A 144,179-nucleotide genomic window follows, 5' to 3' on the forward strand; every position below is an offset into this window, starting at 1 on the left:
GTCCTCCCTCGGGCATGGGTGACTGTGTTGTTCTTAGCATAAGTTAGTTTAAGTAGTGTGTAAGTCTAGGGACCGATGACCACAGCAGTTTGGTCACTTAGGAATTCACACACATTTTTTACTCCAAATAACAAAAAGTGTGAGGTCATCCACATGAGTGCTGAAAGGAATCCGTTTAACTTCGGTTACATGATAAATTAGTCAATTATAAAGGCCTTGAATTTAACTAAATACCTAGGAATTGCAATTACAAACAACTTAAGTTGGAAGGAACACAGAAAATGTTGTGGCAAGGCTGACCAAAGACTGCGTTTTATTGGCAGGGCACTTAGAAAATGTAACAGATCTACGAAAGAGACTGCCTACACAACGCTTGTCCGTTCTCTTTTAGAATACTGCTGCGCGGCATGGGATCCTTACCAGATAGGACTGACGGAGTACATCGAGAAAGTTCAAAGAAGGGCAGCACGTTTTGTATCATCATTAAAGCAAAGGAGTTTTTCGTTGCCCAGAATCTTCTCACGAAATTTCAACCACCAATTTTCACCTCCGAATGAGAAGTTATATCGTTGATGCCGACCTACATAGGGAGAACCGATCATCACAATAAAGTAAGGGAAGTCAGAGCTCGCACGGAAAGATATAGGTGTTCGTTTTTGCCGCGCGCTGTACGAGGTTGGAATAATAGAGAATTATTGTGAAGGTGGTCCGATGAACCCTCCGCCAGGCACTTGAATGTGATTCGCAGAGAATCCATGTGCGTGACTTGAAACGAGTGATTCCGGTGATCAATCACGCTATATCCTATGGCAGTTCGATGGAATGTTTTGGATTTGGCGTAGGCCTGGAGGACGTTATCTGCCGTCATGTTACCATAAGCGTAACAGTGAAGTATGGAGGAAGTGGTGTTATGGTATGGGGATGTTTTTAGTGGTTAGGATGTGATTCTGCTGAAGGAAACGCTAAATGTGGAATGATGCGAACTCATTTCACAGCATTTTGCGCTACATACAGTAGAGTAAGAGTTCGAAGACGAAGACTGTTTATAACAACATGACAAGGCACCGTATAATAAATCAGCGTCACTGAGACAATGATTAGTGGATGGTAACATTCCTGAATTGGACTGTCCTGTCCAGAGTCCGGACCTGAACCTAATGGAACACATATTGGTTGAGTTAGAACGTCGACTTCAATTCACACCCGAGCAATCAGCAACACTGCGTTCTCTGGTTTTGGCTCTTGAGGATAAATGGACTCCCATTTCTCCACAGGCATCCAGAAACCTCTCTCAAAGAGTTTCCAGCCGTCAAAAAGGCAGAGGATGAACACACCTCATACAACGTTCAGTAGTAGGTATATGGATTCTTTTGATCAGATAGTGCACTCGCTCATTAGTTAGAGGCGACGAAATGAAATACTTAGCAATGTTTCGGAAAAGTTTCCGAAGAATGTGAAATTGAACTGAGGACCTTAAGTAAATACAAAGGCAACTGATACTTAATCATTGCTCTGTAAGTCATTCTGTAGGTAAAAGGTTAAGGGTGAGAAAGTATTCCATGAAGGTCCTACAAGTAGGAGCTGGCTCTGCGCTAGGCTGCGCCAGAAGGAGACGTTCACAACAAACAGAACCCGTTCCGAGTGAGAATTATGTAATGTGGCTGGTGCGGAGACATTTATTGGCGGCGCGCTATCTGGCCTTCGCAGTCGCCACACCTGCTAGTGCAGCCGCCGCACGCACCATGGACAGGCTTGTGCTCTGCGTCCCCAACTTCTCGGAGGGTCGCGACGCTAAGGTAAGCACGCCCTCTCTACCCCACAACGAGACCGTCAGCAACCGTGATGCAAGAGCTTGCAGTAAATGGAGTCCTGGCGGCACAGTTTAGTAGTCTGACATGTCTATTTTTCCAAAGTAAGGCGGCCTAAAGAGACTCTGAGGCCTTTGTTATAGCTTAAGTCGTAGTACTGCATTTGGCAAAGAGCACTGATGCTCTTCGCAGCCCCCAAAATCCTTTCAGGCAGTAATGTTCATAAGAAGCTGTACCCGTCTATTACGCTTAAAAGTCTGGTTTATAGCCAAGGAAGAAGAAAAGGGTACGGTTGTCACCTGAAGATGGTCTAGGAAGCCAAAAGCCGGTTTGTGACCAAATAAATATAATTTTACAAAACATTAGAAAGTGTTTTGCTATTTAATACTATTATCATGTTCTGTCAGGCACCGACAGTAAGTTCAGTTAGTGTTATAAAGTGTACTATAAAAGTGCAGTTAACCTTCATGTAGAGGAGATTATTAAAACAGAAGATAACGGCCACACAACCTATTTAGTTCAACGGTAAATGTTTATATCGGAACGTTACTTAAAAATACGTACCGTATCTTCTGCACAAATAATATCTGTGTAAATAGTGCATCATTTTTATTTGCGTTGCAACATTCAGTTGTCACTTGAAGATGGCCGAAGAAGCCGACAGCCGGTTCGTAAGCAAATAAATATAATTTTTCTGAATGTTGGGAAATGTTCTCCTATTTAATATTCTGTAAACTACTGAAGCCCGTTCGGTACATCGCAGCTCTGAGGGTAGGCTTGCGCAGTGTTTTATGTGCCGAAGTTCGTACATTCGCCTATTCATTCTTTATTGTGACTTAATGGATGGACCTATCTGAAAGTCAGTCAGAAAGTGAAGAAAAATTAATAAAATTAACAAAAAAACAAAAAAAAACAAAAAAAACGCACCACGTAAGGTGGGAAGATCTTACTCTCACTTAAAGAGAATGAATACAATCAAATTGACGGAAAAGATCCTTAAGCCTTTCGATAAAAAACCAAATCCTGTTGCAAAGACGAACTCTAGGTACTAAAACTGAAGTTCCCCAGAATCTCGATTACAAAAGGTAGTGGTCATTGGGATAAACGGAGACCAACAAACAACAAGCCGAGATGATCTTGGACAGCGGTTTAGACTGCGCACCATCAGTCAGTTAGAGGCACAAAAGAAAGTTAAATGAACTACCAAATCCAGTGACACCACAAATATGGCCCTAGTTGACGCCAATAAAATAATATGACACGAAATTTTCTTCTATAATCAAAGAACTTGTTCATACTGAGGTTATATTTGGTAAAAACAAATGTAAGGAAATATTTGTAATTTCGCCTTTTATACTTCACATCCATTCACCATTAGAAGGTTTCATAACAAAATGCTATAATGATAACACCCTTACATCCCTGTCACATTCGTTTCTGACTGAGTCACTGTATTCGGGCTGTCTCGTCTGCCATTTCATGAAAATGAAATCCGATATCAATCTCTGTGGCATGGTACTATCTATTTTGACACAAAACCTATTCGTAAAAAAGGAATGATGTTAGAATTTTGTGGTCTAGAACTTATAGTATTTTGGGTACCTCAAATTTTTTCCCTTGTGTGGCTATTTTATTTTTCTTTTGCTTTTTAATATTGATGTTTAGCCACCGTAGTAGTCAAGTTATTTTCTATTTTTTGTCACTGTAAACAGGTATGCATGATATACTGTTACAAGGCAAAAAAAAATCAAAACATATTAAATTTAAGAAATAACTGTTTTAGTGTATATTTCACCATTTGTCTGATACCAGGATGTTTTCCAATAACAGCTCGTTGGACTGAAAGGTTATATCCGTTGTGGAGAATTATGTCTTGCTAAGTCTTAAAGTAGTAAAGGAGTTTTGCTATTTGGGGAGAAAATTAACTGATAATGGTCGAAGTAGAGAGGATATAAAATGTAGACTGGCAATGGCAAGAAAAGCGTTTCTGAAGAAGAGAAGTTTGTTAACATCGAGTATAGATTTAAGTGTCAGGAAGTCGTTTCTGAAAGTATTTGTATGGAGTGTAGCCATGTATGGAAGTGAAACATGGACGATAAATAGTTTGGACAAGAAGAGAATAGAAGCTTTCGAAATGTGGTGCTTCAGAAGAATGGTGAAGATTAGATGGGTAGATCACATAACTAATGAGGAAGGATTGAATCGGATTGGGGAGAAGAGAAGTTTGTGACACAACTTGACCAGAAGAAGGGATCGGTTGGTAGGACATGTTCTGAGGCATCAAGGGATCACCAATTTAGTATTGGAGGGCAGCGTGGAGGGTAAAAATCGTAGAGGGAGACCAAGAGATGACTACACTAAGCAGATTCAGAAGGATGTAGGTTGCAGTAGGTACTGGGAGATGAAGAAGCTTGCACAGGATGGAGTAGCATAGAGAGCTGCATCAAACCAGTTTCAGGACTGAAGACCACAACAACAACAAGTCCAAGAATTGTGAGAATTTCAGCTTTCTTGACGGACCAAAATTTGAAACTGAAGCCCTGATCCTTCAAGCGCACATAGTGACTCGTAGCCACACTCTGTAATCATTAATTCCTCGAGGCTCTGTGGCCGCTGTAAAACCTCACGACTCGCGACACATATTTGGTAAACACTAACAGGTAATTTAGCGAACGGAAATGCTGTTTCACAACAGCAAAATTACGTCTGTCTGCTCTACTGTGAAATGAACGCACTGTAGTGAGATTTTACAGCTGCACAGAGATAGAGAATGTATACAGGTGGCAATTTATATTGCAACACCTTGATGACGGGTGCAACGAACATCGAATTGGCTTATAGTGTACCACCCGCTTGGATATCGAGATAATTAACATTACAGCGTCACAGCACGACGTAGGTAGGAGAAATGCTATTTACATTCAGTAAGGAAAGATTACACGAAAGGGTTCCCCATTCCCAAATCACTTTTGCTTCTGAAGATACATTTGTTTCCGAAGATACCATATTAAATCTCGCGAAAGAAGGGGTTCTTCAAGAATTATGCGTCGGATTTCGACAGCGGCAGGATCGTGACCTGTCGAGGCAGCGGTCCTGCGATATTGCTGCTCGTAATGGTCACGATCGCATGAGTGTCTATGGATTCAGGATAGCCGTAATCGACGTCCAGCTTAATCTCAATGAACAAAAGTGACCAGTGCTCCAGAGGACAGACGGTTCGCATGGCCATGAAGGACTGTAAAGCCAAGTCGGCAAATGGGGCTCGTTTGCAGCAAAAAGAGTACCCACATAGACACTACCACAATGTCTGGACCACGACGAACTGTCTGCAAGGTAACCACAGCCAATGTGCGTCCAACGTCGACACTGGAAACGGGAGTGTCGCCACCTCCTCTTTTTAGAAGAGTCCTGGGTCTGCTTACAGCATCCCATTGGACGTATCCTTGTGTGTGGGATACGAAGAGAACGAATGTTGCCAGGCTGCATCTGACATCATCATATGGGACCCGCACTTGATGGCATTGGGCGCCACTGAGTGCCAAACGTACTTACCTCAGTCTGGCATGTTGTAGTTGTTGTTGTTGTTGTTGTTGTTGTCTTCAGTCCTGAGACTGGTTTGATGCAGCTCTCCATGCTACTCTATCCTGTGCAAGCTTCTTCATCTCCCAGTATTTACTGCAACCTACATCCTTCTGAATCTGCTTAGTGTATTCATTTCTTGGTCTCCCTCTACGATTTTTACCCTCCACGCTGCCCTCCAATGCTAAATTTGTGATCCCTTGATGCCTCAGAACGTGTCCTACCAACCGGTCCCTTCTTCTAGTCAAGTTGTGCCACAAACTCCTCTTCTCCCCAATTCTATTAAATACCTCCTAGTTAGTTATGTGATCTACCCATCTAATTTTCAGCATTCTTCTGTAGCACCACATTTCGAAAGCTTCCATTCTCTTCTTGTCCAAACTATTTATCGTCCATGTTTCACTTCCATACATGGCTACACTCCATACAAATACTTTCAGAAACGACTTCCTGACACTTAAATCTATACTCGATGTTAACAAATTTCTCTTCTTCAGAAACACTTTCCTTGCTCTTGCCAGTCTACATTGTATATCCTCTCTACTTCGACCATCATCAGTTATTTTGCTCCCCAAATAGCAAAACTCCTTTACCACTTTAAGTGTCTCATTTCCTAATCTAATTCCCTCAGCGTCACCCGACTTAATTCGACTACATTCCATGATCCTCGTTTTGCTTTTGTTGATGTTCATCTTATATCCTCCTTTCAAGACACTGTCTATTCCGTTCAACTGCTCTTCCAAGTCATTTGCTGTCTCTGAAAGATTTACAATGTCATCGGCGAACCTCAACGTTTTTATTTCTTCACCATTGATTTTAATACCTACTCCGAATTTTTCTTTTGTTTCCTTTACTGCTTGCTCAAAATACAGATTGAATAACATCGGGGATAGGCTACAACCCTGTCTCACTCCCTTCCCAACCACTGCTTCCCTTTCTTACCCCTCGACTCTAATAACTGCCATCTGGTTTCTGTACAAATTGTAAATAGCCTTTCGCTCCCGGTATTTTACCCTTTCCACCTTTAGAATTTGAAAGAGAGTATTCGAGTCAACATTGTCACAAGATTTCTCTAAGTCTACAAATCCTAGAAATGTGGGTTTGCCTTTCCTTAATATATTTTCTAAGATAAGTCGTAGGGTCAGTATTGCCTCACGTGTTCCAACATTTCTGCGGAATCCAAACTGATCTTCGCCGAGGTCGGCTTCTACCAGTTTTTCCATTCGTCTGTACAGAATTCGCGTTAGTATTTTGGAGCTGTAACTTATTAAACTGATAGTTCCGTAATTTTCACATCTGTCAACACCTGCTTTCTTTTGGATTGGACAGTCTGGCATATCCGGTGATTTTAACAGCAGACTCTACAGTTCTTATGTGTTAAGGACATTGTCTGTGTCCCATCTTTGAGGTGCTTGTGATTTCATCTTTCAACAAGATAACGACAGGCCATTCACAGGATGATCACTGCTGGTCTGGCTAACACGTTCGCCAGATCTCTCACCCACTGAAAACATCTGGACATGGCTCGGTAAAAGACTCTCACGTTACCATACGCAAGCTCCTACGACTGACGATTGGTGACATGCAGCTGAGTCTGCGTGGAATGACATGCCCGTATCTGTCATCCAAGATCTTTTCGACTCGAAGCTTAGCCATTGTGGCTGCGAGAGGTGGCAGCTCTGTACTCAAATGGTTCAAATGGCTCTGAGCACTATGGGACTTAACTTCTGAGGTCATCAGTCCCCTAGAACTTTGAACTACTTAAACCTAACTAACCTAAGGACATCACACACATCCGTGTCCGAGCCAGGATTCGAACCTGCGATCGTAGCCGTCGCGCGGTTCCAGACTGTAGCGCCTAGAACCGCTTGGCCACAACGGCCGGCCTCTGTATTCAGTTTCGCATCCTCTATACGCCCATATCACCCACAAATTTAGTCATGTATTGTTCCCACTGTAGTGTAAAAGCAGGATAAGTAAACCTAAGTTATCTGCTATCCACCAGTGTCGCAATTTTACTGTGTAGCAGTGTATGTCTGACGATATCGGCTGAGACAGAGCGGCGTCGCCTGCCGCTTAGCATACTGGTCTCGCATTCGGGAGGACGATGGTTCAAACCCGCGGCCGGCCATCCTGATTAAGGTTTACTTAAGGCAAATGCCGGGATGGTTCTGTCGAAAAAGAGCGACCAGTTTCCTTCTCCTCCTTGCTTAATCCGAGCTTGTACTCCGTCTCTAAAGACCTAGCTGTCGACGGGACGTTAAACACTAGTCTCCTCCTCCTCTATTTTAGCTGACTCCTATGCTAGTTTGAATATATTTAAGAACTACCGTCTCCAGGCAATTGCCTGCCTGTCTGCTTATTTACTTGTTGAGAAGGAGATGGTGCGAGGTTGGATGCTGGATGGGAGATGGCCAGAACGCTTTCTCAACCTGCTGTCCGTGTAGACACTGATGAACCAAGACATTATGACCTCTTGCCACAGCGGGATTGAATGTCGCCTCGTAACGTAAAACAATAAGAAAAGTATATACATGGAGCTGAGGCGACTGAGGAATCATGCTAGCAACGATGGAAAATGGAAATGAAGTCCCATGCTTCTTGACAGAGCGTAAGGGAATGATGCGGGAGACTCGCACCACCGTACTAGGCAAGGTCGTAATGTAGGTGGTGTGCCGCTGCCTTCCTCTGACCGTAATGGGGACGAATTGATGATGATGAAGACAACACAACAACGCCCAGTCATCTCGGGGCAGGTGAAAATCCCTAACCTCGCCGGGAATCGAACCCGGGGTCCTGTGCTCGGGAAGCGAGAGCGCTACCGCGGGGACACGAGCTGCGGATCAAGCGACGATACGCAGCTCAAACTGAGAAATTCACGACGTAGACGACTTTGACAAACGGCAGGTTCTTAGTACCGGCTCCTGGGATCGAGCATCTCGGAAACAGCGCAAGTGTTCATCTCTTCGGGTGTTGCTATCGTGAGCATTTGTGGAAACTCAAAAGTGGTTGAAGAACGATGAAATCACAAGCAGGCAATAAGGTGTTGATCTCCAGTTCTTATCGCACCTCATGGAGGTCGGAGGCTCTGTAAAGCAGAATAGGCGATGATATTTGACAGATCTGGCGACAATATGTAGTGTTTATGAGCAGAGCATTCAGCACACCACTAAGGACAGGCTTTCGCAGTGGACGACCCCTGCGTATTTCCATACTGAACGAACGGCATTATCAGTTACGTTTACAGTGGGCACCAGATCATCGAGATTGGACCGTGCTATACACAGGTGTGTCGCCTGATTTGATGAATCGCATGTATTGCTGTACCATAGAGATGATCGTGTCCGGATACGCCGTCATGCAGGCAAATACTGTGCTTTGAGAAACATTCACCTGGGCTTTCGTGGGACCTGTCGTAGTCATCGAAAGTATCAAGATAGACGTAGACTTCGTGAATATCACTGAATAACACCCTCATCCCTTCATGCTTAATGCTTTTCCCGACAGTGATGGCGTCTTTCAGCAGATTAACTGCCAACTTTTGCGGAGCGTGAAATTGAACTCACGTTCATGTGTTGTCCATCAGATTCACCTGATCTAAAACGTATGGAAAACATCTGCGACGCTATCGGCCACCAGCTCAGCGCCAGAAATCACTCGCCCCTAATTTATCGGAATTGCGTGACCTGTGCGTAAACATTTCGTGCCAGTTACCTTTGGAAACCTACAAAGGTCTCTTCAAATCCGCACCACGCAGAACCGTGCCAATACTGCCCTCTAAACGTAAACTAACACACTATTAAGCAGACGATCATAATGATATCGCTCCTCAGTGAGAAAAAATAGCAGCCGTTTGATAGGTCGGAACTCAGAATCTTTGACGTTTGCGATGTGTCACAGGGCGGAATTGCAAGTTGCTGGAAATAGGACTTCGGATAGGATGGCATTCAGAATCATCCAAAAAATTGACGCCCAACCTCCCAAAACAAACTTGTTGGGAGGTTTCCGATTGATGAAATAACCCACCTGCAACTTCATCACACCTCGTCTCACACAAATGATGTGAGTGTCGCAGCAAAATGGTGTAAAAAATTCGAACAGACTGATGGGCCTGTTGGTTCAGATCCATCAATCAGTCACTGTGTGGTGATCTTTTGGCCATGATCTTACTGTTTGGTCTTCTGTTTCTCTTTACTCACTAACCTCCTGATGCAGTCACCACCAACACTTCAATTCCTCGATTAGCTGTCATTTAACGCGATTTCCTGTTCCTTCAGTTTATTTTATTATCAATTTTCCAGTTCTTTCCCTCCGACGATCCACAATTAACACATGTTCGTTTGTGTAAATGCACAGAGTCTCCCGCAATGACTATTTGATCCTTGTTTGTTCTCAGCAATCATTGAAGCCATAACAATAAATGTATGTGGTCTGTAATCCTTGTTTGATCACAGTAGCCGATAGTCCCTATCACTACTTAGTAAATATTAAAGTTTAATCAAGGCACACAACCACATTCCACGTATTAGCTCCAACTCTTTCCTTGCATTTCCTTAGGCACAATTCGTTTACATACACCTAGACCGTAGTGGGAGAATTTCACGTTTAGAGGCGATATTAAGTGCATCTCATTGGTAAAACAGGCTGACTACAGTCTTACCCAGTGGCGCCTTGTAATATGTTGGCTTTCGGTTTATTTTGATGGGTACTTAAATATTGCCTTTGGATCCAATTAGTGAAATTACTGAGCCGAGTACATTGGTGGAGGCCACTGGTGGCAGAGTCAGCACTGCGACAGGGCTGTACCAAACGATCAGAGGGGCTGCCTGTCGCTGTACCTTCGTGCAGTGGGGTTGATGTTCTCACTGTTCCTATTCAGTAACTGTACAGGGTATCCGCACAAAGTTAATTGTGTATATAAATAGTTCCTCTATAGGATTTGATAACTGAGTTTGCTAATATCAAAATATGTCACATTAATGACCGAATCTTTTGATTGCATTGACTTAGAAGATTAAATTTTTTACACTGCCAAGACACCGTAGACCTTAGTATTAAATTGCAAATTGGCACCTCTCTCCGTTCCAGAGAAAATGGGGTCTAACAGACGGACAGACAGATCAGCGGACAACGAATGGGACAAAAATATTTTTATGTGATATTATTACAAATTAACAATTTTCGGATTTTTCTTTTACTCGTACTGTGAAATCATGCTTCTAGCCAAATTTCATGATTCCATATCAACCTGATGTACCCTACAGGTTCTGATGAGTGAGTTTCCGAGTATCAAAATATGTGGCGGTGGTCTTGCGGTTCTAGGCGCGCAGTCCGGAACCGTGCGACTGCTACGGTCGCAGGTTCTAATCCTGCCTCGGGCATGGATGTGTGTGATGTCCTTAGGTTAGTTAGGTTTAAGTAGTTCTAAGTTCTAGGGGACTGATGACCACAGCTGTTAAGTCCCATAGTGCTCAGAGCCATTTGAACCATTTGAACCAATCAAAATATGTGCCATAAACGGCCGTATCGGTTTCATTGCATTCCCTTAGAAAATTAGGTGTTTTCTGCATCTTCATAGATACTCCGGGAGCCACCGTACGGTGCATGGCGGATGTTACCCTGTACCACTACTAGTCCTTTCCTTTCCTGTTCCACTCGCAGACGGAAAACATCTGTCTATACCCCTCTGTACGAGCCCTAATTTCTTGTATCTCATGTTCGTTGTCCTTATGCGCAATGTATGTTGGTGGCAGTAGAATTGTTTGGCAGTCAGCTTCAAATGCCAGTTGTCTAAATTTTCTCAATAGCGTTTCTCGGAAAGAATGTTCCCATTTGAGTTCCCGAAGTATCTCCGTGACACTTACGTGGTGTTCGAACCTACTGGTAACAAATCTAGCAGCCCGCCTCTGAATTGCTTCCATGTCTTCCCTCAATCCGTCCTGGTACGGATCCCAAACACTCGAGCAGTACTCAAGAATAGGTCGCACCAGCGTCCTGTATGAGGTCTCCTTTACAGGTGAACCACTCTTTCCTAAAATTCTTCCAACAACCCGAAGTCGACCATTCGCCTTCCCTATAACAGTTCTCACACGCTCGTGCCATTTCTTATCGCTTTGCAACGCTACGCCCAAATATTTAAACGACTAGACTGTGTCAAGTAGGACACTAGTATTACGTATCCGAACATTACAGGTTTGTGCTTCCTGCTCATTCGCGTTAACTTACACTTTTGTACATTGAGAGCTAGCTGCCATTCATCACACCAACTCGGAATTTTGTCTAAGTCTTCTTGTACCTTCCTGCAGTCACTCAACTTCGACACCTTACCGTACAGCACAGCATCATCAGCAAACATCCGTAGATAGCTGCCCACCCTGTCCGCCAAATCAGTCCTATTACACTTCCCTGGGGCACCCCTGACGATACCCTTGTCTCTGCTGAACACTCGCCGTCGAGGATAACATACTGGGTACTACTACTTAAGAAGTCTTCGAGCCACTCTCAAATCTGTGAACTTATTCCATATGCTCGTACCTTCGCTAACAGCCTGCAATGGGGCGTCGCGTCAAGCACTTTCCGGAAATCTAGAAATATGGAATCTGCCTTTTTGCCCTTCATCCATTCACTGTATGTGAAGAAAAGGGCAAGCTGAGTTCGGCACGAGCGATGCTTTCTAAAGCCATGCTGATTCGCGGATATAAGCTTCTCAGTCTCAAGAAGTTTAGTACATTCGAACTGAGAGCATGTTCAAGGATTCTGCAGCAAACCGAAGTCTGGTCTGTAATTTTGTGGGTTCGTTATCTTACCCTTCTAATATACGAAAGCCACCTGCGCTTTTTTGCATTCGCTTGGGACTATGTGCTGGGCGAGAGATTCGCTATAAAACGCAGTCTAGGTAAGAGGCCAATGCCGTAGAGGACTCTTTGCCAAACCGACTTGGGATTCCCAGCCGCTGTGGCCGAGCTACTACGGTCGCAGGTTCGAATCCTGCCTCGGGCATGGATGTGTGTGATGACCTTAGGTTGGTTAGGTTTAAGTAGTTCTAAGTCTAGGGGACTGATGACCTCAGACGTTAAATCCCATACTGCTTAGAGCCATTTGAACTACTTTTTTTTCGAATTGGGATTCTATCCGGACTTGGAGATTTAACTTCTTTCAAATATTTCAGTTGTTTCTCTACGCCAGGGATGCTTATTACTGTGTCGTCCATAAGGGAGTCTGACCGATTGTCAAATGATGGTATGTTTGTAGGATTCTCCTGTGTGAACGATTTCTTGAACGTGAAATTTAAAAACTTCCTTCAACCGCCACATCAGACTGGTCAACAAAGGACTGAACGGAAGCCTTAGGCCCGCTTAGCGATCTTACATAGGACGCAGCCAAGGGCCGTAGAATTTAGTATTTGACATAAATTTCAGCTTGTTACCTCCATCCGTTCCTGAAAAAAAAATAGTTTTATCACACGGACAACAAAATGATCACACTAGGATTCCGTTTTTAGCGATTGAGGTACGGAACCCGAAAAATCATAAAAACTGCATGCGAGCAACGAATAATTACAGATCTGTCACAAGGAGAGTGAGCACATGCCGAAATAGCAAAAATGTTTAAAATAAGAATTATGCTACAGCTATTGATTTTTTCTTTGGCTTGCTATCTGGAGCTATCCTCAAACCAAATCTAACTATTGTAAGATACAGTAGGTACGTGATATCTCGATTACTCCTCCTCCTTGCTCTTCACACAGCTTTTAGTAATGAAACTGCTGATACTCAGCAACAACTGAATTGATACGCTTTGAGAAATGTCATGGTATTCATCACATCGCACATAACAATGTTCTGTTACTGTATAGACAGTGCCTCTAAACATCAACGGACTCATTAGTGTATGACTCCACGAAACAATGAGCTGTTCGTACGCTATTTCACTTCTCGCTTGGTCGCTTCATAAGTAACGTAAGAGGATATTTACTATTTATGATATTACACGGATGATCTACTATCGTACTCTGCAAACGAGTCTGATGTACACAGTAAAGGATACTTCCCAACGTTCTAGGTATTAAGATTTTTTCACGCTCTATTTACGAATGGACCGCGGTGAGAATGACTACTGAAATACCTTGTGCATGCTGTAAATAATCTAATCCTGTCCTTGCACTGCGATAGATAAGGATCTGTAGTAAATTCCTTATTCAATGTTGCTGCTTGGCACTTTGTAAATAGGCTTTTGCGGATTTTTAACGTCTATCTTCACGCGCCACCAGTTCAAGTTTTTCAGAAATTCCGTGGTACTCTCCTATGTGTCCAAGACGCGTTTGGTCATTCGTGCTACCATGCTTCGTTCCTCCGTTAGTCCAATTTTCTACGGGTCCGACGTACTTGAGCAATGTTCTATGATGGATCGCGAGAGTGTTTTGCAGGCAATGTCCCTTCTACAGTTATTGCAGTTTCCCAGTATGCTACCAATGAACAGAAGTTTGCCCCCTGCTTTATCTATTCTTGACCGCATGTGATCACTCCATTTTAAATTCCCACGAATTTTTACACTGACTTGGTAGATATCACAGCTAACTATCTCAGGTTATTTACATGAGTCCGGATTGTGTATATACCAGTTACATAGTTGGAGTATCGATAAATGCAAGAGTACCTGTAAATCATAAAATTGGGATGGGCATCATTAAAACAAAGGCGGTTTTCGTTGCGGAAGAATCTTCTCACGAAATTTTAATCATCAAAAACTTTCTCCTCCGAATGCGATAATATTTTATTGACGCCGGTCTGCGTAGGGAGAAACCATCACCACAACAAAATAAGGGAAACCAGAGCTCGCACCGAAAGATATACATGTTCGTTTTTCCCGCACGCTGTACGAGCGTGCCAGGCGCTTAAATGTGATTTGCAGATTATCCATGTAGATGTAGATGAAGAAAGCTTGATGAAAAAACTAGCAGATGACTGTCAACATAAGCAAACTTAATGTATTGCGGATAAATTGGGAACGGTATTTAACGACCGTCGGCTGGCCCTACACCTGGAGTTATGGTCTTGGGTGCGATTTCGTGGTTATCTTATGCACCCTGACTAAATTTGTGCGTCAGTCTGGTGATTCGACCTGTTGTGCTCCCATTCATGAATAGCACTGCAGGGGGTGTTTTTCAACAGGATAACGCTCGCCCACATACCACTGTTGCAACCCAACATCCTGTACAGTGTCGATATATTGCCTTGGACTGTCTGATCACCATATTCGCCTTCAATCGAGCACATATGCGACACATCGGACGACAACTCCGGAGTCACCCACAAACAGCATTTACTGTCCTTTTATTGACCAGACAAGTGCAACAGACATGGACGTCCGACCCACAAACTGACATCAGGCACCTGTACAACACAACGAATTCACATTTGCATGCCTGCATTCAACATTCTGGCAGATACACCCGTGTTAAATGTACCAGCGTTTCACATTTGCAGTAGCTTATCTCGCGCTTACAGTAACCTGTGACCTCGCAGTGTTCATCACTTAAATATGTTACCTAGAGTAACGTATTCCCGAAATTTCATTACTCTAAATTAATTATTTTTTGGTGTTGCGATTTCTTCCGTCAGTGTCTAAAGATATCGATCGGAAGCAATTTAAAGTGGAGTGATCACGTAAGGCTAATTGTGGAAATGGCCGCTACCAGACAGGCATGAGATACATGGAAAGAATTCGCTTTCGAAACTGTCGTCCGACCGACGCTGGACACGTATTTGTCAGTTTGCGATCTTTCTTACGTTGAATTAACTTGCAAGACATAGAAGATCCAAATTAGAAGTCCGTAGTTCATCACTTGATTGTTCAGTCATCGCGAGAGAGTCACAGAAAAGCTAACAGAAAGTGACGCTAGAGACAAATTGTGTGTCGACATAATAAAAACAGAATTATTCACTAGTTGAAAGCTGTAACTAGCAATAATAAATATAATATTTAACGTCTACTAAGTGTTTTATTGTGTTTACCCTCAACCCTCAGCTCTACAGATTCTTTCGCCATGTCATTGTTCGGCTGGTCCCGGCGGAGGTTCGAGTCCTCCCTCGGGCATGGATGTGTGCGTTTGTCCTTAATTTACGTTAATCAGTGTGTAAGCTTAGGGACTGATGACATTAGCAGTTAAGTCCCATAAGATTTCACGCATGCCAGCGTTCGGTAATTTTGTGAATTTGATCTGGCAACCGTAATACTGCTATACAAGAGACCCACCGTCATATACCATAAGGATGCACGTAGACTACGGATGTAAACGTATAATCCTTAAGTTCAGGCTAACTCCTTTTGTCTCTTCCTTATCGCCCACATTAATCTGCCACTGATATTTCACAGAGTTAACTGTGACTGAACGTCTGTCTTCTTATTAGCACTGCGGACCTAAAAGTAACCGAGGAAATTCGCCACGTAAAACAAAATCTTCTACAGTACTCCTTGTATAGATCAGACAATGGCTAAAATATCGGCGGTAAAGAAAATTTTAGAAAGATCGTTAAATCTGAGACGAAAATGTCTGGAGCCTGTTTGTAGCAGCCGGAGATGGGAAACTGCAAAACATGTAGATCCAGTGGCGGGCAGTCTGCGCCCCAGTGGTTTGCCTTGAGCAGGAAGCACACCAGTGCCAAATGGGCCTCCTTCCAAGACTTGGTGTACACTAGACTATAGCAATCATGAAAACATTCCTTAAAGCCACGAAGACATCTGAACGGGCAAGGCACAGTGCACGTCATGGCACACAAGACGAAGGAAAACAACCTGGTAATAAGGTCAGAGTAGTGAACGAGAAGTAGAACGTAGAAAAATTGTCCAGATAACCACAGGTCGGAAATGTACGGTTGTGGAGATACGGCCACAAAATGATAGCCAGTCAACTACAAGCGCGTTGAAGGCTGTACGGTATGCGAACGTGTTTTGGTGTGTCTAGCAGTGCGACTATCTTACTGAAGTACAGGTTATTACATTAAGTAACTAATGCCATTACGATACTTTTAGCGTAGTTCACTCAATAGCTAAGTTCTACCCAATAAACTTCGCAGTTAATTTTGTCTAACGTAACCATCAATGGGTAAGAACTTAAAATGTGCCTAGCTTTGTCTGTTCATGTGATACCATTACTTTCAGGCAACTTAATGCATAACCACGCTATTTAAGTTAACGGGTATTATTCCAGGCAAGTCATTTTGAATGCACACACTTCTGCATGTTCGGTGCATTTCTGGAGTATGGTTATTTGGAAAATTTTGTTGGACCCAGTGGCGCCTACGTCGCTCAGACCTTGACATCAGGTTGTTTTTGTTCACCCTGTGCACACTATGGAGGAACAGTGCACCACGACAGACTCTCATTGTTGAGAAGAGAAGGCTGCTCCACAATACACGCGCACTGCGACGTTCGGTTGCCCTATTTGTGACTTGGCCTGTGAGTGATGTTTTCAGGCTAAAGTAAACACAGGTGTTTGTTTGAATCGCCTTACAAAAATCGAAACGTGAAAAAAAAATACAAATTACAAATTACAGCCATCGATTAAGAGCAAATATAAGCTGCACGAATGTCTAAGAATCGTCAGTAACATAGAATATAGGCCCCCGCTGTTTGACGACAGTTTAAGCCGTAAACATAGGGTGTATCAAATTAATAGGAAAACTTACGTGCATGAAAGTTTACAACAATACAAGAAACAACGTCCAGTAAACGTGGGTCGGCAAGTGAGCTGTTTGAGAGATGATTGCCAATATGTGGTTAAAAGCCGCCAGTGACTTCGATACAAAATATTGCCCTAGATAAATACTCTAAAACAAAAAACGAAGCACTGCGAAGGAATTATCCGAGTGGGACGGAAATTGATAAAATGATTACAGTTTCAGTTTATTTAAGAGAAAAAGCTTAACAAATAAAGCAAGTCAATAACAATGGTCCACCTCTGGCCCTTATGCAAGCAGTTATTCGGCTTGGCATTGATAAAGTTGTAGGACGTCCTTCTGAAGGTATATCGTGACAAATTCTGTCCAATCCAACTGGCATATCAGACTGTCAAATTCCGAGCTTGTCAGTGCTACATAAAGTTCTCAATTTGGGAGAATTTGGCGATCTTGCTGCCCAAGGTATGGTGTGGCAAGCATAAACACATGCAGTAGAAACTCTCGCCATGCAAAATGTAAGCCCAAGATGGCTTGCTATGAAGGGCAACAAAATGGGACGTACTGCTGTGTTGTAAGGATGCCGCAGATGACAACCAAAGGCGTCCTGCTATGAGACAAAACGTCACCCCACACTATCACTCCTGATTGTCAGGCACTATGGTAGACGACAGTCAGATTGTATCCCATCGGTGTCCAGCGCATCTTCAGACACGTCTTTGCTGATCATCGGGGCTCAGTTCAAAGCGACACCTCATCACTGAAGACAATTCTACTCCAATCGACGATATTTCAGGCGCCAGTGACCAGCGAAATCGTATTTGAAGACGCCCTGGGCAATGGTGGGATACCAACCTGTCACCTGATATACGGCCCGACAGCCAGGAGTGTGGTCTGGGGTGCCGTTTCATTTCATAGCAGCAGCCCTTTGTCATCCGGGGCAGCCTTACAACACAATAGTACGTCGACGGCATTCTATGCCCCGTTTTGTTGCCCTTCACGGCAAGCCATCCTGGGCTTACATGTTGCACACACCGAGAGTTTCCAGAGCTTGTCTTTGTGCTTGCCAGACCCTACCTTCACCAGCAAGATCGCCCGATCTTTCTTCAGTTGAGAAATTTGAAGCAATATGGGCAGGGTTCTCCAACTAACTACGGATTTTCACGATCTAACGCGCCAGTTGTACAGAAATCGGCATGATATCGCTCAGGAGGAAATCCAAAAACTCTATTAGTGCATGCGAAGCCGAATAATTGCTTGCATAAAGGCCAGCCGAAGACCAATGTGTTGTTTTATTGCTCAACTTGTGAAATTCTCTCTCTTGAATAAACGTTCAGTTTTTCTGAGCTCATCATTTGTTTGTCTGTAGTACCTGTAATTCACACTTACCGATTTCCGCCTCATTTGAATAATTTCTTCGTGTTTTTCTTCTTCTTTTCCTTTAAGGTAAACTTTTCGCTTAAGTTCACTCCTAAATGGGCTCAAATTTCACGCATGACCCATTGTTAATGAAAGATGCATGATGGAGCTCCGGCACATTTTGTTACTGATGTAAGTCGACATCTAACGCGCCAATTTGGGTACAAGATGGATAGGTGGAACTGAGACTTGGATTTTGCTATCTAGGTTCATGTTAGAAATGAGTGTACAGCACTCCTGTTGATACAGTTCAAGAACTGAAACAGCGATGTGCACAGTCTTGTCAAGCTTTGCGAACTGATCCGCGGGTGCTTGAAAGACCTCACAACTCACTGCAGAGATGAGTGCAGTATTGCATCCAAATGCGAGAACAGCATGTGCAACACCTCCTTCAACAGGTACCAGTGTACATTAAATTTTATCATGTAACCCACTGAAGCACTATTGTACTTCGTGGCGATGGGCGAAATCTGAGTCCTGTTAAGTGTGGACTGAATCGCAAAGTTTACAGTTCACAACGTTTCATACTGAAGCCTGTGATGGCTCGTAAACACAAATTCGTAATTCTATCTTGTCTACTGGAACGATTTTTTTCCTTTGCCATTCTTTACTATTAATTGTAGTATGTTCTGAAAATAAACTGATGATGCTCTTCTTGGATATACAGCCAGATAATGTAGTCATCTCGGCACAATATTTCAACGAACCAACTGTCCACAGTCTTAAGGTGAGTATGCTGATGCACAATCTCGCCGGAACTGAGTTTTCAACAGAATTGGTCGTGGTGTATAAAGGAGCTGCATATTCTGGTGGAAATTCATTTCCTGCATGGTTGTGCATCGACATACTCACCTGAAGATGATGACCAGTTGGCTCACTGAAATATTGTGTCAAGATAACTATATTATCCAGCTGAGTATCCAAGAAGAGTATTATTAGTCATTATATCGGGAAAGTCTTCGTAATCACGTGAAAACACTTTGACAGTTGTTAAGGAACAAAGAGCGAGCCAAATCTGCAGGTGCAGTGTCTAATGGTGAGTATGTTGGAAAGGTACAGTGCCTTGTGGTGGTGCCTCTGAAGCCCAATTATCACGATAAACCTCTAATATTTTATCTGTACTTTGCCATCCCAAATGACTATCGAATATGTAAGGCGTCCTTGGTAGCACAATACTCTTACACGAATAAAAAAAATGGTTCAAATGGCTCTGAGCACTATGGGACTCAACATCTGTGGTCATCAGTCCCCTAGAACTTAGAACTACTTAAACCTAACTAACCTAAGGACACCACTCACATCCATGCCCGAGGCAGGATTCGAACCTGCGACCGTAGCGGTCACGCGGTTCCAGACTACATGAATAATCGTGTAGGAATTCGGTTAAAGGATGCCATATTTGAGGTTACGATTGATGGCTCTTTAAGTGAGTCAAAGTGATATAAGTGATATTGGTGCATCAGTTGAGCAGCAGTGTCTCTGTATATGGTAGGTCGCGGAGGACGAACACAAAAGGCATCTACATAGCGTACTTGACGAAAATAGTAGGTCTACTTATCACAGAGATACACTGATAAAAAATACCTGGACACCTATCAGGAACATTAATATGATGTATCTCCGCATTTCGCCTTTATGAAGACTTGAACTCTAGTGGGGACACTTTTAAGTCTATATGTCTGTGGAGGAATGGGCACCCCTTCTTCCTCAAGAGGCTAAACCAGAGAAGATAGATATGATAGACACTGGGGCCTGGAGGGAAAACGACGTTCTAACTCGTCCCAAAGGTTTTATTTGGGTCCGGGTCGGAACTATAGCCAGTGCAGTCCATTTCAGGAATGTTATTGTCCACAAAGCGCAGCCTCACAGATGCTGCTTTATGACACCGTGTATTGCCAACCTGATACAAATAGTCATCGTCTCCAAGCACTTCCTTTATTGTACGCAGTACACAATTTTGTAAAATAGCTTTGTACCTTTCTGCATTTAACGTTAGGTGAAATATGAGAACCACACCCTATCCTCGAAAACACCCCTATACCCTGACACCACCTCCTCAGTACTTCACTATAGCACTATACTTGATGGCAACTTACGTTCTCCAGGCATTCGCAAAAACTAAAACTTTGCATCGGATTGTCACAGGCTACAGCGTGATTTCCAGCCATCCGCTGACCAACAGTGTCACTCTTTAAACCGTCTCAGGCCTTGCTTAGCGCTGACTACTTAAACGTGTGGCTTATGAGGGCTCGACCATTGTAGCATATTCTTTTTAACTCCCTATGCACAGTCATTATGCTAGCTGGACTGCTGATAGCACTCTGGAACTGACGAGTGATTCCTTGCGCTTAATTTATGTGAGTTTTTACAACATCCCTTGCCGATGCCTGATTGCCCTTTCCATCAGTACTTGGGGTCTGGCTGGTCTTGGTTTAGCTGTGATTGTGCCTTTGCATGTCCACTTCACAATCACATCACCAGCAGTCGACTTGGGCAGCTTCAGAAGGGTTCAAACGAACTTGATGTATTTATTATTGAGGTGACATACAGTGACTAGTCCACGTTCGAAGTCACTGACCGAACTCTCCTGACCGATCCACTGTACTGATACAGGTTCTCTGCTAACATCACAACACTCCCTGGCTCCTTTTAGACAGGCAGTTTCACCTCTAGTGGTCAATTACGCATTACATAGGTGTGTCTGTGTACTTCTGATCAGATAGTGTATATTTCCTGACAATCTCTTGCTCTAGGCACCTAACCCAATCGATAAAATGGCTACTGAACAGGATCGGACTATATTAATATGTCCATTTTGCTACCACAAATTTAACTGCGAGAGCAGTAAGTCAGCATTCCTATTCAATTACTAACTCGTGGTTATTGTCCCATAAAGATGCCCTGTGGCCCACAGTGACATGTTATCCACAATGTTCAAATAAGAGTGTCACATATTGCTATTGGCGCTTTGCCAAAACTGGAAAAGAAGTTCCTATTAATGTATGGCTTGAAACCAATTCCTGTTGAGATACTGACCATTTTACCTCTGACAAGCAGTTATATAGTATTTGCAGGGTTCACCAGAAATGGCGTAGTAAATTACGACAATATGCATGTGTGGGCAGATACAAATCCTCTATCAGTCACAGACGAATTAGTATCGTTTCAGTATCAGTGTATGGGCAGGAACTGTCGTTGACAGACTCATGAGACATATATACACTTTACGAAACAGATGAACAGTTGCTGTTTATCACTGATTTCTGCATGATGAATTATCATTAGTATTGGAGGATATTGCCTTGCAGGAAGACAGCAACTGTGGTTCACGTATGACGCGGCATCAGCCCATTTTCTACGGACCGCGCAACAGTACCTCACCGCAGCGTTTCGTGGGTGGCACATTAGTCAAAGAGGTCCAGGAGCAAAGCCTCCCCATTCACCAAACCTGAATCCATCAAAGTTCTGGCTTTTGGGACATTTGAGGGCATTGGTGTTTGTCCAACCCACTGATAATCCACAGACATTACAGGAGCATGTCACCAATGCATGTGACACAATCTGAACAGATTCAGGTGTATTTGAAAGTATGTGTGATTCACTGTGAAGAAAGGCTGAATGATGTGTCAGGACGTATGATAACCACATAAAACATTGCCTATAATATCTACTTCTAGGTAACAGACAAGTGGGAATGAGAGGACAGACTGGCACATATCTCAGCTTGGAGTGGTTTCCGGACATAACGTTATGATAACTTTTCTTTCAGGTTTGACCAGTAGGCCTACTACCTCCTATAGGAACATGTGACAGTTCTTTTTTTTTCAAATAATGTATATTGAGGTTCAAAATGGCTCTGAGCACTATGGGACTTCAAATGCAGGTTCTCTACATTTTCTTACTAGTATTCATCGGAAAGAATATCGTCTTCCCTTCAGGAATCACCAAGCATCTCTGTAATACTTGCGTGTAGTTTAAACCTATTGGTAACAAATTTAATCCGACCTGGCGTGGATTCTAACCACTCGAGCAGTACTCAAGAACAGGTCACACTAGCATCTTATATGCGGTGTCCTTTACTGATGAACCACAGTTTCCTAAAACTCTCCCAACAAAGTATGTCCACCATTGGTGTCCCCTACCACAACTGTCACATGTTCATTCCGTTCACATGACTTTGCAATGTTACATCCAATTTTTGAAACGACGTTACTGTGTCAAGCATTGCACTACTAATGCTGTGTTCGAACGTTAAGGTTTTATTTGTCCTTAGCGTACGCATTAATTTACCTTTTTTTCACATTTAGGATAAGTCGCCATTCGGTACACCAAATAGAAACTTTTCCTGAGTCATCTGGTATCATTCTAGTCACTCAGCTTCGACACCTTCCCATACACGACAGCATCATCAGCAATCACTGACTGATGCTGAACCTTCCCGCCAAGTCAATGTAAATAGAAAATAATAGTGGTCCTATCATACTTCCGTGGGGCACTCCTCACGATGCCCCTGTCGCATTAGCATTGACTGACACCTGCTTGAAAAACTATACAACCGCGTGTGCTGTCAGCTTTCATAATGACAACATGTCATTTCAGCAATTATTTGGTAGATGTGCTCGAGTGCACATGGAAAAGTATTCCAGTATCAACTCCTTGGTTGAGAGCGATCTGAATTCACTTCTCTAGGTAGAATTTGTGTTGAACATCCACTCGGAGGATATTAGGAAAGCTGTTAGGTAGCCAGTAGAATATCTTATTACGGTGTCCTGATATTTTGAGATGTCCTCTACACAGTTCTTGACATCATATGGCATTCCTTTAAATCGACCTTTTTTGTTGTTCTGGGCATGGACATGATGAAGACTTTATGCTGCTCCATATAATAAAAGGTAGCATATTCTCTAGATTCTCCCCCCATGAACCATGGACCTTGCTGTTGGTGGGGCGGCTCATGTGCCTCAGCGATACAGACAGCCATACTGTAGGTGCAACCACAACGGAGGGGGTATCTCTTGAGAGGCCAGACAAATGTGTGGTTCCTGAAGAGGGGCAGCAGCCTTTTCAGTAGTTGCAGGAGCAACAGTCTGGATGATTGACTGATCTGGCCCTGTACCACTAACCAAAATGGTATGCTGTGCTGGTACTGCGAATGTCTGAAAGCAAGGGGAAACAACAACCGTAGTTTTTCCTAAGGGCATGCAGCTTTACTGTATGATTAAATGATGATGGCGTCCTCTTGGGTAAAATATTCCAGAAGTAAGATAGTCCCCCATTCGGATCTCCGGGCGGGGACTGCTCAGGAGGATGTTGTTATCAGAAGAAATAAAACTGGCGTTCTATGGATCAGAGTATGTAATGTCAGATCCCTTAATCGGGCAGGTAGGTTAGAAAATTTAAAAAGGGAAATGAATAGGTTAAAGTCAGATATAGTGGGAATTAGTGAAGTTCGGTGGCAGCAGCAACAAGACTTCTGGTCAGGTGAATATAGGGTTATAAATACAAAATCAAATAGGGGTAACACAGGAGTAGGTTCAATAATGAATAACAAAATAGGAGTGTGGGAAAGCTACTGCATACAGCACAGTGAACACATTATTGTGGCAAGATAGACACGAAGCCCACGCCTACCACAGTAGTACAAGATTATATGCCAACTAGCTTGCAGATGATGAAGAAGTTGATGAAATGTATGATGAGATAAAAGAAATTATTCAGGTAGTGAAGGGAGACGAAAATTCAATAGTCATGGGGGACTGGAATTCGATAGCAGGAAAAGGAAGAGAAGGAAATGCAGAAGGTGAAAATGTGAATAATGTAGCTAACACTTGGTTCAAGAATCACGAAAGAAGGTTGTATACATGGAAGACGCCAGGAGATACTGCAAGGTTTCATATAGACTATATAATGGTAAGACAGAGATTTAGTAACCAAGTTTTAAACTGTAAGACATTTCCAGGGGCAGATGTGGACTCTGACCACAATCTATTTGTTATGAACTGTAGATTAAAACTGAAGAAACTGCAGAAAGGTGGGAATTTAAGGAAATGGGACCTGGATAAACTGACAGAACGAGAGGTTGTACAGAGTTAAGGGAAAACATAAGGGAAAGAAATACTGTAGAAGAAGAATGGGTAGTTTTGAGGGATGAAATAGTGAAGGCAGCAGCAGATCAAGTGGGTAAAATGATGAGGGCTAGTAGAAATCCTTGGGTAACAGAAGAAATTTTGAATTTAGTTGAAGAAAGGAGACAATATAAAAATGCAGTAAATGAAGCAGGCAAAAAGGAATACAAATGTCTCAGAAATGAGATCAACAGGAAGTGCAAAATGGCTAAGCAGGGTTGGCTAGATGACAAATGTAAGGATGTAGAGGCTTATCTCACTAGGGGTAAGATAGATACTGCCTACAGGAAAATTAGAGAAACCTTTGGAGAAAAGAGACCACTTGTATGAATATCAAGAGCTCAGATGGAAACCCAATTCTAAGCAGAGAAGGGGAAGCAGAAAGGTGGAATGAGTATATAGAGGGTCTATACAAGGGCAATGTACTTGAGGACAATATTATGGAAATTGAAGAGGATGTAGATGAAGCTGAAATGGGAGATATGATACTGGGTGACGAATTCAACAAAGCACTAAAAGACCTAAGTCAGAACAAGGCCCCAGGAGTAGACAACATTCCATTAGAACTACTGACAGCCTTGCGAGATCCAGCCGTGACAGAACTCTACCATCTGGTGAGCAAGATGTGTGAGACAGGTGAAATACCCTCAGACTTCCAGAAGAATATAATAATTCCAATCCCAAAGAAAGCAGGTGTTGATAGATGTGAAAATTACCAAATTATCAGTTTAATAAGTCTCGGCTGCAAATTACTAACATGAATTCTTTACAGATGAATGGAAAAACTGGTAGCAGCCAACCTCGGGGAAGATCAGTTTGGATTCCTTAGAAATGTTGGAACACATGAGGCAATACTGACCCTACGACTTATCTTAGAAGATAGATGAAGGAACGACAAACCTATGTTTCTAGCATTTGTAGACATAGAGAAAGCTTTTGACAATGTTGACTGGAATACTCTCTTTCAAATTCTGAAGGTAACAGGGGTATAATACAGGGAGCAAAAGGCTATTTACAATTTGTACAGAAACCAGATAGCAGTTATAAGAGTTGCTCTTGGAGTGATAAAATATTCTATTCTCAGTTCTACTATGTGTCTTTGCTGTGTAGCTGTCCTGCAGAATAAGAAAAATGATCTCTAATCAAAGGTGCCATTTTTCTACAAAAAAGATAGGAAAATCCACACTTTCTTTTCCTCTCCACACCCCAGGTATGATCTGTCTATTCAAAAATCTCATTCCAAACATACACTACACAAATCAATCAGCTCAGATGCAACAAACTCAAATGCAAGATAGACAGAGCATTATAATTTGCTATACATTACCGCAAAAATGCTACAGCTGTGTGACTGCTGAATACACATCTGCTCTAGGTGTCAGACAATAGGCAACTTTCTCAACTTTTAATTAGGTCAAATTGGACAATGCTTTGCACTCTTACAACAATGCAGTTAATTACTACATCATCTGAATAATGGGCCAGTTGTGACCTAGTTCATTTTATGGTTTAATAAATATTCTCGTCCACCTTTGCTGCTTTCTGTAGTCACAGTGGCTGTTTACTTTACTGTCTTTCCAACAATATACCACATCTTCTGTAGCTGACAAGCTTCTACCTGCTATCACAGCCACAAGCTGTTACCTCAAATGCCAATTAAATATGGAACAGATAACACACACCATATGAAACAGATAACATACAAACCCATCATTACTTTAAACAGTATTCGCTGTTTGTGAATGTACACTATTATGTGCACTACTTCTGGTGTGGACTGATTTCACAGAAGTTATCCTCCCAGGAAATGCTAAATTAAAATAGTTGGATGTGTTAAGATTCTTTATTTAAAACAGACTACAAAGTGCATAAGATTTACAAAAACGTGGTTCCTCACAGATACACTGTTACGCGTGCGCACACACACACACACACACACACACACACACACACACACACACACACACATACACACACACACACACACACACACACATTAGGTTCAGTTTTGTGACAAAGGCAAGCACACTCGGTTCTACTGTCCAAAGATTCAGGTGCACACATGTGACAAAGGTATGAAAAACTCTCATTATACAGACATTACAATACAGTTCATTTTTCTTTCAATATTTACACGTCTTCCAAAGAAAAATAGAAGGTGAGAACTGAATTTCACATGTATTTAATCTTCTACACTCCAATTCTTTCATGCAGCATCTAAAGTAGAACCCTTTCCAGTGATTTGGTAATTTGATTAGCTAGCTGGTTGGTCCCATCAATGTGTTCTAATTCAAGACCCCCATCAGGAATCTTTCCCTGATGTAGAAGTGATGAACTTCTATGTGCTTTGATTTTCGATGATATGTTGAGTTTCTGGACAGTTTTACTGTACTTGCATTGTCAACATACAGTGTAGATGATTTTACTTATTTTAAGTTGCAATCAGTTCATACAGAAACCTTTTTAAACAGATCAGCTCCTTTGCTCCTTCACTGGCTGATATTATTTATGCTTCCAAGTAGATGCTGCTACTGTCTGTTGTAATTGACTGGTTGATGATACATATCCGTGATTCATAGTTGTAACAACACCTGTCGAACATCTCATGTCCTTGTCAGCACCATAATTAGCATCACTGTAAATTTTCAACCTCTCTTTGTTGTTGTACTTAATTCCACAGTCCACCATATTCTTCAAGTACCTAAACATTCATTTTACTTAAAACCAGTCTTGAACTGTGAGATATTCCATCACACTAGCTCTGTCTTGTTCACTGCAAAAGCAATGTTTGGACATGAGAATGTAGTCAAATACATCAGACAACCCACTGCCTCTAAATATGGAACTTTGGCTATGATCTTCTCTTTGACAGTAGTTTCGTCATGTCCAATTGAAATAGAAACTCCATTAGACTCATCCATCCAAACCTTTTCAGAAATTCCTTTGTGTAGTCTTCTTGGTTCACTGCTATTGACCTGTCTTCATTTTGCTGTATCTTCATACCCAAGAAGCTGTTAGAGACCCTCTAATTGTATGAAACTCCAGCTTCAACATTTTCATGAACTCTTAAATATCTGCTCTGTTGCTGGCCACATAGATTGCTCCAACAGCAGAAGAGACATGGATCAGCATCACTGTTTTTAAATCCAGCCTTCATCATGAAGTCTAGGAAACATTTGTTCCACCAATATGGTGCCTGTTTGAGACCATACAGACTTTTCTTCAGCAAATAAACATGCCCAGTACCATCTACAAAACGTTAAGGTTGTTCCATGTATACATCTTCTTCGAGTACACCATTTAGAAAAGCTGTTTTGATATCAAACTGGTTGAGCTTCAATTTCACTGCAGCAGCTATTGCCAACAGAGTTCGAATTGTATCATAAGCATGACAGGGCTGAATGTTTCTTCATAATCAGTTCCTTGTCTTTGTACATGTGCTGTGGCCACAAGGACCCTTGAACTGAACTTTCCCATTTTCTGTGGTTTTCTTCTGTAAGACCCATCCATTTTGCAAAATCTGTACATAACTTGGACGCTCAACTAATATCCAAATATTATTCTCTTTCAGGGACTTTAATTCTTCATGAGTGGCCCCCAGCCACTGATTTTCATTGCTAGACTACAAAGCTTCTGCTTGTGAGCTTGGATCCTCGTCCCTGGTGATAGGAGTTCCAGCCATGTACACATAATCTCCATTAGTCACCCATTCTGGTTTCTTCTTCTCACGTTTACTCCTGCATTGATCACTCAAAATTTTGCTTTCTCCAAAACTTGATACCAAATCCAAATCTTCCTCATCCTAATTACTTTCTCCAGAACTCGATGTTGTCTCAAAGTCTTCTTCCACTTTACTTACCCTTTCTGTTCTCTCATCATGGCTGACAGCTTCTGATTCCTTTTTCTCATCAGAAGTTTGATTAGGCTGACTCTGTTGAACAGTGTCTTCACCAACAACTTCAAATTCACCAGCACTGGTGCACAGATTGCATACGGCTTCAGTCTTGAATTTTACATCGTGACTTAGCACATCTTTTATTTGAGATGCAATCCAGACCATATAGCTGTCTCTGTCATTTACATACCCTGCCAGATGTCCAAGCACAGATTTGTTGTCAAATTTTGAACGAAAATTCTAATTCACATGCACATAACATTCTGTTTCAAAGATTTTCAGACGATATAGCATGCTTACTGGTCGTCCATAGCACAGTTCATACGGAAATTTGTTTTCAGTAGAGGGCTTCCCAGTGTGATTTAAAAGTTATGCAGAAGTAATGCATCCTTCCGCCCACAGTTCCTTTGACAGTTTTCTAGGGTTCAACACAGAATGTGGACACTCTACAATAGTGCAGTTTTCTCTTTCTGCAACACTGTTTCACTGTAGTGTGTAAAGTAGAGTGATGCAATGCTCTATGCCTCTGCTTGCCAGCAATTCTGAGACTTCCTTGTTATTGAACTCTCTTCCTTCATCACACCTGAACTGTTTAACAACATGACTATTTGTCTTGGCATCATTCAAGAAGTGTTACAAGACTGTGCTGACTTCACTGTTCTGCTTAAGAAAGAAAATTTTACAAAACTTGTTAAAATGATCTTTGAAACATATGTAATACAGAGTTTTTCTGAGAGACTCTGGAGACATAGATCCATTTATGTCAGCATGGATTTGTTCACCTGTAACCATTGGTTGATTCATTCTATTCATGAATAGCAGTGCATACATTTTTCCGAGTGTATGTCCATTCTTCTTTGCACCCATGCACATTGATGTTCATTTGCTTCAAGATCCATTTCATGTGCTGTTTGTGTTGATGTCCAAGAAACGTATGGTAAACTTGCAGCATATCTGACAATGTCACTGAATTCACTAGAACTGGCTGTACTGGTTTAACAACATCCATGTCAAGAACATAGAGACCATGGCTGACATGACAATCAGCATTGTTTGCCCAGTCATTTTGTCCTCAATTTCAGCACTTTTGTCATCAAGTATAGTATAAAAACCTCTTTGCACAGCTGCTTTGATGGAAAACAAGTGAGTACTCGCTTCAGGAACATAAAGTACATCTTTCAATTTACCAATTTTTCTGGCACTATGCAACTGCATTTGAATTTTCACAGTTCCGTGACCGTGAGCCAACATTCTCACACATCTTTTCCCAATAGAAATCGTTTCAGTGATGGCAAATTTTGTATATGATATGAAATATTGTTTACTTGAAGCGATGTGATTTGAGGCACCACTGTCACAGTAACAACTGTCAATTCCAACACAGTTTTCGACTGAAGCACTGAAAACGTGTGACAAAAAATGCAACATTCTTTTCCATGTTCTTTTCAGAATGATTGATTTGAAGATGTTATCTGTCTCTTTTGTTGGACACTCTGCTGCCCAGTGGCCTGCCTGCCCACATTTGTGACAAGGAAATCTTCGTTTCACGCGGTGAATATTCGTTTTCGGTTTTTCACAACCGACATTGTCACTTTTATTTCATTGAATTTTCTTTTTAGGGCAACTGTGTGTATCAAATGCAGCTGTTTCAACCATACTTTGACCATACAATTCAATTGTGCACTATTTTTCAATCAAAAAGTTCATGCTTTGATTTTCAGATGGAACTGTGTCCCACAGGTCCTTGAAATTGTCATACTCTTTGCCTAGTGTGGAGAGAATTCAGCCATTTAAAAACCTTTCAGACAAAACATTATTATTGTGCTTCTGCAGTTTGTGACTCAAATCCATGGAAAGCTTCAGCAGTTTTGCGACATGTGTGCTAATGTCCTCTTTGGTGTCACAATGAATACGAAAAAAATGCTTCTACCAACACATTCAGATGTTGGGTACTGCACTGTTTGAATTGAGCATTTAACATCTCCCAAATTTAACTTGCATGGGAGAATGTTAAAATGGTCTCAGCAACAGATTTTTCTAACACACTTGCTGGTAAATTTCCTGCTTTTGCATCATCTTTCAGCCACTGCTGATGTGCTGCCTTTTCCTCCGTAGTCATATTGTACAGCAGTTCAGGGCACTTGTATGTAACGTTTACGATGTCTTCAAGCATATATGCTCGCAACAGCATCGACACATGCCATTTCCACTTTGCCCAGTCTCTTCAGGTGTTTCAAGGTTTTTCCACTGATATTTTCTTATCACCAACACCAGCTACCATTTTCATTGAACACACAAACAACAAGCAAATTCATGTTATCTTAGTCACAAGCAAAACCAATTACTTTGCAGCTGTTCACAAGCAGTCTGGGCCCATAGTCTGTTAAGATTATTTGTTTAAAACAGAACACAAGGTGCATAAGATTCACAAATTCACAAAAACATGGTTCCTCAGAGATATGTGTTACACACACACACACACACACACACAATAGGTTCAGTTTTGTGAGAACAGATGAGCACCCTTGGTTCTGCTCCCAAAGATTCAATTGTACACATATTACAAAGATATGAAAAACTCACATTACACAGATATTACAATACATTTCATTTTTCTTTACAAATGCATAACTCTTGATGGTCAGCTGATCCTCCTGAATGGGAGTCCAACATCTTTCCACCACCCAGCTCATGTGGAGTATGGTCTAATAATTATTTTACCTAAATTGAACCCTTAGATACTGAACAGGCATTCAGACTACAGGTGCATTAATGTATACAGACAAAATTCAATAACAAACCAAAAAGTTTCCATTAAAGTTATGAAGCATATTCAGATTTTACAGTCAGTAATGAGATATTTTGATGAATGACAACCAACAATGAATGTTGTACACATACAGAAATAGCTGGTACTTAAATTTGCATTTTAATCATGTCATCAATACTAAGGAAGCTGCAGAATAAGAATTCATATTTCTTGGCAACTTGTCATTGTCAGTTTTAAAACTGAACCACTTGTTTTCAAACATTGACGAGGAATGAAAAACTGTCTCATCTTTTTGAATGATAATTGATTTCTTTGGCTTGAATAATTCATTGATCAAGGTACAAATCATTGCTTGCAGTATTATATGGAGTGCAATTTATGACTTTTGGTTCGACATATTTCATAAAAAGTTAAGACAAATTTTATTATATTTCTTTTGTGTGTCTGCTACCATCAACTAGGCATAAAGGTTCTTTATTGCATCTCTGAGTTCTTATGTTGAATTTTTCTGTTTCTATTTTATTATTGTTTTCTTTTAGCAGATATTCAAAAGGCTGCAGATATTATTAGTAATGAAAATCAACGTCATGATCAATACTACTTTGATAAAAGTGGATGAAGTTATTCATATAAAAATACTGCATGCTTTTCAGACTATTGAAGCAATATCTGAAGCCATCAAATCAACAGTGGGTTGCACATTGTTGGAAGTGGAACCTGGAATTTCTACAAACAGAACAGTTGTAAGTTTTGTTGGACCACCAGATGCTGTTGTGGAAGGAGCTGTTAAAGCTGCTAAGGCTGCAGCTCAGCACATAGACATGGCCCTTCACACAGGTACAGAAACAGAAGATTTCTTTGATCATCATGAGTTTTGGTAGTAAGAGTGCAGAGACAGTGCATTTCATAAGACAACATTGGCATAAATGTCATTAAACGTAAATATAATTGTTTCACACAGATTAATGCAGAAAACAATGGTTAGACTGCTAATCTCCATGGTGTCTGAGTTTTACAGTTGATTTGTTGAACAACAAATGACTGAAGAGTAATATCACTTACACCCAAGGGATATGAAGCCTTGCAAACAAAACTACTTTTGACAGTTGAATTAGTTTGACATCAGTGTAATGTGGCATATTTTTTTTAGTATTCCAACATGTTCTGTAGAATTAAACTTACCACACTGAAACTCCAGGTTAGAATATCAATAATGGAGGAAAAGGTTAACTGCTGCTTACAGTAAAGATGACATGTTAAGTTGCAAACAGACTCAACTAAAAGACACTTACACATAAGCTTTTGGCCACACCCCACATCAGAAAAAGAAAGAGAAATACACAGAAACTCCAGCAGCTTGCACCAGTCTGAGCTGTTGGAGTTGATGGTCATGTGCTTGAGGTGTGCTTGCTTGTGTGAATGAATGATGGCAGTTTCTCTTTCTTTTTCTGATGAATGCTGTGGCCAAAAGTTTATGTGCAAGTATCTTTTAATTGTGCCTGTCTGCAACCGAACATGTCATCTTCATGGTAAGTAGCAGCCTATCTTTTCATACACTTTTGATACTTGACACATTGATTAATTCAAAGTTTTATCCAAAGGTTCACATCCAAGGCTTGGAGCTATGGATGTATGTCCACTGGTGCCTGTGAAAGGTATTACTGAGGAAGAGTGTTGCTCATATGCTGAACGCTTGGCATTGACTTTAGCAGTAGTGTTAAACATCCCTGTATATCTGTATGGTGCTGCATCATCACAAGATTACCGGAAAACTGTGCCTCAGATTCGAGCTGGTGAATATGAAGGCCTGGAAGAAAAGGTAATCTTAGATTTATATTTAAACAAGTGATCAGTTAATCTCTGTTGTACTTATTTAATAATGATTAAAAACAGTAAATTACTTTGTAGTTATAAATGTAAAAAAAAATGAAAAAACTTAACAAGTCTCATATAATTAAATAAACATAGAAATGCAAATTAGAAAACCTTACACCTTACAGATCACTTGGTGAGTGGGGCAGTTACAGCTGTGTAAATCCATTTGAATTAGTAAATACCTGCAACAGAGGCTATGAGATGATTATAGATCTCCTGTTGGTTCACAGCTAATCTCATGACTTTAAAGTCACATCCTCAGGTGCCAAACAATTGGCCTAAAGCATTAGGAGAACTTAAACGTTTTTATTAATATGTTTTCCGTATCAAAGTTTTATTGAATAGATGTCCCCCAAATCTTCATTTCTATCAAGTATTTTTAATTTTAATTTAGATTATACTGGCACTGTACCATGTCTTATTACTATCGTGGCATGTCTTTAATAACCAACATGTTTCTTTCTGCAGGTGCACAACAGGGCAGTTTTCTGTATATTAGTTTTTTATTGTCAGTATGTGCTACACTAGGGCTGGGCTACTCTGCACACATCCTCTCAGAGCTGCTTGTGCAAACACTTATTATTATTATTATTATTAGAGGTTCTTAGAGTCAATTCTAAATTTCTTTTGAGCAATCTTTATTTATCACTGGGATTCCTTTACATTTTCATTGGGTACTTAGTATCCTTGTTTGCTGTAGGTTACATCTCACATGTAGTCCACTGTCAAGTTTTGTACAGTTGTGATTTTTACATTATGATCAGCATAAGAATATGGGATGTCTGTGTTTATTGAGGGACAACTTCCATGTCTAAAAAAAGTCTGTGGTCTTTGTTTTTTGTTTATTTATTCAAATGGATGTCACACACTCTGTGCTTGCATGAGTGTGTAAGTGTGTGTGTTTTATCTGTTGTCTATTTCTGAAAAAAAAGGCCATGTTGGCCAGAAGGTTATTTTGTGACAGTCTTTTTGTTGTGCCTCTCTGCGACTCATCATCTCCACTATATGGTGAGTGGCAACCATCCTTCTCGTAATATTTTTATCTTACACTTTAGTTTGTCACTTTATTACCAATTTTTAAATGGTTGAAATTAGAATTTTTGCCGGAACCTATGAGTACAGTAAGTCCTCTTCAATGTGTTGTGTGGTAAAATAGTTGTGGTAAAAACAAAAAAACTTCACTTCAAACCCATACAAATGTGTTTGCCCTGGGTAAAAATAAACATGCTGCTGCATGCCTATAGGTTGTATGGTAGGGTCAGTATGATTCTCAGGTCTTGCCACAAAATAATGTGCAGGTGGCTCTCTTCAAAATTAGAAAGAGTAGATTACAGGAAGCTTTCTAGATATGAACCTGCTGAGTGGAAGGTAAGAAAGAATTTGACAGATTGAACACTTTCTAGGAACTGGTTAGTTGCACATCTTACTCTATTCTTGGTCCTCACCCTTCTGTTCTGTGAGATTTGGTAGTGAGAGACCAAAAAAATACTGTTGATTTCAGTGTGCCAGTCTCAACTCTTGTTAGTTCATTTAGCTGGACATTAATCTTGTTGACATGATTGTGCCTGCAACACAGGACAGTATCAGAATACACAATTGATTATGCTGTTGTCTATATGGTGTCTGTTTGTCATTCACACTTTGTCTGAGTCAGCTTCCTGATAACATTGTTTCTTCTTATAATTCTTTATCACAGTATTTCAGTACACTTCCAAAATGTTAGAGACTAGTAGAGTATTATGACTTAGTACATAGGATGTTGGTTGTGGTTTAGCTATGTTCCACTTGCCTATGGGAGCAGTTGTAATTTACACTTGTTATTTAGTTGGAATAAGAAATTTCTTTGAATTATTGAGATCTTTGGAAGAAAATACCATGACAAAACTATTTCACTTGGTCATACTATGATACAAGAGAAATACCCTCGTATTTCAAGTACAGTGTAATTCCTATTCCAAAAGAAGGCAGGCATTGACAGTTGTGAATATTAATGAACCATCAGTTTAATAAGTTATGGTTGCAAAATACAGAGCTATATTATTTATATAAGAGTGGAAAAACTGGTAGAAGCTGACCTTGGTAATTTCTGAGAAATGTAAGAGCTAGCAATACCGATAATATGACTTATGTTAGAAGATAGACTGAAGACAGGCAAACCTATATTTACAACATTTGTTGTTTTAGAAAAATCTTTACAGAAGATGACTAGAACAAATTCTTTGAAATTCTGAAAGTACTAGGTATAAAGTATAGGAAGCAAAAGGTTATGTATGACTTTTCCAGGGACCAGACTGCAGTTATAAGAGTGGAAATACATGAAAGGGAAACAGTAATTGAGAAGGCAATGGGACGGAGATGTAGCTTATTCCTGATGTTATCCAATCTCTTCATTCAGTAAACAGTAAAGGAAAGCAAGAAGAAATTTGGAAAGGGAATTAAAGTTTAGGGAGAGAAAATGAAAACTTTACACTTTGCTGATGACATTATAATTCTGTCAGAGACAGCAAAGGACTTGGAAGATCAATTGATCTGAATGGATAACGCCTTAAAAGGAGATTATAAGCAAAGAATCAAGGAAATTATTATGAAAGTAATGGAATGGAGTGAAATTAATCAAGTGATCCTAAGGAAATTAGGTTATACACTGATGAGCCAACCACCTGCTTAATAGCTTGTTTGTCCGTCTTTGGAACAAAACACATTACTGATTCTGTGTATCATGGGTCAGACAGTTTGTTAACAGATTTTTGGAGGTATGTGGGATTAGATGTCTATGCACAGGTCATGTAATTTGTGTAAATAACAGGGCGCTGATTTTCATACATGGAGATAGTGCATGGTGGTGATCCAGATAGGATCCATAGGATTTGGTTGCCAAGATATCAATGGGAGTTGACTAGAATGCACCTGAAACCACTGTAGCACAGTTCTGGCACCAAGACATGGACAATAATACTGCTGAAAGATGACATCACCATCAGGGAAAACATCAAGCATGAAGGGGTACAGATGGTTCACATCTGTCAGCATGTAATCAATTACTACCACACAGCCAATGCAAGCACAGAGAAATGCCTCCAGCAGCATAACATAGCTCCAACCAGCCTGTGTCTGTGGTACATTGCACATTTCAAGCCTCTGCTCACCACGATCGACCTAGAGTAGCAAAAATGCGACTCACACGAAGAGTCAACACATTTTCATTGGTCAATAGTCTAGTCCCAATGGTCCTGTGTCCACTACAGTCATAATTGATGATGTCATTGGGTCAACATGTGAACATGTAGGTGTGGTTTACTGTGGAGCTCCATGTTCAACAATGAACAATGAACAGTGTGCTCCAAAACACTTGTGCATGCACCAGCACTGTGCTCTTTCAGCAGAGATGCCACAGATGCTTTACAGAGCAGACAAGCCTCTGAACCCCACGTTTGTGGAGAGTCATGGATGTCCAACCACTTACCACCTAGTGGTGGTTTTACTGTCCTATCTCTTTCCATAGATGCTCATGACAGTAGCAATTCAACATTTGACCAGCTTTGCTGTTTTTGAGATAATTGTTCGCAGGCTTTGGTAATAAGAATCTGTCCGTTGACAAAGTTGCTTATCTCAACAGATTTCTTCATTTGCAGCCCCTATCTTTGCTAGGGTGGTCCACCACCTATTTTACTGAGCTTACATATGTTTCATAGAGCATCATGTGTCAAGAACATCACCAGGCAGATGTTCCAGAAAGTAAACAGGGGCTGAATTGGGAGCAGTGGGGGTGGATCATGGTTGGATGGAGGAGTGAACTGAGCTAGGCAAGGTTCAATATTGGTCTTTGGTTGAGTCTGATTGGTAGGGTTGGTGGCTAAAAAGTGTTTCCACTGTAGGACCTGGGAGAAGGAGAGAAGGTCAATGATTGGATTTGGGAGTGGGGCAAAAGGTAAGGCCTTTGGAAAGGATTGATATTTCTGTGGAGCTATGGCTTCTGGAGGATAGGTTCATGACTGTGTTGTGGGTGTTTAGGTTCTGAGTTCTGTGTGGTGGTGGGAGGGAGTTTTGAAGGGTGGGGTAAGCGTAGTAGTACTGCAAGTCAGGGTTTTTCAGATATGAGGGGACATGGTGGAGGTTTGGACATTGTCGTAGAGGTGGTGGACAGTGGTACTCCAAGGCGGGAGTCAGAAGTGAGAGCTTTTTGAGGTGGTATTGTGCGTGTCACTCAAGTTCCTGCAGGGCAAGTGTTTCAGTGTGTGTTATGGGTTCCAGGAATTTCAGATTGCATAGAATTTTTAGAGATGGAGAGAGGGTACTGCAAGGAGGTTTGTGCTTGGTTAGTATGGTTTTGCAGGATTATGTTGGTGAGGGCTAAGGATTGGTGGAATCTGAACAGGTGGAGGTCATTGTGGAAGGAGGGGTGGCAGTCAGAGATGGGTAATTTGATGGTAAGGCCATTAGTGGGGTTTCCATGAGCCAAGCAACAATGCAGGAACAGTATGTGGGACTGGGATCTGGCTAGGGATGAGGAAACTTTTCTGTATTGACATAGATGGAAGGAGCAAGGATCCTTGGCATGAAAAAAATGCGAAAAAAATACATAAATAATGTAGAATTATGCCCGAAAATTTTTTCAATCCCATGCAATATATCTAGATGTAAGACCTGTTCCATACATCCTCCCACCACCACCACCTACTCTAGTCCGCGTGGATGGCCACAGACAAACTGGCCAAGAAACAAGTGGACCACACTGTTGCTGAACACACTGCCAAACATGATATCCTTCATTTCAATGATTGCTTCACAGCCTGTGCCATATGGACCCTTCCCACCAACACCAGCTTTTCTGAACTGCACAGGTGGGAACTTCGCCCTGCAATATATCCTATGTTCTCATAATCCTCCTGGTCTCAACCTTCTTTAGTCACCATCCTCACCCATCCAGTCCCTTCCCTGTTCCCTTTCCAGCACTATGCAGCTGTCATTCCACCATCACACTGAGTCTTTTTATTTATCTCCTTTTCCACTACCCCCCCCCCCCTTCCCCACCTCTCCACTGACCTCCATCTAACCTGCAGCACTTCACTGTCTGCCACCCCCCACCATACTATCACTCACCCTCCCTGCCCCAGCCTCCTCCTTACCTCCACCTAGTCACCACTCCCATCATGCTCTGGTGCCGCTGCTCACAGTGTGGTTTCAGTTGCCTGAGATTGCAGTTGTGTGTGTGTGTGTGTGTGTGTGTGTGTGTGTGTGTGTGTGTGTGTCTGTTGTTGATAAAGACCTTAACTGTGAGAATCTTTTTGTCATACCTATCTGCAACTCAGCATCTCCGCTATATTGTGAGTAGCAACTTTCCTTTTCGTACACATTTTAATGAGAATAATCATTTATTGATAATATAATGTAAGTGGACAGATAAAAAAATCTACTCACAAAGCCATGGCAGGGGAACACCCACACAATGGGATTTAACTTTCACAAGCTTTTGGAACCAGGGATTCCTTCTTCCATTAGAAGAGTTGAAAGGGAAGGAAGAGGGGTGAAGGAAAAGGATGGTTGGTTGGTTGGTTTGGGGAAGGAGACCAGACAGTGAGGTCATCAGTCTCATTGGATTAGGGAAGGACAGGGAAGGAAGTCGGCCATGCCCTTTGAAAGGAACCATCCCGGTATTTGCCTGGAGCAATTTAGGGAAATCACGGAAAACCTAAATCAGGAAGGCTGGAAGCGGGATTGAACCGTTGTCCTCCCGAATGCGAGTCCAGTGTTTAACCACTGCGCCACCTCGCTCGGTGAAGGAAAAGGACTGGAGAGGTTTAGGGGAAGGGGTACAGTTTAGAAAAGTCACCCAGAACTCCATGTCAGGAGAGACTTACCAGATGAGATGAGAAGGAAATATATACTTTGATATTTTCAACTATCACCTGGCTTACAAAGAAGTTTATTGAAGCAGAACCTCTTCCTTGATGTCTCTGTATATTCCTTATACATTTGTTTTAAGGCAGATGTGTTGTTCATCGGCAGTAATTACAGTTGTGTCATTTGCAGAGTAGATCACAGAATGAGGAACATGATGTGACAAATCATTGATTACTATTATGAAACAGAATGCTCCAAGAAATGAATCCTGAGGTGCACCTGCCTTAACAATCAAGAATGTCTGTTTTATACAGTGAAAAAATGTTTTCTGTTACTTACACATGAGTCAGTTACTTTTACTAAGATCTTCTGTAGGCACAGGGTTTTGCTAACAAAACTATCTAGCGCTTATTCATAATCTTTCCTTATAGCTTAAATTCTACCGTATTCTCTTACTTACAATATTTCACAGCTGTTATCCTCCTTTTGGTTGAAGTAGCACTCTTGAATGAAAGTGAAGTGGAAACACATGGGTATCACCACTTGCTTGTCAGTCACACAGTGAGGTGGCTTTACTGCTGCACTCAGGTATTATGTTTAGGATGTAGTTTATGGTGACAGTGTAGTGAGGGGACTTGATAAAGTACACATTTGCCAAAAACAATTTATTCTACTGAAAAGAGAAAAAATACTGATTGACAAAAACAAATTCTGATTACAGTGTTTATTAGCTGATGATTGTGGTAATGGTGTTTCACTGTAATTCCACACAGACAAATTCCTCATTGATGAGCGCATTATCTGATCATGTGACCATGGGAGAACAATGGATGCATGTCCAGAATAAAGTGAACTTTCCTCACAATCCAGAATGAGATTTTCACTCTGCAGCGGAGTGTGTGCTGATATGAAACTTCCTGGCAGATTAAAACTGTGTGCCGGACCGAGACTCAAACTTGGGATCTTTGCCTTTCGCAGGCAAGTGCTCTATCAACTGAGCTACACAAGTACGTCTCATGCTCCATCCTCACAGCTTTACTTCTTTCCTCACAATCATTTAGCACTGTGTATTTTGCAGACATGATGAAATGAAAGTGAAAATAAATGGAGACCACCAAACAAACTTCTATCTAATTAATGGAAAATCTCATATAAAGATGTGAAACAATTACTAACAAAGAGATAGAGGGTCTGGCCAGTAGTTACCTCAGCTCAGTACAGCCGATAGAAACACAAAAAACAACCGAAAATTTAAGTTCCTAGCTTTCGGAATAAATGTTCCTTCATCAGAGAGAAGAGAGGGGAAAGAAAGGGAAGAAGGGAAAGTGGATTTAGTTACTCACAACCCAGGTTATGAAGCAACAGGGAAAGGAAAACAGGGAGGGTGGCAAGGATGGAGGCATGATTGTCAGAGGGAAGCCAAAGATATTCTACTGTAGGTACTGTGCCAGCTTCAAACCAAAGAGGATGCATACAGAAGTAAAGAGGTGTATAGGATAAAGATGTAGGATGAAAAGATCCATGAATGGCTACAGAGGAAAGGGAAAGAGGAGAAGACTGAAAAGTAAATGGGAGTGAGGTTGTTTAACGTAGGTTCAGTCCAGGGGGATGGCGGGATGAAAGGATGTGCTGGAGTGCAAGTTCCCATCTCCGCAGTTCAGAGGGACTGGTGTTCGGTGGGAGAAGCCAAATGGCACATATGCTGTAGCAGGTTCCTAGGTCCCTAGAATTATGCTGGGGGGCATGCTCCGCTACTGGGTATTGGACATCTCCTAGGCGGACAGTTCGTCTGTGTCCGTTCATGCGCTCAGCCAGTTTAGTTGTTGTCATACCAATGTAAAAGGCTGTGCAGTGCAGGCATGTCAGCTGATAAATGACGTGTAGTTTCACACGTGGCCCTGCCTTGAATTGTGTATGTTTTACCAGTAGTGGGGCTGGAGTAGGTGGTTGTGGGGGGATGCATGGGGCAGGTTTTGCAGCGGGGTCGGTTACAGGGGTAGGAACCGCTGGGTAGAGAAGGTAGTCTGGGAATATTGTAGGGTTTAACAAGGATGTTACGGAGGTTAGGGGGACGACGAAAGGCAACTCTGGGTGGTGTGGGGAGAATTTTGTCAAGGGATGATCTCATTTCAGGGGTTGACTTGAGAAAGTCATATCCCTGGCGGAGAAATTTATTGATGTATTCGAAGCCAGGATAATATCGGGTGACAAGGGGGATGCTTCTGTGTGGTCTGAGGGTAGGAATATTGTTGTTGGACGGGGAGGAATGTATTGCTCGGGAGATCTGTTTGTGGACAAGGTCTGCAGGATAGTTGAGGGAGAGGAAAGCACATGTCAGGTTATTGGTGTAATTGTTGAGGGATTCGTCACTGGAGCAGATACATTTGCCACGAATACCTAGGCTGTAGGGAAGGGAGCGTTTGATGTGGAATGGATGGCAGCTATCAAAGTGAAGGTACTGTTGTTTGTTAGTGGGTTTGATATGGACAGAGGTGTGGATGTGAGCTTGATATGGACAAACTTCTATATGCATCAGTAGGGAGCTCACATTAAGCTCGACTCAAGCAGTCAGAAGATTGCAGTTACAGACTCTGGAAAAATGCGTCCATACCATACAGTGGTTCAGCTAGTACCGCTGTTGTTTTCACTGACCTGCACTATTGCACACCACATGTTGCCAGAATTTTGCCTATTGTTAAGTATGCACACCAGTGGATACCTGATGCAGCTTGCTTGTGCCAGCTGTGAACAGCTCTGGTCCATTCACCCATTTTTGGAGCACGGGTGCCACAAAAGAATATCATAGACATGTGGCTTAGACACAGCATGGGAGGAAGTTTTCATAATGAATCTTTCACTCTGAAGTGCAGTATGTATTATTCTGAATTGACTGACTGAGCTTTCCGAGCTCAACCCTGTGACTCATCTTCACAGCTTTAATCTTACCAATGCCTCTGGGTCTTTGATTAATACACTAGTATCAGGAGCAAATACTGCTATTTTTAAACAGCCCTCTAAGTCACAGGAAAGTCACATGTGCATATCAGAAACAGGATCAGACCCAATTTTGAACCTTCTGGGATTCAACATTTTGCATTCTTGCATTGTGGGTTAAGTTTTATTCTTGTGGGGTAGCTTGGCAGCATGAGTATCTGCATATGTTAATGAAGTGGAAACTCTATTGATGCTAAGGACATGCCGTAATATCATAAATTGATACTTTCCCAACAGATTTGCGTGGGTTACACAATAAAAGGCCTCGCTTGGTAGGATTACAATACATAAAAATTGGACAATTTTCTTTGTTTATATTTGCAGGACTTTGTGAAATCATATAATAAACTCTCTGGACCAAATCTCTTACAAAAGGCTAGTTGAGAGATTATCATCATGTTAGGCTGTGAAAATGAATCGGTATTCTACTAGGACCATTTTGTCAAAAGTTTATTATAAGACTTTAAGGAGTAAATTGTGTCTTCCGCATTAGTGATTTCTTATCACCATTTTCAAATATGTGTGTCACTACTGCCTATTTAAATATGCTAGAAAACATGCCTTAATACTCTGTCTTATTAAAAAGATAGGTCAAGAGTATTCCAATTAAGTCAGCCGAAGGAATTCTCTGCTAGAAACATTATCCTCTGTCAGAAGGATTGCCACTTATTAGGGATGTATTAGTTTTTTCAATCTCTTCAAGGATTGTCTTTTATAAACTATTGCCATCTTTGGCAAAAATAATGTCTGCTAGAGTAAGAACAATGCTGTTAGTATAGGTTATATGCCTTGAGCTGACTGCAATCTAATTAAAAAGAATTACACCAGATGCATTTTGCTTTTTATATTATAAAGCATCTTCTGTGGTTATTGGTGTTTCTTTATGTATTCTGCTCCTTTCCTCCTTGCTATAAGCGGTTGGTGTTGAAAGGCTTCATTTCACATCTGCACTTGGCAGTTTTGGCACTCTGCAGTATTTCCTGTGCTGCACTATTTAAAGCTCACTTTCTTAAACTGTTTCTCATTTGAGTTTTGTTTTAAAGGAAACTAACACTTGAAGTGTAAATCACTTAATCTATTTCTGTCTAAAGAACAGCTTGTCAATGGCTGTTGCTTTAGGCTTATAATGAATCCTTGTTGAGAAGTTTACCATGTGAATTAATTTTAATTTTAATTAACAAGATACAAGGAGCATATTCTGACTAAAACTGGAGATTGCACACATGGTTTGGCATCAAACATTTAGTGCAATGGACTCATGCACCCAACCCCCCCCCCCCCCCCCTCCAATATACTCAGCTCTTGCATAGTGAAGTAAAAGGTGCAAGGTTAGACATTTTAGAGGAAATGCAAATTTTTAAACATTTACTACATGACAAAAACAACCTTCTTAAGCTGCAAAATAGAAGCTTCTTTAAAGGTTTACAACCATTATTTCATCCACTGTAATGTTAATGCGGGGTATGGTTCACCATTGCCAACATATGTCTGTACTCCTGTAGGTTGTATAGCTTGGTATATTACCTTGACACCGTAAAAAAAAGGACCCATCTATGAAGTTGTCTATTAGTTATATGGGAATATTCAATGACCTAATTAATATTTCATTATTATTTAGGGCAACAGCGTAAATGGTTAATATTTGGCGTATTGAACACTTTGAACATGCACACGGATGGTCAACTGATATTCAGTATTCACGTTCTAGAGTTAAGAATGGTTTCAACACTTGATTTAAATAGCGGATAATAACTTCATCAACATAATAAGTTCAATAGCATGTACGTGTAGTAACCGTAATGATGATCATCAAGTCCCTACCCATTTACAGAATGTAGGTGCTACCACATAATCCTTCAATATGACCAATTGTGATCAATACTATGTGTATACGACAGCAGTGATGCCATCACCTAGTCATGCACAACTTTTTATTAACTTAATTAATGGCAATCATATCTATATAAGTATCATGAGAGGGTAATGTCACCTTGCCACAATCTACTGGATATGAAGTTTTGGTTCAGACTAGCCGGATCAGTTTGACTTGATCTTACTCAATGACATTTAAATGTGTCCTTGGAGCGTTGCTCGCCAAATCATATAAGTTAACCATTTCCCATCATTCTCCCATAATTTAGACTAGATCTTTAAGTACATATTGAGCTATGTCAGTCAATTATTTTAGTGTGTTGACTGGAGCAATGTTCACCAAGTCACACTTTAGCTTTGAGCATAATTGACCTATGTTGGTCAATAGTTTTTAAGTGTGTTGCTGGAGCAATGTTGGCCAAGTCACACTTTAGCTTCAAGCATATTTCTGCTGTCATTCTCTAAGTTCAATGGCAATGGTCATCAGGCCCAAATTATGATGGCAGTGGTCCACACACAGTTTTTACAATATGTGTGTGGATCACCTCCATGGAGGCAAATTGAGTATCCAATTGCCGGCATATTTCCCCAACTTTAGTGTTTTCTGCAACTCACAACCATAACTTCACCAAGAAGCTCAATCAGGCACGTGCATTAGTATTTGACTTGATTCTAGACCATTTCAGGTCGAACATACTAATCTCAAATAATGACCATCTATTTTATAAGGCCTGTAATGCCGGATGTTACAGATTAGATATAGACTTGTTCCTAAGTGCAATCATGACCATTTGTGTGCTAAGTCAATAATATGTTCATGCGTTGTAACCATAGCTAAGCAAGTGCTTAACAATTACGTCTTAAAAATTTCTAGACCTAGTCAAAATAATGATGATGTTGACTTTATATTATCATTCCCACTCCTAAGTTCTTCTTAGGTCATTAAACTACATAGGCCATACCTTGTAAGCACATGTCTTCCTCATATCATGACCAATGAATACTTCATGAATGTTAAGACAGTCGTTCTAATTACGTTCTGCACAGGTTAACATATACGCCCTTTTCCTCAGCTATACTTTTTATTTCACTTTACTAGTAAATTCAAGGTCAGGAGTTAAGTTCACGTCTTGTCCCAAGTAACTATCATACAGTTTACGCGCAGGCGCAAGGTGTAGTGTCTGACTAGGCAGGCCTCATTATGCTACGGTCAGTTCGAGTACAGCACTAGTGGCTGCCGCATTGTGGTCTTGAAGTGGGGCTGAGGCAGTTCCAGATAAGTTTTATAGTCTTGATGATAATTTATGGATTTGTAGTTTTAGCTCGATTATGTCCACTATGGAAAGATGGTAGTTACTGTTATTCTGAAGAAGACTGGATTATCCACACTGAAACCTAGGTAAATTCTAGGCAAATGGAGCAACTGAGGTAGTTAATTATTAAAATTAAAATTAATATTTACAAAGTTGCTGTCAGGGCCGCGAAGTGTTGAAGATATTTACCATGTGAAATACCATACACTGAATCCAAGATGACTCCAAATGCAAGGTGACCCCCACCCCCCTCCCCCAATTGTTCACACTGTTCAACAAGTGATTACCAAAAAACATGCCGGGTTTATTTAGAAAACTGACAGATTGTTACCTTCTTACAAGTAACTGAAGAAGAAAGGAAAAGCAACAGTATATAGCAAATAAAATTAGGTCAAGATCACACACACACACACACACACACACACACACACACACACACACATGACCACCAACTCCAACACCTTGGGCCAGAATGCTAGTTGTGCCTGTCTGCAACTTGACACATCTTCTTTGTGGTAAATAGTAATCTGCCTTTTCTACATCATTGATACCCACCTGGAATTTCGATTGTTTGATTTTATAATAATTTGAAATTTTACAAACTATCTGACCAAAATATTAATTTTGAAAAATGAAAGCTTTTATTACAATGTAAGTTAAAGAAGCTTTCAAGGTACATATGTCAATGTGTAATAAAGGTAGTTTCTGAAATACCATTTTTGAAAAGTAAGCTATGTACAACATGTTGCAAAGTATTTTCAACATATCTAATTAAACTATCTAAACATTCAATATTAGTCTAGTTATTTATTTTACTTATATTTGTTTTCTGTCTTAAATTGTTGTATGGAAAACATCTTTAATATCATTGTTCCAAAGATATTCCCTCCAGACCTAAAATGCAAAATTACCTTTTGGGGGTACATTTTACCCTTTAAAAAATAAATTGGGCACGAACAAAAAAAATACAAATTGAACAATTTTTCCCCCTCTGCATGCCCACCCTGTCTTATTATGATCATTTACTGACACTTGGGAATGTTCCCTTGTTGGCCCTCCTCACTGGAATGGTCCACAGAATCTGCAGTGTCACTGCCACAGTCGTGGTTATCTTGCATTTCATCTCACAGCAGATCATCTCCACTACTGCCTAATGATATCATTACACAGCACTTCTTAAAACTACTCACAACTGATGCACTGGATATACGTGTCCAAGCAGTCTGGATCTGTTCCACAGTCGGAGATACTGAAGGCTTCATCAGCTTCCCAACAGGGACCAGGGCTTGTCCAACATGAAGTAAACAACTGCTGTACATCTGCTTCGGATGGTCCTTAAATGGCTTATTCACCACCACATCTAACAATTGTAGTTGTGAAGTCATGCCTCCTGGACTGACAAGGTCTGTGTTTAATTGTAGGATTCCTGCCTACATTGCTAGTGTTAGATGTCTCTTGAAAGCATCAATGATCAACATCCCGTGGTTCTTTAGAAGAGCACCTGAGCTCTTGCTCCAGACCGTATGGAACCAATCTATAACCAACTCATTAGTCACTCATCTTTCGCCATTCTAATGAAATATGACAGCAGCTTTTTCTTTGGTATAGTTTTAAGACTGATGATGACATACAGTCACATCTGTATTCCATTAGCAAGCACACACAACATCACACTGATTCACAATTCCTCATTGTCCATAGTGTCAACCAATGCTGTTGTTGTTGTGGTCTTCAGTCCTGAGACTGGTTTGATGCAGTTCTCCATGCTACTCTATCCTGTGCAAGCTTCTTCATCTCCCAGTACTTACTGCAACCTACATCCTTCTGAATCTGCTTAGTGTAGTCATCTCTTGGTCTCCCTCTACGATTTTTACTCTCCACACTGCCCTCCAATGCCACAAACTCCTCTTCTCCCCTATTCTATTCAGTACCTCCTCATCAGTTACGTGCTCTACCCATCTAATCTTCAGCATTCTTCTGTAGCACCACATTTCAAAAGCTTCTATTCTCTTCTTGTCCAAACTATTTATCGTCCATGTTTCACTTCCATACATGGCTACACTCCATACAAATACTTTCAGAAACGACTTCCTGACACTTAAATCTATACTTGATGTTAACAAATTTCTCTTCTTCAGAAATGCTTTCCTTGCCATTGCCAGTCTACATTTTATATCCTCTCTACTTTGACCATCATCAGTTATTTTGCTCCCCAAATAGCAAAACTCCTTTACTACTTTAAGTGTCTTATTTCCTAATCTAATTCCCTCAGCATCACCCAACTTAATTCAACTACAGTCCATTATCCTTGTTTTGCTTTTGTTGATGTTCATCTTATATCCTCCTCCTGTCCATTCCGTTCAACTGCTCTTCCAAGTCCTTTGCTGTCTGTGGCAGAATTACAATGTCATCGGCAAACCTCAAAGTTTTTATTTCTTCTCCAATGGATTTTAATGCCTACTCCGAACTTTTCTTTTGTTTCCTTCACTGCTTGCTCAATATATAGATTGAATAGCATCGGGTAGAGGCTACAACCCAGCTCACTCCCTTCCCAACCACTGCTTCCCTTTCATATCCCTCGACTCTTATAACTGCCACCTGGTTTTGCTCCCTGTATTTTACCCCTGCCACCTTTAGAAATTGAAAAAGAGTATTCCAGTCAACATTGTCAAAAGCTTTCTGTAACTCTACAAATGCTAGAAATGTAAGTTTGCCTTTCCTTAACCTTTCTTCTAAGATAAGGCATAAGGTCTGTATTGCCTCACGTGTTCCAACATTTCTGTGGAATCCAAACTGAATTTCCCAGAGGTCGGCTTCTAACAGTTTTTCCATTCGTCTGTAAAGAATTCGCGTTAGTATTTTGCAGCTGTGACTTATTAAACTGATAGTTTGGTAATTCTCACATCTGTTAACACCTGCTTTCTTTGGGATTGGAATTATTATATTCTTCTTGAAGTCTGAGGGTATTTCGCCTGTCTCATTCATCTTGCTCACCAGATGGTAGAGTTTTGTCATGACTGGCTCTCCCAAGGCCGTCAGTAGTTCTAATGGAATGTTGTCTACTCCCGGCTCTGTCAAACTCTTCACGCAGTATCGTATCTCAATTTCATCTTCATCTACATCCTCTTCCATTTCCATAATATTGTCCTCAAGTACATCGCCCTTGTATAGACCTTCTATATACTCCTTCCACCTTTCTGCTTTCCCTTCTTTGCTTAGAACTGGGTTTCCATCTGAGCTCTTGATATTCATACAAGTGGTTCTCTTTTCTCCAAAGGTCTCTCTAATTTTCCTGTAGGCAGTATCTATCTTACCCCTAAATTCAATATTTCTTCTGTTACCCAAGGATTTCTACCAGCCCTCGTCTTTTTACCTACTTGATCGTCTGCTGCCTTCACTACTTCATCCCTCAAAGCTACCCATTCTTCTTCTACTGTATTTCTTTCCCCCATTCCTGTCAATTGTTCCCTTATACTCTCCCTGAAACTCTCTAAAACATCTGGTTTAGTCAGTTTATCCAGGTCCCATCTCCTTTAATTCCCACCAATACACTTCTAAAATTAGTGAAAAACAGTCTCGGTTGCACAGTCATTTATTACAAATATGATCAGTTTTGGTCTCTAGAAGGAGGTCATCTTCAGAGAATTTACCACCTGGCTAACAGTGATGATGTCTGGAACAGCTGTGCTGTCCCCCAGTCACTAAACTGCCAGCTGTTCGAAGCGTCATCACCATCAGCCTGATAGTGCATTATCTGAAGATAGCCTACTGATAGAGACCAAAATCAGTCATATATTTAGTAAATGATTGTGGAACTGAGACTTATTTTCACTAATTTTACTTAACTGACAGAACACTGTTTCACAATAATATAATCTAAAATTATCAATACACTTTTGACACCTTTGTGTACTGGACTGTTGTACTGCACTGCATGCCAAAGTAAGCAGCATTCTTGTTAGCATTTCTGATTTGCCCTAAGAGGTAAGCATATCCCTTTCTCAGCCTTGTAATGTATAGATAATACTCAACTCAATCATATAATGCTGGAAGATGCTGAGCAAAGGGTCTTTGACATCACAGCACAAATCCGCTGTACTGCATCATCCTTGTACACCACCCAGATCTGGCCTTAGACTGAGAGCTTGCACACCTTGTTAAGTGATATGAATAAAGTGACTGCTCCTGCATAGTTAATCGCACAGTATCATATTTTATACATTTAGCAGCACCAGTTATTTGCACACTTGTTTCAGGATTGTCTTATACTCATTGCAACACTCATACCTCCACATCCAGCATACAAACCCTGAATCATATGCCACATTCCTTTCTCCTTGTTGTAAATGATCCTATATCTGCAAGTCACAGGAAAAAGTGTGCTCATTTTTTTTTCCAGATTGAATGGAATGCAATGTTGTGGATGTCTGAGATACACAACTCATTCCTGTTAAATAATGACAATGGCTACACACATCAGAATACCATGTCTGTGATTTCCTGCATGGAATTTTAGGACTCTAGTTCAGTCTTTTCGTTAGTCACACTCCACATTCCATATTCTGATGCCAGCACAACCTCAAACTGACATATGTGGAATGACTGATGCAGGAGTGAAATGTAAGTATTATGCCTGACAACAAAATCACAATCCAGGGACTATGCACAGAAATGCAGCCAATAGGAAATGGTTAATGGTCACCAACAATGGTCACCAACAATGGTCACCTGATTAAAGATCATTATTGACACAAGTAAACTACCTCATATTTCAACAGGTAGTTTTTCCAGACATATGTTAATACACCTTTTTTTTAATATATGGCGAGTATCATTTCCAGTATGAATGTGGGACCCTCTTTTCTAAAAAAAAACATCCATTTTATATCCATCTCACCTTTTCTTTTAAATTTTCAATGATAGTGTAATGCTGGCTGTGCCCATTTAGCAGCATCTCTTCAATTTTTGTTGTTCCCAAATGGTGTTATAACTATGGTACATCTACTGATAGTGCATTTGCCCTTTCATTCTCTTGTATTAATTTTAGAGAGTCACTTTTTATTTATAAGAGACCTTAGGTTTTGATGGAAGATACTGAATGTGTGGTTTTTCAGATTAATGGATTTTACCAAGCTGCAGTATTTTATTTTGCTGATATCTACCTCAACTGTACTATATCAAACAATGGAAAGCTCTGGATGGAATAACAACAATGTGGAGAGGATATATTGTTACTCACCACATAGAGGAGATGTTGAGTCGCAGACAGGCACAGAGAAATGAATGATAGAACTGATCATCTTTCAGAATATGTCCTTCATCAGAAGTAGAAAACACAAAAACATTCACATAAGCACAATTTACAAACAGATGGCCATTGTTGTCTCCAGTCTTCTTATGCAGTATCTAGTCCAAAAGCTGAATATTTCTAGCATTCTTTTCATTGTGCCTGTCACCAACTGAACGTCACCTGTATGTGGTGAGTAGGATTCTATCCTTTCAACTGTGCTATACTGAATCTTCTTCATAGACCTGCCTTTCAGAAGAATTCTTAGAAAGGTCTAATGGAAAGACTACATATCACTGGAATAGAATAATCAACACTGCTTTGGCCAAACTGGATGCTGCTTGCAATTGCCTTTGCAAGCAACCTTTTACCATATGCATTTAATTGAAGAAGATGCCATATACACTGCAATTGAGTGAGCCATTTGTGAATGGCCTTCTCTCCTGAATAATTCTCCAAGCTCTGCTTTAGCATATTCCACGGAACACTTTATTCGTGACTTGCCATACAACTCCAAGAATAGCACAATCTTCACACTACTGTGGATATTCTCTACATTGCGTCCAATGTCATCCTAAATTATGTTATTCAGACTTCAGTCCAAACTGTGGCTTGAACACCTTATGACAAAGCAGGCAGATTCTTCCCATCTGTTATGTTTTTCTACTCCCAAAAGTAACCAAATTTATTCACAGAGTTTTATCTTATGTTCAATATGTTTATAAAGTAGTATGTAGCACTTACTTTAAAAACATCAAGTGCTTTATTAAGCTAAATTTCAATGGAATTTGTTCTTTAGATTCTAATTTCAAGTGTTCTGATTCTACTTGTGTAATTAGTTTTCATTAGGGCACTGTAAATTAAAAGTTACAATAATTAAAGATAGAAAATAGTCTGACAGGTATGAGCTCATCAAAGTGGTGAACTAAGCAAATTTTTGAAAAGTGACCTATACCATTTGAAAATTAAGCAGTCCAACTTTTCTGTAGTGTTTTAAATGACTGAAAACTAATGATTTTCCACAAGAATTAAAGTTGATGTTCTGGACCAGTATCATTTTCCCTCACAGAGTTCATCAAAACCACTGTTAGATTCAAGACTTCAACTACTTACTTCTGTTACCTATTTTTTATGTAGAAAATGACATACAGTATAGATTAATTAACTCACTAATTAATAAACTAATGAAATTTTGCATAATTTGAAATGTGGCACTCATTCAGGTAAACAAGGGGATTCACATTGCAGAAGAAAAAGTAGTATGCAAGTATTTTTCTATATTTTTAACCTGCAACATTCATCAAAAACAGTAAATTCTAAGCTATCCAGTTTTCAAAATATTATATAGTTTTCTAAATAACAGTCTGTTCCTACACCAGTCTTTATAAGATCACTTGAATCATGAAATAGGCAATCCACAGAGTGAAATCTAATGAGTAACACCTAAGTTGAGTGCACTCGCCACAGTAATTAATATTCTGCATTTAAGAAAACACACAATTGCTTAATTACTTTTGATTAACTTCAATATGTAATATGTGTGAAATGAACTATGCAGTAATAAGCAACTGTGTATAAGGTTATTGTCAACTAAGTGACCGAGTGTTGACCAAAGTATATTTCATTGAGGACTAACTTATTTGATCTACCGCAGTGTAATATTCTTCAATAAACTGATCTAGGACTGTGCTAAATTTGAACTGTGTCATTTTTAGATAAATGTGAACAGATTATTTTTGCCACAATTCAAAACTTCACCACTGTGATTATATGTGTTGGCCTAGATAAGTGCCCGAAATTTGTTCATAGAGTAAAAACTGGTCATCATAATCTGTAACTGGACTTCACACAAATAATATATGTGTGCTAATACCATAAATAATATTGTGTCATTTATTTCAGTGCACAAACACTAAATTAAACTTTCAGCTTTTTGGTGATCAGATTGGTGCTGTTGAGGGGAGACTACAAAACTGATATCAGATCTGCTACATCCTCACTTTATAGTTCTGTGATAGTGTTTAGTTAAATATTTTTTCAAAGTGCCTAAATCACAGTTAATGTTGATGAACTCTAGACTTCACATGCTAGTTATCCTGCAACAGTCTCTCAAAGTTACATTCTGATTCTGAGATTCCTTACCCTTCAATGTGAATTAGCAATAAAATCTCCTTAGCCTTTTCCATTCTTTTCTATTTATTCCACGTGTACTGTGAGACTACTTCTGACCTTGTTAGAATGTAATAATGTTTCCACCCATGGTCTCTAAAAACTGAAGCTTTTAAAGATGCCTACACTGAATATACTGACTTTCATATGTCCTTGATATTTTCACTGATTTGCTTGGTTATACAGTAATACATTTTCTGGTTTAGTATTAACATTTCTGCAGGAAACTGCAAATTACAATTGTTCTTAACTATTCATGTGCAGTTACATATTCAGTTCAAAGTTTACAGTTTACCTGCCCTTTTTCTACTATGTGTAATAATAATGTCAATCATTGTACCACTCAAGAAGGCCAGCATTCCTCAACAGATTGATGCATATCACCACACATGAAAACAACATTGACTTTCCTTGCATCAGTTTCCATTCCTGATGATTCTGTAGCAGCTTCCATATTTATTTGCTCTGGAAATAAAAACTTGCATGAATTATTCCATTAAATATTTTTTTTACAAAACCTAATGACTGCAAAATTTCTGCATATTACAATAATACCAAAATAGTTCATAATGTAAATCATTAACTGACAATAGTGTTATGTAGTTTCAAGTAATCATTTCGTGACTAGATATTTCAAATAATGAAATTTGTTTATGAAATATAATGAAATTTATTTAAGAAAAATAATAAAAATATTTTTGAGAAATAACACTGAAGCTTTTAGTACTGTCAGTCTGTTCTGACAAAATGCATTAGTTTTGAGGACTGTTTGACATGTAATTATATTCACTGCCATATAAATGTACATTCCATGTATGCCCAACATGTAAACATAGTAACTTTCCTGATAAATTAGAAAGAAATAATAATATTGCAGTCTGCAGGCGTGTGTCTGCAATTGTGTTGGCTTACAGGTCATTAGTGCTGAATGTGTGCTTGTTACTAAGAAATATGTACTACATCAACCCATTTTCTGGCACTGCACAAACTCTTTCAGTGGTTTGCATTGGCTTCCTTTTTCTACTTGTGAACTTGTACAGCTGGGACTTGTACAGCCCCTTTCTTTGTGTAGCATAATTCGTGGCATAAATATGTCTGCTCACTGCTTAAGTTCACTGTTGACACTTTTCAGCTTCTAATGATTGCAAGTTTTATCCATTACCTCATTTCATCAGGTACATTGATCTTTCTTAAATGTTTAGTATTAAGAACATTATCTAGCAATTGTTGTTGTTGTTGTTGTGGTCTTCAGTCCTGAGACTGGTTTGATGCAGCTCTCCATGCTACTCTATCCTGTGCAAGCTTCTTCATCTCCCAGTACCTACTGCAACCTACATCCTTCTGAATCTGCTTAGTGTACTCATCTCTCGGTCTCCCTCTACGATTTTTACCCTCCACACTGCCCTCCAATGCTAAATTGGTGATCCCTTGATTCCTCAAAACATGTCCTAAAAACCGATCCCTTCTTCTAGTCAAGTTGTGCCACAAACTTCTCTTCTCCCCAATCCTATTCAATACCTCCTCATTAGTTACGTGATCTATCCACCTTATCTTCAGTATTCTTCTGTAGCATATCTAGCAATATGAAATGTTAAACCTGAATGTGACTTCATGATAATTTTGTTCTTGTAATAGTCTATATATTATGTGAGAAAATAAGTAACCAAATAATAATAGATTATGACATAAAAACCACAAATTAGATTCCTTTTAAGAAATATTTGATGTATGTAGTTTGCACAGTAAATTCTATACCTATTTCTAGGATTATAATATGATATGGGCATGGATGTGGGTTGTCCACCAAGTGAATGATCACTGATTGTTCACACTACCCAGATGGAAAACTGAGTTTTGACTTTTTTATGAGCCATAAAATTCAGTCCACTTCCCTCCCCCCCCCCCCCCCTCCCCCCCTCTCCCTTCACCACACTTGAGTCCAACCTTCATTCCAAACTCTCTTTCAACTCATGTAACTAGTAGCATCAGAAAGGAGATCTATCCATAGAAAGAAGTGTGGAACTGTAAGATGTAAACCCAACAGGGGCTCCTGTGTGACAAAGGAAATAAAAACACTGAGAATGATGAAGACAGAGACAGATATTTTAAATATTTAAGTTATTATTGCTAATAAGTACATCACAAGCACATATGGACTGTTACACGTCTGAAAACTTATTGCACTCCTCTCTCCATTTCAGTTGGAAGATCCACAGTGGAAACCTGACTATGGACCAGTTGCATTCTGTTCCAAATGGGGAGCTACTATGGTTGGTGTAAGAAAATTTCTGCTTGCCTATAACATAAACATTCTTGGGACTAAAGAACAGGCACATAGGTAATTAAACAAAAACAACTCCAAAGAAAGTGGTTTGTTCTATGAATTAGAGAAACTACAGATTAAATTTTCTTTCTCCTTTAAATTATATTCCCATCTTACTTAAATTAACAGTATTATTTAAAGAACAGTCTGCTACTCACTGTAAAGATGACATGTTGAGTTGCAGACAGGCACAATGAAAAGAACTTTACACATAAGCTTTCGGTCAAAGCCTTCTTTATAAATGAAAAATGCACACACATACACATATGCAAGCACATCTCACATACACATGACCACTATCTCTGGCCACACAGGCCTGAATGCAGCTGAAACACATTGAATGGGAGCATCAATCTGGAGTGGAGCAGGAAAGAGTGGGGCATAGAAGGGCACGGATAGGCAAAGAGGAATCAGCCCTGCATGTTGGAGCAAGCAGGGACGAGAGGTGTCAGGACAGAACCATCAGGCACAGTGTCAGCAGGTTGTGTGGCAGGGAGAGTAGGGAAAAACAGGTAACAGGAAGGAGAGGAGCAGAGAAGGGGAAAAGACCTGTGGGTGTATCATCAGAAAGCAGCACACAGTGAGGGTGAGGGGAAATGACTTGAAAAGAGGTCGCAGGACAGAAAGTCAGAAAGTACAGATATTGTTGGATGGAGGATGTGGGGACAGTAGGTTACCGTAGGTTGAGGTTAGGATGATTGCAGGAATGGGAATGTGTTGTAAGGACAACTCCCATCTGTGTACTCATAAAAGCTGGTGGTGAAGGGGAGGATCCAGATGTCCAGGATTGTGAAGCAACCATTTAAATTGAGCAGGTTACGTTCAGCTTCATACTGTGCCACATTATGGCCAACTTTGCTTTAGCAGTGGCCATTCATCCTGCTGGACATCTGGTTGGTATCCATACCAATAAAACAGAAGTTGAGCAGTGATTGCAGCAGAATTGGTACAAGACATGACTGTTTTCACAGGTGGCCAGGTCGAAGATGGGGTAGGATAAGCCTGTGACATCACTGAAATAGGAGGCACTGGGTGGGTCGACTGGACAGATCTTAAACCTGGGTCTTCCAAAAGGATATGGTCCCTGTGGCAAGGGGTTGAGATTGCAATAGGGATGGACTATGATGTTTTGGAGGTTGGATGGGTGATGAAGCAGCGCTTTAGGAGGGGTGGAAATAATCTTGGGTATGATATCCCTAATTTCAGGGCATGATGATAGATAATCAAAGCCCTGACGAAGGATGTAGTTCATTGGTTCCAGTTTGGGGTGGTATTGGGTGTCGAAGGGGTGCTCCTTTGTATCTGTAGCTTGGGGGTGGTGGGAGGATTGGGAGTGTGTGGTAATAAGGCATGGAAAATCTGTTTTTGGATTAGGTCAGGGGGATAGTGCCCACCTGTGAGGGCCTTTGTGAGACCTTTAGTAAACACGCTGGGCTAGGGAGCTCTAGTCACTGCAGATACACCATGCCTGGGTGGATAGGCTGTATGGGGTGGATTTTTTTGTATGGAAAGGATATCAACTGTTGAAATGCAGTTACCGTTGTTGGTTGGTGGTTTTGATATGGACAGAGTTGTGAATGGATCCATGAGGGAGGAGTCAATGTCCAGGAAGGTTGGATGCTAGGTTGAGAAGGACCAACTGAACCAGATGGGAGAGAAGGTATTGAGGTTGTGAGGGAATGAGGATAGGGTGTCCTCACACTGAATCTAAATCATGAAGATATTATCAATGAACCTGAACCACGGGTTCAGGATTTTGGGAGGCTCAGAAGATTTCCTCTAGATGGCCCACAAACAAACAGGTTGCCATAGGATGGTGTCCATGGCTGTATACCTTCCTCTCGAAGGAGAAGTAGTTGTGTGTGAGAATACAGTTAGTAAGATGTATGAGGAATGGGATAGTGAGTCTGGCATCTGAAGGATGATGGGAGAGGTAATGTTCAACAGTGGCAAGGCCATGGTCATGAGGGATGTTGATGTATAGGAAAGTAGCCTCAACAAAGACAAGCAAGGATCTAAGAGGTAAAGGGGTGAGAATGGCGGAGAGACATTGAAAGAAGTGGTAGGTATCTTTGGCACAGGTGGCTGGATTTTGAGCAATAGGTTGGAGGTGTTGATCAATGGGGACTGAAATTCTTTGAGTGGGAGCACAATAACCAGTTACAATGGGGCATGTGGGATTGTTCGATTTGTGGATTTTGGGGAGCATGTAGAATATGGGTGTGTGGGGTTTAATAGGGGGGAGAAGGAAAATGGATTCAGAGGAGAGATTCTGGGAAAGATCTAAGGCTTTAGGCAGAGATTGGAGGCTATGTTGGACTTCTGGGTTGGTATCACTCTGGCAGAGTTAATAGGCGAAGCAGTTAAACAATTGGTAGAGGGCTTCTGACAGTCACTTTGATTCATAACAGCGGTGGAACCTTTGTCTGCAGGCAGAATGATTAGGTCAAGATCTGTTTTGAGGCTGTGTATGGCTGTCCTTTCTTCTTCTGATAGGTTGGTGTTCTCAGGAAGGGACCTAGGGAAGGATGATGAGACAAAGTTGGAATGCCTGGAAGGTGACCAGGTGTGGTTAGGTGAGAGGGGTGGAGGATCAAGGTTGGATGGTAGCAGGAACTGGGAGAGGCAAGGCTCAATGTTGAGGTATAAGTTGGATGGAGGGATTGTTATCAAAGAAATGTTTATGCTGTACATATCGTGAGAAGAAGAGTAGCTCTTTGATGAGTCTAATGTTGAAACTTCCTGGCAGATTAAAACTGTGTGCCGGACCGAGACTCGAACTCGGGACCTTTGTCTTTCGTGGGCAAGTGCTCTACCAACTGAGCTACCCTAGCACAACTCACGCCCCGTCCTCACAGCTTTACTTCTGCCAGTAACTCGTCTCCTACCTTCCAAACTTTACAGAAGCTCTCCTGTGAAACTTGCAGAACTAGCACTCCTGAAAGAAAGGATATTGTGGAGACATGGCTTAGCCACAGCCTGAGGCTGTGCTAATGTTGCTAATTTTGTGTGTAGAGCTGAAGGTGGGACCTTTTGTAGGACAAACTTCTGTGGGGCTGGGGATTTTTGTGAAAAGATTAACAACATTGTTATGGGACTGTTTCAGCTCTGGATTTAGTGCGGTGTTGGAAGGCAGTTTTGGGGGCAATGGCAAGTTGAAAAGGACAGCTAGGCAGCAGCAGGGTGGTATGAGGGTTTGACGAGTACAAAAACTCCAAGATGGCAGTAGGATGTCAGCAGGCTGGATAACATAAGGAGGCGCTGTCTGGAAGGCAGTTCCAGGTGCTTGAGTGCAAGGGATTCATTTGAATTGGTTATGTGAATGTGAATGTGTGTACTTTTGCTGGAGGAAAAGCAAGAGCTCGAGAGCTAGTGTATTACTGTTTTCTGTTACATGTTTTTGTGTGCCACACATCAATCAGCTGTAGGTGAATAGTTGCCTTTCCTTTATTTTGTGTATCAACCCATCCAAGAATTTCCACTGTTGTTATAAATTAAGATCAGTATAATTTGTCATTAAACAACAACCAAAAATCTTATAAACATGTAATACAGTAACAACACAAAGACATTGTGATTATATATATCACCTTCTTGTCTTTATGATGTTACTGATTATGTACTGCTGTAGACTTTTTATGCTATAAAAGTCTACTGTCCACTTCTGTTGCACCAGAAATAACCACTAACTAAGATTCATATGGTACTGCTTCAAAACAGGATCTCAACATTCAAAAATAATTACAAAATTTACTATGGAGACTACAGGATAATAAATGTAAGAAGGTATTTTCCAAGGTGCTCAAAGATAAACAAGAAAAACATTATAATATTGTAATTTTATGCAATGATTATCATTTACAACTTTATCTAGTAGTTATACTATTTACTTACATTATATTTACTGAAGTAAAATTGTAGAGTTTTCAATTCTCCTGTAGAACTACTATAAATAGATTATCTGTATGTAACATAATTCATGAAGATCAAATAAAATCAGTTAGATAAATTTATGGGATTGGGCTGTCATTTAGTGATTTTCATCACCTAAAATACATTGTTCTTACTATTTGTGAACAGCTAAAGCAGTCCAGTAGTTTATAGTCAATGTGACTGATATCTGGAATCATCCTTCCTGCCTTCCAGAGTATACATTTAATATTCCCTTTTAGTCTCACACATTTCACCAATATCCTATAGTGGGTTGCTTGAGTGTGTAGAGCAATTTGCGTTGTGGACACTGAATTTTTCTAATATCCTACCACTGAATCGAAGTTTGTCATATACTTTACTTACATCAGAGCCTGTGTGTTCATTCCATTTCATCTTCATACAAATTGCTACACATAGAAATTTGTAGATTTCACATATTGTCATAAATGAATTTTAAAGGCCAAATAGTGAAGTTTATTCTATATTTATATGCTGCAAACTACTGTAAAGTGCATGGCAGACAATATTTCCCACTATATTATCATATGGAACATGGGAATAATGACTCTGTGTGTGCTCTGATCAGTCTGTTCATATCTTTGTATCCCAATGGGAGTAATAGGATGCTGAAGTATGTTCGTCAACACCTCATTAAATACTGGCTCTTGAAAAATGGAAAGCAGGCTTTTGAGGAATAACTGACATTTACCTACAAACATCTGCCAGCTGGGGTTTTTCAGCATTTGTGTGAAGCTCTGCTATGAGTCAAACAAATATATGGCCATCACACTACCCTTCATTGTATGTATTCAATACCCCTCTCCCATACAGTTAATCAGTATTTTAGTGTGGTTTGCACAAGTACTTTGTAAGAAATCTCCTTTATAGCTTGTGTCTCTATTTTTCCAATATTTTATCAATGAACTGATGTCTTTACCTATGACTTCCTATGTAATGATTTCATTTAATATATCCACAAATTGCTACATGCAAACATTTGACTGATTCCAGTTGTCAACCATTGATATTATAGTCATGGGATGCAACACTTTTTTATGCATTTTTGAAGTGTCTGGTTCATCAGTCTTCTGACTCCTACACCAACTTCTTCAACTCAAGCTACCATTTGCACACAGTGTCCTCAGTTATTTGTTGGATGTGTTCACTGACAGTGCTTACCCTCTAAAGCTTCCTCTAGTACCATAGAAATTGTTCCCTGATGTCTAAATGTAACAAATGACATATCATTCTGTTCCTTCTTCTAGTATCATTCTGTTCCTCCTCCTAGTCAGTATTCTCTGTATGAAGAGTGGAAATGGAAATTATTCTAAGTACCATTTTTCAAAAAGTACATTTTCAGTGCTTTTGTGTTCTGATACTCTGTTGCATGCCCCTAGACTTTTGTAAACAACATCATCATCATCACATTTGTATCCTTCCAGCAAGTCAAATAGAGTATTTATGAACAATTTGCCTCCATCTTGCTCTATCTTGATATACTTCTTGCTTGATATCAATTCCCAGTTTTCTTCTCTAGTCTTCAGATCTTCCTTAATCTGATTTGACCATCTTTTTCTGAGTTGTCCTATTGGTCTTTTCACCTGCACATTTCTATTGAAGTATTGTTTTGACTGGCAGTTACTCTTCATCCTCTCCAAATGTCCAAACCTCTTGAGCTGTGCAGCACTCAGTCTCTCAGTCAATGACAGATCCACTTACATCTCTCCTACAACATCTTCATCCTTAATTTTATCTTTTCTAGTCTTCTGCAAGGCTGACTCCAGAAACTTTATTTTGCATGCACGTAACTTGCTCAAATCTGCCTTGTTAATTACACAGCAAGCTGTAGTCATAAATGGCAGGAGACACATTTCAAACATGGTGTGTCTGCCTCTTGCAGGAACTACCTTGACTCTCACATATAAATGTAATATAAACAAGAACAGTTACCTTAAGATGAACTTGTCAGTTCAAAACTGGTAAAGACACCATTTTTTTTATAAATAAATAGCGTTATTACCTGTGGCTGGTTGCTGTTTTCTTCTTTGCAGGAATAAACTTTTAAAAACTTTCTTATTGCTAGCTAGAACCAGTCAATTCCCTGATTTGGCACTTTGAATGCTCTTAATAAAGTATTTATTTTCTAATGTGTCACATTATTTTTTGTGAGCAGCATAATTTTGTTGTATCAGAATACTGTCTCAATTTTGTGGATACAAATCAGTTATGTACAAAGAGAGATACATTGTTTTTTCATTCTCCTGAAGAATGTGAGATTTGGTGCTTAGAACATTCACATGTCTCATTCTTCATATGTTCCTTAAAACCTTATCTATTCTACATAAAATCACCTAATTTCTTTTCTTGTAAGACTGGATTCCATTTATGAAGATTTAAAGCAAGTGGCCAGTCCTTGCAACACTGAAATATTATCAGGATCTGCCTTCGGTGATCAAAATTAGGGGTAATTGTTAGCCATGACTCATTACTATGGCAAGCAAAGTTTCCAGAACTAACCCAACTTCCTAAAGTCCTAAAAGTTCTCACATTCTCTAGCTTTGTGTCCTTCTGAAATTTAAGTAGGCTTCAGCTTCACAACTGTCTGGAGCTTCCATGAAACAATGACTTTAGCTCCTCTGCCTGAGGAGTTTATGCCACAGAACAGTATTAAATAAATGTATGCATTGTTGTGATGCAAATGATATCATAGCTGGTTTAAATATCTTATAAAGTTACCATCAGAATGTGTGATTTGATTGTTATTTGTTAATGTTCATTCCAAATATCTTGTCACTGCAATCTACAGAATGTGATGAAAGAATGAATGAATGCTGAAGAATGTGCTTTATTAAATTTTTTTAGTATATGGGCTGTATTCAAGCATCATCTCGTAAGTCACCCACTATTACATCATTATGCTTCCATATCCTATATGATAAGTAAAAGCTCTGTATGGTCAATATCTACTGAACAAATGACAACAGTGACATGAAGAGTAATGAGAATATTAAAAGTTTACTGTATCATAATGAAAATTACTAGATGGAAACAGCACACATAATATTAGAACAGGCCATAAATCACTTGTCTTGGTGCCCAAGTGTGGATGTCTCCACTTCGTTTGAAAGAAAAGTAAAAGCTAAAATATACATCAATGTCTAAATGTGCCTATGCAGCACTTTTTATTCATCAGCAGGTGAATAGATGCTTGTTCTCGTTTTTACTTTTTAATAACAATAAAAGATGTGATACTGAGCATTACATCGCTCTCAAATTTAAATTTTTTTACACAGAAGAGCATTTTCTCTTTTTACAAGCTGTGACTTAGTCACAGATAGAAACATGAATCCATGGAATAAGGAATTTCTTTTTTTTAATTCCAGTCTATGATCACAAAAATTGCCTGGTGATGATTTCCATCTGTCAGCACCAGCCTTCTGTGAAGCTGGACCTGTTACATTCTTTTTTAAGACTGAGAGTATTTTTCTTATCTCATATGCCAGTATCTTGTGTACTAGGTAGAATAGGTTTTTTATGGTATGGGGTGGCGAGGATTTGAATAATTCTAAGAGAATGTTATCTACTTCAGGTGGTTTGTTCCAACTTAAATCTTTCAACCCTTTGTGAAATTGTTCTTGCAGTGTCTGCAATATTGTCTTCAAGTTTGTTTCCCTTTTATATCCCTTCCATATAAACATTTCTTCTGCCTTTCAGTCTTCCTTTCTTTACTTAGTGCTGTTTTGTCATTTGAGTTCTTAATATTTATACAGGTGCTTATTTTCTCTGAGAGGTCTCCTTAATATTCCTATAGGTGATCTCTATTTCCCCTAGCCAGATGTGCTTCTACAGCCTTGCATTTCTTCTCTAGCCATTCCTGCTCCATACCTACAACACAAAAGGAAAAAGTGACCCTTATTGTTCATTATTAAAGCTGTCATTGGATCAGAAAAATAATTCAACATGCAGTAACAAAATTTACCTAATGTAAAAGCCTGGCAGATAGCAAAGCACATTTTAAATACAACCTAATGTCTTTTATTCTGGACTACTGCTTCTATTCCATGGATGAATTTTTATTTAAAAACCAGTTACCTATATAAAAATCCTAGTTTTGGGGCATAGTCAATAAGGAGGAATGAAAAGTAATATGCTCATATGCTCACTAAAAGGTATCCGGTAAACTGACTCATTCCACATCATTTTGATAAAAAACCACTCTGTTTGCCATTTTGCACTTTCTGTCAATCTCTTTCCAGTAAACTTCATTTACTGTGGAAAGCACAGTTGACTTAATGCAGTATACATGAGATAAACAAAATTTTTAACTACGTAAACACATCTTTTCTAAATATGATCCACTTCATACAACTCAATTAGGTAATTCAACTCATATTCTTTGAACACACAGTGCCTTCAAGTTATTCTTGATACAAAGTGTACTATGGAACTCTGATTCATTTTGATTTTGGCCATTTTGTTTAATTACAGTGCTAGAATATGATTAACAAGTACTTATTCAATAATGAATCTATTAACTTAACTATGAAGATAAGTTTATCTGTTTTTCAGAATAGCGCTGAATGTAAGAACAACTGGTCGAGGTGCTGATCAACCAGGAAGTCTTAAGGAAGTTCAGGGCATTGGATGGTGGCTTGAGGAGGAAAACCTAGCACAGGTGTCACTCAACATAACAGACTTTGATGTAACTCCACTTCATATAGCCTATGAAGAAGTGTGCAAAGAGGCAGCAGCTCTACGTGTGTCAGTCGTGGGATCAGAATTGTTGGGAGTTGTTCCACTGAAAGTAATTCTGCAGGTAATGTCAGGATGACAAATAAATATGAGCAATGTACAAGATTATGTCATGTTTGGATTACTTTAATACCAGTAACTCATTAATGGCTGAACATGTAATTGTTGAACCTGCCCTTTTTGAGAAGAAGCTACAAATTAAATTTCAGTCTTTAATACAAAAAAGTACTTACTCACTATTTTCAGTAGCAGAATACGTCATTCCTGTTCATTTTTTTTATTCTTTATATGATGGTCAGTCAAAAAAATAATACTTACTGTTTTTACTGATAAGTCAAAAATTTGAATGTCATACCATTCTGCAAAACCTTTTCTCCATTTCATTACAGTAGCAACTTTCTGCATCAAAGGATGGCAGTATTGCAGTCACTTGCAAAATGGCCAACATTGATTTTCATATACATGTATTAAGATTGTGTTCTGTGATAGAATTCTTGTATGCAGAAGGTGAAATGCCCATTTGCATTCATGAGAGACTGAAAAGTGTCACATGTACAGTCATGCAACAGTGGATACCAGCACTGTTGGATTACTGGGTTTGTCACTGTAATGAAGCCGAGGTGCAAATATCACTGGCCAATGAAGCAGGGAGCAGTAGGCCAGTGACTGCATGGACTCCACAGTGACATCATTTATCGTGACTGCCAGGTAACTGCTGATGATTTTGTCGCATTACCTCTCTCAGTGTGATGAAAATTGTTCAGCAGCTGAGATACTCAAAATTTTGTGCAACTTGGGTACCAAGAATGTTAATCACTCCAAACAAAGAGATAAGAAAAACAATTACACAGAACTCTTGCACTACATCCATTTGGAAGTAGAGCAGTTTCTGAAAATAATTGTGACTGGAGATGAAACCTGAGTTCATTTTTCTGGACAAGAACCAAAGAGTCAGTCAAGGCATCATAGACACTCATTGAAGAAGAAGAAGTTCAAAATTGTGCAGTTGGCAGGGGACATTATGGGTACAATATTCCGTGATGCAAAGGGTTCGATTATGGTTAATTTTTTGGAGCATGGATACACAATAAATTCTCTTCAATATGTCAGAACCCTCAAACATCTTAAAGCACATCTTCAGCAAGTTTGTCCAACAGAAGCTATTGTGGATGTTTTTCTTTTTTGTGACAATACAAGACCACATCACACTATTGAAGAGACTGTGAAAATGGATGGGAAGTCTTACCTCACCCCCATACAGCCCTGACCTACCACCATTAGACTTTCATCTGTACAGGCTGTTGAAAGAAGTTCATTGTGTGATTTACTTTAAAGATGAGGAGGCCATGAAAATGTCCATGTGTCAATGGCTTTGGAAGCAGGACCATGTGTTTTATCACACTGGAGTATATGTACTTGTTAAAAGATGGATAAAAATGTGGAAATCGATAAAGAATATATTGAAAAGTCATAAATTAATCACCAGTGCTGTGGTTTTCAATCTATGTTTTTGCATTTGAAATTCTTGACAAATAAAATAAAAAACATAGGAGCCATTACTTTTTGACTGAACCTCATAACTACTCTGCTTGGAAACTAAAAATATAAGTAGAAAATTCAGATTTATTTTACCAAATCCTAATTCTAATTTTGTTTAGCAAAAGAAAAGGTGATGTTACATTTCATCAGACATCAGCTATGCAGAGAATCTTCCAGAAATAAAAACATATTCATCTTTGAAATGTTGCTACATGTACAGTAATACCAAGAAATTATTATTTCCTTACAGGTTGCAGAATATTATATAGACAAGGAAAATCTGTTTGTACTAACAGAAGATCAAAAAGTTCGACTTGCTATTAACAAACTTGGCCTTTCAGAACTACGTACATTCAATCCAAGGTAAGTACCATTACCAGAACACCTAATATAATGGACTAATATGTCTTACATGCAGAGAATATCATGCCAAAAAGGAAAAACATCCTGACAGTTGAGCTGTCATTAAAAATATGTAAATATTCAGCATAATAACAGATGACATATGAAATAAACTGGAGGTAAATGAAATAAAACATATATTTTTTGTCAACATAAAATAAAAGACTTTCTCCAACCTGCTCTGAGCCCATTTAATCATCCCATCAATGCTGGAGTTTATGAGCTGATGCATGTTTGTGGTAAAGAGTATAGGTGAAACAATGAGGACCCTCAAAAGAGTGTAAATCAGTATAAACAACACACATCCTTAATACAAACTGTGAAATAGCTGGGACAGACCACTGAAAGGACCATATCAAAGTTATCAATTGTAACATCACACAAATACCAGCTGATGAATACATCCATTTGGGAAGTATCTGATAAGACACAATTTGTGAGAAACATAAATAGCTCTCAGAAGCACCTCTGGAACAATAAGAAATAAAAATATTTGGCCCTCCATTTCACTTGAAAACGCTCTTCCTCCTTTATCTTTTGCTTTCCAGAGCTTTGCCAATAGTGATGGTGCATCAAAGAGAGCCTGATGAATATCACCTTTGGTAGAAATCACAGCAGTAGCAATGTACCAGTAATGAGACAAGAATGATGATATAGAAACATAATTTACTGACAAGCACAAAACAAGCAACATATCCATTCACAGATATAGCTCAAAACCCACTGCTTTCTTTGGTCAAGCTGCAGACATTACAGCCCTTACTCACTAGTGGTGGTTATAAGTATCAATATCCCCATATAGCACCCCCCCCCCCCTCCCCACACACACACACACACACCTCCACCCCCAGCTCCACATCATACCGTCAGACACTGAAGGGAGGACATTTGTGGAGACAATGACTGATGGAACTTTTGGCATGTGGTTGGAGTATGAAGTTCTGCATTGCTGGTGTACATGTCAACAATGCAGACTGTATCTCAGTGGTAGTTTGCATAATTGCATGTGGCCAACTGTGCCGTGGCTGGGACTGGTGCAAGGCACAGTCTGACTGTTTCTCAATGGGTAGTGTCATGAAGCAGAGTGCGGTGCTTATGTCAAGTAGATGATATGGCTGCAAATGTTGAGGGGGTCATCAGAGGCACACTTACCTAGGTGTTGGTGGGTACCTGAGAGGCAAAGGAGATGTTGGGGGGAGTAATCTTCCCTGCTGATGCATACAATGTATTTCATGGTGTGGATGGGTTGCTTGATTGTGGACTATTGGTCCAAGGGAATGTAATGATGGGGTCACAATCTTTGGATCCTTCAGATGGGATGGCAGTGGAATCAGTGTCATCTGGAAGGGATTAAGTTGTTCCAGTCATCAGAAACATGCAGCATTGCTTGGAGATGGATCGTTGTTAAGGAGATTATAGTTAAGCCATTATCCAAGAGTTAGGTGGAAACATAATTAGTGTTGAATGTGGCAACATTGAGCTGGATGACAAAAGATGGTGTTGCTTTGGATATGGTTGTCTGCAAGAAAGTTATAAGTGAGTGGCACTTGGTGATATTGGAATCCTCACGTCAAAATACTTGAAATACTCACACTGGTTTCAGTTGCCTGACAGTGACAGTGGTGACTTCATCACTGATAGTGATATCAAAAGTGTGCACATTTCATTTGATGATTTTGTATGATCCCCAGGAAGGTGGTTGGAGCACAGGTTGAATTGTATCATCATGCGACATATTTGCAGTATGAAAGGACTATGTGAACAAATACTCATGGTGCTGTGTGAGGACAGGGTGGCAGAACATGGGAGTGTCAGATGTGTTCTTTGACACATTGTACAAGTGCTTGGTGGGTTGGATATTCATTGTTTTGTGTTGGTAGTACGAACTCCACCAGAAGGACCAGAGATTCACTGTATAAGATTTTAACCAGCAATACTTGCAGGTCTTCTTTGTAGGCTGTGCACACTCCAAGAAGTACCCACGGCAGGGCCTCCATCCAAGATCTACTGTGGCACATGATAGCAGCCTTAAGGACCCTGTGCCACGTTTTGACCAGGCCATTGCTCTGCACGTGGTAGGTGGTTGCGCAGGTATGTTTAATACTGCACAGGTTGCAAAGTACTGCAGAGTGCTTATTCAAATTGATGGTCCTGATCTATAGTGATGGTCTGAATGTGCCAAAGCATGATATCCAAGTGCCAACAAAATCATGTGCTGTTGTTTCATTTGTAATGTTCTTCCACCCACCATGAAGCTCTGTTCATGATGGAGAGAAGAAACTTGTAACCTTTTGACTAAAGAAGGGGCCCCATTAACTAGCTGTGGAGGTGATGACAATGAGCTAGGGGTATCACAAACTGACCTTTTGCTGTTGGGCATATTCACACATCTTGGACCAGGTGTGGCAGTCTCTCTTAATTTTGGGCCACACAAAGAAGTTGGTGATGAGGCAGACTGTATGGCACATGCCAGGATGTGAAAGGTTGTGCAATTGGTTAAGCATTTCATGTCGCATTTTAATGGTACAAGCTGTCAAATTTTGTTGAGAAAGGATCAATGTTCCATTGGCTGTGATTGTGCATCTTTCAATTTTGAGGCTGGTTTCATTGCTGAATAGTAGTTCGTCATTGATAGGGTCAGTTTGTTAGGTGGCAACCCGCCGTTCATAGTTGAAGTGAGGGGATATGGTATTAACCCTTGACATGTAATCAGCAATGAAGTCTGCACTGTGTAAGTGTCATATGTCTGTTGAGTACTGCAAGATGAAAGTCAGGTGTGGAAAAAATTATGGACTTACTTCCTTTGATGGAGGTTTTATAGCGTCGACAGGTGACTTGTGATCCATGAGTAGAATGACATTCTGATCTTCAGTGTCTTTGTGGAAGTACTTAACTGCCTCACAAAGCATGAGGAGTCCCTGTTGAATGCCATTGGGATTGGGAAACTGTCAGTTTGCAAGAGAAAAACCAGAGAGGTTGTAGCACTGCACCTGGCGTCAGTGGTAATGATCAGTTGAGCATCTGGGTTGGAACATGTGACTGTGATTGCATTAACAAGACTAATTTTTTCTGCTATTAAAAGCATTTCACATGTCTTCAGTCCATTCAACTTTCCTTTTTTTCATTTTTGTTATTACCTGATGAAGCATTTATAAGCAGCACTTGTAAAGCAGCTGCTTGTGGCAGGTGGCATCGGTAGAAATTTAGAATTTCAAGGAAACATCAAGTTCGTGGTAAATGAGTGGTAGTGAAAACTGTCATACAGTTTCTACCTTTTTTAATGTTAGTTTGATGCCTGTGACACTGATTAAGTGTCCTAGTAAACTGACTTCTTCTTTACATAGTTGATATTTGTCATGACTTATTGACACACTTTGACACACTACTGTCTTGTAAGGTTTAGAAAACTAACTTGAGGTGTACCTCATGTTCTTCAGTGGTGGCAGAAAAAAATAAGGATTTTGTTGAGGCATGAATAGCAATGACTGGGGTGAAAGAGGATTTCAATAAATTTTCCACATTTATGCAGCATTTTTAAACCCATAAGGCATGAAAAGGTACTTGCACAGATCTAAGGGTTTAACGATAGCCATTTTTGCGGTACTGTCAGTGTGCATCGTGATTTGCAAATACACGTTTTTACAGTCAAGTATGCTTTAGTGGATGTGCCTCCCAGTGCATGAATAAAATCTTGTATATTTGGTACTGGGAAACTGCCATGTATTGTATTGATGTTGAGGACTCTGCAGTCGCTGCAGACGTGAAGAGTGCCATCATTTTTTGGTATTAATTTGATAACTGATCCCCACAGGCTACTGGACAAATGAACAATACCACCTTGCAGCATATCGTCAGTCACTGCTTTAGTAGCATGCAGGTTAGTTGACCAGACTGGCTTTGGCAGCCAGACTGTGATCATGTATGTTGTGAGTTGCATTTGCATGAGTATGTGTGTTGACTGTTCTGATGAAGGTCTGTGTGGCCAAAAGCTTTGTTTGAGTCTTTTTGTTGTGCCTAACTGTGACTCAGCATCTCCCATATATGGTGATTAGCAAGCTATCCTTTTCACAATATTTTTACTACTGTGTGTGATGTCTATGTGCTGGACTTAGTACATGTGACCTTTAGCTAAAAGATATAAAATGAAACACTGAAGGCTTAGTGTCTGTGTGAGTATAACACAATGACTTCAAATATTTGAGGTTCAATTAGTTTTTCATTCTATGACTTTTGTGTAACTGCACATGACTTCCACCTCTAATACATGTTCACAAACATGAAAAAATGAAATTGCTCCATCGTTTGGGCTATGTCCCTCTATAACTGGCTGAACAAGTTGGTTCCATTGTTGATAGAGAAGAACGGCATAACACCACCAACAGAATCATGTCTGTTAAAGCATTGTAATGTTCATATAATGTTTCAGACTGATAATGTGCTTTACTTTACTTCCTTTTACTGTACAATGCATTCATTTCATGTTCCATGATAAATTTTGAAGCAGTCTCTTGCATTCTGTATGGCCTAGCACGTTGTGTATCAATAAAAACAAAGTTTCCAGTCTTAGAGCCTCAATGTGGCTTTCTTGTAGCACAGTGGGGTTCAGATTGGGTTCTATTATTTTCAGTGTGCGACCAAATGGAAGGGAAGTTAAATATTCACTAATGAACTTTGGAGGCAACATGGGAATTTCTTCCTTTTTTTGTAAGTTCTTATCAAACTATGTCTGTTGTTGGCATATTCCAGCCGGAGGTTAATGTGTCAAACCTATAACAGTACTGAGTTCTTGGATATAGGCAGTTCATGTCGGTAGAGGTGAGTGTGCAATTACTGGAAGAACCATAACACTTAATGCTGACTGATAACCTAGGTTTTTGGGACATTCTAAGATGAACATCAATTTCAGTGTACCTGCAAATAAAACCAACAAAATGAGCATGCAGCAGTCAGACCACCACTACCTGACTGCTATACCTTATTATAAGACTCAGCAGTGAGGATTCAAATTTAACCTAGCCCATCTCGGCACAGCCTGAAAATGTACACTACCAATTGCCAACCAGACAACTGTGATGACTGTTTCTTCCAACATCAATATTTATGAGGGCTATACATGCTTTATTTTGGCTTCTGCTTTTAGTTGAGTCCTTTCCTCCAATAAGTTAGTAAGAGAAAAGATTTCATTCATTTCTGTGATGCAGATGTTCCCTCCTAAGTTCATTCTCATGAATACAAATAGTTCCTCAGGATATTATGAACTCTCTTATGCTTTGGGTTCAAAATATTTCAATAAAAAGTGTGTCAACAAAACTCAGCAGGTGGTGACTGAAATTATTACTGTCTCAAAAAACTACAGATACCTCTATACTGACTGTATCAGAAGTGGGAATCTTCCTACACATTTGTCAGAAGATGTGAAGATAGTGTGACATATAGCTCAGGTTGCTTGCTAAATAAAATAACAATTTCGAAATTTAGATGGTTGAAAGGTGTTTTCATTTGACGTTTTGTACTGAACAGCCAAAGTCCCATAGCCATCTGTAGATAGATGAACATACAGAGAAAAGTGGAATTCGTGATCTTGATACATATGAAGCAATGCCACTCGAGAACTGAAATAGCTTGGATTATGAAAAGTTATCATGGTGAATTTAAAGATAAAGTAGTCCATAGATCATATGGGGATATATTTATGAAGTATGAATGATAGTGTAGTTAGATAACAGCATCAGGGAACATTCAATTGAAAAAATTAATAAATTATGAGACAGAATTCCTGGGCAGCACTTACTTACAGGAGAAAAAATGTGTAGTACTGCCAGTAGACAAACATAAAATGACACTCTACCTAGCTTTCATAACTTGAAGTTCCTTCCTTGGGGAGAAGAGAGGGATAAATTGACGAAGGTTAAAAGGAAGGGCAGGTCATTCCAAATCCAGGATGAGATGACCACTTATAGTAAGGCTGAGGAGCCACCCTTGCGTGTTAACATATGGTAATGCAATAACTCTTTGTTAACAAATCCTTTTATGTAATGAATTACATGACAGTCTGGTTGAACACTTACACACTAATGATCAAATCCATTAGGACGACCTGCTTAATAGGTTGTTAGTCCATATTAGGAGCACAATATGGGAGCTGTTATGCAAGTCCTTGGTAGGTTTTCAAAGGTACATGACACCAGATGTCTACACACAGGCCATGCATTTCCTGTAACTTACAGGCTGGGGGTTTGAGAGTGCAGAGCTGGTGTCCGATTGTGTTCCACATAACAGTGTAAAATGCATGAGCATTTATAAGTTTGCGAAAATGTCCAGGATAAAACGCCTGAACAAATCTGCAAAATTCATAAATGCCCAGGCATTTATGCGTTTTAAAGATTAATTGATAAGTGGCACTAGTAAAAAATTTTAATCTAATATTTTGCATTAGAAAAGGTGTTGTACAACACTACTTCTTCCGTGGTCATGTAACTAAGCCGATAAAATTGCTTGAGAGTTAGGGGAGAGTAATTAAGGAAAATAAATTGGACTATAAACATAACTTTTTACATCTTTAATTAGGTCAATTCTTAGGGTAATGCACAACAAAAAAGAAAACAATACTCAAGTTTAAAAGTAATTTTTGAAATGAAGTATAGTGTGTATTAAGTAGCTAGTTTGTAAATTGTATTTTTACTTATACTATAATACTGCAAAACTTTTTAAAAAATGTCACTTACTTTCTTGATCTTCGTAAGATGAAGAAGGAAGATGAAATTCCGACTCTACCTCAGATTCTCCTAAATCTGATTCCTCTCTGACCACTGGGTTCTTCTCCATTTTGTCTGGGATTGGACTGTTCAGTATGAGTTTTTCCTTGGGATCAACAGGCTTATGACATATACCTGCTCCGTTCATCAATGTCCAGTTGTAGGAGAGATAGTTTAATTTTAAAGTTCTGTCATGTGAGTCTGTTGCTTTTTTACTGTGGATCCATCCAAGAGTATTGAAGGAATGTTCTTTAGTAACAGATGTAACAGGTGTGCCCAGAATTTTTATGGCAACTTCTGACAGTTTACAAGTAAATCTTGCCACCACAATGGAGGATTTATGCAATGATTTTTATTTACCTGAGATTGAGGACTCATCCCATCCCACACAAATTGTCTGGATCATATTCCTTGTTTGTCCCTATAATCAGCTAAGTTCTCTCTAACTTAAATGATATTTAGTCCAGGTTTTTGGCTGTGCTGCAAACTAAGCTTATTACATCAGGCACCTTGATAGGCTTTAGGTTACTACCTTCTACTACTGTATCAAGAAGAGTAGCTGCAAGGTGGGCATTGATTCTTTGTTTTTAAATATATGTTAGTGTTCTCATTTTATCTTCACAGCAGTGTAGTCATACGAGATTAGATAAAGAAAGGAGCAGAATAGAAAACTATAATCTATCTCAAAAGTCACTACATCTGACAACAAAGCCCTTTTTATGTTTTTTTAATGAAAACAGTTTAACATTTAAGAATACATTTATCATCAAGAAACACATGTCAGTTGTTTAACAAATTTGGTGATCTATCCCACGAGGCATCGCCTTACCATAGCACTGTCTGTGCAGGTGGAAGAGTTTGTGTACTCCAGTGAAGCTGGGAGCTATGCAGGCAGTAGCATAGCTACTGGCAGGTCCAACCTAGCCAGACGAATCTCAGCAGAGGAGCCAGATCAAGTCTGTCTTCCAATGTCCCTTCTTTCTTTCCTTTCCTCGCCCATCTTCCTTCCTTCCACCACAACCTGTCCCAGGGGCCCAAAATGCCTCAGCAGTTTTTGTGTCTTCAGTCATCAGTCACTATGCCACTGGACCAAGATTACAAAGCTGTCGGGGACAGTGTGATTGTTGTTGTGCAGGAACTTTTAAATGTTAAAAAATATATGCACAGGCATATTTTGGAGGACAGTACCATCAGACCAATATAGGAAAGCCCTGCAGACATCAGCAAGTTGCGATAGGAGCAGGACTGTGTAATCTGGAAGCTCTTAGTGACAAACCGGCATGTAGGCGGCAGGCGTGTGATTGCCATTTTACTCGAGGAGGCTGTAGAGTAACTCATGTGCTGCACCTCTGACTGAGCATGCCTATTCAGAATCCACTCTGCTCATCCTGCATGGGGAGGGGGCTTGCAAAGGTGCCCTAAACACAATCCTAACCAACCAACTACTTGACCAGATTGCCACGTCCACAGGATACACCATATGTGGTCGAAACAAAAGGAATAAACGAAACTTAATTATTGCTACCTGGAATGATTGAACTCTCATTGACTCAAAAGCAACCAACCACAACAAAGAACAGCTATTGTGGCCCATAAACTAAAAAGATGCAACATCGATACTGTTGCTCTCAGTGAAACAAGACTTGTGGGCGAGGGTCAAATAAAAGAACAAGCTGGAGGCTACACTTCCTGCTGGAAAGGGAAAGATGAAAATGAGCCTTGTATCAATGTGGAGGGTTTGCTGTGAGGAATCAACTTATCACTGACCTAGACAAACTAAATGAAAGACTTATGACCTTCAGTCTCAAACTCATGAACACCAAAAAGCCACTATAATTAGTGCATATGTACCAACCCAAGACTCAGAGGATGATAAGAAGGAACAGCTCTACACCCACCTAAACTGACTCTTATCAACCATACCTCAATCAGATAAAATTATTCTACTAGGTGATTTCAATGCATGAGTTGGCAGAGACTATTCCCTATCGAAAGGTATTATTGGTAAGGAGGGTATTGACAATGGCAGCTCCAGTGGAACTCCTCTTCTGACTAAATGCTCACAACACAATCTCGTCATTACAAACACTCTCTTTTGACAGAAAAATAAGTTTAAAACCACATGGCAACACCACAGATCAAAACACTGGCATCTCATAGATTACGTGATTGGGCAGTCTAGAGGCCGACGTGATGTGGAGATTACAAGAACTGTAGCTCAGGCTGATGACTGCTGGACAGATCATTGAATGGTCTGTTCAGTAACAAGTGCCACCCAAATGGTGGAAGCAAAAGAAACAAGCAAAACATCTGCTAAATACTGAATGACTAAAAGATTAAAAAGTCCAAAAGAATTTCCAGAACATTGTGAAGCAAAAGTTGCCTGCTGAGTATCCTGACAAAGTTGAAGTACACTGGTCAATACTGAAAACCTTCCCTCCTTGCTTTTGGCGTGCCAAGAATCAACTGGATTCATCAAAAGAAAACATCAAGGCTGGTTTCACGAAAATGGCGAAATTTAAAGCATGTTAGATAAAAAAAAGGAAAGGCCTACAATGCCTGGCAAATTGATCCAGCATCAAAATCAACTAAAATGTAAAATTTAGCAGCAACCAACAACTCCATAGCCTTCTTCACTGCCACAAAAGCGATCTGTGGCCCCTCAAAAACACTTAAACCCCATTTGATATAGAGATGGTACACAACTTTTTAAAGACTCAGTATCAATTGGCTCTTGGTGGAATGAGCACTTTGAAGAACTTCTCAATAGAGATTCAGAGGTGCACGAGGATGTTTTTACAAAAATACCATAAAACCCCTTTGAAGACCATATAGGTGATCTCCCTTCCATTCAAGAGGTTGAGGAATCTATCCACCAACTGGGGAATGATAACGCCCATGGACTGGATGGAATATTGACTGCATATTTAAAAATGGTGGCACCGAATTAATCAAAAACTTTCACATCCTTATTACCAACATATGGAACACTGAGACAATACCTGCTGATCCGTGTGACACCTCTATTATTACTATATTCAAAAAAAGGCAATAAGGCCCATTGTGGAAACTACCAAGGAATATCATTACTCTCAATAACTGGAAAGATTCTTGCTAGGATTATCTCCAACCAACTTATTCCTGTGACTGAAAAAACCATACCTGAAACTCAGAGTGGCTTTAGACTTGATCAAGGCGTGTTGGATATGATTTTCATTGCAAGGCAAATGCAAGAAAAATCCAAACAACAGAACCAACCCCTGTACATGGTATTCATAGACCATGTTGAAGCTTTTGACTCTGTTAATTGAGAAGCACTCTGGAAAATTCTGATGTAATGGATGTCCTGAAAAACATATCAAAAATACTTTGGCTTCTACATGACGACATGAATGCTGCTGCCCTTGCCGCAATGGACCCCGAAAAATGTTTAAGATCACCACAGGAGTCGAGCAGGGATGTATTATTGCACCTAGCCTATTCTCAATATTTGTGGGAACCATTCTTAACCTTGTTAAGAAAAACCTATTGGTGGGTGTTGAAACAGCTTATAGGGCTGATAGTAAGCTATTCCACCTTAGCAGACTCCAAGCTAAAAGCAAAATAACCACAACAGCTGTTATAGAGCTTCAGTACACTGATGATAACATTATCCTGGCAGATACAGAGGAAGATCTACAAACTATCATAAATGCATCATAAATCCATTGCTCTTGAGCTTAACACAGACAAAATGAAAGTCCTCTATGAGCCAGCGCCAAATGTCACTGCAGCAGCTCCAGTTATCACAGCTGATGGAACACTTCTAGAGATTGTAGAGTATTTTTCATACCTGGGAAGCCATCTTTCTGCAAATTCTAACATAGATGCAGAAATTCAACACTAACTAAACTTTACAAATGCTGTATATGGTTGTCTTTTGAGAGGAGTGTTTGATAACCATGATTTGAGTGCTAAATCTAAGCTTACAGTCTACAGTGCCATTATCATGCCTGCATTTCTTCATTGATGTGAAACCTGGACCACCTACAGAAATCACTTAAAGTCTTTAGAAAAATAACACCAATGATGTCTAAGGAGAATACTGAAAGTAAAGTGGCATGATCAGTGAACAAACAACAGCATTTTGGAAGAAACCAACTCCACCAGCATTGAAGCAAAAATTGTCATACACAAGCATTGCTGGGCTGGTCATATCATCTGCATGCCAAACTCCCAGTTCCCTGAGCAAATCTTGTTCAAATCTTGTTCTCCCAATTGAAAAATGGTCAACACAAGGGAGGTCAAAGAAAATTATATAAAGATGTCCTCAAGTCAAATGCGAGAAAATGGTGAATAAACACAAATGACTGGAAGCTGCTACACTAGATAGATCCAAATGGTGACAAATTGTTCAACAAGGAACACTTAATTTTGAAAATCAGAGACAACTGCAAGAGAACAGGAAGAGAGATCACAGAAGAGAACAAGAGCTCTTGAGAGGGACAAACCTATTACACCATTCAGTCAACACCAACTGGGTATGCCATTATTGCAGGAGAATCTGTAGCTCCATAATAGGATGATTTAGCCACCAAAGAATCTACCAAAAGACATTTCATACTCATCAGTGAGTAAATCCCTATGATATGACATTCAGTAATAATTTTGCTATCAATAATCATTCTTCAATATTATTCAGAGACTTAGCATGGATTATAAAGTGTGTTATGTTACCAGAGAGAGCATAAGGGAACAATTGACAGGAATAGGGGAAAGAAATACAGTAGAAGAAGAATGGGTAGCTCTGAGGGATGTAGTAGTGAAGGCAGCAGAGGATAAAGTAGGTACAAAGACGAGGGCTGCTAGAAATCCTTGGGTAACAGAAGAAATATTGAATTTAATTGATGAAAGGAGAAAATATAAAAATGCAGTAAATGAAGCAGGCAAAAAGGAATACAAACGTCTCAAAAATGAGATCGACAGGAAGTGCAAAATGGCTAAACAGGGATGGCTAGAGGACAAATGTAAGGATGTAGAAGCTTATCTCACTAGGGGTAAGATAGATACTGCCTACAGGAAAATTAAAGAGACCTTTGGAGGTAAGAGAACCATTTGTATGAACATCAAGAGCTCAGATGGCAGCCCAGTTCTAAGCAAAGAAGGGAAGGCAGAAAGGTGGAAGGAGTATATAGAAGGTTTATACAAGGGCGATGTACTTGAGGACAATATTATGGAAATGGAGGAGGATGTAGATGAGGACGAAATGGGAGATACGATACTGCGTGAAGAGTTTGACAGAGCACTGAAAGACCTGAGTCGAAACAAGGCCCCCGGAGTAGACAACATTCCATTAGAACTACTGACGGCCTTGGGAGAGCCAGTCATGACAAAACTCTACCAGCTGGTGAGCAAGATGTATGAGACAGGCGAAATACCCTCAGACTTCAAGAAGAATATAATAATTCCAATCCCAAAGAAAGCAGGTGCTGACAGATGTGAAAATTACCGAACTATCAGTTTAATAAGCCACGGCTGCAAAATACTAACGCGAATTCTTTACAGACGAATGGAAAAACTGGTAGATGCAGACCTCGGGGAGGATCAATTTGGATTCCGTCGAAATGTTGGAACACGTGAGGCAATACTGACCTTACGACTTATCTTAGAAGAAAGATTAAGAAAAGGCAAACCCACGTTTCTAGCATTTGTAGACTTAGAGAAAGCTTTTGACAATGTTGACTGGAATACTCTTTTTCAAATTCTAAAGGTGGCAGGGGTAAAATACAGGGAGCGAAAGGCTATTTATAATTTGTACAGAAACCAGATGGCAGTAATAAGAGTCGAGGGGCATGAAAGGGAAGCAGTGGTTGGGAAAGGAGTGAGACAGGGTTGTAGCCTCTCCCCGATGTTATTCAATCTGTATATTGAGCAAGCAGTAAAGGAAACAAAAGAAAAATTTGGAGTAGGTATTAAAATTCATGGAGACGAAGTAAAAACTTTGAGGTTCGCTGATGACATTGTAATTCTGTCAGAGACGGCAAAGGACCTGGAAGAGCAGTTGAACGGAATGGACAGTGTCTTGAAAGGAGGATATAAGATGAACATCAACAAAAGCAAAACGAGGATAATGGAATGTAGTCAAATTAAATCGGGTGATGCTGAGGGAATTAGATTAGGAAATGAGACACTTAAAGTAGTAAAGGAGTTTTGCTATTTAGGAAGTAAAATAACTGATGATGGTCGAAGTAGAGAGGATATAAAATGTAGACTGGCAATGGCAAGGAAAGCGTTTCTGAAGAAGAGAAATTTGTTAACATCGAATATAGATTTATGTATCAGGAAGTCGTTTCTGAAAGTATTTGTTTGGAGTGTAGCCATGTATGGAAGTGAAACATGGACGATTACTAGTTTGGACAAGAAGAGAATAGAAGCTTTCGAAATGTGGTGCTACAGAAGAATACTGAAGATAAGGTGGATAGATCACGTAACTAATGAGGAGGTATTGAATAGGATTGGGGAGAAGAGAAGTTTGTGGCACAACTTGACTAGAAGAAGGGATCGGTTGGTAGGACATGTTTTGAGGCATCAAGGGATCACAAATTTAGCATTGGAGGGCAGCGTGGAGGGTAAAAATCGTAGAGGGAGACCGAGAGATGAGTACACTAAGCAGATTCAGAAGGATGTAGGTTGCAGTAGGTACTGGGAGATGAAGCAGCTTGCACAGGATAGAGTAGCATGGAGAGCTGCATCAAACCAGTCTCAGGACTGAAGACAACAACAACGACAACATGTTACCAAGTGATGACATAAGGACAGTACTGTTTTATATGTCTCTCTCTCTCTCTCTCTCTCTTTCTCTCTCTCTCTCTCTCTGTGTGTGTGTGTGTGTGTGTGTGTGTGTGTGTGTGTGTGTGACAGAGAGAAACCAAGAGTGAAGAACAGAACTGGTAACATTTCAACGATAAGCTGATGTCAGCAACATGCACCCTTCCTTGCTACAGCAAGTTGGAATGCTAGTGGGAAAAAAAGCTTGCCTCTTCTTTCCTTTTGTTCTTAGAAGTAAAGGTAATGAATGAGATATGTAGATTTAAGTGAAAACATTTAATAACTTTTAATATCAGGAGTATCATCCAATCGCTTATTTTAAATGGTAAATTATACATTCTGGCAATAAAAACTTTACAAAGTACTTTTTTTAAATGTCTGGATTTTAAATGTCTACTTTGGCCAAATTCCTCAGAAAATTCCCATTTATAAATGTCACACCCGCTGGGCATTTGCCCAGCCCATATCACTAGTCCCATATGTGTTCCATAAAATTCACATCAGGTGTATCTGGTTGAAAAGACATCAGCGTGAGTTCACTATCACACTCCGCAGGCCACTGTAGCACGATTCTGGTCTTCAAGGGCAGTTATCCTACTGAAAGATGCTGTTACCACCAAGGAAGTTATCAAGTATGAAGGGATGCAGGTGGTCTCCAAACTGTTCATTTAGTCCACAGCTTTCACTATGTGTTTGATCACTGCCAGAGGTCCTATGGAAGCCCAGGTCAGTGGACCCCATAGGATAATGCTGTCCCAGCTAGTGTTTGTCTGTGGCACAATGCACGTTTTGAGCAGGCATTTGCCTCGATGATGGCATATCTGGATATGCTGTCAACCTGGTGTCACAAAAAACGTGATTGCCTGGCCAGACAACACGTTTCCATGAATCTGTGATTAACCTTAATGATCCTGTGCCCAGTGCAATTGTAACTCATGATATTGTTGGATCAACACAGGAAGACATATGTGTCATCAGCTGCAGTGCTCCATGTTTCACCTAGTATTCTAAACAATGTGCTCTACAACACTTGTTCCTACAGCAGAATGTCCTCTGTCATCAGATCTGCCACAAATTTCCATTTATCCTGCTTTACAGAGTGGGTAAGCCACAAAGCTATACATTCTATGATGAGGTGTGAATTACCAGCCACTTGTCTCCTGCTCATGGTTTCACCATCCTTCAACTACTTTCCATAGATGCAGTAATATGTAAACAGCATACCAGCTTTATTGCTTCTGAGATGGTCATACCCAGATATCAGGCCATAACAATCTTCCTTTTGTCAAGGTCTATTATGTTAGTGGATTTTCCTATTTGTGACCCTTATTGTCATCAGAACGACACCCTATTCATCTCTGCTTTGCATGTGTATTTTCCTTTGCTGTGTCTGTGGTTAGAACACCACCAGGTAGCATTCAGTCTCACTATAGGCTGTAGTAATAATATTTTGTCTTGTCAGTATATGTTGTATTACCAGTTCAGATACATGGGCTTTGAATATTAATTAAAAATTCGGATTTTTTTTTCTGGCACATACAACCAGTTAATTATGTAGTCTAGGGCCTGTATGAAAAACAACAATTTTCATGTGGTGCAGATCTCATATTACACTGTGGTCAAGTGCATTTATAGAAATTTTCTGTGGGGGAAGGGGAGCTGAGAGACTCTAAAGGGAGGGGGGAGAGGGCAGGCTCTGAAAATTGCCATTTTTTTTGTGTAAGATCTCTGACAATGAGTCTCGCAACAACTGGCTGGATAATAGGTAGTTTTAGAATTGGAACAGAGCGAACGATGTACCACCATCAACAAGACCATGTCTAGTATTTATGGTTGTCAAACTATGGCACTTCATGTGATTTTGTTAATGCATCTACAAATGTCTGTAATTTTCGTTTTATGGAGCATCATTCTATAATACAACATATAATTCACACCCCTTACAATGTTTGCTGACTATCTATGATCACATTCTTCTTCTTTTCGCTTGTAACCATTATCGTCAGTTGTACCCATTAAGCGATCTTATATCACTTCTCTCAGCTCGACAGAATTTTTTTGTAAGCTCTTGATTCAAAGATACCCCTATGTATGGAACTTCTCCCTGTGGTCTTTTACCTACTTAATTACTTACTTCAGCGTTTTTTTCTTTTTTTAATTTACCCTTAGGCAGTCTCTCACAGCATTCCAATAATAATCTGAAAACACAGATGTGTTCACGTGCCCTAATACCTTCTTTCACTGTTGAAATGTTTTGATGGAAGCGCTCTCCGTGCTCGTCCCTCACAGCGACACCATTACTTGGAAAGAAGTCGAGATGTGAGTCTAAAGAGTGGATCCTGACTGAGCATGGGCGGTGACAAGGGAGGGGGGGGTGGCGGCCATGGGGTCTATAGTCCCCCCCCCCCCTCCTCCCAACAGACTATCATATTACACTGGATAAAATGACTTCAGATATCAGCAAATATATTACTTCAACAGATACAATCATTTATTTTTATAATTATGTAACAATATAGGTTGCAATGTATTTCAAACACATTTTAACAAAAGAATAAGAGCGGCAAATAGCTTACTATCTAAACCAATAAATCTCATTTAACTTAAAATGGGCATCTTATTATTTATTAATATACATTGGATGTATATTAATGTACGAGTACCACATACAATAATCGAGAAAGCTAAATAAGCCAGGTATGCCTACCAACACTTAAACTCCTGACCCCAGACAAAAACCTCTAAATCGGTGGACATCTTGGTCAATTCGTATTATTTTCCCGGGCACACACATTCTGTAGATACATTTTTACCCTGAACTCCGAAACAGTTACCAAAAACTTCTTTAAGCAACACCAAATTTTACCAATTAGTCGGTGAAGGACACATCCCTCTTTTTTTTTTAAGCAATGTTCCATTCCCCCAAACCCCGTGACCCCCCTCACCATCCCCCTCCCCCCCACCATCAGCTACCAGCCGCTTGACCGACTTCGAGAATCGCCCCAGATCCCGAGCAAAATATTGCAATCTAGCTCTTGGTATTTCCTCAGGGGTTTTTTGACAGCTAGAATGTAATTTTTAGCTCGTTGATTTCACAAGAAATTGTAAACGACATTTTGAAAAGCTTCACAAGCTGCTTTCCCTCTCCCTTGACTGATCGTTTCGAATGTTCCATCTCGAATTTGTGTCCAATGGGATTCCCATTTTTAACTTAGCATCGCTGAACTGCGGAAATTTTTTCTTTAAATAATTGAAAACTTCTCCCTCTTGATGCCCTGCTTTTTGACAGACCCATAACATGAATTAAATCGTTAAGCTTTTCTTGCGAAATTTTATGTAGCCTTCAGCGCGAGATCGATTCCGGCGTAAAATCTGGATCTTGCTGTAAAGACTCAGACTGTTGTGAAACTTCCTGGAAGATTAAAACTGTGTGCCCGACCGAAACTCGAACTCGGGTCCTTTGCCTTTCGCGGGCAAGTGCTCTACCAACTGAGCTACCGAAGCACGACTCACGCCCGCTACTCACAGCTTTACTTCTGCCAGTATCTCGTCTCCTACCTTTCAAACTTTACAGAAGCTCTCCTGTTAATCTTGCAGAACTAGCACTCCTGAAAGAAAGGATATCGCGGAAGTGTGTGCTGATATGAAACTTCCTGGCAGATTAAAACTGTGTGACCGACCGAGACTCGAACTGGGGACCTTTGCCTTTCGCGGGTAAGTGCTCTACCAACTGTGCTACCGAAACACGACTCACGCCCGATACTCACAGCTTTACTTCTGCCAGTATCTCGTCTTCTACCTTCCAAACTTTACAGAAGCTCTCTGCTTCGAAAGCGAGGCCAACAGAATTTAAGCTGTGATAAAGATGAAGGGAGGGGACAACCCATGTTACTGCCCACTAACAGGACTCCGGAACATTTGATCAGGTACTGTATTTGCTCAGCCGGTCAATAGTCCAAACAGAATGTGTGATAAATACAAGCTGACCAAAAAGGGTCTTCGCCGTGCTACTTTAATGTACGGTGATATACAATGCTCTTCTACACCACAAAACGGACTCTTCTCTGGACTGTTAACGTAGTTGTTGTCAGTGGCTTCACTGTTCACCCAACGCGGAAGTGCAGCGCAGAAACAGAACCGCCGGCCGCCTCCTCGTGTCTCGCATGCGGTCAGCAACATTATCCGTAACATCCGCCCACCCTCATCTTATCGGAATACGAAGATAAACAGCAGTACTGCACTGTAGTAAATTTTCACTGGGATAGCTCACACATCTGAAGTTGTAACTGTTGACTTGAAAGTTTTAAGATATTTCCAAGAGTGCAGTCGGGACCTAAGCTGTAGGGGGCGTGAAATTCACAGTAGTTTCACGGTGAATGGCGAAATAGTATAGAGATTTCACAACAAACGGCTCGTTTATTTCTTCAGACTGATATCAAAGTGATACCTCTGTCTGAGTGGCGCAGGAGGGCTCGAGGATTCTAGTTCGATTTATGAACAATTATTTCCTCTGTAAACACTTATAGATATTTCTGAAATAGGCCCTACTACAGTGTAAAGTGCGTATCACATTGCTAAAGTACAGATGGGGTGTGGCATTTTATTTTAAACGGTCTAGCGGCATGCTACGATACTACGGTGAGGAAATTTCAGTATGAGCCGGGGCTGCAGACATGTACTCGCGTATAAACTAAATATTAATTACGTAACTTTTTCTTTTCGATGCGATAGCCAAAACTTTATGGTTACCGGTACGCTTTGTGAACTTTGTTATGTGTGTTATCGATTTTAATTGTTTGTGTTTTCATATTTGTGATTCGTAAATTGGATAGCAGCCCTGCATTTTCCTAAACGAACGCGGAAAACCGGTGGCTGATGTACCAAACCAATGGTCGATCTGTATCTAGCTCAGTTTCTTGCCCCGCAAGGTCTAGCGCTTTCCGTTCAGCTGTACAAGAAAGTGAAATTTGATATTGCTAGTGACATTCAGAAATACGGTTCTTGAGGGAAAAATTATTTGCACTAGCCTCCACTACACAGGGTGGTCCATTAATAGTGACCGGGCCAAATATCTCACGAAATAAGCGTCAAACGAAAAAACTACAAAGAACGAAACTCGTCTAGCTTGAAGGGGGAATCCAGATGGCGCTATGGTTGCCCCGCTAGATGGCGCAGCCTTAGGCCAAACGGATTTCAACTGCGTATTTTTAAATAGGAACCCCCATTTTTTATTACATATTCGTGTAGGACGTAACGAAATATGAATGTTTTAGTTGGACCACTTTTTTCCCCTTTGTGATAGATCGCGCTGTAATAGTTACAAACGTATAAGTACGTGGTATCACGTAACATTCCGCCAGTGCGGACGGTATTTGCTTCGTGATACATTACCCGTGTTAAAAATGGACCGTTTACCAATTGCGGAAAAGGTCAATATCGTGTTGGTGTATAGCTATTGTGATCAAAATGTATAACGGGAGTGTGCTATGTATGCTATTCAGTATCCTGGACGACATCAACCAACTGCCCAGAACGCTCGCCGGATAGTTACGTTATTTAAGGAAACAGGAAGTGTTCAGCCACATGTGAAACGTGAACCACGATCTGCAACAAATGATGATGCCCAAGTATGTGTTTTAGCTGCTGCCCCGGCTAATCCGCACATCATTAACAGACAAATTGCGCGAGAATCGGGAATTTCAAAAACGTTGAGAATGCTACATCAACATCGATAGCGCCCGTGCCCTATTTCTATGCACCAGGAATCGCATGGCGACGACTTTGAACATCGTGTACAGTTCTGCCACTGGGCACAAGAGAAATTACAGAACGATGACAGATTTTTTGCACGCGTACTATTTAGCGACGATGCGTCATTTATCAACAGCGGTAACGTAAACCGGCATAATATGCACTATTGAGCAACGGAAAATCCACGATCGCTGCGATAAGTGGAACATCAGCGACCTTGGCGGGTTAATGTATGGTGCGGCATTATGGGTGGAAGGTTAATTGGCCCCCATTTTATCGATGGCAATCTAAATGGTGCAATGTATGCTAATTTCCTACGTAATGTTCTACCGATGCCACTACGAGATGTTTCACTGCATGACAGAATGGGTATGTAATTCCAACATGATGGATGTCCGGCACACAGCTCGCGTGCGATTGAAACGGTATTGAATAGCATATTTCATGACAGGTGGATTGGTCGTCGAAGCACCATACCATGGCCGACACTTTCACCGGATCTGACGTCTCCGGATTTCTTTCTGTGGGGAAAGTTGAAGGATATTTGCTATCATGATCCACCGACAACGCCTGACTACATGCGTCAGCGCATTGTCAATGCATGTGCGAACATTGTGGAAGGCGAACTACTCGCTGTTGAATGTCTTTACACGTATTGCCAAATGCATTGAGGCTGACGGACAAATGGCTTCTGAGCACTATGGGACTTAACATCTATGGTCATCAGTCCCCTAGAACCTAGAACTACTTAAACCTAACTAACCTAAGGACATCACACAACACCCAGTCATCACGAGGCAGAGAAAATCCCTGACCCCGCCGGGAATCGAACCCGGGAACCCGGGAACCCGGGCGTGGGAAGCGAGAACACTACCGCACGACCACGGTTGACGGACATCATTTTGAGTATTTATTGCATTAATGTGGTATTTACAGGTAATGACGCTGTAACAGCATGCGTTCTCAGAAATGATAAGTTCACAAAGGTACATGTATCACATTGGAACAACCGAAGTAAAATGTTCAAACGTACCTACGTTCTGTATTTTAATTTAAAAAACCTACCTGTTACCAATTGTTCGTCTACCATTATGTTTGTGACTATTACAGCACCATCTATCACAAAGCGAGAAAAGAGGTCCAACCAAAACATTCATATTTCTTTACGTACTACACGAATATGTAATAAAAAATGGGGGCTCCTATTTTTAAAAAACGCAGTTGATATCCGTTTAACCTATGGCAGCGCCATTTAGCGGGACAACCATAGCGCCATCTGGTTTCCCCCTTCAATCTAGACAAGTTTTGTTCTTTGTAGTTTTTTTTGCGTTTGACATTTATTTCGTGAGATATTTGGCCCGGTCACGATCAATGGATCACCCTGTATAGAATTCATAAAGAAAATGGTGAAATACGCACCAATAGAACTCTTTGCTATACGGTGGGAAACTAAATGTCTTACTACTTTTATATATCGAATAGACTTGGATTTCTTTACAAGAACCATCCGCAGTATGCAGTAATGACTAAGTAGCCAATTAGAGGCCTGAAATGATAGCGTGAAGCAAATGCGTGCATCTGTGTTCCGTTGACATGTTCCAAATACAAATGGCTATCGTGAATACAGCGGGTGAAACATACAACTAATATCGAAACGGTGTCACTACTGAAGCATCAGACACGTTTTATGAAACGTATTGTCGCTTACTCCGAAAACTGATTTGACAGACAAGACATACCGTATTAAGCGAGTACGTAGCTTTCATGCATAGGCCTATGACGTTGTGACCGTAGATTCGGTTCCTGTTTTCAGAAAGGCGACGAGGAACGATCGCCAAAAGAGGGAAGGACGATATGTGTCCCACATCATCTATTTTTCTTTGTTCTTTACTCTGTTGTCTTTACGCTTTTTGCTTGTCTAAGCAAAATGTTGCACTTTTTTTTTCATTCTTGATTTTTCAGGGAAAGAATACTGGAATACAGGCTGAAAGACACACAGAATTCTGGAAATCTGTCGAAGCTGACATTAACAGAATTTGTGAATTCAGTTTCGGCCAGAACTCCAGCACCGGGTGGTGGTTCAGTATCGGCCCTGCTGGCAGCTCTGGTAAGCCCACAACACCCTCAAACGTGGCTCTTTTTCTCGACAAGTGATGTAATTCTACTTACTTCGCTGCTCTTTTCAATAATCAGAGTTCTACTACGCCTAGTCAATCTATTCCTAATCGACTGCTTCAGATGAAAACTCTTCTATAAAATGTAAAGTAAAATTTTATGTAATAAAAGTTGGTTCTGATGCAACACTTCAGGTACTTTGGGCTGCTACACCACACTGCTTGAAATTACCCGTTCCTTCCCATATCGATTACTTTCCTTCTACTTACTTAATCAGCTTTCTTCATGTGGTCCAACGTTTCGTACTTAGTTTCTCCTTTAAAAATTATACTCAGCTTTACTAACATGTATTCCAAGTCAGAAGCACCTCTTATTCGCAATTACTTTATAGGTTTTGTGAGGGTACCTCTCATGAACTAAACCTGCAATGTTTGATGTGAGAGCTTGTTGTATCCTACTGATATTCTATTATGTTTCAATTAATAATAGCGGGATATTTATCCCACACTGACTGTTTGTAAAGCCTTACCAACTGGACAGCTAGTAATTGTTCCGAAGATTATGCTGCGGGTCAGTTCTTCCTTAATTAACACTGGTGTGCGAGGAGGGGAATTATTCAATACCTCTCTCGCCTGTTCAATACCTCTCTCGTAACAGCGTAGGTCGTACACGTTACTGGATGCCACAACAAAAACTCTATAACAAAACACTTAAACAGGAATAGGATAAGCAACAGTAGGTTCCAAATAACTAAATTATCAATAAGCGAAATTTTTAGATTGCCTTAATTATTAATAATTATTTATCGGTGTGCAGTGGCTTCAATCACCAAGGTCAAAGTCAACATTCCACCCAGAAATATAGCAAATGTGGAATTACGAGAGCAGCCAAAACATATTGCTCGTTCTTTGATTAACAAAATCTAGTGATAAAACAAGCGGTGGGAAACAGATTCGCACCAGTGATTTAATATTTTCGTCGTCAAGGATTATATTCACTACTTCAGAAGCGAAGTAATAAAGCAAAAACTACACAAACTTACGTCGAGATTGTAACGGATACACTTAGAAGAAGCAATTGATGCGTGTATGTTGTTTATAATACCGCATAATGTGAATACTGCGTACTCCCTGATTTCTGTACAAATTTTGTGCAGCGATGGTATCATTATAAAAAAGTTTTGTAAAATGTTTGTATTTTTTATTTGATGATGCGTCTTGCAATAGCCTACGAATTATCATATGCGCCTAAGGATATTGAACACTTAATATTGGATGACAAGTTTTATGTCCTTTTAAACGTAAAAATGCTTTTTTTTTTCATCCACAAGGGCAATTTTATTTGGGATCTGTGGCAGGTTCATTAGCATATCTGTTTTTATTCGGTGAATATTTAGTGATCGGTTCCATATTCCACAAGATCTCCTCACTAAGAAACAACTGGAATGAAAAATACATCTAATCTAATCTACATGCGCTGCTCATCTTAATTTTGATCTTTTTTTCAGAAAAACCTTTTAGTGCAATAAAGGCTATTCAATAGAAACAAGACATCAACTATTCTGATTCTGATAACAAGTTTTGCGTAAAAAACGAGGTTTTGGTTGCTATTAATTTGGTGAAACATCACTAAAGGTAAATAGATAATTCACTTAATATTCTGAATAGACGAAATCCAGTTTCAGTTTCATAATTATCTTAGGAAATGGTATCGTTTAATACACATAACAACAACATTCCGTTTCACTTTTTTACGACATGGTATTTTTCTAGCGATTTTTGTTTTTCTCATATTTCTAGCTCTCTCTCTCTCTCTCTCTCTCTCTCTCTCTCTCTCCCCGCTCCCCTAACCCTGTACACACACGAGCACCCTTCTTCCCCAATTCAGACCGATTCAATCGTTATATTGTAAACATGATTTGCATGCAAACAGAATCAATAATTTGTTAGAGACTCCGAAGATCATTTACATAGATGCTCTGAATCATTCCTACAGTAGGCCAATCAGTTAAGTTAAAATTAGGTAAAACTTATTTCATTCACAAAATGTGTCTTTAATCCTGACTTGGAGGTTGTTTGACGCTGTGGGAGTGATGTCACAACGCACCAGAAGAAAAGAGGCAGTGTCAACTGGAGGTTGGGATTTATGTGGAGATTTCTGGAGTCTATTGGGCTTGGCTTAGCTAGGCCTGTGACTGTGATTTTCCGATTTTATTAGTTAATATGTTGGCAACGCTGACTAAGCCAGGAGCAGAATGTTCTTGTTTTCGAACAGAACAATACTGAACGAACACTATTCAACGTTTCTGTTTGTTATTTATAAAGCCAAGATCGTCTGAATGATACAGTAGATCTTCGGACCTGTAACTCGGGACAACCAACGACCACAGGATAAGTATATCAACGGGAGTTGTGGATTTTAATATCTGCTAATTGGGACTCGGTGTTTATAAATAAAATAAACGATACATTTAGATCTCCATGTGCGTGCTTTCAACTGGTGAAACATAAATACGTTAAACTTCAATACAATACCCCCATTAAGGCAGGAATGAAGGAATGGACACTATAAAAAATTATCTTAACGCAACTTTAAGGGAATTCGAAGGCGTTATCATTTGTGAGTGCAAAATGCCACGCACGATGATGTTACAATAGATGAATGTGTGTTTCATAATATTGGAACTCGCAGTGACAGTGGAAAATGAATTACTTTCTTTGTCACATTATCTCTGCGTGAGATTAGATGTGATAAGTACTCCACGCTATAGTCCGCAGCAAACTGATGTCTATGTTCCTCTCTTTTCAAACGTAACAGTTGTCATTGCGCCTCTTTATTTATGAGCACACAATTACATGGTACAAACACGTAAATATCATCAATTTTAAATGTCCTAGTGATATTTATTCGCCATTCTATTTACATTTATCGCGTTTACGTTCGAAGTATACAATTATACTCACACACACACACACACACACACACACACACACACATACACACACACACGCGCGCGCGCGCGCGCGCGCACACACACATAGAGCAAAGGCTCATCCACATCCACGCCGCAGGAGGGACCAGAATGCGCTGGATGTCCGTCTGCATCACACCTCTAAGCCTTTTCTCTTCTCTCCACAGTTCCTCAGGAAACAATTCCATGTAACCCAAATCCCACATTCATTACCTTCTCTCATAAAACTCCTCACTATTTTTTGACATTTTGCGCTTCCTGTGTTTTGCATATAGTGCCCCTGCCAGTTCTTCCACTACAATCCGCCTATTTTTGACAGTAATCGCCAAGTGCCAAATATAAACCTATTTAATTTTTCAGAATGAGACTTTCACTCTGCAGCGGAGTGTGCGCTGATGTGAAACTTCCTGCCAGATTAAAACTGTGTGCTGGACCGAGACTCCAGAACACTTGCCCGTGAAAGGCAAAGGTCCCGAGTTCGAGTCTCGGTCCAGCACACAATTTTACTCTGCCATGAAGTTTCTTATTTAAGTTTTGTTTTTATGTACATAAATACTCTACAAGCCGTTTTACTTGGTGGAGGGCACTTCTTACTACTACTGTCGTTGCCTAGCATGTACATTTGAGAGAGGACTATTGGGAGAGTGGTCGCGTATCTCCAAGTACGTGCCAGTCATCCTCAACCTGTCGCTGTAGTTCTCAAACAAGATACAGGACGACAACCAAAGAAAGGCTTTACAGTCTGTGTTAAGTACTGGTTCTCAAACGTTGCCCGACACGTGACAATAAATGCAGGTGGTTCTGCGCTGCTATGAGCAGAACCTAGACTACCACACGTGTTGTGTACTTACTACTGGCTCTCACTCTCCGGTACTCAGTTTTTCAAGAAACTGCAAATCCTCTTGTAATGTTGCAAACATTGTTGAAATTCATGGGGCAATATCGTAGATATCAATCTCACTGTGGAGTGGTTACTCTTGATATGAGCCTTTTTTGCCTGTGGGTAACGAATCTTAATCAAAATCTTGAAATGATACTGCATAAAGCACTCGTCAACTACTGAGAGTGCGCTCAGTGTGCGACATTTTCAGGTAGTCTGAGGATTGTGCCCTTCAAAACCAGGATCAAATGGCCTTTTCACGGCTTTAAATTTTCGAACATCACCAAGAGACTGTACTCCACTTAAAACGAAAACGCAAACACAAATGAAACACAAATAATTTAATGCACTAAATTTCACTATCATTGAAAAATATGCCTTTATGAAGCAGATAATATCCTCTTTTTTTTTTTTTTTTTTTTTTTTTTTACACAGGCAATGCAATTCCTGATTTCAGTAAAACCTGGACGATCATTAAAAGGTGACAGCTCACTTTTTCACCATCCACTTTCCACTCCTACCGATATGTTTGTTTTGGTCACTATCGCTGTTATTTTCAGTCATATCCATTTGTACCCACCCATGAACCATGGACGTTGCCGATGGTGGGGAGGCTAACGTGCCTCAGTGATACAGATAGCCGCATCGTAGGTGCACCCACAACGTAGGGGTATCTGTGTGTTTCCTGCAGAGGGGCAGCAGCCTTTTCTATAGTTGCAGGGGCAACAGTGGTTGATTCACTGATCTGGCCATATAACTTAAACCAAACGGCCCCACTGTGGGAGGATTTTTTTATCAGATGAAACAAAACTGGTGTTAGGTGGATCGGAGCTTGGAATGTTAGATCCCTTAATCGGGCAGGTAAGTTAGGAAATTTAAAATAGTAAATGGATAGGTTAACGTTAGATATAGTGGGAAATAGCGAAGTACGGCGGAAGAATAAACAAGGCTTCTGGTCAGATGAATACACGGTTTTAAATACAAAAAAATAGGGTTAATGCAGGAGTAGGTTTCACAATGAATAAAAAAAGTTAGTATGAACAGCATAGTGCACGCATTATTGTAGCCAAGATAGACACAAAGCCCATATCCACCACAGTATTACAAGTTAATATGCCAACTAGCTCCGGAGACGATGAAGAGATTGAAGAAATGTATCATGAAATAAAAGAAATTATTCAGACAGTCAGTTTAATAATGGTGAGAAACTGGAATACGATAGTAGGGAAGGGAAGAGAAGGGAAAATAGTATGTGAACATGAACTGGGAGAAAGGAATGAAAGTGGAAGCAGCCTGGTAGAATTTTACCCAGAGAATAATTTAATCATCCCTCATATTTGGTTTAAGACTCATGAAAGAAGGTTTTATACGTGAAAGAGACATGAAGACACTGAAAGATTTCAGACTAAATATATAATGGTAAGTCAGAGATTTCGGAACCAGATTTTAAATTGTAAAACATTTACAGGGGTAATGTGAACTCTGACAGCAATTTAATGGTTATGAACTGTAGATTCAAAATGAAGTAATTGCAAGAAGGTAAGAAATTAAAGAGATGGCATCTGGATAAGCTGAAGGAACTGTGGGTTGTTGAAAGTTTCATAGGGGGCATTAGGGAACGATTAACCAAAAACAAGAGAAAAGAATATGGTAGAAGAATAATGGGAAGCTTGGAGAGATTAAATAGCGAAGGCAGCAAAGGCTCAAAGAGGAAAACAGACGAGGCTTAGTAAAAAATCCTTGCGTAACATAAAATATATAGAATTTAACTGATGAAAGGAGAAAATATAAAAATGCAGCAAATGAAACATGCAAAAAGGAAAACAAATGTCTAAAAAATTAACAGGAAGTGCAAAATGGCTAGCAAAAATGACTTGAGGAGAAACCTAAGGATTTACAATCATATATCACTGGAGGAAAAATGGCTACTACCTACAGAAAAATTAAACAGACCTTCAGAGGAACGAGAAGCAACTGTAAAAATATCAAGAGATTACATGGAAAACCAGTCTATAATAAAGAAGGAAAAGCTGAAAGATGAAAGGAGCATATAGAGGGTTTATGAATGGAGATATACTTGAGGGCAATATTATAGAAATGGAAGGGAATGTAGATTAGATTAGATTAGATTTACTTTCATTCCAATTAATCCATAGTGAGGAGGTCCTCCAGGATGTGGAGTACTGCAAACGGATGAAATGAAGGGGAAATAATACATGACAAATATTTACAACTGAAACCAATAAGCTAATATACCTTCCACAGGTCCCAAGTGGAATGATCATCATTTTTTTAATGAGCAATATATGAAAGAATCATTTCACAAACAGTAATGCACTGAATTTAAAATAAAAAATGTTTTTTATTAATGAGGTAATAAACATGTAATAGAACTACTACAATACTTATTTACAATGAACACATTACTGCACTGAAATAGTGCAGAAGTTCTACTGTACTTGGAGTAAAAGGAGTTGGCTGTCAATAAATCCTTCAGGCTTCTCTTAAACAGAATTTCATTGGTTGTTAAGCTTTTTATGGCTGCTGGCAAGTTACTGGAAATGTGTGTTCCTGAATGATGCACACGTTTTTCTACAAGAGGAGTAAGTGACTTAAAATCCTTGTGAAGTTTATTCTTATTTCTAGTATTGATTCCATGACTTGAGCTGTTGGTTTGAAAAAGTGATATATTTCAATGACAAATTTCATTAAGGAATAAATATATTGGGAAGCAGAAGTTAGTATCCCTAGTTCCCTAAACAGGCATCTGTAGGATGTTCTTGAATTCACACCACATATAACGCTTACTGCACGTTTTTGTGTCCGGAAAACTTTAACTTGGCTTGATGAATTACCCCAAAAAATAATCCCATATAACATTATGAAATGAAAGTAAGCATAGTATGCCAGCTTTTTCAATTTTATATCCCCTCTGTCTGACAGAATTCTCATTGCAAATAGAGATTTGTTAAGACACTTCATCAGTTTTGTGGTGTGCTATCCCAGTTAAATTTATTATCAAGCTGTAATCACAAGAATTTAACACTGTCTACTTCTTCTATCTGCTTGTCATCGTATGCTAGGCATATACTCCTGGGACACCACTTACAAGTTCTGAACTGCATGTAGTGTGTGTGTGTGTTTTTTTTTTGTTTTTTTTTTTTCAAAGTGTAGTTACAAAGGATTGGCTAGGAACCAGTGATTAATGTCCACAAATATTTTACTAGCCGATCTTTATAAGACTACACTTGATTTTCTATTTATTGCAATGTTTGTATCATCGACAAACAAAACGAACTTGGCATCTGATAATGTTACTGATGAAAGGTCATTGATACGCACAAGAAAAAGTAAGGGCCCTAAAGTGAAGCTTTTGGGACCCCACATGTAATTAGTTCCCAGTTGGATGATGCCTGATAGCTTAATACATGTCTCTTTCTTAATAACACCCTTTGTTTCCTGATGAAGATGAGATGGGAGATATGATACTGCGATAACATTTGAAAGAGCACGGAAAGACTAAATCGAAACAAGGTCCTGGAGTAGACAACATTACTTTAGAACTGCTGATAGACTTGAGAAAGCCAGCCATGACAAAACTCTTTTATCTGGTGAACAAGATATATGAGACAAGAGAAATATCCTCAAACTTCAAGAAGAATATAATAATTCCAATTCCAAAGAAAGCATGTACCGATAGATGTGAATATTAACGAATTTTCAGTTTAATAAGTCAAGAATGGAAATACTTGTAGAAGTCTCCCTTGGGCAAGACTAGTTTCGATTCCAGAGAAATGTAGGAACATGCGAGTTAATACTGACCCGACGACTTCTCTCATAAGACAGGTTAAGAAAAGTCAAACCTACATTTACAGCATTTGTAGACTTGAAGAAAACTTTTGACAACTTTAATCGGAATAGTCTGAAATTATGAGGGTTGCAGGCGTAAAATAGAAGGATCAAAAGGCTGTTTACAACTTGTACAGAAACCAGACGACAGTTGTGAGAGTCGAGGGTTATGGAAGTTGTTGAGAAGGGAGTGCGACAAGGTTTAGCCAATCCTTGTGGTATTCAATCTGTGCAATGAGCAAGCAATAAAGCACACAACAGAAAAATTTGGAGTAGGAATTAAAGTTCAGGGAGAAGAAATAAGAACTTTGAGGTTTGTTGATGACTGAATTAAATCAGTTAGTAGATGAGTTTTGCTATTTGCACAGCAAAATAATTGATGACATACACCGGCAATGGCAAGAAAATCGTTTCTGAAAAAGAGAAAATTGTTAGCGTTAAAAAGTCTTTTCTGAAAGAATTTGTATGGAGTGTAACCATATATGAAAGTGAAATGTGGGCCCCGGCCGCTGAGGCTGAGCGGTTCTAGGCGCTTCATTCTAGAACCACGCTGCTGCTACGGTCACAGGTTCGAATCCTGCCTCGGGCATGGATGTGTGTGATGTCCTCACATTAGTTAGGTTTAAGTAGTTCTAAGTCTAGGAGATTGATGACCTCAGATGTTAAGTCCCATAGGTCTTACAACTGTTTGAACCGTTTGAAACATGGCCGATAAACAGTTTCCACAAGAAGAAAATAGTAGATTTTGAAATGTGGTGTGACAGAAGAATTCTGAAGATTACAGGGCTAGATCACGTAACTAATCAGGAGGTACTGAACCGATCTGGGGAACAAAGAAATTTGTGGCACAACCTGACTAGAAGAATGGAGCGTTTATTAGGACCTATCTACGACATTGAGCGGTCACTAGTTTAGCACTGAAGGGGAGTGTGGAGATAAAAATTGTAGAGGAAGAGCAAGAAATGATAGTAAGCAGATTCAGAAGGATGTAGGTTGCAGTAGTTACTCGGGGATGAAGGGGCTTGCACAGGATAGAAAAGCATGGAGAGCTGCATCAAACCAGTCTTCGAGCTTAAGACCACAACAACCTAATCCATTTGTAAAAGCTGGAGCGATAATTCACTGCGACCCTGATTAATGATAATAGTTGCATTTTTTTTACATTTCTTATGCTTAGTTTGTACAAGAATTGTGAACTCTTCTTCTCTTCAGAGCCAGTCACTGTAATGACTGTGGTCAGCATAAACGCCCTAAAAACAGAGACTTGACCCGATGGTTGTGCGCTAGCATGCCGTTTCCGGGATTCGGGGAGGGGCACCTATCAGGCTTTATGTGGCTTTTAGGCGGCGTCCCACATTCGACTAGGTGAATAGCGGGCTGATACACATGTCTCGCTTCACGTTCATGGTATGCAAACAATTAAAAATCGTCCATATACTTACACATAGTACAGGGTGATTCAAAAAGAATACCACAACTTTAAAAATGTGTATTTAATGACAGAAACATAATATAACCTTCTGTTATACATCATTACAAAGAGTATTTAAAAAGGTTTTTTTTTCACTCAAAAACAAATTCAGATATGTTCAATATGGCCCCCTCCAGACACTTGAGCAATATCAACCCAATACTCCAACTCGTTCCACATTCTCTGTAGCATATCAGGCATAACAGTTTGGATAGCTGCTGTAATTTCTCGTTTCAAATCATCATTGGTGGCTGGGAGAGGTGGCCGAAACACCATATCCTTAACATACCCCCATAAGAAAAAATCGCAGGGGGTAAGATCAGGGCTTCTTGGAGGCCAGTGATGAAGTGCTCTGTCACGGGCTGCCTGGCGGCCGATCCATCGTTCTCGGCCGTCCAGAACTTTTCCCTTTGCACAAACACCCATTCTCTGTAAACTGTTTATACCAACGTTTAATACACCACCTATTAGAAGGTTTAACACCATATTTCGTTCGAAATGCACGCTGAACAACTGTCGTCGATTCACTTCTGCCGTACTCAATAACACAAAAAGCTTTCTGTTGAGCGGTCGCCATCTTAGCATCAACTGACGCTGACGCCTAGTCATCAGCGCCTCAAGCGAACAAATGTACAACTAAATGAAACTTTATAGCTCCCTTAATTCGCCGACAGATTGTGCTTAGCTCTGCCTTTTGTCGTTGCCGAGTTTTAAATTCCTATTGTTGTGGTATTCTTTTTGAATCACCCTGTATAATACCAGACACTGACAGTGAGGGTAAACCAATGCCGGTAGAGGGGAGAGAGAAGAGGTGGCGACTGGAGGGGTAGCCGGTCACCCTCTGCTACAAACATTGCCAAATACCGAAGTTAATATGCTGACGCCTTGAATATAGGTCAAAGCCCAGGAAAAGGATTGCAATCTTTTCAAGGAAGCACAAAATATTCGTAATATTACATACTTCTAAAAGATCTTTTGTTCCTCTATACTTTGCCAGAGCTCTCCTGAAAGGAGAGCTATTGCAACATTAACGATTTAGGTTATTTTGAAATTCTGTTATTTCTGTGGTTAATCATTATATCAATATATACGAATAAAAGGCAAGCGTGTGCATGTAAAGACACACTTTTCTCCATGACCACCCACTTTCACTCTCTCGCTGTTGTGATGGCAGACAGCTCTTGGCCTCCTGCTATTAGGAAGGGAGTTACGTCGTGGTGGGTGGAAATGGGTGACTCTGGGTGGCAAAATCGTTTTCTCACATTCGTATTTATCTGTAGCGACTAAAATAACAAAAATAACATTATTATCAATAATTATTAATAATTATAACTATCAAAAACAGCTATGAATAGAATTATGTAGCTAAATTGGAAGGAACACATGGAAAATGTTGTGGGAAAGGCTAACCAAAGGCTGCGTTTTATTGGTAGGACAATTAGAAAATGTAACAGACCTACTAAGGATACTGCCTACACTACGCTTGTCCATCCTCTTTTAGAATACTGCTGTGCGGTGTGGGATCTTTACCAGGTAGGACTGACAGAGTACATCGAAAAAGTTCAAAGAAGGCCAGCACATTTTGTATTATTGCAAAATAGGGGAGAGAGTGTCATTGAAATGATACAGGATTTGGGGTGGACATCGTTAAAAGAAACGCGTTTTTCGTTGGGACACAATCTTCTCACGAAATTCCAATCACCAACTTTCTCCTCAGAATGCGAAAATATTTTGTTGACAGCGATCTACATAGGGAATAAGGGATATCAGAGCCCGTACGGAAAGATATGGGTGTTCGTTCTTTCCGCGCGCTATACGAGATTGGAATAATAGAGAATTGTGAAGGTGGTTCGATGAACCCTCTGCCAGGCACTTGAATGTGATTTGTAGAGTTTCCATGTAGATGTAGATGTAGAAATATTTAAAAGATACGGCATAAATCTTTCACATTTTTTTAAATTCTTATATAATTTTCTAGAAAGTTCCAAAATTTAAACTCACAGAAAATACTAAAATATTTAAAAAAATTACATATCCATTCTCTAAGACGCAGAAGGCTAAATTCTCGCGAAATTTCTTCAATTTCCGAACTCGAATATACTTGAATGTTATAGAATATCTAAACAGAACATACCAAATTTCGATCGTCGATATTAGTCGCAGTTTAGTGGATTTTCGTTTGTCACATTTAACAACGAACAATAGATGATCAAAGAGAAAAATACCAAAAAGTAAAAAATGAATGTTAAAATGGTAAGTTTTTCGAAAAAAAATATTTTGAATGTTCAAAAGATGAAGTGGGTCGCAAAAGTGTTTACACAATCTTATGTGAATTCGCAAAGAAGAAAAGATGCATGTAGAAACAAAACAGAAGAAGAAATGGAAAGACGATTTATGAAAATTCTAGGAGTGCAACAAATACTGTAAGAAGGAGTGCAACAAATATTGTAACAGAAAGGCAAAGTGAAGAACTAATAGCCAACATTAAGGAAGAGTTCACTTACAAACCATGAACCAGCTAATCACCGTCAAGTGCGAAATAAACAAGATAGAGCAGGAATGGCCACTCTGTGCGAAAATCAATGAGTTACGGTGCATGGAAATTACCGTTATGAACTTCAGGCTTTCCATTAAGATTCCATGAAAAAATACAATGAACATCCAAATATCGTCATCGGAAAAATGGAAAAGACTTGCAAATACCGCTGCGCAAAAGAAATTTAAAGGCGAAGCTCTGGATATGTGCTGTATCAGGGATATAGTGTTACAAGCACCATCACCAGAGCTGTTCAGTTATATGATCGGAATGGCATACGATATGACTGATTATATGTGATTGCTTTTCACAGGGCTTGTTGTACGTCACATGCTCATGAGCTGGATCACCTAAAATGTCGTTCATTCATAGCCTCAACAATAAAAGTACAAATATAGTATATAAGCAAGTGTAAAACAATGAAAATATAAATATGTGTATTAATAAAAAATTACATTTCTTATTAAATCAAGTAACTTTTGGCTCTGACCAGTTTTATTTAAGTAATAATATTTTTTTGCATCGCTGATTAATTATTTCAGTATAGACCACATAGATCATATGTTTAATTAAATATACATAAGTATGTAAATGACAGGGACAGTGGTTCTCATGACATCAATTGTGCTGTCTATTCTGACCTGCACAACACTATGTATTGCAGCTAGTAGGGCTTAATTTTAAAAAGAAAAAAATCTTAATATGAAATACTGAAGTATTTAATTTAGATTAGAATTTTTTTCATATTTTAGTATTCTCATGTTTCTATCACACAGGCTGCTGGTTTAGGAACTATGGTTGGTCAACTAACATATGGAAAAAGACAATTTGAAGCTGTAGATGCAGAAATAAGGAAGATTGTTCCAACAATACATGCATCCATTGAAGGATTTGTTACCCTTATTGACAAGGATAGCCAGGCTTTTGACACCTACATGGTAATGTAAATGTGCCCATGCAGATATGCATGACACATTATCAAACAATTAATTTGAATGTAACTATCATCAGTGTTCATGTCACTTATTGCATGTTAAACGTAACACACTTTCCAATAGACAGTTCTACATGAGAGTTTTCTCATGTAGAATCTACGTCATATTCTGCAACTATCACACATTAATTGCATACTTCGAGCAGCAAGGAAATTCTTAATTGTAGAAATGACATCATGTAACATCATAGGTTGCTATTTTATTTTTCTTTAATGTAATTGGAGAGTAATTTAAACCGCAGCTTACTGTATTATATGATGGCTGTTCTACAATTTATCAAAGCTCTGGAACACAATCAGCAAAAAATAATTTTATATTCTTCTAGTTCATATGTCATAACAATAAATATTTCATTCCTAATTTCATATAGTATTACTCTGCATCATTTTGTAGGTTAATGTATGGCATTATATGCAATCAATTTGTTACAGAGTAAAGTAAAATCTTTTTCTTTGGTTATTTTCAAAGTCATTTGCACTTTATTTTGATTTATAGAGCTATGTATTACTTTTCAGCTAGACATAGATCTATAGTTAACTGTCACAATAGACACTTCACTTTGAAAAAAGCTGTTTTTTCTCACTTACATTGGAAACTTGTACAATCCTTTTACTGGTATCAGTAACTTGATATTTCTTGTATATGTTGATGCTTTTTAAAGAAAATTATTACCAACAAATTTCCTGATAGGTACAATAAAATAAAACTTTGCACGGATGTTAATAATTTACAGTATTGCATAAATTAGTTGCAAATATCTGTCTCTTAACATCACCAAAAAGTAAAAGAATTGCCTATAATATTCATGTACATTGTGAAGATTAGATTCTTTAGATGCATTAATAGAGAACATTTCTTTTCCAGGAGGCGTTAAAACTGCCTAAGAGAACAGAAGACGAAGCCCAAGCAAGAACAGCAGCTATGCAAAAAGGGCTAATGAAAGCCATTGAAATTCCTCAGATATTAATACAAAATGCTAACAAGCTATGGACTTCATTTGCAGACTTGGCTGAAGTTGGAAACTCTACGACAATATCAGACTTACAGGTGAACCTAGGACTTAAATTGTTAAGTTCCAGTATTTAAATGTTACAGATAAACTTTGCTGCTGCAGAATACGAGGGTGTCCTGAAAAGTAATGTCTCTGAACTTTTTACGTGAAAACTCTTAAAGCTTTTTAAATAAAATAAACTTCATTAACATTCTTCATCTTCATTCTTCAAATATACCTATTTATTTCACAACGTAGTCGTTCTGGCGCCGAACACATTGCTCCCAACCAAAGACCAGTTTGTTGATACCGCTATTGTAGAATGTTTCACTTTTTCGAAGGAGCCACAACCTCACACGTGGTTGCATCGCTTCATCATTACGAAAGTAAAGTCCTCGAAGGTGTTCTTTAAGTTGTGGAAACAGACGAAAATGTGATGGAGCGTGTCGGAACTGTATGGAAGGTGATCGATAACATTGGACCCAAAGCGTCGGATTGTTGCAGATGTCACAGTGTTCGAATGTAGTCTGGCACTGTTATGTAGAAGGAGAGGGTGCTCCGTGTACAGACGAACTGTTCTGTGGTTAGAAACGTGATTACAGCTAGCTGTTCCTCACGCACCGACATAGTTACGTTACACACCGCCATGTAACACGCTAGAATTCAGAGCCCTCAGCGAAGAGCGAAAGTCGACGGAGTGATATGCACGACATGTAATACCTCAATCGATATAGAGCACAGAATAAAAAATTCGGAAGTATTACTCTTCAGCACGCCCTCGCACAAGTAGTTATTGCTGTGCGTATTGTTGTACAAGACACTGAAGAGAAAATGTTGACATTGGTCCTATTACTATATAAATATAAATTAGTAGTAATTATCTTTCTTATTGGGATCTTTGCCAAACAACTGACAACACGGAGAGGAAATGTTGTTTGTTTCGTGAGAAGTGGAATGCCGCAGATACACTTAAAAAACGCCAGTATGAGATTTAGAGAAGACATATTTTACCACAAGAACGAACTATCTTAAAGCTTCGAAGACCATGACTCGAAAATCTAATTGCCGTGACTACTGGTGGATGACTTCCGCAGCATGAATGACCCTATGTTCGAAGGCCAATTTGCTTTTACAGGAGTTACTGCAGTAAGAAACAGCGAAACTGGAGTAGGTGTAAAACAAAGCATAGGGCTAAAATAGATGTGAAAGAAATGCATACGGATGCCAGGAGGGCAATTCATAACGTCTTCAACGATTATCGTAGAAGAATAGTATCAACGGATCCCTCGCAAAGCCAAAAGAAATTCTGGTCGTATGTAAAGACTGTCAGCGTCAGGAAAAGTTAGTTTCTAGACGCTCATGGACAAAACAGGAGCTCAAGTTGAGATGCAAAGTAAAAAGCATAAATGCTGGACGCCGTGTTCAAATGTTCCTTTACAAAAGAAAAATCAGGAATATTGGTCCAATTTAACTCTCGCAGCACATGCAAAAAGGGGTGATATGTAGCTAAAATCGCCAAAACTGAACGAAGTCCCAGGACTCAATGGAATTCCCAATGGGCCTATACCGAATCTCTTTTAGTCATAATATTCCGTAGATCCCTCGAACAAACAAACGTGTCCAGTAGCAGAACAAAACACAGCTCACACTTGTCTATAAGAAGTAAAGCAGAAGTGATTCACATAACTACCTTCCAGTACCCTTGACATCCGTTTGTTGCACAATCTTGAAACAAATTCTAAGACGAAGCATAATGAGGTGTTTCGAACTGAATGATCTCCTCAGACCAATCAGCGTGGGTTCCGAAAAATTCGATTATATGAATCCCAACCAGCACTTTTCTCACGTGGCACACTGAATACGTTGTATCAAGTCAAATCAAACAGATGCAGTATATTTCTATTTCCGAAAAGCATTTGACTTAATAACGCATCTACGTTTATTATCAACAGCTTGATCATATGGGGTAAAAAGAAAGGGAGGACACAGCATGTTATCTTGGATAGAGATTCAGCGAAGATGTAGAAGTGATCTTCCGGAACAATATGAATAGTTATCTCAGAATTTTAGCATATGATACAGTTATCTACAATGAAGTACTGTCTATAAAAATATGCAAATATATTCATTTGGATCTAAATAAGCTTTCAAAGAGGTGCAGAGTTTGGCACCTTGCTTAAATATTCACACATGTAAAATTGCGCATGTCACAAAACGAAAAAAATTAGTGTTCCTTCACTACAATATTAATAAGTTGCAGTTGGAATCTGTCAACTTATAATCATCTGATAAACAGTTCATAGAGCTATAAAATGGAACGCTTACATAGGCTCAGTCGTACATTAAGCCGGTGGCAGATTTCAGTTGATTGATAACAAACTGGGGGAACGCAGTCAGTCTACAAAGGAGTTTGCTTGCGTAACACTCGTGCGACACATCCCAGAAGTAGTGCTCAAATGCGTATGACCCATACCAGGCAGAACAGGCAGAACAGTTGGACGAAACCTCCGCCACTCGCTTGTCACTGGTTTGGAGAATATGGATGTAGGAAAACTATGTGCGTGCAGTCATTTCAGATTCCCGAGGGTTGCAGTATAGTGCAGAATTAGCCAGGTTCACCTTGAGTGCCTAAGGTACCGCATCCAAATGTTGTGTGGAGCCAACAAGAGACATGTAACTTCTAGATACGAAACGGCACCATCTTTCATTAAAACACGCGCACTGATGATATATCCAGTATTTTGATTGTGTCCTCTCTTCTCACAGCTTGTTTGGTTTCATATTTAATGATGTACTGATTAAATTAGATGCATCTTTTACTGCTCTCATCCGATATAATTGTCACTCCACTGTGTACCTCCCACTGGTAACAGTGCAACATGGGTCAAATTAAATTTAATTTTTTGAAATTTTAACTGACCTTTAATTACAAAATCGCACATCATTCTTTACTTGCTTTGTGTGACTCACATGAATATGATCGTTGCTGAACACTGTAATCGCAAATACCATGACTTTCCTGAGTATTATACAATGTTCTAGATCTCTCTCTCTCTCTCTCTCTCTCTCTCTCTCTCTCTCTCTCTCTCTGATACCTACCCACCTCATGTTAAATTCTTTTTTTTGTTTCCTTTTATAAGTCTCTGTTGTCGTCTAACTGATGTAACCTGCACCTTGAATTATCTAAGTTAATCAGTACTGTATATTGCTCGGTTTAGCGAAAAAGTTACAAATGTTTATTTCACAACAGGTTGGAGCGCAGTGCTTGAGAACAGCTGTAATAGGAGCCAGCTATAACGTAACTATTAACCTGAAGAACATAGAGGACAAAAGCTTCAAAACGAAGACACAGGAATCTATCAAGTCTGCCATCTCTGAGGCAGAATTAGGCTGCCAGAAGGTTCTTGAAATCCTGCAGCGCAGACTGAATGAAGAGTAATTCACAAAAAATGTAAAGCCTGCGGAACATTGATAATATTTTGTACTGTCTGTTTTTCATTACTGCTACCCAGTGTAGCTGCATGTAAATGCAGAGACAATAAAACATTTTCACAAAGCAAATATAGCCTCATATCAATCAGCCTCCTTCTTTGGTAAGAGTAACTACTCATTAAAATATTTTATGAATTAAAGATGTTTGCCAGTAATGGAAAATTATACACTTACTTACACTTTGTCATCATCATCATTTAAGACTGATTATGCCTTTCAGCGTTCAGTCTGGAGCATAGCCCCCTTATAAAATTCCTCTATGATCCCCTATTCAGTGCTAACATTGGTGCCTCTTCTGATGTTAAACCTATTACTTCAAAATCATTCTTAACCGAATCCAGGAACCTTCTCCTTGGTCTGCCCCGACTCCTCCTACCCTCTACTGCTGAAACCATGAGTCTCTTGGGTAACCTTGCTTCTCCCATGCGTGTAACATGACCCAACCATCTAAGCCTGTTCGTCCTGACTGCTACATCTATAGAGTTCATTCCCAGTTTTTCTTTGATTTCCTCATTGTGGACACCCTGCCATTGTTCCCATCTACCAGTACCTGCAATCATCCTAGCTACTTTCATATCCGTAACCTCAACCTTGTTGATAAGGTAACCTGAATCCACCCAGCTTTCGCTCCCATACAACAAAGTTGGTCGAAAGATTGAACGGTGCACAGATAACTTTGTCTTGGTACTGACTTCCCTCTTGCATAAGAGAGTAGATCGTAGCTGAGCGCTCACTGCATTAGCTTTGCTACACCTCGCTTCCAGTTCTTTCACTATGTTGCCATCCTGTGAGAATATGCATCCTAAGTACTTGAAACCGTCCACCTGTTCTAACTTTGTTCCTCCTATTTGGCACTCAATCCGTTTATATCTCTTTCCCACTGACATTACTTTCGTTTTGGAGATGCTAATCTTCATACCATAGTCCTTATATTTCTGATCTAGCACTGAAATATTACTTTGCAGACTTTCAATCGAATCTGCCATCACAACTAAGTCGCCCGCATATGCAAGACTGCTTATTTTGTGTTCACATATCTTGATCTCACCCAGCCAGTCTATTGTTTTCAACATATGATCCATAAATAATATGAACACCAGTGGAGACAGGTTGCAGCCTTGTCTTACCCCTGAAACTACTCTGAACCATGAACTCAATTTACCGTCAACTCTAACTGCTGCCTGACTATCCATATAAAGACCTTTAATTGCTGGCAAAAGTTTGCCTTCTATTCCATAATCTCTTAGAACAGACAATAACTTCCTTCTAGGAACCCGGTCATATGCCTTTTCTAGATCTATAAAGCATAGATACAATTCCCTGTTCCACTCATTACACTTCTGCATTATTTGCCGTAAGCTAAAGATCTGGTCCTGACAACCTCTAAGAGGCCTAAACCCACACTGATTTTCATCCAATTGGTCCTCAACTAATACTCACACTTTCCTTTCAACAATACCTGAGAAGATTTTACCCACAACGCTGATTAAAGAGATACCTCTGTAGTTGTTACAATCTTTTCTGTTTCCATGTTTAAAGATTGGTGTGATTACTGCTTTTGTCCAGTCTGATGGAACCTGTCCCGACTCCCATGCCATTTCAATTATCCTGTGTAGCCATTTAAGACCTGACGTTCCACTGTATTTGATGAGTTCCGACTTAATTTCATCCACCCCAGCTGCTTTATTGCACTGCAATCTATTGACCATTTTCTCCACTTCCTCAAATGTGATCCTATTTCCATCATCATTCCTATCCTATTCTACCTCGAAATCTGAAACATTGCTGATCGTATTTTCACCTACATTGAGCAACTCTTCAAAATATTCCCTCCATCTGCCCAAGGCATCCACAGGATTCACCAGCAGTTTTCCTGACATGTCCTAAATACTTGTCATTTCCTTCTTACCTCCCTTTCGAAGACTGCTAATTACACTCCAGAATGGTTTTCCAGCAGCTTGACCCACAGTCTCCAACCTGTTTCCAAAGTCTGCCCAAGATTTCTTCTTGGATGCTGCAATTATCTGTTTGGCTTTGTTTCTTTCTTCAACATAACTTTCTCTGTCTACCTGAGTTCTAGTATGTAGCCATTTTTGATACGCCTTCTTTTTCCTTTTAGAGGCTGCCTTGACTGTGTCATTCCATCAAGCTGTTTGCTTCATCCTACTTTTACACACTACTGTTCCAAGACATTCTTTAGCCACTTCTAGTACTGTGTCCCTGTACCTTGTCCATTCCTTTTCCAATGACTGTAATTGACTACATTCAACTAACTGGTACCTTTCTGAGATCAGTGTTATGTACTTGAGCCTGATTTCCTTATCCTGAAGTTTCTCCACTCTTATCTTCCTACATATGGACCTGACCTCCTGCACTTTCGGCCTCACAATCCCAATTTCACTGCAGATTAAATAATGATCAGTGTCATCAAAGAATCCCCTGAATACACGTGTGTCCCTCACAGCCTTCCTGAATTCCTGATCTGTTATTATATAGTCAATGACAGATCTGGTTCCCCTGCCTTCCCAAGTATACCGGCGAATGTTCTTATGTTTAAAAAAGGAGTTTGTGATTACTAAGCCCATACTGGCACAGAAATCCAAGAGTTGTTTCCCGTTCCTGTTGGCCTCCATATCCTCTCCAAATTTACCTATAACCTTTCAATACCCTTCTGTTCGATTGCCAATCCTGGCATTAAAATCACCCATGAGCAGAACACTGTCCTTGTCCTTTACTCTAAAAACTACATCACTGAGTGCCTCATAAAAACTATCCATCTTATCTTGATCTGTCCCTTCACAATGCGAATATACTGACACAATCCTAATTTTCTTGCTAGACACTGTCAAATCTATCCACATCAGTCGTTCGTTTACATACCTTACTGCAACTATACTGGGTTCCATTTCTTTCCTGATGTAAAGCCCTACACCCCATTGTGCTATTCCTGCTTTGACTCCTGACAGGTAGACTTTGTATTCTTCCACTTCCTCTTCTTTCTCACCCCTTACCCGAATGTCACTAACAGTTAAAACGTACAGCCCCATCTTACTTGCAGCCTCTGCCAGCTCTACCTTCTTCCCAGAGTAGCCCCCATTAATATTAATAGCTCCCCATCTCATTACCATTTGTTTGCCATGTCGTATCTTAGGAGTCTCTGGTTTTTCAGTTAGAGGTGGGACTCCGTCACCTCTAAAGGTCCGAGGCATTTTGCTCTGATTGTTGCCAGCATCATATTTAAAGTATCGGGGAAGCAGGTTGCTAGCCTTACTTGCCCCGAGTCCCATTGAGTTTTACCGCTAACGGTTGAGGGACTAACGGGTAGATTTGGTAGTCTTTGCCGTATGAGCACAAAGGTGACCACGACTCAGAATGTGTCCGAGATGCCCAGCCTTATTCCAAAGTAACTGGTATCCCGACTGTCGGGACCACTTACTTGGCCACTCATACGTTGCCCATCGTTCATGAACTAGGACATGATACCAGGAACCCACACCATGAACCACACTTTGTAAGGGCATAAATACTAGCAAGAATCTGAGTATTTCTATAATGTAATACATCTTTACCGGATAATGCTGAACTAGATGCAGTGTAAATAAAATTTAACGATACTGCTCGTACTAAGGAAACACGAGACTACGTAATCCAAGCTAAGGAGTACAGACTCTCCCTTGTGGTTTTATTTTTATTTACTCATGTGATCAATGCCTGCAGCCACATGAAGTACTTTTAAAGGTTTATTACATACGTTACAATTACTTTTATTTCTAAAGCATCTTCAGTAGCCTGTAAGTAATGCAACACTTTTTTTCCTGAAAGCATATTGGTATCATTCAGGATTCCAGTACACCATATTATTCCCCACTCTTTTGGCTACAAAACCCTTTTTTTCAACATAAACTCCGTTGCATGCGACGGCCTTACGCCACCTTACAGGGAGGGTCTTTATGGCCGCATGCTACCACTCTATTGGTCGATGTCGGAGCCAACGTCTTGCTGCATCAATAATCTCCCCATCATCCATGTAAGGCGCAAGTAATTCCGCACAGATGGTCCTTCGTTTCTCTTTACGGTCTTCTGTTAGGCAACGAGAAACCCAGCGACCACACAGCTTTGAATACACCAAGTGTTAACACTACCAGTAGAGGTGTCCAATTGAGTAGCGAGGTGTTTGAACGTGATCCGTCATCCGCCTGAAATGAGAGTGTCCGCTGTTCCTGGCCAGCCAGCACGTGCGAGATCGGACAAGTCTACTCGACATTGTTGCGTCTCTCCCAACGACTCACCGTGCTTTCGTTCACTGCCAGGTCCTCTTAGACATTCTGCAAGAGCCTATGAATATCTGCGATGCCCTGGTTTTCTGCCAAAAGAAACTCAGTGAAAGCTCTCTGCTGGCAACGCACATCCATTACAGACGTCATTTTGAAGGCTACGTATGGCGCCGTAACCTATCGAAATTTCGTGAAACTATTGAGGCTGAAGTGCGAGTATTCTATGATATCCCTCAAAAATTTCCGCATTTTGTAATTGAAACTGGCGGAGAAGAAAGTGTTTCACATTACTTACTGAACGCCCCTCATATGTGATTCGATTAATAAATGTACATACTACATACACTCTGAGCCAAAACATTATGACCACTTGCTTGATAGCGAGTTTTCCCACCTCTGAACGCAGAATAGCAGCGATATGCATGCGGAGTAGTAGACACGTGTTTGGCAGGTGTTCGGACGTATGTGGCACGAGATGGCTGGCACACGTCAGGCAGTACCCCATAAGTTACTTGTCTGTGGTTTGTGGGCGCACAGATGACCCCCAACAGTATGCCAGATGTGTGCCGCTGGGTTCAGATCAGACGAATTTGAAGCCCAACACATCCACATGAGTTCACTGTTATGCTCCTCAAACCACTGTAGGAGAATTCTGGTATTATGGTGGGGACAATTACGCTGGTGGAAGATGCTATCACTGTCAGGGAAGACATCAAGCATGAAGGATTCAATTTGGTCTGCAGTGATGTTCGTGTAGTGCGCAGCTGCTGTGGAACCTTCAGTTACTGCCATATATCACTTGCAAACCCTCTTAGCACAGCACTGCCCCCATTGGGCTGTGCCTTCGAGCAGCTGTTCACGGCAGGTCCAGACACGACCATCGACCTGGTGTAACAGTAAACGTGATTCATTCGGCCATCTGACACGTTTCCAGTGACCTAAGTCAAATCTCGCTGATCCCGTGCCCACTGAATTCGTCATTGATCAAGTTATTCGGTGAACACGGTAACACGTAAGGGATGTCCTCGACACTTATGTCCAAAAATGTAGGCTCAACGGTATGCTTCCAAACACTTGTGCCTGCACGAACATTGTGCTCTGCCATCAGATCTGCCACAGATCTCCGCCTAAGCGACCTTACAGAACGGGCAACTCTCCGACCTCCACAGTCTTTGATGAGACTTGGACGTCCAGCACCTCATCGCCTGCTCGAAGTTCCACCATCCTTCAACCACTTTTCATAGATACTCATAACACTTTCACGCAAACAGATGGCCAGTTACGCGTTTTCCGAGATATTCATTCCCAGGGGGCGATAAGAGTATGCCCTTTGCCAAGATCACTTGTGTCAGTGGCATTCCTCAATAGCTATCGCTGGTAAAATTATTTCCCTTCGCCTCACTTCCGTTTACATACTTTCCTGGCCGCTTCGGGAACCCGCAACGACATCCGGCGTCATTCAGTCTCGCAAGGTCACAGGCCATAACGTCTTGGCTCATTACTGTATCTGAAAACATAATTTTGAACGATTTTTAGGTAGGGTTCCTGTTGTAAGCGAAGCATTCAAACTATAAACAAATTCTGAGACATAAATTTCTCAGCTTTAAAATACTCTAAAACAACAAAGAAAAACATGACCACCTCGAAGAAATTATTCAAATGGGACGGAAATCGGTAGATTTATTCAAGACAAAGAGCTTCACAAATTAAGCGAGTCAGTGACGCATTGGCCCACATCTGGCTCTTATGCAAGCTGTTTTTTGCCTTGGCAGTGATTGACAGAGCTATTGGCTGTGCTCCTGATGGGTATCGTGGCACTTTCTGTCTACCTGGCGGGATAGATAGTCAAAATCTCCAGATGGTTGGAAGACCCTGCCAATAATTCTCCAAAATTTTTCATTTGGAGAGGGATCCGGCTACGTCACTGACCAAGGTAGTGTTCGGAAAGCGCGAAAGCAAGCTAGAGGGACTCTCACTGTGTGCTGAAATGTGGCTCTGGAGTACTTGCCATGAAGGGCGACAAAACGGGGTGTAGAATATCGTCAAAGTACTCTCGTGCTGTAAGGGTGCCGTGGATGAAAACCAAAGGAGTACTGCTACGAAATGCAATCGCACCCAAGACCATCACTCCTGGCTGTCGTACTGTATGGCGAGCGACAGTTAGTTCAGTATTCCACTGGTGTCCGGGGCGTTTTCAGAGACGTTCGTCGCCGGTCACTGTGGCTCATTTCAAAGGGAGGCTCATCGTTGAAGACAATTCTTCTCCATTCAATGAAATTCCAGGCCGAAGACGTTTCTGGAGACGTCCCAAACAGCATTGTGATTCCAGCCTGACTGTGGCCCGCCATATGGCCCGACAACTACGAGTCATGCTCTGGGATGCCATTCTCTATGTTCTGCGGAACCCTTAGAGCACAGCCCAGCGATACGTGGACAAAATTATGCACCCTGTTTTGTTGACCGTCATGCCAAGCTATCCTGGGCTTACATTTCAGAAAGATAATGCCCCCCCACCCTCCCCGCACAAGCCGAATGTTTATACTGCTTGTATCCGATCTTTCCAAACGCTACCTTGGCCACCAAGGTCGCCGGATCTGCCACCAACTGAGGAAGTTGGGAGTCTTAAGTGCAGGGCCCTCCAACCAGCTCGGATTATGACGATCTAACGCCCCAATTGGGCAGAATTTCACACGATATCACTCAGAAGAAACCCAGCAATTCTATCAGTCAATGGCAAGCTGAATAACTGCTTGAATAAAGGCCAGAGGTGGATCAACACGTCATTGATTTGCTCGATTTATGGAGTTCTTTCTCTTGAATAAATCATTCAACTTTTCTGAAATTGTAATCATTTGTTTGTCTGTACATGAACATCACAAATATCAATTTCCGTCCCATTCAAATAACTCCTCCATCGTGCGTCTTTTTTTTTTTTTCTTACAGCATGTTAGTTTGGCAGATTAGCAAAATAGTTTTTCAGCCTCTCAATTCGTCCATGCGGCTTAAAAAATTTATTTGAAAAATTGTAAGTTATGCTGTCATAACCTACGAGCAGAATATAATTTCAAAGGCTAGACGTAAAAACTTCGTAAATGTGTACTGTATGAGATTTTTTTTTTTAATGCGACCGGGATAGTTCTGTTCTGTGGTCATAAAGGTAATCGTCGCTTCTAACAGTAGTCGAGTTAGTCTCATATGTCATTTTGTCTCCACACGAAAATATACTTATCCACGATCCACACCTGCGCTTGCGTACTGGAAGCTAACGACTTAATGATTTCCGCTGGCGTCTTCACTGCAGCTGGATTGGCGCAACCCGTCGTCCTTGCAGCGAGCGGTCAGCGGCCACTGTCGCCGTGTCTGCTGGAATTTTCTGCGAGGCTGCACGCTTGGGGGCAGCAATACGAAAGTCTTTCGTGAATGAGTTCCTGTTATTTGCGACCTCTTGTGTTCAGTTACATAAAATTAAGTTCGATACGGAGTATTCCAAATAAATTCAACTGATTTTACGAGACTATCTTCTACATTTCTAGCATTTGTAGACTTAGAGAAAGCTTTTGACAATGTTGACTGGAATATTCTCTTTCAAATTCTGAAGGTGGCAGGGGTAAAATAAAGGGAGCGAAAGGCTATTTACAATTTGTACAGAAACCAGATGGCAGTTATAAGAGTCGAGGGACATGAAAGGGAAGCAGTGGTTGGGAAGGGAGTGAGACAGGGTTGTAGCCTCTAACCGATGTTATTCAATCTATATATTGAGCAAGCAGTAAAGGAAACAAAAGAAAAGTTCGGAGTAAGTACTACAACCCATGGAGAAGAAATAAAAACTCTGAGGTTCGCCGATGACATCGTAATTCTGACAGAGACAGCAAAGGACTTGGAAGAGCAGTTAAACGGATAGACAGTGTCTTGAAAGGAGAATATAAGATGAAAATCAACAAAAGCGAAACGAGGATAATGGAATGTAGTCGAATTATGTCGGGTAATGCTGAGGGAATTAGATTAGGAAATGAGACACTTAAAGTAGTAAAGGAGTTTTGCTATTTGGGGAGCAAAATAACTGATGATGGTCCAAGTGGAGAATATATAAAATGTAGACTGACAATGGCGAGGACAGTGTTTCTGAAGAAGAGAAATTTGTTAACATCGAGTATCGATTTCAGCGTCAGGAAGTATGGAGTGTAGCTATGTATGGAAGTGAAACATGGACGATAAATAGTTCCGACAAGAAGAGAATAGAAGCTTTCGAAATGTGGTGCTACAGAAGAATCCTGAAGATTAGATGGGTAGATCACATAACTAATGTGGAGATATTGAATAGAATTGGGGAGAAGAGGAGTTTGTGGCACAATTTGATGAGAAGAACGGACCGGTTGGTAGGACATGTTCTGAGGTATCAAGGGATTGCCAATTTGGTACTGGAGGGCAGTGTGGAGGGTAAAAATCGTAGAGAGAGACCAAAAGATGAATACACTAAGCAGATTCAGAAGGATGTAGGTTGCAGAAGGTACTGTGAGATGAAGAAGCTTGCACAGAATAGAGTAGCATGGAGAGCTGCATCAAACCAGTCTCAGGACTGAAGACCACAACAACAACATTTTTTCATGAATGAAGGTAGAACTTTGGAGTAAATTTTAAGCCGAGCATCAAAACTAACAAATCAGCTCATGCTCTAGATCTAAATTGCTGATTCATGTTGTTGCCGGTGAAGGTCTACCTCGTGCAGCCGCCTCATGCGTTTATTAGCCAGTGTTCGTCGTGTCGAAGTGGCGGTAACACAGCAAGAAAAGGGGTGTTGCAATCTCCGTTTCTACAGGTAAAATTCAGTTACACCTATGCCCTGTACTTCTCGTCCAGAGTTGCGATATTGCACAGCCTATACCGAAGGAGCATATGGCTCTCGTATTGCACCACTGATCTCCAAAGTCCCCTGACATTCACTTCTTTATTGGTGTCCTGAATGATTTTTCTACAAAGCGTGTAACACACATGGTGATACAAATAGGTGCATTATGATATCTAATCAATCATAGTTTGATTGGGCTGTTGATAGCATGAGGTTAAATCATGAGGCTAATATGATTTCAATCAAATGATAATTAAATCAGTACCCTAAGCTGTCGACAGGCGTTGATATACATCAACGAGGACAGTTGAAAATGTGTGCCCTGATCGGGACTCGAACCCGGGATCTCCTGCTTACGTGGCAGACGCTCTATCCATCTGAACCATCGAGTTCACGGACGAGAGTTCGACTGCAGGGATTTATCCCTTGCACGCTCCCCGTGAGAACCACATTCCCAACTTAATGTCCACACTCAACTTTCGTAGTGTCTCTGCCCACTACACTCATTACTCGCGCCAGACAATCTTATCGAGTCCCGGACATGTCCGAAAGAACAGATTTATATATCTCCATAGATAGTTAAGGCTAACCGGCCATTGACCTTCTTCTTCTGTGTGGATGCACACACATTGCCCGAACTCTTACGGAACTCGGTAAGATTGTCTGCCACGAGTAATGAGTGTAGTGGGTAGGGGCACTACGAATGTAGTGTGTTGACTTTAAGTTCGGAATGTGGGTCTCACGGGGATCGTGCAAGGAATAAATCCCTGCATCTACATGACTACTCTGCAATTCACATTTAAGTGCTTGGCAGAGGGTTCATCGAACCACAATCATACTATCTCTCTACTATTCCACTCCCGAACAGCGAGCGGGAAAAACGAACACCTAAACCTTTCTGTTCGAACTCTGATTTCTCTTATTTTATTTTGATGATCATTCCTACCTATGTAGGTTGGGCTCAACAAAATATTTTCGCATTCGGAAGAGAAAGTAGGTGACTGAAATTTCGTAAAAAGGTCTCGCCGCGACGAAAAACGTCTATGCTGTAATGACTTCCATCCCAACTCGTGTATCATATCTGCCACACTCTCTCCCCTATAACGCGATAATACAAAACGAGCTGCCCTTCTTTGCACCCTCTCGATGTCCTCCGTCAATCCCACCTGGTAAGGATCCCACACCGCGCAGCAATATTCTAACAGAGGACGAACGAGTGTAGTGTAAGCTGTCTCTTTAGTGGACTTGTTGCATCTTCTAAGTGTCCTGCCAATGAAACGCAACCTTTGGCTCGCCTTCCCGACAATATTATCTATGTGGTCCTTCCAACTGAAGTTGTTCGTAATTTTAACACCCAGGTACTTAGTTGAATTGACAGCCTTGAGAATTATACTATTTATCGAGTAATCGAATTGCAACGGATTTCTTTTGGAACTCATGTGGATCATCTCACACTTTTCGTTATTTAGCGTCAACTGCCACCTGACACACCATACAGCAATCTTTTCTAAATCGCTTTGCAGCTGATACTGGTCTTCGGATGACCTTACTAGACGGTAAATTACAGCATCATCTGCGAACAGTCTAAGAGAACTGCTCAGATTGTCACCCAGGTCATTTATATAGATCAGGAACAGTAGAGGTCCCAGGACGCTTCCCTGGGGAACACCTGATATCACTTCAGTTTTACTCGATGATTTGCCGTCTATTACTACGAACTGCGACCTTCCTGACAGGAAATCACGAATCCAGTCGCACAACTGAGACGATACCCCATAGCTCCGCAGCTTGATTAGAAGTCGCTTGTGAGGAACGGTGTCAAAAGCTTTCCGGAAATCTAGAAATACGGAATCAACTTGAGATCCCCTGTCGATAGCGGCCATTACTTCGTGCGAATAAAGAGCTAGCTGCGTTGCACAAGAGCGATGTTTTCTGAAGCCATGCTGATTACGTGTCAATAGATCGTTCCCTTCGAGGTGATTCATAATGTTTGAATACAGTATATGCTCCAAAACCCTACTGCAAACCGACGTCAATGATATAGGTCTGTAGTTAAATGGATTACTCCTACTACCCTTCTTGAACACTGGTGCGACCTGCGCAATTTTCCAATCTGTAGGTACAGATCTATCGGTGAGCGAGCGGTTGTATATGAGTGCTAAGTAGGGAGCTATAGTATGAGCGTAATCTGAAAGGAACCTAATCGGTATACAATCTGGACCTGAAGACTTGCCCGTATCAAGCGATTTGAGTTGCTTCGCAACCCCTAAGGTATCTACTTCTAAGAAACTCATGCTAGCAAATGTTCGTGTTTCAAATTCTGGAATATTCCATTCGTCTTCCCTGGTGAAGGAATTTCGGAAAACTGCGTTCAATAATTCCGCTTTAGCGGCACAGTCGTCGATAACAGTACCATCGGCACTGCGCAGCGAAGGTATTGACTGCGTCTTGCCGCTTGTGTACTTTACATACGACCAGAATTTCTTCGGATTTTCTACCAAATTTCGAGACAATGTTTCGTTGTGGAACCTATTAAAGGCATCTCGCATCGAAGTACGTGCCAAATTTCGCGCGTCTGTAAATTTTAGCCCATCTTCAGGATTTCGCGTTCTTCTGAACTTCGCATGCTTTTTCCGTTGCCTCTGCAACAGCGTTCGGATCTTTTTTGTGTACCACGGGGGATCCGTTCCATCTCTTACCAATTTATGAGGTATGAATATCTCAATTGCTGTTGCTACTATATCTTTGAATTTGAGCCACATCTCGTCTACATTCGCATAGTCAGTTCGGAAGGAATGGAAATTGTCTTTTAGGAAGGCTTCTAGTGGCACTTTATCCGCTTTTTTAAATAAAATTGCACTTTCCTCTGTGCCCTCAGTGGCTCGGATGGATAGAGCGTCTGCCATGTAAGCAGAAGACCTGGGTTCGAGTCCCGGTCGGGGCACTCATTTTCAACTATCCCCGTTGATGTATATCAACAAATACCATCTCTATATATAACACGATTTCACGTAAATATATGCTGTAATATCTGCCTCTCATTTGGGCACTTTGAGGTGACGCCGCATAGCACCTTCTTACTCTTCCCTAGCGTTTATCCTCATGCTGGAGAGGTCCGTTGTTTTGGTTCCCTGTAGCTATTTTATCCGCTATTGTACCTGATCAGTGTGCAGGCTTTGAGAGCTTCGTGCAGGATGTTAAGACTTCGCGGCCTACATCATCCTGTTGCCCGTTCGTCGTTTACCTTCGAACAACAACCACTTTTTGCTGCCGTTGTTGCGCCTTGCCCGCACCATCGTAGGCGATTTTCTCACATATTGTCTACTATTGGTGCTACTCCATATAACTTACGAATGTCATCATAAGTGACTTGATCATGCAGGGTTAATCCAGATATTCACCTGAGCATCTTTGTTTCCATCACAGCAAGTTGTTGTTCCACTTTTATTTTACTGAAGGCCAACATTCAGCATGACACAGAGGAATAGAACGGAGAACAGATCGGTACACTTTTGATCTGAGTCTCTCTGGAATCTTCTGGTCACAGCCTACACCAGTCACAGACCTTTAGAGCCAAATCTTGCTCAGCCGACTAGAGAGTTCTACACTCACATTTTCATCAGCAGCAATTGCTGAGCTTAGGTACTTCAAAGCCCTTGTTGTTGAGAGGTCTTGATTATTGTTTCTGAATTTATTCAAGTCATTTATATCGGTGGTGAGATACTACCTTTTCCTTGATTTGAGTCGTTGACTACTTCTGGAAGGAGGTCGATCCACACTTGGACCTGACACTGCAGGTCAGTCTTATCTTCAGAGGCCAATAGCACATCATCAGCTTACAGTAACGTCTAGCGTGCTGTATTCCGCAGATCTCTGTCACGGATTGCGCGGCCCCTCCTGCCGGAGGTTCGAGTCCTCCCTCAGGCGTGGGTGTGTTTGTGTGTATTGTTCTTACCATAAGATAGTTTAAAGTAGTGTGTAAGTCAGGGGATCGATTACCTCAGCGTCGCCCTGAGTGACCGAGCGGTTCTAGGCGCTACAGTCTGGAACCGAGCGACCGCTACGGTCACAGGTTCGAATCTGCCTCGAGCATGGATGTGTGTGATGTCCTTAGATTTGTTAGGTTTAAGTAGTTTTCAGTTCTAGGGGACTGATGGCCTCGAAAGTTAAGTCCCTTAGTGCTCAGAGCCATTTGAACCATTTGATGTCCTCAGCAGTTTGGTCTCTTAGGAATTCACACACTTTTGAACATTTTTCCCCTTGTGGTAGCAGTACCAGTAAACACAGTAACTCCGAACATGCTCTCAAAAGTATGGGACGAGTTTGATTATGTTGTGGATGTTCGACCTGCGTCCTGTGTGTGAAAGGTAAATGAAAACATTTATCCTAAACGTACTCGTAGTAGTTAAAAGTACCCTAAGGCCGTATGCGAATGCATACTAGTCAAATCGGACCGTTCTTTGGGAGATAAAAATTCATAGCCCTATGTGTAAGTCAAATTTCATTTTGAAGCATGCTGTATTTTAATCATACAAGCAAATAAAGGTATTCAGAAGACGGTATGATCTCCTAATATGTTTTCCTCGAGCTAGACCAAGTATCTATAACTAGTAGTGTTGTTCTTGTTGAAACTGCTCTTTACGAAAGTGTGACAGATTGGCGGCGCGACCTGGATCCCTATTTTTCGTCATCCAGTGCTCTCCTGAATCAGCTATGCGAGCAGGCTTCGTGGGCCAATATATCACTGCAGTCTACTCCTTTCCTATAGTTCCTGAGCCTACCTACACCCATCAAATTATAAAAATGGATAGACGTGAATACGTATGTACATATGTATGTATTTATGTTCCATATCTCCTCCTAAACCACTGGATTTATGTCAACCAAACTTGGTACTCATATCACTTACTGTCTGGAAAGAATCCCTGTGGGGGTAAGAACCACCTGCCTAACAAAGTGGTGAGGGTGAAAATGAAGTGTATCCCACGACGGGCAAATACCGAGATTTTATTCGTCCAGTATTTGAGAATGTGAGCACTGATGTGTTCGCGACTTGCAACAAAGTTTACACATAATTGCAAACCTTTAAGAAACTTTTTTCTCGCTGACAATCGCCACAAATGATGAGCGAAAAAAACGTGTATCACTTACTACATATTCGCTGTTAATGTGGTAAAACTTCTGCATCAGGCATGACGTTATAATTTATTACCTCTTTACTACTAATTTTGTTCACGACACATTTTTCAGACAGTATTCACGTATACTAAAGAATGTAATTGCAAAATTATATCATTGAAAATGCATATTTCAGGAGATATAACGCTATAAACACTGAGATGCGTGGAAACGAAACTGCAGGAGAGATACACGAGAAATATGTGTTCAGTACGTAACTAAACTGGAATCCATAGGATGCCTGTGTGCATAGCGAGCGCTGAACATTCAAATTTAACTAAGCACAGCATTTAGTCGCAAAAATCCGTTATATATTGCAGATCTAGTTTTCGACAATAACATTACGCCCACATGTCAGAGCGTAAACTTGTGTCAAATGACACTAGCTTTTACGTGGCGGCAATGTAAATGTTACTGTTATTTGTCACAGACTTATCCTATGACATTTTCGTAGCTATATGGCTCTTATGATAAAGGTATCGATGATGACTATGCTAATGTCGAAAATTAGATCTTCAATAAATAACGGTTTTTTGCGATTAACTGCTGTCCTTAGTTAAATTGTTAAACACATGTGAAATATATGTGACTGTTTATGACCTTTATACATGACCAATGCCATTGGTAAAAACTTCCTACTAAACTGTGGATTCATTTAAACCAAACTTGGTACACATACTGCTTATCAACTGGAAAGAAATGCTGTAGTGGTAAGAATCAGCGAACTCCTATTGGGCTAGGGGTGATAACGTAGAGAGAGAGGGAGAAAGTAGGAGGTGGGCAAACAGAGGGAGAAGTAGGAAATGGACATAAATAGGGGGGAGGAAAAGATGGACAGAGAGAGGGGGGAGGGGGAATCTGAAAGGAAGGGAAGAGGAGAATATGGACAAAGAGAGGGAAGATATAGAGGTGGACAGAGAAAGGAAAGAAGAGAAGATGGAGTAGGAAGATATGGAAAGAGGGGGGAGGAGAAGACGGACAGAGGGAGAGGAGCAAATGGACAGAGAAAGGAAAGAGAAGGAAATGTACATAGATAGGAAAGATGAGGTGATGGACAGAGAGAGGGGGAAGGCGGTAATGGACAAAGAGGGGGAGGAGAAGATGGACAGAGGGAGGAGTAGGAAAAGTGGGACAGGGGGAAGGAGAAAGGAGAGATGGACAGAATGAAGGAGAGAACTAATTGAACAGGGAAAGGGAAGAGTGGATGTAGAGAAGGGGATGGACAGAGAAAGGAAAGAGGAGATGGATAGAGAGAGGAGGAGGAAGAGATGGATGCAGGGGGGCGGGGGGGGGGGGAAAGAGGAGATGGACAAAGAGAGGGGGTGGACAAAGAGAGGGAGGAGGAGGTGTACTTAAATGGGGGTTAGGAGGAGATGTAAGGAGAGGAGGAGACTGACAGAAGGGGGAGAAGGTGATGGACAGAAGGGGAAAGAGCAGAAGGACAGAGAAGGGAAGAGAAGATCGACAGAGAGAAGGCCGTAGGAGAAAATTGATAGGGGGGAGGGGACAGAGAGGAAGGGGGAAGGAGATGGACTAATAGAAGATTGGAATAAATACATCTCTGGGCAAAGCCAGGTACTCAGTTCGTTGTCCTACAATGTCACAGGACTGTGGATCCCTGTAAGAAAGGATATAGCAATAAATAACCATGCTGTAGTCTAATACAGCTTCTTACATTGCTGTAATGCACGAACTATTTGCTGTATGTTAGGTGAGGTGTTATTTTTGACACGTATTACCTCGCAACTCTTGAACACAACGAAAGAGTTTGAGCCTCCGTCCTTACGTTGCCAAACAACGGTCGGGACTGTTCCCCACTGCCGATTGTTAAATATCCTTACATACAGAATGATGGCCAATATGTGATTGGCTAGTGAAAATATATACAGTCAGAACCTATTTGGTACCGTACCCTCGATGACGAGAGCTTGTCAGAAACAAAGAGAGCGTAGGGGGTTCTCCAAGTTAGCATCGAAATTCCGTTTTTGTTCTCAGTATGCCCGAGTTTCAGGAGCGAATGGACGTTTGTGGAGAGCTAACAGTATGGACCACTCTGAATGGAGAATATCATTCATGTATGAGCTCTACCCTCAACGTTTTCTAACTGCGGCTGTTTGAAACAGGCAGGAATGAGGTAAGTACACTTGATGCATCTTACAGCTCATACCCAAAACTACAATATACTGTTTTCCTCAGCGCGCTCTGCAGATCGTGTAGACTCATCCTGTGTAGCAAACAGTAGCTGATACACAGATTCTTCTTTAACGCTCGCACAAGTATTCAAAGAACAAGCAACTAATTCCTCCCTAGTCTGCACGTTTCCCTGGTAGACCTATTCTTCTAACCAACAGCACAAATAGTAATCTAACGGAGATTTTCAAGTGACCAACATCGTAAACATCGTTAGTCCTTAACAGCTGCACGTCGGGTATTAGCGAGCGCGTGATTATGTAATAGTCTGTACTATCACCTCGTGACGTGTGTCTGTTTCCTCATTAAATACAGTGTACAGAAAATACCAGTGCAAGTGGTGTTGCAGAGTGACTCAACTTGTCTGCTGAAAACTCTTTTGTGGAAGCATAGAGGAAGTTTAGTCATTGAACAACTGTCACGAAATCCTGGACGTCTTAAGTAAAACATCGAGACATAGTGATGTCAGTGTTATTTAAATGTCGGTAAATGGAAGATAGTGCGTATGGGTAATAGACATCGGATACGTTCTGAATATAGTATTAGTGGTACGTCGTTTAATTCGTAATTACTTCTTACACCTTCGATGTCACACAGACAATGTAGAGTAGAATACAACGAAAAAGTCCAGGTAACATCTGATGCACTGTAACAATAGTATAAAGATAGAGGCAATGATTCCTGCTGCATCAGCAGACAATTCAGTGCTATTGAAACGTCCCCTTTCGAAAATTATAAATTACTGTGCTGATAAACTTCTTACGTTATTTGATTTTCAAACAGCTGAGCAAAACTGAACGGACTCAGACATTTCTCTATTTACTTATTCTGATCAACACTAAATCGACACAATATTTTTAGCGCAACGCAATCTGGCTTTCAATAATCCCCACAAAAGAATGGCCCTGACTAACAATAACCTATACCTTTCATGAATCACTTACCTCACAAAAATCTTCGTTACTCGAACTACTGCAATACAGCGAGCGCCAATACTGCAGCTAAAGAAACGATTCTAACTACTGAAGGCACTAACTAATGATAGGCATAGTTAGGAAATGAAATATTTTTGATAGAGAGCAAACAATGTATTTACCTTAATAGTGTTCAAAAGGCATAAACATATAGCAGTTCATGACATCCAGTCTTATAAATTTCCTTTTTCTGACGGACACACGTCCAGATAGTCCGCTCTCAAAACTCTCGCATCTCTCTCCCAACATCCACCACTGCACCTCCAACTGCACAACGCTACGCGCTGTTCACATCCAACTGCCCAACACTACAATAGCAAATATTCCAACAATGCCAACCAAACACAGATTGCATACAGCACAGTCAGTGATTTTCATACAGAGCGCTACGTGGCGTTACCAACATAAAAACCTAAAGAGCCTACTTACACTACTACATAGACTCATCAGTGTTACGTGATAGGGGATGTTCTGTGCCGATTGTGTGTAGCAGAAGATGTTTCGTACTAATGTCGCGCCTTAGAGGATGCCTCATGCCAATGGTGTGAGCTTCTTATCAATATTTAGTGGCATCGAGGGCATCCTAGTTTCATGGCAAAGTGGTCCTGGTAGTGAAGTAACACTGGGAATTGGAGAAAAAGCAGAAAGGTCAAACAAAATGTAACTCGCGCTGCCCTGACGCTGGAGTCGGACAGCCGGCTAGTGTCCGCAGCTTGCACCGAAACTGTTATCGTAACTCTACACAATGGCCTATAAATAACACTACCGCTACACTAGACAAGGCTTCCTACCATAGGTACTCAGTGTTACCCGTGTGAAGCAGAGGTGGGTAGCTAAACATTTATAAAACAGTTTCATACACAAACATTTTAGGCTTTACCGTCAATGTTACTGATATCTGATGGAACAACAACTTTACTGTTACTACTGACTGTTTCCGAAACGCGTTTCAAAGGTTTAAACCCCCATCAGTATGTGTATTTATCTGTGTTAATGTGACATTTGTGTGTTGTGTTACGGCGTTGGGGTAACCTGGGCCACTGTCTTTGGCCACAGGCTCCTTCCTTCATCGTAATTCATCACATCTAAACGGCCACACTTTGTCAACAAAGATGATGAAGACATCATGTGTGTCTATGGCACAGTTCCAGCGATCACAGTCTCGTTTATCTGTCGTAATACATCGCACGCGTGTATAAACTGTCACAGTTTGTAAACAAAGATGGCAAAGACGCCAACTTTGTTCCCAAAGTGGGTCAGTTTATATGAAACGTAGTACGACAGGAAAAGGAGTCTCTGAACACTGGGGACAGTGCCACAGGTTAGCTCAAGGTCGTAAAATACCACTCACGTTATATTAAAACAAATAAATCCACCTGACGATTGAGGCTTAAACTTTCGTAATGCGTTGTGGTAGTAAATTAAATGGTAAATGCTAATTGTAAACTTGTTGTTTCACTCGCTACAAGAAAGGTTTAAAAATTAACGGAAATGAAAAACATGTGCACGTTTCTTTAAGGTCTTAAAAACTATGATTATGCAGGCGACGATGTTAAATAAAATAATTTTCTCTTATAAAATACAAAAATTGATGGTACTCTTTGTAATAAAAACGGAATATTTCATTTCTTTGCACTAAATTCTACAAAATGAACAGTAGGTGACGGTCTTTGTGACAAGCTGTTTTGCAAAAGGTAAGAGAATAGGAGGAGGATCCACTGCAAAACTCAGTGAAAGTAAGGGTGGAACATGAGAAGAATGGTCATGATATTGACAGGAAAAGGAGTGTTGCGCTAAAGATTCCTGGGTGCGTACCGTGGACAGGCAGCGCGAGGAGGTTCAAGTTTCGGTGGGAGACGGTGCAGAGAATGAGTAGGTGTAAGGTTGAGAGACATCTTAGCACAAGTGCGGTATTGTATGAAGGTTGGTGATTAGGAATGAGACAATAGGGTGGTTGGTGATCAGTGTGCGGAAAGTGTAGGAAATTCGAAGGTGCTCTTTACGCGAGAGGAATGGGAAACAGGAAAGTGTAAACTATCCGACTCGTGCTGCGTCGTTTATGGGACGTAGATTGCGAAATGTGGCCCACGTGACGCTCGACGCTCAGTCTCATTGGCGACGAGGGGAGTGGGGTGGCAGTGCCTTCTGGAGTTGTGCAGCTTCCGTTTGTTACTCATCTGTCATACAAATGTCCAGAAACAGAGCAACGTCGGTTCAGTGTTTCTGTGTGACGTTATGAAGTGGTACAAAGTGGAGCGAAAACATGGCTTTAGTTACTGGGAAGCAAATGGGCGAATTGGATTCACTAGGTAAATTCTGGGAAAAAGAAATGCACCCGCAAAGGAGATCTCGAACAAGATCCTTCGGTGGTTTGTACTTCAATACTCCTCCGCTATTTGGGAACATGACTATGTAAGACTATGAAAGAATACTGACAGAAGTCGACAGTCTGCTGCTAGATTTGTAACTGGGCAGCTAAGGCATTGCGAGAGTGCTACTGATAAATCTTAAGAGGAGGAACTCTTTTGTAGATGTATGTTGTCGTTTTGGTGAAATGATGTAGGCACAAAATTAAAGAAAAAAACTACTTTCGATAGACGGTACAACAACAGTACAAAAATCGAAACTTCCTGGCAGATTAAAGCTGTGTGCTGCACGAGGATTCGAACCAGGTACCTTTCTTCCAGGAGTGCTAGTTCCGCAAGGCATGCAGAAGAATTTCTGTGAATTTCGGGAGGTACTTGCTGTAGGAAACCTGTGAGAGGGGGTCATCATGTGTGATTGGATAGCTTAGTCGGCAGGAAGGGAAGTGTCCCAGGTTCTAGCCCCAGTTGAGGAAACAGTTAGTGTGCCAGGATGTTTCAAGTCAGTTCACACTCCGCTGCAGAATGAAATTTCAATCTGGAATCTGGCAGTCATTCTATACTTTGTGTAATAATTGTTTCAGTATGAGCGATTATAGCCTGTACTGGCGCATACAGAAAGTTGTTTCTTTTTTTTTTTTAAGTGATGAGCTTAATGTTGAGTTTCATGAAACGCAAAAAATCTTTTCCTATACTTTACTTACTAGGGAAACAGGGGAAGGCAGAACAAATTACAATAGGGAGTATCCTTTCCTATACAGTCTAGAATGACCTCTGGAGTACACATGTACATGTAATCACACGTCATGGAGCAAACCAATGTCAGTGCTTATGTTTCACAAGAAGTACATTTCTCTCTCTCTCTCTCTCTCTCTCTCTCTCTCTCTCTCTCTCTCGTTCTCCATTAGTTAAGAACGTAAGAGATACAAAGTGTGGTGCTAGAGAGTTGGTAGTTCTCGAAGTCTTTATTTCTATGTATAACGTTATTCGCGATGCTATACTGTAATGCACTGTTGTCTATTCTGTGGAATACGTATGTGAAACATGCTGTAGCACAATTAAAAAGTGTTACTTGCCGTTTCCGCAACATAGCAGAAGCCTTTGGTGTAGTGCATTAACAGACAGCGTTATTACACAGCTGTCACGAGCTGCAGGCACCAGCAGACAACTGCTGTCAGCAAGCTGAACACACACACAGACACACACACACACACACACACACACACACACACATACGCGCGCGCGCGCATGCAGTGCTTGCCGGCCTCACAGCATGTGATACTGTCATTGAGTGTATGCAGGGCCGTTGATAGGTGTATTGCAGCTCTAGGTAGAACTGAAAGATGAGGCCACCTATTTTTTACTACCATCGCTCACCCCGATATACCCGCCGCACTCCACCACCACGAAAATCCAACGGCACTACAATGTTAATCTCCTATTACACTTTTAATCATTTTAACCATACGTCTTCATTTTTCGGGGACAGTCGTCAGTCTTCATGCTCTACCTCAATCCCTTTAAAACTGACTGGGGCAACAAATATCTTCAATTTCTAATTTTTTATTCTTAAGTTTTTAAAATTTCCCGAAATAATTAAAATAGGAAGAATGTGTTGGAAAACTAGAACTCAGGTGAACACACAAGTGCAATTAAATTTTATTTAATTGCAAGAAAATAGACTAATAAAGTTATGGAGCAATTTCCTGGTGCGTATGAAATTTTCCTTGAATTTAGAAATTATTCTGTACTGATGGGAAACATATCGAAGCATCAAAATAAGCCATCTGGATAATCGAGGTGTTATTTCGTTTCTGATTTAATTGAAATATTTTTATAATGGGAGGCAAATCTCATATTTTTCATTATCCACTTTCGTCAGAGTAAGTAAAGACCTATTAAATAACTCCTCCGTATGCTTTTGAAAACAATTCGGTGTTTTATTTCTTCGTCTTTTTCACTTTTTCTCCTAATTTGCTCAGTTTTTTCACTGATTTGAAATGAATTTTTTACGCCCTTTGCCGCACCTAAAATTTTCCACCCTAGGCAGCCACCTAGTCTTGACTAAAGGTAGAAATGTAAAAATAACACTCACTGAACATGAGAAGATATCCGTAACATCTCATGTTTACCGGTTTTACCACGGCATTATCAAAGTACACTCATTTTCGATACAACGCCTAGATTGCTGGTTCCAAAAGTCGTTTATTATTTATATGCGATCCTGTGTAACGTAGCAATCCTAGATTTAATTCAGGAGGAAGTCGAGCGGCTACTTCAACACATAAAATATTAGCTCATTTTACCATAACTCATTAACATAAAATACTGAACCAAAATGCTGTCCATGTACACTTGAATGACAACTGATATTTATTACTGCCACAGAGTATAAGAATACTGTTTATACGTGGGGGAGTTGAAAAATAAGTTTCCCCTGTCGACTGTGGTCAGAGTTGTGTGTGAAAGGAAAAAAAGAGAATGAGACATTAAAGATCATTTTTGTACATAATTTCCAAGTACATTGAGCCATCTGTCATACCGCTTTATAAGCTTCGAAAAGCTTTCCAGGAAAAAATCAGGGCGTTGCATACGGAAGAAGCGTCGAACGGCTTGTTTGACGTCAGCATTGCTGCCAAAGCGCCTTCCGCCATGAGTCTTCTTCAAAGCAGGAAACAGATGGGAGCCACTTGGTGCGAGATCTGGATTGTAAGGCGGATGGTGTAGGCGGTCTCAACCAAGAGTTGCAATATGGTTTTGCGTTGCCGTCGCCGTGTGTTGTCTCGCATTGTCATCCAACAGCAGTACGCCAGATCTGAGAAGGCCAGGCCGCTTTTTCCGAATCACCTCTTTCAATTTCGACAGAGTGGCACAGTACCGCGCACCATTGACGGTTGCATCCTCCAGAAAGTCCAGCAGCAAAACTCCTTTGGCGTCCCAGAAAACGGTGAGTAGCACGTTACCTGAAGACGGAGTGCTTTTGAACTTCTTTCGGACAGGTGATGACGGATGTTTCCACTCCACGGATGCGTCCTTCGATTCGGTGGACCTACGTTTCATCCCCCGTCACAATCCGAAACAGAAGGTATTTGCCAGATTCATGGTAACGCACGAGCTGTTCAAGGCTGAACGCCATGCGTTGTTCCATGTGTGTCGTGGTCAGTTGGCGGGACACCCATCGTGCTGACACCTTCCTGTATCGAAGAATGTCGTGGATGATCTTGTGAGCTCGCTCATGTCCGATTCCAACTTCTGCAGCTACTCCATCGATGGTGATACGCCATTCGCTTTAATAATGTCGTCCACTTTCCTGACATTTGCATCTGTAGTGGCCGTGCGCGTCCGTCCAGGTCTCGATATGTCCTGCACTTGCTGACGTCCATCACTGAATTGCTGGCACCATCTCCGCACCATTTGCCTCGACAGCACACCTGACCCATACCCCTCAACAAGGCGGTTATGAAATTCTGTGCCTGATACTCCACGTGCCCATCCATAGCGGATAACAGTTCTCACTTCCGCCTTTGACCGCGACTCCAATACACAACTTCTCTCCATAGCTCATGGAAAAGACCGAGCGGCTGGCCTCCGCTCTGCGCAGGCACTGCGACAGCGTCATCTGCTTGATCGCGGCCGACCTCTACCCAATGGTGTATCGGTGTCTTGCACGTGCGCGTTCACCTGCCGTGTCTTCTTTCGCCCATATCACACAACACTACGCACAGTCGACAGGGGAAACTTATTTACCAACTGCCCCTCGTACTCGAGTAGTACCAAAGAAGAGTCACAAATCACTGTACATTTATCTTTAAACTTTGATACACAGCTCCGCCATATCTGACCTAGACAGACGCTGCTGTCTTAATTGAATATCACAGAGTGGGGTGAGGAGCGCTGCGCTCTGACGTAAGGAGTCTTCCAGAAGCGGCGGCGTATGGAACCTCCTGATAACGAATCTACGCTGACGTCTCTCATTCGTGGCTGCATCTGGTAGCGACTGTCTTCAGCTTGTGGTGCCTTCGTGAGGTACCAGCTCCAGCCTGGGAGCTCACTTTTCGAACGACACCACATGCGAGGATGATATAGAAAATACAAAAGGCTGGAAAAAATAAAATAGTTTCTCTGGTATAGTCATTTCGTTTCCTGAACTTGTTCCCTGACTTACCTGTATCTCACTGTCTTTTGCTTCACCATTTTCACCCACAAGCAGCAAGTAATTTTAAAATTTGAAACAAGTCTAATTTCAGAGCCACCTTAAAGCTGCTAATGAAATAAACCTCTAGTAAGTTTGGGTACCCTGGGGAGCACTGGACAAATCACACGAGATACATTTCAGCATCTAACTATCACTACAACAAGTGGTGCACAAGCTCACGAAAACTGTCACCACGTAATGCACACAATGTGTGGCAACGTTTTTACTGTGGCCACTTCCGCTAGCGAAATCTCAAATGGCGTTGTTGTAGTTTACAATAGTATTTTGAACATTAGAATTACTGATATCTTACAATTTTTTAATGTGAAGCATCACTGACGTAGGGGATTCTTCCAATCAAATTAAAGATGACCGTGTTAAAACCTCTGTCCAACAAAGATGGCAGGAAAAACTTAAATGATAATCTTATAGCTTACTGGAATCTTTTTAAACCTACACTCCTGGAAATGGAAAAAAGAACACATTGACACCGGTGTGTCAGACCCACCATACTTGCTCCGGACACTGCGAGAGGGCTGTACAAGCAATGATCACACGCACGGCACAGCGGACACACCAGGAACCGCGGTGTTGGCCGTCGAATGGCGCTAGCTGCGCAGAATTTGTGCACCGCCGCCGTCAGTGTCAGCCAGTTTGCCGTAGCATACGGAGCTCCATCGCAGTCTTTAACACTGGTAGCATGCCGCGACAGCGTGGGCGTGAACCGTATGTGCAGTTGACGGACTTTGAGCGAGGGCGTGTAGTGGGCATGCGGGAGGCCGGGTTGACGTACCGCCGAATTGCTCAACACGTGGGGCGTGAGGTCTCCACAGTACATCGATGTTGTCGCCAGTGGTCGGCGGAAGGTGCACGTGCCCGTCGACCTGGGACCGGACCGCAGCGACGCACGGATGCACGCCAAGGCCGTAGGATCCTACGCAGTGCCGTAGGGGACCGCACCGCCACATTCCAGTAAATTAGGGACACTGTTGCTCCTGGGGTATCGGCGAAGACCATTCGCAACCGTCTCCATGAAGTTGGGCTACGGTCCCGCACACCGTTAGGCCGTCTTACGCTCACGCCCCAACATCGTGCAGCCCGCCTCCAGTGGTGTCGCGACAGGCGGGAATGGAGGGACGAATGGAGATGTGTCGTCTTCAGCGATGAGAGTCGCTTCTGCCTTGGTGCCAATGATGATCGTATGCGTGTTTGGCGCCGTGCAGGTGAGCGCCACAATCAGGACTGCATACGACCGAGGCACACAGGGCCAACACCCGGTATCATAGTGTGGGGAACGATCTCCTACACTAGCCGTACACCTCTGGTGATCGTCGAGGGGACACTGAATAGTGCACGGTACATCCAAACCGTCATCGAACCCATCGTTCTACCATACCTAGACCGGCAAGGGAACTTGCTGTTCCAACAGGACAATGCACGTCCGCATGTATCCCGTGCCACCCAACGTGCTCTAGAAGGTGTAAGTCAACTACCCTGGCCAGCAAGATCTCCGGATCTGTCCCCCATTGAGCATGTTTGGGACTGGATGAAGCGTCGTCTCACGCGGTCTGCACGTCCAGCACGAACGCTGGTCCAACTGAGGCGCCAGGTGGAAATGGCATGGCAAGCCGTTCCACAGGACTACATCCAGCAACTCTACGATCGTCTGCACGGGAGAATAGCAGCCTGCATTGCTGCGAAAGGTGGATATACACTGTACTAGTGCCGACATTGTGCATGCTCTGTTGCCTGTGTCTATGTGCCTGTGGTTCTGTCAGTGTGATCATGTGATGTATCTGACCCCAGGAATGTGTCAATAAAGTTTCCCCTTCCTGAGACAATGAATTCACGGTGTTCTTATTTCAATTTCCAGGAGTGTATTTACATAACAAATCATCACCACCTGATATTCCTTGGTAAGTTTTATGAAACTAATTGTGTTACAAACAACTTCCTTGAACCATACTTAACAACAAAATAAATGCGTAAAGAAGTGCTAAATAATTCGAACAATGCAAGAAATAGAGGAAATTTTAGTGGTCTGATAGAAATCACAATGGTTTCCCATAGTGTTCAATATCTTATATATGTGAATGATCTTCCACTTGCCAGAGATGGTACTTTCTGTTGACGATACAAGTTGTATAATTGATCCTGTTAGAGAGACATTGTAAGAAGAAATTGAAATCTCCTTCAGTTTTGAAGAAACGTCATATTTAGTTCTGTATACACAAAATAAATAATACTAATAATTACGGTGTAATGAAGCCCGAAAGGCACAGCCAGTGAATAAGATAAAATCATTGATCTTCTCAAATAGCCAAGTCTAACAACTCGCAGTCTGCATGATTACTATTTTTGGAGAAAAACTGAAAGCATCGTCGTAATATATTTTGCATATATAGAATTACTGATTTCTTATCGAATAATGTTCTTCACTAATTCATTAGGTGGAAATAAAATATCTGTTACACAAATGCGAGCAGTGAAAATAATACGTAGTGTTCACCCCTATCATCTTGTAGACGCCTCTTCAAAGAGTTAGGCTTTATAATTACACAGTCACTACATATATATACATATTTCTTAACGAAATCGTCAAATAATTTTCGCAATGTGAGAAGAATAGTAACGTCAACAGCTACAATACTATAAGAAAAAATTGTCATCGGTATTTGCTATTAAAGCTGTCAGCGGCTCTAGCAACAAAAATTGTTGATATTATGCCCAACAACATAAAATTTCTGACACAGTAAAGTGAATTTAAAATACACACATCCAAAAAGTTTTGCATCATCCCGGTTCCCATAATTCCTGAAGATAGACTTTGACTGTGGGTATTGTATCACAGACATAGTCCCTTTGACTGTCCAGAGATGTCACTAAACCCGCCCAAAGATGTAAACAATCATGCATGAGCAGCGCCTGTTAGACGGAGGGGACCCGACAGTCGATCAGTTCCAGTCATTCCACCAGGAAGGAGGTACACGCCTCGTGTTGTCTGTAGTTCAACCATGTCTAGACGGTCAATACTGCGGTTCTATAGCGTCCGCATTGTTACTTTATGCCATAAAGGGCTCTCAACAAAGGAAGTGTCCAGGCGTCTCGGAATGAAACAAAGCGATGTTATTCGGTCATGGAGGAAATACAGAGAGAGAGGAACTGCCGATGACATGCCTCGCTCAGGCCGCCCAAGGGCTACTACTGTAGTGGATGGCCGCTACCTATGGCTCGGAGGAACCCTAACAGTAACACCACCATGTTGAAATAATGCTTTTCGTGCAGCCACAGGTCGTTCTGTTACTACTCGAACTATGCGCAATAGGCAGCATGATGCGTAACTTCACTCCCTACGTCCATGGCGAGGTCCATCTTTGCAACCGCAGCACCATGCAGCGCGGTACAGATGGGCCCAACAACATGCCGAATGGAGCGCTACCGATTGGCATCACGTTCTCTTCATCCATGAGTGTCGCATATGCCTCCAACCAGGCAATCGTCGGAGACTTGTTTAGAGGCAACCCGGTCATGCTGAACGTTTCCGACACACTGTCCAGCGAGTGCAGCTAGGTGGAGGTTCCCTCCTGTTTTGGGGTGTCATTATGTGGAGCCGACGTACGCCGCTGGTGGTCATGGAAGGCGCCATAATGGCTGTACGATACGTGAATGCCATCTTCCGACCGACAGTGCAACCTTATCGGCAGCATGCTGGTGAGGTATTTGTCTCCATGGACGATAATTCACGCCCCCATCGAGCACATCTTGTGAATACTTCCTTCAGGATAACGACATCGCTCGACTAGAGTGGCCGGCATGTTCTCCAGACATGAACCCTATCGAACATGCCTGGGATAAATTGAAAAGGGCTCTTTATGGACGCCGTGACCCACCAACCACTCTGAGGGATCTACGCTTAATCGGCGTTGAGAAGGGACAAGCTGGACCAAAAGTACCTTGATGAACTTGTGGATACTATGCCACAACGAATACAGGCATGCTTCAATGCAAGAGAACGTGCTACTGAGTGTTAGGGGTACTGGGGTGTACACTAATCCTGACCACCACCTCTGAAGGTCTCGCCGTATGGTGGTACAATATGCAATGTGTTTCTTTCATGAGCAATAACAAGGGCTGAAATGATGTTTATGTTGATCTCTATTCCAATTTTCTGTACAGGCTCCGGAACTCTCGGAACCGAGGTGATGTAAAACTATTTTTGATGTGTGTATAATCTTCATAATTTCTTCTGATCAACTCCGTCAGTTCTGTAGACCAAAATTTAATTAAACGTGGGTAGCTTACGTAGCACAGCAGATAAAGAAGTTTACTTTGTTGTTAAATTTGTGTTTCATTTTTAACATGAGAAGTAACAAAGCGCATAATATTAATTTTTTTTTTTAATTTAAGGCGCTATGCTACTTACGAATCTACGAATGGTTAGTATGCCGTCATACAAACAAACAAGTCACGTAGACGTGGCATGTGAGCAGTCTACGTTCACATCATCTCGACAGAAATCTAAAAAATGGCCTAAGGAAAACGTAACTAACTAATTGTCACCGGTTTTGAGATGTCACAGTGGGACGTGGATTTCCAATCCGAAAATCACTCAAAAACTGCGTGTTGCTCACCGAATAATGGAAACATTTATGTTGTGAATTATTAGCACACACAGGAAAACAACTGAATCAGCGAACAGAGGATGCCCAGAATCCGAGAAAATTCTGATCAAACGTAAAATCACTAAGTTCTCCACTTACTCATCGACCAGTCTGCTGTGGCAATAGAAGATACCAAAAGAAAGCTGAAGTTTTTAATTTCGCGTTTAAAAATCACTCACGCAGCACAAAAGCACAGACGTACCATCGTTTGACGATCGCAGAGTCTCCGGTGTGGAGGACATAGTAATAGGTGTCGCTGGCGTTCAGAAGCAGCTGAAGGAGTTGGAAACAAGTGTGTCGCCACGTCCAGAAAAAATCCGTATTCGGTTTTACAGAAACTATTTTCGGCATTGGTCCTTTACTTAGCTTGCATTTATCGCGAATTTCTCGCCCATCGAGAAGTCGTAAGTGATTGGGGAAAAATCCCAGTTGACTCCTATATATAAGAAGGGCAAAGGAAAGAACCCACAGAATTATAGACAAATATCCTTAACATCAGTCTGTTGCAGAATTTTTGAGCATGTTGTAAGTTCTAATGTACGAAATTTCCTTGAGACAGAAGGGCTCATGTAAGTAAACCATCACGGAATTAGTAAGCATCGTACGTGCTAAACTCAGCTTACCCTTTTCTCACATGATATACTGCGGGTCATAGATGAAGGGTAACAGGCGTATTTCATACTGCTAGATTTATGGTAAGTGTTTGACGCAGTGCCTCATTGCAGACTGTTAGCCGGCCGATGTGACCGAGCGATTCTAGGCGCTTCAGCCCGGAGCCGGGCTGCTGCTACTGCCGCAGGTTCGAATCCTGCCTCGGCCATGGATGCGTGTGATGTTCTTAGGTTAATTAAGTTTAAGTTCTAGGGGACTGATGACCTCAGATGAGTCCCATAGTGCTCAGAGCCAGAGCAGACGAAGGTACGGTCATGCTGAGTAGGTACCCAGATGTGTGAGTGGTTCGAAGTCTTCTTAAGTAATAGAACCCAGTATGTTGTCCGCGAGGCGAGCCTTCATCGAAGACAAGGGTATCGTCAGGAGAGCCCCTGGGAAGAGTGATAGGGTCATTCTTGTTCTCCGCATGCATAAACGAACTGACGGACAGTGTGACCAGAAATCGACGGCTGTTTGCTGATGGTGCTTGGTATAGGGGAATGCGTTGTCGTTGAGTGACAGAAGAGATACAAGATGACTTAGACAAACTCTAGTTGGTATGATGAATAGTACCTAGCTCTAAATGTAGAAAAGTGTAAGTTATGCAGATGATTAGCAAAAAATGGCTCTGAGCACTATGGGACTTAACTTCTGAGGTCATCAGTCCCCTAGAACTTAGAACTACTTAAACCTAACTAACCTAAGGACATCATACACATCCATGCCCGAGGCAGGATTTGAACCTGCGACCGTAGCGGTCGCGCGGTTGCAGACTGTAGCGCCTAGTAGGAAAAACAATCCAGTAATGTTCGAATACAGCGGCAGTAGTGCACGGCCTGATACAGTCCCGTCAATTAAACAATTGTAAAGCGATATGAAGTGGAACGAGCACGTAAAGAAGGTAGTAGGCAGGGCGAATGATCGAATTCGGTTTACTGGGGTAATTGTAGGAAAGTGTAGCTCATTTATAGAGGATACCAGGTATAGAACACTAGCGCCATCCATTCTTGAGTACTGCTCGAGTGTTTAGGATCCCCACCAGGTTGGATTAAAGAAAGACATAGAAAAAGCTGAGGGGCGGGCTGCTAGATTCGTTACCGGTAGGTTCGATCAACACGCGAGTATTGCGGAGATACTTCGTGAACTCAGAACGGAATCGCTGGAGGGAAGGTGACGTTCTTTTCGAGAATTACTATTGACAAAATTTAGAGCACCAGCATTTGCGGCAATCTGTAGAACGACTCTAATGCTAGCAACGCACATATCGCATAAGAACTGCGATGACAAGATAAGGGAAATTGGGGCTTGTACGGAGGTATATCGACATTTTCGCCTCGCTCTATTTGAAAGTGAAATAGGAGAGGGGATGACAAGTAGTTGTACGAAGTACGCTCCCACGTGCACCGATTGTTGGCTTGCGGAGTGTTGTGTAGATGTAGAGGTTACAATATAGCCTCTGACAGTGCTGCCGAGTGTATAGGATCTAGAATCTTGCGTGGTAGTGGAAACATATCGGCGATTCGTTTCCTACTTTGTCACGAGGAACAAATCAGCATACACAGCACCCCTAGTCCTCCCTTACCCAACGCAGTAGGAGTGATCCGCGGCACACTTGTCAGGAAAGATGTTACGGTGCTTTCCCTGGCGTGCGTCACTGTGGAGGCACGTCCTTGTAGCTGTTTTCGCTGCGCCAGCCCACACACGCCCGGTCTAACGGTGCCGCCGACATCCGCTACGATTGTCTCGGCGCGGCGTCTGCTAGCGTTGGAATGTATGTGCAGTTTTTACTGCTCTTCCTTCAGGTATATATTGCTCAAATGGTCCAAATGGCCTAGAACTTAGAACTACTTGAACCTAACTAACCTAAGGACATCACATACATCCATACCCTAGGCAGGTTTCGAACCTGCGGTCGTAGCGGTCGCTTGGTTCCAGACTGAAGCGCTTAGAACCGCTCGGCCACACTGGCCAGCTGTATATGTTGCCATCGTTGCTGAGTTGCAGAGTTCAGTGTCACTGCATGCAATATTTGTCGTGCATTTGTTGTGCAGTGATTCCCAAAGTGGTCTAATCGACCCTATGGGATCAACTGTAACCTGCCAGGCGTCCACGTCACTGAGAAACAAAACTGGGGGTGCAGTAGATGTGGGTGTAGGTCCACGAGAGAGGATTCCATTTAGGCAGGTCGAAAAAAGCTTTCTGCAGTTACGCTACGATACCATCCAAGCTGGAAGATCATCTGAGAGGTTGTCATCCTGATAAAAAGGGTAAAGATTTGAAATATTTCCAAATACTTATAAGGAACACTTCAAAAGAGACCAACGGTGGACAGTACGTTCCCTTCGATCTCACAGCGTCTTACAATATTTCCCCACTTACAGCAAAATCTGGTTCAAATGGATCTAAGCATTATGGGACTTAACATATCAGGTCATCAGTCCCCTAGACTTAAAGCTACTTAAACCTAAATAATCTAAGGACATCCCACACATCCATGCCCGAGACAGGATTCGAACCTACGACCTTAGCAGCAGCGCGGTTCCGGACTGAAGCGCCTAGAACCGCTCGGCCACAGCCGCCGGCCGCAAAATCTGGGAAACAGCGTACTATTGGGGAACAGTTAATTTTGCCAGCCATTGAACAGATATTAAAAACCGTTCTACACAAACCTGACTATGATTTGCTCTACAGGATTTCTCTGAACAACAACACAGTTGAGACACGTGTCGATGAAATGAGTACGACGCTGTGCAGTTACGCGCAAACGACGCACTACTCTATACAACTGGACGAGTCAGCTTTACCTGGAAAAGAAACATTATTATTGACATATTATGTTCCTATTCTTCCCCCCATGAACCATGGACCTTCCCGTTGGTGGGGAGGCTTGAGTGCCTCAGCGATACAGATGGCCGCACCGTAGGTGCAACCACAACGGAGGAGTATCTGTTGAGAGGCCAAACAAACATGTGGTTCCTGAAGAGGGGCAGCAGCCTTTTCAGTAGTTGCAGGGGCAACAGTCTGGATGATTGACTGATCTGGCCTTGCAAACATTAACCAAAACGGCCTTGCTGTGCTGGTACTGCGAACGGCTGAAAGCAAGGGGAAACTACAGCCGTAATTTATCCCGAGGACATGCAGATTTACTGTATGATTAAATGATGATGGCGTCCTCTTGGGTAAAATATTCCGGAGGTAAAATAGTCCCCCATTCGGATCTCCGGGCGGGGACTACTCAGGAGGACGTCGTTATCAGGGGAAAGAAAACTGGTGTTATACGGATCGGAGCATGGAATGTCAGATCCCTTAATCGGGCAGGTAGGTTAGAAAATTTAAAAATGGAAATGGATAGGTTAAAGTTAGATATAGTGGGAATTAGTGAAGTTCGGTGGCAGGAGGAACAAGACTTTTGGTCAGGTGAATACAGGGTTATAAATACACTATCATATAGGGGTAATGCAGGAGTAGGTTTAATAATGAATAAAAAAATAGGAGTGCGGGTAAGTTACTACAAACAGCATAGTGAAGGCGTTATTGTGGCCAAGATAGACACGAAGCCCACACCTACTACAGTAGTACAAGTTTATATGCACACTAGCTCTGCAGATGATGAAGAATTTGATGAAATGTCTGATGAGATAAAAGAAATTATTCAGGTAGTGAAGGGAGACGAAATTTTAATAGTCATGGGTGAATGGAAGTCGTCAGTAGGAAAAGGGAGAGAAGGAAACATAGTAGGTGATTATGGATTGGAGCTAAGAAATGAAAGAGGAAGCCGTCTGGTAGAATTTTGCACAGAGCGTAACTTAATCATAGCTAACACTTGGTTCAAGAATCATAAAAGAAGGTTGTATACATGGAAGAATCCTGGAGAAACTAAAAGGTATGAGATAGATTATATAATGGTAAGACAGAGATTTAGGAATCAGGTTTTAAATTGTAGGACATTTCCAGGGGCAGATGTGGACTCTGATCACAATCTATTGGTTATGACCTGTAGGTTAAAACTGAAGAAACTGCAAATAGGTGGGAATTTAAGGACATGGGATCTGGATAAGCTGAAAGAACCAGAGGTTGTACAGAGTTTCAAGGAGAGCATAAGGGAACAATTGACAGGAATGGGGGAAAGAAACACAGTAGAAGAAGAATTGGTAGCTCTGAGGGATGAAGTAGTGAAGGCAGCAGAGGAGAAAGTAGGTAAAAAGACGAGGGCATGTGAAATCCTTGGGTAACAGAAGAAATATTGAATTTAATTGATGAAAGGAGAAAATATAAAAATGCAGTAAATGAAGCAGGCGAAAAGGAATACAAACGTCTCAAAAACGAGATCGACAGGAAGGGCAAAATGGCTAAGCAGGGATGGCTAGAGGACAAATGTAAGGATGTAGAGGCTTATCTCACTAGGGGTAAGATAGATACTGCCTACAGGAAAATTAAAGAAACCTTTGGAGAAAAGAGAGCCACTTTTATGAATATCAAGAGCTCAGATGGAAACCCAGTTCTAAGCAAAGAAGGGAAAGCAGAAAGGTGGAAGGAGTATATAGAGGGTCTATACAAAAGCGATGTACTTGAGGACAAGATTATGGAAATAGAAGAGGATGTAGATGAAGATGAAAAGGGAGATAAGATACTGCGTGAAGAGTTTGACAGAGCACTGAAAGACCTAAGTCGAAACAAGGACCCGGGAGTAGATTACATTCCATTGGAACTACTGACGGACTTGGGAGAGCAAGTCCTGACAAAACTCTACCATCTGGTGAGCAAGACGTATGAGACAGGCGAAATACCCTCAGACTTCAAGAAGAATATAATAATTCCAATCCCAAAGAAAGCAGGTGTTGGCAGATGTGAAAATTACCGAACTATCCGTTTAATAATTCACGGCTGCAAAATACTAACGCGAATTCTTTACAGACGAATGGAAAAACTGGTATAAGCCGACCTCGGCGAAGATCAGTTTTGATTCCGCAGAAATGTTGGAAGACGTGAGGCAATACTGACCCTACGACGTATCTTAAAAAATAGTTTAAGGAAAGGCAAACCTACATTTCTAGCATTTGTGGACTTAGAGAAAGCATTTGGCAATGTTGACTGGAATACTATCTTTCAAATTCTGAAGGTGGCAGGATTAAAATACAGGGATCGAAAGGCTATTTACAATTGGTACAGAAACCAGATGGCAGTTATTAGCGTTTTAGCACTGGAGGGCAGCGTGGAGGGTACAAATCGTAGAGGGAGACCAAGAGATGAATAGACTAAGCAGATTCAGAAGGATGTAGGTTGCAATAGGTACTGGGAGATGAAGAAGCTTGCACAGGATAGAGTAACATGGGGAGCTGCATCAAACCAGTCTCAGGACTGAAGACAACAACAACAACTACAACAACAACATGTTCCTTTTGTTATGGCCCGAGAAATCTATGAAAAACTGGTCTTTGTGATAACTGCGACAACAGACGCTAAACGTGATCAGTACTTAATGTTTTGAAAGATTATTTCATGGAGAAAGTGGAGAATGTACATGCCTAATATCAGTAGATGAACCGCCTGCCATGTTTGGACCCTATGGTGTATTTATAAGCCACTTAGAAAAAATATACTCGTAATGTTTGCAACCATCGACATCATTTATCTGCTAAGAATCTGAGTGGCAATACTCCTTTCAATCTGTCGTTGACTGAGTAAACAAAAGTCAAAGCAATGCGTTGAGTTCTAGGATATTTGCGCAGTTATGTGAAGAAAACGACGAGAACGATTGTTCACACTTTCAAACAGAAGCACGCTAGTTGTCAAAAAGCTTATTCTCATCAAGATTTTTCTCTTTTTTTTAGACTGTTTCAGAGTTTTTGGGTGCTAAAGATCCAATTTTAAAAGATAATTTAATCAAGTTGAAACACGACTACACTTATTTAACAGACTTTTTGTAAATTTAATGAAGTTAACTTGCGATTTCATGGTGACTCTCGAAAATTGACGAAAACAAAGTCCATCATTTCAATTTTCCCTGCCAGAATTAGGCTAAGGAAGCAAAACGTTGGACGGTGCCAATTTGCCCATTGCCCCAATCTGTGACATTCAAACTGCCAGGATGGTGACATTTCCATACAGGTTCAAGTATTAAACGTCCTTCACACAGGTTTTCAATCTACGTTTGAGAATGTTTTAACAAAAGAAATACCACGGCGGATTATCAGTACATACAGTGACAATGAAACGGATATCATGTTACAAGAAGATCCCATCGCAATATTTACTAACGAAATTCAGAAACAAGGAAGGAAGGAAGATCGAGTTTTGAGTCCCGTCAACATCGAGATCATTAGAGCACAAGCTCGGATTGTGTTAATGAAGGGGAAGGAAATCGGCCGTGCCCTTTCAAAGAAATCATCCCGGCATTTGCCTGGAGAGACCTCGGGTATTCTCGGAAAACCTAAATCTGGACTGCCGGACGGTGGTCTGAACCGTCGTCCTGCCGAATGCGAGTCCAATGTGCTAACCACTGCGCCTCCTCGTGCCGCTACAGTTTAGAAAGGGAAGTCAGCAATTGTGGCTTGAGAGGGATAAACTTGGTACTTGTCATGTATTATGGGCTAACGCGGGAAAGTTTTTGATAGATTTCTATCTCCAAACCTCGGGAAAATGGATTTCGGCGCGACTGCCAATCTTCTTAACACCCTTTCGGTCTTATATTTTTTTTTTTTTTTTTTTTTTTTTTTGCATATTTGGGCTCGCAGATAAAGTATAGGTGAATACACATACAGTATACCGCAATCGTGTTCTTCATACTCCACTACAATCGCTCTACCGTGCAAAACTGAATGAAGTCTCAGCAGGTCTTGACGGGTTAAACGAAACCTTACTGTGCACGAAGGAAGTGACGGCTCTTATGAGATTTCGGGAGGGGCCTCAGGCAGGCATAATGCAGCAATATTCGTACAGCGCTAGGTGTTGAAATTGTCTCAACTGAGTAGTTCGTTAGGTGCAGTAGAAGAAAGACGTGTTTTGTAAAGATACAAGTCTCCCAAGATTGTCAAACAACGGCGAAAACGTCACGATGACAGACAACCGCTACAGTTTCCCCTGAGCAACCTAACAATCAAATAATGTGCTACAGTCATGCTCATAAATTAAGTATAATTGCAGAATGTGGTGCCTCACAACGTGGCACCACACAAAACTGGCGCTAGTAGCATGGGCATATAGGGAACACACATGACACAGATCTGTAATACCACGGTTTGGTGATTTATTGAGAAAACCGTCCCGAAACATATGTGCTACAAAACGCCACTGTTTCCAGGGCATGTACCCCGACATCAATATGGGGTATGATCATGCACACGTACACAGGCCGCACAACGGGTTGGCATACTCTGGATCAGGTGGTCGAGCAGCTGCTAGGCTATAGCCTCCCATTCTTGCACCAGGGCCTGTCGGAGCTCCTGAAGTGTCCTAAGGGTTTGAAAACATGCAGCGATACGTTGACCGAGAGCATCCCAGACGTTCTCGATGGGGTTTAGATCTGGAGAACAGGCAGGCTACTCCATTTGCCTGATATCTTCTGTTTCAAGGTATTCCTACACGATGGCAGCTCGGTGGGTCCGTGCGTTATCATCCATCAGGAGGAAAAAAAAATGGTTCAAATGGCTCTCAGCACTATGGGACTTAACATCTATGGTCAGCAGTCCCCTAGAACTTAGAACTACTTAAACCTAACTAACCTAAGGACAGCACACAACACCCAGCCATCATGAGGCAGAGAAAATCCCTGACCCCGCCGGGAATCGAACCTGGGAACCCGGGAACCCGGGCGTGGGAAGCGAGAACGCTACCGCACGACCACGAGATGCGGGCATCATGAGGAAGGTGGGACCCACTGCATCCCTGAAAAGGCGGACACACTGGTGTAAAATTACGTCTCGACACACCTGACCTGTTACAGTTCCTCTGTCAAAGGCATGCATGGGTGCACGTGCACCAATCATAATCCCACCCCACAACATCAAACCATGACCTCCATAGAGGTCCCTTTCAAGGACATCAAGGGGTTGGTATTTGGTTCCTGGTTCACGCCAGATAAAACCCGGCGAGAATTATTGTCCAGACTATATCTGGACTCGTCCGTGAACATAACCTGGGACCTCTGTTCCAATGACCATGTACTGCGTTCTTGACACGAGGCTTTACGGGCTCTCGTGTGACCAGCGGTCAGTGGAATGCACCTTATAGGTCTCCGGGCAAATAAACCATGTCCGTTCAGTGGTCTGTAGACTGTGTGTCTGGAGACAACTGTTCCAGTGGCTGCGGTAAGGTCCCGAGCAAGCTACCTGCAGTACTCCGTGGCCGTCTGCGGGCACTGATGGTGAATATAGATCTTCTTGTGGCGTTGTACACTGTGGAAGTCCCGTACTGTAGCGCCTGGACACGTTTTCTGCCTGCTGGAATCGTTGCCATAATCGTGCTACGACCTGCTGTGTTTGAACAGCCTCCAGTCGCCCTAGTATTCTACCCCTCATAGCGTCATCAAAATGTGTTTATGAGCCATTTTCAACACACCATTAGCACGTCTGAAAACGTCTACACACTTACTGGCTGCACCGTACTCTGACATACACCAACACACCTCTGCGTATCTGGACTGCTGCCAGCGCCACCGTGCGACTACAGCAGGTCAAATGCGCCGCATGGTCCTACCCGGAGGTGATTTTAACCTGCAAACCAGAGCGTTGTTTCACCATGTATCAACATTATCCTTAATTTATGAGCATGAGTGCATTTACTAAAGGCACTGTGTTATCCCTTGCATGCAGCGGAGGCCTATGTTCATGTGTCGGCATCTGTGGTGTAACTGGAGACGATGACCAACGTTTCGTTTACCTAAGTTATGCAAAGGTGCTTACGTTTTGTGGAACAGTGTGCTTCACAGCCCAGTGGTATGCACTCTACTTGTTCTCTGACTAGAACAACGAGACATAATAGTACAGAAAAGGGAAAGTTCGAAATGCGTCAATACAGGTTGTATAGTTAAGTACCGTCTTTCGCAAATGTAATGAAAGTCTTATAAGAGCAAACGCGTTTCGCTATATTCTAAAGCATCTTCAGAAGTCAATGTGATAACATTTCTTTTACAATTTTCTTTGCTAGAATCACATACACTTCACTTGCTTTAAATTACTACCTCAAACAGTATTAATTCACATCGTCACAAAAAACCGCAAGTAACAATAGGAAATAATGCTGCTTATACAGAATGAGATTTTCACTCTTTAGCGGAGTGTGCGCTGATAGCAAACTTCCTGGCACATTAAAACTGTGTGCCGGATCGAGACTCGAACTCGGGACCTTTACATTTGGCGGGCAAGTGCTCTGCCAGGAAGTTTCATATCAGCGCACATTCCGCTGCAAAGTGAAAACCTCATTCTGGAAACATCCCCCAGGCTGTGGCTCAGCCATGTCTCCGCAATTATCCTTTCTTCCAGGAGTGCTATTTCTGCAAGGTTCGCAGAAGAGCTTCTGTGAAGTTTTGAAGGTAGGAGACGAGGTACTGGTAGAACTAAAGCTGTGAGGACGGGTCCTGAGTCGTGCTTGGTTAGATCAGTTGGTAGAGCACTTTCCCGCAAAAGGCAAAGGTCCGAGTTCGAGTCTCGGTCCAGCACTCAGTTTTAATCTCCCATGAAGTTTCACTGCTGCTTATAGTAGTATGTTAAAGTATGCGAATTGTTTACGCCATCAACAAACAAAATTGTAAAAGAAAAAAAAACACATTTTTACAGCGAGCAGTGAAGATGCTTTAGAACAAAACGAAATGCGTTTGCTCTTAATAAAAATTTCATTACGTTTTCGAAAGACGGTATTTAAACCTGTGCAACAACTATAACTGCAACAGCAGAATAAAGAGGCCGCAAAACAAAGAAGACAACATGCATCAGTATACACTACACTCTAAGATAAAAAAAAACTACTGCTGGTCAAACGTGAAAGTCGCCGGCTGGAGTGACCGAGCGGTTCTAGGCGCTACAGTCTGGAGGCGCGCGACCGCTACGGTCGCAGGTTCGAATCCTGCCTCGGGCATGGATGTGTGTGATGTCCTTAGGTTAGTTAGGCTTACGTAGTTCTAAGTTTTAGGGGACTGATGACCTCAGCAGTTAAGTCCCATAGTGCTCAGAGCCATTTGAACCATTTTGAAACGCGAAAGTCAGCTAAAACTAGTTCTAACTAGGCAAAACGCGTTTTGACGAAGTGGCTCATAAACTAGTTTTAACTAGTAAGAACAAGTTCTAACTAAAAGCGGCCTGAACTGTAACAAATACTCCAGTAGTTGTTCTTACAGTTTTCGAGCTCTTGACACTTGAATAAATCGAATGAAAGTATTTTTAACAGAATAAAAGTTGGCCACGAATTTTGCAGCGTCTGTGGTTTAAAAACTGTCGTATTTATTTGTTGCCTAAACGTTCATGCTGCTCTAGATGAGTTTGATTGTATGCTATTCCATTAGTAGATTGCGAGCACCACATTACGTAAAAGAGAATTTCGTGCTGCTAAGCAGTAGAATGAAACCTGGATGTACTGATTACAGTATTAAGTGTAGTGGCAGGTAGTTTTAAATTACACTATCGTTTATCATCAGCAGCGTCTCGACAAACATTCAAGCAGATGTTTATCT

General features: G+C 40.9%; 1 protein-coding gene across 1 annotated transcript; it reads left to right on the forward strand.

The window, feature by feature from the left end:
- The first annotated feature begins 1,709 nt into the window (after positions 1-1,709).
- On the forward strand, positions 1,710-104,253 carry LOC126271206 (formimidoyltransferase-cyclodeaminase-like). Its single transcript, XM_049974132.1, has 10 exons — positions 1,710-1,796; positions 31,925-32,108; positions 32,873-33,090; positions 54,824-54,960; positions 63,448-63,694; positions 65,420-65,532; positions 86,847-86,991; positions 99,483-99,644; positions 100,566-100,748; positions 103,943-104,253. The coding sequence occupies exons 1-10, from the start codon at positions 1,743-1,745 to the stop codon at positions 104,129-104,131; spliced, it is 1,632 nt and encodes a 543-aa protein (XP_049830089.1). The 5' UTR covers positions 1,710-1,742; the 3' UTR covers positions 104,132-104,253.
- The last annotated feature ends 39,926 nt before the right edge of the window (positions 104,254-144,179 follow it).

This window comes from Schistocerca gregaria, chromosome 1 (genome assembly GCF_023897955.1).
Source record: "Schistocerca gregaria isolate iqSchGreg1 chromosome 1, iqSchGreg1.2, whole genome shotgun sequence".
Lineage (NCBI taxonomy): Eukaryota > Metazoa > Arthropoda > Insecta > Orthoptera > Acrididae > Schistocerca > Schistocerca gregaria.

Coding starts and splice junctions, on each gene's coding strand:
- LOC126271206 (XM_049974132.1), top strand. CDS start 1,743: ATGGACAGGCTTGTGCTCTGCGTCCCCAACTTCTCGGAGGGTCGCGAC. Junction 32,109..32,872: donor AGACATGGCCCTTCACACAG/GTACAGAAACAG, acceptor TTTTATCCAAAG/GTTCACATCCAAGGCTTGGA. Junction 33,091..54,823: donor ATGAAGGCCTGGAAGAAAAG/GTAATCTTAGAT, acceptor TCTCCATTTCAG/TTGGAAGATCCACAGTGGAA.